This window comes from Felis catus, chromosome B4 (assembly GCF_018350175.1).
Source record: "Felis catus isolate Fca126 chromosome B4, F.catus_Fca126_mat1.0, whole genome shotgun sequence".
In the NCBI taxonomy this organism is placed as follows: domain Eukaryota; kingdom Metazoa; phylum Chordata; class Mammalia; order Carnivora; family Felidae; genus Felis; species Felis catus.
In genome coordinates, this window is record NC_058374.1 from 82,947,095 (window position 1) to 83,089,655 (window position 142,561).

Here is a 142,561-nt window from a genome sequence, read left to right on the forward strand (position 1 = left end):
GAGAGGAGCACATATTATAAGTGCTGCTATCCAGCATGTGAGTTAAATAATTCTTCAGAGTTGTCTTTTTCCCTGTTTTCCAATAAATTGAGTCAAGGAGTTAAGAAGCCAGCTTTCCCCAATTTCTGGTTTTAAGCCAATTTTGTCATTCCATCCTACATCAGAAGCAGGTGGGGCTAAAATTTCTTGGTTGTTTGATGCCAATCCTTAAGTTTTCCTGCTTAAGGAAGCTGATATGTTAAATAAACTCTTTTTCACTTCTTCCTAAGGCATTATCTCATCTTTTTACCACGAAATAACTTTTTGGTATATTTCCATTACCTATTCTTTGGGCACAAAAATTAATAAAAGGGAGGAAAGATAATCCACAAGAGAATATTAATAGCTGGGTGGAGGTGGGGGTGGGGAGCATCCTCAGCCCTAATATACTTTGTTTAGTTTTCCAAACCTAATTTAGAATTTCACTAGCAAACTGCCCTGTCTCCCTGCTTTCATATGCATGTGCTACTTCAGCCTGGCTCCCTTTGAATATCTATCTAGGGCTAGCACATCTGCAGGTAATACATTCTTTTGAGTTCTCCACCCTGACGTGGAAGGGCTGATAGTTGCATGCAGACATCTTTCAACATAAAAATCAGAGTTGATCTAGCCCCAGCCCCTTTACTTGAGACACTTACTTAAAAGTGTTGGTTTTTTGGAGAAATAAAAAAAAACAACAGTCTATCTTGAGTCAGAGGTGCAAATGTCTCTTTCCAAGAGGTTTCCAGTAACTCCTCTATTTTACTTTTTCCCCTCAAAACAACTCTTGAGGGCTGGGCCCATAAGAACCAAGAATTTGAGAGGCATTGACTAGATCTGGAAAAATGTTGCCAATATAATAGGCAAAGCAGTTGGGGGTGGGCATCAAAATAGACACAATGGAAAAAATTGGATTCTTCCTCCTCTCATATGCCTCCTGAATCTCACCATTGAACTCTGTTATATTCTCTGTCACTTCTACAAAACTCCATAACCTCCTTAAAAATATACTTACCAGAGGGGCGCTTGGGTGGCTCAGTCAGTTAAGCATCTGACTTTGGCTCAGGTCATGATCTCAAGGTCCATGAGTCAAGCCCTGAATCGGGCTCTATGCTGACAGCTTGGAGCCTGGAGCCTGCTTCAGATTCTGTGTCTCCCTCTCTCTCTGCCCCTCCCCTGCTCGCCCTCTGTCTCTCTCTCAAAAATAAATAAAAGCAAACAAAATAAAATTTTTTAAATGTACTTAGAATAAAGGATGTAATTTGCAGTCTTATTGGTGCTCTTTGACATAATTAGCCTTTAGCATCAGTTCACAAACCTAGGACATTTTACTTCTATGGCCTTGAACTTCTCAGACTACAAAAATCTAAAGTCTATTTTTTTAATGTTTTTAAAAAAAGTTTATTTATTTTGAGAGAGAGTGTGTGCACATGCAAGTGGGGGACAGACAAGGAGAGAGAGAGAATCTCAAGCATTCTCTGTGCTACCAGTGCAGAGCTGGACACAGGGCTCAAACCCACGAACCATGAGATCATGACCTGAGCTGAAACTAGGATTTGGTTGGTTAACCAACTGAGCCACCCAGGCGCCCTTTAATTGTGGAGTTTGTTCTGCCAGTCTTCAAGTCAATTTCTGGGGTATTTAGGATGATAATGATAGTTATCTAGTTGTATTCACGACATAAGCCTAGGGTCCTCCTACTCTGCCTCTATCTTCCAACCTCCTCCTGATACTGCTCCTTTTAGAGGAGAGAAATGGTATTAAATCTTAGGGTGCATGAAAATTCTATTTTTCCTTTTTTTTTTTCTAGATCTGTTTCTATTTCTTGGAGTAGTAGGACTCTAGAGAAGTGGAGGCTGGGGTGTCTTAAATCTAATGAGCTTTGTTTCTGTATTATTTCCTTTTTTCTAGAGATAAGAAATGTTTCACTAATTTCCAGGGGATCAGAGTTAAGAAAATAATTTTTTTAATGTTTATTTATTTTGAGAGAGAGCATGAGCGGGGGAAGGACAGAGAGAGGGAGAGAGAGAATCCCAAGCAAGCTGCACAATGCCAGCACAGAGCCTGATGCAGGACTCGATGCCATGAACTGTGAGATCATGACCTGAGCCAAAATTAAGAGTTGGACACTTAACCAACAGAGCCACCCAGGTGCTCAAGAAAAGAATTTCTGAATGATCAGATTATCCGCTTATAGAAGGTAGGGAAATAAATGAAATTGGATGGGTGATTCCTGAAATTTCATATCTAGTATTTCTAGTTATAGTTTAGCCTGCCTAGTCCTAGTATAATCTTTTTAATGTAATCAAGATACTGGTTTTTGGAAATACTCACTTCAGATCGTTAAATCTGGGTTATACAATATCCAGAGGGGTACATGCTGGAGATAATAGAGCAATTAATTATAACAGAGCTAATATTTGAGTGTTTACCAAGTGCCAGGGAACCTTTCTAAAAGGCTTATTATGTATTGCCTTATTTCATTTCCTGACAACATTAGGAAGTAGATACTATTTACCCTATTTTACAAATGAGAAAAATCCAGACGTGGGTTATTTTCAGTGTCATTCATTTTGTAAGTGACAGGACTGAGCTAAAATTTAGATTTGATTCCAGAGGCTAATGAAGTAGGTATTATTTCCATTTTGCAATGAGTGAATTAGAGATGTTAAGCACCCTGGCATAAAGTCACATAAGTAGTAAGTACAAAAGTGTCAGCATTTGAACTCATGTCTGCCTCTCTCTAAAACTTATAGTTTTAACTATTTTAAATTCTAAAATACCATTGAGTGTTAAAGGATGCAGTAGGAAAACAAAACACATTGAGCATGTTAGAATTTTTTTTAATGTTTATTTATTTTGAGAGAAAGCTCACGTGCATGTGTGTGAGCTGGGGAGGGGCAGAGAGAGAGGGAGAGAGAATCCCAAGCAGGCAGGAGGCTCTCAACATGGAGCCAGATGTAGGGCTTGTTGCAGGGCTCAAACCCACAAACTCAGACATCATGACCTAAGCTGAAATCAAGCCAGGCACTTAACTGACCACCCCAGACCCCCGAGAATGTTAGAATTAAAAAATAATAATAAATTAGGTTGACTGGCATTATAAATCAGGCCTTAGAGATTAAGGTTTTTGTGCCACATTGTTAGGGTAAGGGAGAAGAAATCAACTAAGGGCCTAAATGGCATGGATAACTTGGCATATAATGAATGAATATCTATGAGGGCAGAAAAGGGACTTAAAAAAATATGGTAGCGCTGAGAGATACCTTTTAGTAATTTATTTATTGCATTTGACTGCTGTTCTTCCAATCTCAGTTGCAGTTCCCACATTGAGGCTGCTCCCACCCTTCCTGTGTCCCTTGAGCTGAGCAGGCACTTCCTGTCCTATTGGAAATGAAAGTTAGAGTTTGGGGGTGGTATGTGATATGTGTGTATTTTTTCTGCAGAATGTTAATACTGTGGGTCCCATTATCACAGCAAAAAGGTGACAGGAAAACTGGAATAGAGACTACTGGGACTTCATTTAAGAAAGGGTTTGGGCTTAATGTTTGTCGTGGCAAAGCCGACAAGGTTAATTTAAGAGAACATGTATGATGGCACAAGGTGACCTGAAGAAGAGATTTGAAGGCTTTGATTCTATATCCCTGTTCCATTTGGATTGGTAAGAATTACTGGGTGTCATTCTGGAATTTTTGGTTTCCTACAAGTTTCTTATTAAGGCTACTTCCACAGGACATTACTTTGAAACTGTTTGAGGTGAGTGTTGTCTCAACTGTGTTAGGTTCTTCTTCCCTGAGAACTTTGTATTTTTTTCTCTGTGAAGCTTATGTTTTTTTACGGTTATTTTTTTCCTACAGCTCTACAGCTCAGAGACAACTTGAAGCAAACATCCCAACTCTGTGAACTTCAGTTTGGGCATAAATTCCAGATTTGGTGAGTAACTCTTAACTGTTTCAGCTTCATGGACCTTGAAGACTAGAAAATGGTGGGATAAAGAATCAAACAAGATAGCTTACAGTTGTTGAAGAAAGTGCTAGGTAGGCAATTTTATCTTAATAAAGCTGGGGGGAAAGCAAAGAAATCACTAGGCACCAAGTTTCATGGCATAGTTAAGTTTGATAATTCCTTCTTAAGTGTGAAATCATGCCTGGGGGATTCTGACGCCTGGGGGAATCTGAAAAGGGGTGAGAAGCATCAGCCCATCAGCATGAGTCAAGAGGAATAGAACTATCCACAGATCTGAAACTAGTTATTTCCCCGCAGTCTGTCTCTGCTGTTTGGTGAGCTCTTCTGTTTGTTCTTTCTTCGTGTCTTAAGATCACTGTAAGTATAAAGTGTGGGAAAAGTCCTGAGCTCATCTCACATATTCTTTCTCAGTAGAGTTGTCTTCATGAGTTCTCTAAGGCAGTGTATCCCAGTGGCCCCTTTAAAATCAAACTTGAAAGCTTTTTCTAAATCTTGTAACTCTAAGGGAAAAAAAAAAAATCCTCAGTGTCTTTTCAGGAGAAACAGAACTTGTTCATATTGGAGAAGGGATGGAGTTGAAAGGGGTAGACCTAAGAACTTTTCTTTTGCTTTAACTACTAAGACTGTGGGAAAAAATAAATAAATAACATCTTGGGCATTAGGACCCAGTGGAAGTGCCTTATTCAGACTCTTGGTTAACTTCTCTCAGTGACGTAAACAAGCAGCCCCAGCTCTTTCTTTCCCGCCCCCCCATCTCTCTCCCTCTTGCTCCTTTTCTCCCCCTTTTTCCTCCCCCTCCCTTTTCCCTCTCATTTTCTCTCCCCCCCCTCTCTTCCCCCTCCTTTTCCCTCCCTCCTCTCTCTCTCAGCTCCCTTACATTAAAGAGAAAATGCTGCTATCAGTGACTTCCAGGCCTGGGATTTCGACTTTTGGCTATAACAAGAACAACAAGAAGGTAGGGAAAAGTGCTTTTTTGGAATCCAGCTACTTCCTTTCCTGGGGATCCGGGAGTGCCCTTGGCTTTAACATTCTTCTTAAGAGGGGAACGGAATTCCTCTCTCTGCTCAGCGCCTCTCCCTTTTCCACCACTTCTTTCGGCATCTTTTCTCACCTGGTTTTGAAGTTCCAGCAATTTACAGTCCCTGTGTGTGAGGCCTGAGAAGGCAGGGGAATTAAAAACAAATCAAAGTTGCAAGTTTGTATCTTTGTGAAATGAAGTTAGTTTGACTTCCTGCTGATATACCCAGTCTCCACTGGGATAATAATGTCATCTCAAATCCTGGTCCTGTGCTCACTCTCTCCGAAGTTATTTTCATCTTTTTGAATAACTGTTTTTCCCCCTCTCCGGCAACCTTCCTTTCTACTCACTCAACCAGGATTATCAGGTGGGGGAATTATAGTCAGGGAAATCACAACAGCTTCATCAAGAACAGGGTATACTCTAGACTGCCCCACCTAGCCATAGGGAAGGAGTGGTAAGAGAAGACATACTTTGGGATTAAGGCAGAAAGTTCTGTGATTCTTTGGTTTCTGCTGCTGAGCTGCTGCTTAGACCTCTGCTGATGGCCAGGCTCAGCAGGGATCCTTAGAGTTTTTGTGATTAACCCAGGGTTGCCAGAGAATTGTGTCGTGCTTGGGGACATGGGCAGTCTAATGAGAGGTGGACAGTTATGCCCACATTCACCAGGGAGTATCCTTGGCAGTTTCTTGGCATTTCAGGGCACACAGTGCTGATCAGGAGGAACTTCTTGCTGTAGGAGAAAGACCCTTTAGCCTCTTTCTTGGCAGTGTAACTGTTCTTTGAAGAAACAAGATGACCTAGATGTGTAGGGATCTTTTGCCCATCTGATGGAGTGTTAGAGGGTGTGGGAAAGATTCCTGCTGCTTTCTCCTATACCTAAAGATGCTACTATAGGTAACTTAAAGTGTCTGATCAAGGCAGTTGGTAAATGTTTAGACCCAAAACACTTAGAATCAGTTTATAATGGCATTCATTCTGGTTTATATCCTTAAGAAATATGGGTACTTATATGTTTGTTGGTTATCAGTAATAGACATATACTTATGAATATGCGATTTTAAAAAAAGTTTTGGGGCGCTTGGGTGGCTCAATCAGTTAAGCGTCTGACTCTTGGTTTCCTCTCAGGTCATGATCTCATGGTTCATGAGTTCAAGCCCTGTGTGGGGCTCAGCACTGACAGCAAGGAGCCTGCTTGGGATTCTCTCTCTCCCTCTCTTTCTGCCCGTCCCCTGCTCATGCTCTCTCTCTCTCTCTCTCTCAAAATAAATAAATAAACTTAAAAAAAAAAAAAGGAAAAAGTTTTGTTTATTTAAGTAACTCTATACCCAACATGGGGCTTGAACCCATGACCCCAAGATCAAGAGTTGCACACTTTTACAACTGAGCCAGCCGGGTGCCCCATGAGTATATGATTTTGATAGAAGGATATTACATCTGTTTTTGTTCCTTTTAAAATTTATATAGTACTATATGAAACTTTCCTTCTTAATTTTTTTTCTCCAAGTCTCTCAGGTTACCCACACCCATTAAAATAAAGTAAAATGAATTCTGGAAGTTAGTTTTTTTCTCTCTTAGGGGTTTCATGTATTTGATGCTGTCTAAATTAGCTCTCTTCACTCCCTTTCTGCCTTGTAGTATAGGAAATATTTAACCAGCTTCTAAATCTAGGGTAGCATAAGGGACAAAGAAGCATAATTATGGACTTGGATTCAAATCTCATGTCTCTTCTGATAATTTGTAAGGTTTGAGAAGCCATTGAGAAAACATGGTTAGGTACATACTTACTAATGTATTTGTCAAGAATTCTTTTGGCTCATGGGGCACCTGGGTGACTCAGTTGAGCATCCAACTCTTGATTTTGGCTCAGGTCATTATTCCAGGGTTGTGGGATTGAGCCCCATGTCGGGCTCCATGCTGAACTTATTGCCTGCTTAGGATTCTGTCTCTCCCTCTGCCCCTGTATCCTGCTTATACATATGTGCGCGCTCTCTCTCATTTTCTCAAATTAAAAAAAAAAAAGAATTCTTTGGGTTTTTATAGGTCTGTGTTATGATGACATCACTTTGTAGCAATGTATATGACTCCTTGTGTAAATATGTAGGTTGGTGAATATTGGGTATATTTAAAACATTACTATGTTGTTCTTTGTCTTTGTGTTGACATGTGTTCATTTCTCTTTTAGGAAGAATGTTTGGATGGATTTGTTCATGTAATTTGTAAATTTTTATAACCAAGGTCACATTTTTAAAATAACTTTTGTTTTTAGTAATAAATTTAAGACCTGCCCATTAAAAAAAAAAAATTAAGCATAAAGAGGCATATAAAATAAAAAGTTAAGTCTTCCCTTCATGTCTGGAAGTTCCTTACCCAAATCCCACCCCTCAAGGAAAATAACTGGTAGCAATTTGGTGTGTGTATCCTACCAGGCTTTTCTATGACAAGATAAAGTTTTAATTTTGACTTTGGCTTATTTGCCATTTCTATTAAGAGCTGTTTCTCAAGTAGATCAAGCCTGTATAATAAAGTTCTTGGACTTGTCCAAAATGTTTAAAAAACTGAAATAACAATAAAAATTTAAACTTTTGAAAAATACAAATTATAAATATCTGCTTTTATTGTCCACCATTATGTTATACAAAAATCTAGTATAATAGATTTGTAGAGATCTGCTTTCTTTAAGGGAATTTTTACATCATAATTTACTGTAGTCATCACTTCTAGTTTGTAGAGTAAGAATAATTGCCAGTGAGCTCAGAAAAGCCATTTTTACCTAGTGTTGTGACTTGCTTGAAAGTGTATTAATTTTATTTACTTGACCTTAACAAGTAGGTTTGTTTTATTTTGAAACATATTCATGTACTTCATTTGTCAGGGACTTTGTTACCTGAGGAGTCTATGACAGTAGTTTTCTTACTCTTTTTTGGTTATGGTAAAAAAGGAAGACAGTCAAGGAATGTATAACTCCTAATAAAGGCAGATTCTTTCTCAAGATGTAGTGTTGAATATTCATTCTTTTCTCTAGAATTAAAATAGTCACAGAAGGGGGGAATGTGGATTTCAAAGACTGATTCTACAAAACAATGTAGTACATGTTTTAAAAACAGCTGTTTTAATGGCCTTCACTTACTCTTTGGTTCATTAAAACTTTTTTTTTTTTATTGTTTTAAGGTAAAAAGATCAGAGTTCTAGGATCTCAACTCTTCAGTGTTAGAAAGAGTAGCTCAGTAGAGAGATTTTGAGTATAGGTGAGATTGAAAGAGGCAATGTTTGGAACTGAAGGAATCTCAGACTTGTAAAGGGCCTAACCACGCCTTCCCTGACATCATCTTCCTGGCATGTGTTATTATAATTTAACTCCTCAGAGCATCAACAACTATTTCCTGTGGAAAAAAAAAAGAAAGGAGATTGTGTTTAACTTGGGATAACTTGCCTTCCCCAGCCTATTTTGCATAAATTTCTATTTCCTCTTGATCTTAACTTATTGAAGATCAGTACGGGGGGCTGGAAGTAATGGTGAGAGTAGAACTGACTGCTGGGCATTGTCAGATCTTCACTCTGAGAAGCATGAGTTACTTGAAATTTTTGTTTACTCAGGAGAGAAGCAATACTATAATTGTTTATGTATTTGCAACAGGGAAAGATAATTTTGTGTTTACTACATATTCAGCTAGTTTCTATCAAATCAAACTTAGTAGAACTGAGGACTAAGAATGTTTAGGTCTAACATCTCTTGTCTGGGGGCGGCTATTCTGTTACTGGTAATAAAGTGGACTCGGTTAGAGTTTAGTGGTAATGTCTCTCTGTTGATTCCTCCTTTACGTTTTGAGCACTACTACACTGATTATCTTTTCTGCTGTAATACGTATCCCACATGATCTCCTTGCCTCCTGTTTCTCCACCCTCTAAATAACTTTATACTTGCTGCTGATATAGTCTTCCAACATCCCAAGGGTCTAGTGCTGAGCATTTCTTGTATAAAAACCTTTAATGGCTACGTATTACCTGCCAAACAAAGTCCAAATCCGTAGCCCAATACTCACTATTTATCCAGCCTTTTCTTATCTTCCCCACCTACCCGCCTTGATTCCACTACCTTCACTCTGCCCCACCCAGTTGTTGTACTTGCAATTCTCTGGATATACCCTTTAGTTTACATTTTAATTCCATAAGAAAATATGCAGTAAGAAAATACAAGAAACAGGATGATAAAATATAGATGAGAATAAGAGGTCAGATGGAATTAAAATACATATGTGCAAACCATAGAGTTTTATCCTGGAAGATGAGGACTGAAGATGAGCCGTTGATTTTGTCACTACAGAGGTGGTTGATAATTTTGACGAGCAGTTTCAGAGTGGGGAGCAAAAGCAAGGTTGGAGTGGGTTGATGATTGTAAAAGGTAATGTAGTATAGATGGTGTGTATAGAGTAATCGTTGAAGAACTTTAAGATGGAGTCAGGGCGCTTGGGTGGCTCAGTCGGTTGAGCGTCCGACTTTGGCTCAGGTCAGGATCTCGCAGTCTGTGAGTTCAAACTCCACGTCGGGCTCTGTGCTGACAGCTCAGAGCCTGGAGCCTGCTTTGGATTCTGTGTCTCCTTCTCTCTCTGCCCCTCCCCCACGCATACTCTGTCTCTCTCTCTCTCTCTCTCTCTGTCAAAAATAAACATTAAAAAAAAAATTTAAGAACTTTAAGATGGAGAGCAGAACCCAATTAAGAAATGGGCAAGATATGAATAGGCATTTCTTCAAAGAAGGTCTACAAATAACCATGAACAAGGTGTTCAGCATTATTAGCTATCAAGAAATGTAAATCAAGGGGCCCCTGGGTGGCGCAGTCCGTTAAGCGTCCGACTTCAGCTCAGGTCACGATCTCGCGGTCCGTGAGTTCGAGCCCTACGTCGGGCTCTGGGCTGATGGCTCAGAGCCTGGAGCCTGTTTCTGATTCTGTGTCTCCCTCTCTCTCTGCCCCTCCCCCGTTCATGCTGTGTCTCTCTCTGTCTCAAAAATAAATAAACGTTAAAAAAAAAATTTGAAGAAATGTAAATCAAAACCACAATGAGATACCACTTTGCACCCACTAGGATGGTTGTAATCAAAATGACAGGTGATAACATGGAGTATTGGACTCTTCATACGCTGCATGTGGGAATGTTAAATGGTGCAACTTCTTTGGAAAAGAGTTTGGTGGTTCCTTAAAAGGTTAAGCACACTCCTAGGTATATACTCAAGAGAAATAAAACATGTCCACATAAAAACTGTACACCAGTGTTCATAGCAACATTGAAGGTAGAAGCAAGCCAGATATCTACCAACTGATGAACAGATAAATAAATAAAATGTTGTATATATCCATACAGTGCAATTTTTGGAATTTTATTCATCAGTAACAAGGAATAGGGTACTGATACATTCTACAAAATGGATGAACCTTGAAAAATATTTTGCTAGGTCAAAGATGCCACTCACGAAAGCCCACATATTTTATGCTTCCATTTATATGAAATGTCCTGAACAGGCAAATCTATGAAGACAGAAGGTGGATTAATGGTTGCCTAGGTCCAGGGGGGAGGGTGATGGTTGGGGGTAAATGGGGAGTGACGGGTATTGGGTTTCCTGTTGGGGTAATGAAAATGTTCTAAAATTGATTGTGGTAGTGGTTGTGAAAGTGTGATGTAAATACCGTTGAATTTATACTTTAAGTGGGCTAATTACATGGTGTATAAATTATATGTCAATAAAATCATTACTTTAAAAAGATAAGGAGTAGAGAAATGAGATAAAGGCAGAAACAGGATGGGGGTGATATTGAGAGAATTTTCTTAAAGATGGGAGATATGGGAGCCAAAATGTAAAAAGAATCATGGCGAGGTACTTGATTCTTATTTTCTAAATATGTATGTGCCTATTTGTGTTCCTTCTTTGTGATCCTTTTATTTTTGTTGTGCCTCATGTATTCAGCCTCTGATCCTTTGTTGTTGTCCCTTCCTTTTGGAATGGCCTTTCTGTTCATTTGTTCACTCCACCCACATTCATTAAACTGCTCCAGTGTGCTAGGCCCTGGGGCTACAGCATGACTGAGGCTGTTCAGTAGCTCAAATAAAACTGTCCTTTAAAACCCTATCTATCTCTTTAAGTTCAGCTGAAAAGTTACCTCTTCTATAAAGCATCTCCTAATCCCTCTACCTCCCACCCCCAAAGAGGACTTTTTTTTTCTGAGCCTCTATAAAATTTTGTATTTCATATATGGCAATTTATGTAATTTTGTGTTGTTTTGGAATCCTTTAGGTGATTGTCTTATTTTCATTGCTGGAGTGTAAACTCTGTAAAGGTAGATATGGTGTCATTCAGTTTATTATGCCCCATCATTCAGTTTATTATCCCCCAAATCACGTGATTTTAATTTTTTAAATGCTTATTTTTTTTTGAGAGAGATAGAGTGTAAGCAGGGGAGAGACAGAGAAAGAGAGAGGGAGACACAGAATCTGAAACAGGCTCCAGGCTCTGAGCTGTCAGCACAGAGCCCGATGTGGGGCTTGAACCCCAAACCGTGAGATCATGATCTGAGCCAAAGTTGGACGCTTAACCGACTAAGGCATCCAGGCGCCTCCTGATAATAGCTTCTAAAGCCTACTCGTGGATCCTGAAAAAAATCTACCCTAATAAATGTAATTAAGCTAATGTTAGGCATTAAACTAAGGTTAAACAAAGGAAGGCAGCATTGTATTCTATACAAATTGTGTAATATGGAGTTAGAGCTGAATTTAATTGTGGCTTTGTCAGTTTGCTAGCTGGGTGCTAGTTCCAAGTTTCTTAGGCTCTCTAAGACCTTGAGTTTTTCATCTAAAGTACTGATATACTTCATTGGATTCTTTTGAGAATGCGTAATATTTATAATCACATGTTAGGATGTAAATGGCCTATTCTTTTCTTTCTTTTTTTTTTTTAAGTAAACTCTATGCCCAACATGGAACTTGAACTCATGACCCTAAGATTAAGAGTCACATGTTCTACCACTCACTGAGCCGGCCAGACACCCCAACTATTACTTCTTTTATCAAAAAAGCCCTTTTTAATGCTTTATTTATTTATTTACTTATTTATTTATTATTTTATGTATGTATTTTGAGAGAGAGAGAGTGTGCTTGCAACCATAGAGGCGGGGGGCGGTGGGTCAGAGAGGAACAGGGAGAGAGTATCCTAAGCGGGGGCTCGATGTCACAGTTTGTAAGATCTGAAATCAAGACCTGAGCTGAAATCAGGAGTTGGGTGCTTAACTGACTGAGCTACCCAGGCACTCCTATTAATTTATTTTTTATTTTTTTTAATTAAAAAAAATTTTTTTTGAGAGAGAGAAAGAATGTGAACAAGGGAAGGGCAGAGAGAGAGAGAGAGGATCCCAAGCAGGCTCTGTGCTGTCAGTGCAGAGCCTGATACGGGGCTCCATCTCAAAAACTGTGAGATCATGACCCAAGTTGAAATGAAGAGTCAGTGACTTATCGGACTGAGTCACTCAGGTGCTCCTTTTTTTTTTTTTTTAAGTTATTTTGAGAGATAGAAAATGAGGTGGGGGGATGGGCAGAGAGAGAGAGAGAGGGAGAGAGAGAGAATCCCAAGTGGGCTTCTCACTGATAGATGCTGGGCTCAAACTTGCAAACTGTGAGATTATGACCTGAGCCGAAACCCAAGAGCGTCGGTCGCTTAACTGACTGAGCCATCCCAGTGCCCCTCCTATTTTTTTTTTAAATTAAAGTTTTCATTTATTTATTTATATTTTTTTTACTGGGTGTAAACGCAGTGTGGGGCTTGAACTCACCACCCCAAGATCAAGAGTCGCATGCTCTTTCGACTGAGCCAGTCAGACACTCCTGTGTCTTTCTAAAACTTTTATGATTTTAGTGGGATTTGGGAAGCTATAGAGGTAATTACATATATTCAGTTCAAAATCTTCTATTCATTCTTCATCCCCCTCCAGTCTGGCTTCTGCCCCTACTAGCCCACTAAGAGAAATCATCATAGTCATCAGGTATTTCCCCCCCATCACAGCTTCCCCACCCCAGCTTTATTGAGATATAATTGGCATATAACATTCTGTAAGTTTAATGTGTAAAATGTGATGATTTAATATACATCTGTATTGCAAAAGGTTTACCACTTTAAGGTCAGATAACATATCCTTCACCTCAAATAGTTACCTCTTTGTTGTTGGTGAGCACATTAAACCTCTACTGTCGTAGCAGCTTTAAAGTATACGTTACTGTGGTATTAACCATAATTAATCACCATGCTGTACATTAGATCCCTGGAACTTACTCCTCTTATAATTGGAAGTTTGTACCCTTTGACCAACATCTCCCTATTTTCCTTACCCCTTAACCCTTGGCAACCACCATTCTATTCTCTGTTTCTATGAGTTTGATGTTTTTTGATCCCACATGTAAATGAGATCATACAGTATTTGTCTTTCTCTGACTTCTTTCACTTAGTGTAATGCCCTCCACGTCCATCCGTGTTGTCACCAATAGGAAAATTTCCTTCTTTTTATGACTGAATAATATTTGTATGTATGTACAACATTTTCTTTATTCATCTGTCAGTAGACACTTAGATTGGTTCCATGTCTTGGCGCTTGTGAATAATGTGGCAGTGAACATGGGACTCAAGATACTCTTTGAGAAAGTGATTTTATCTCCCATGTATCTATACCCAGAAGTGGGATTGCTGGATCTAATGGAGTTCTATTTTTAGTTTTTGAGGAACCTCCATACTCCATACTCTTTTCCATAGTGGCTGCACCAATTTACATTCCTACTAATGGTACACTAGGATTCTCTTTTCTCCACACCCTTTCCAGCATTTGTTATCTCTTGTTTTTATGACAATAAAACAGGTGTGAGGTGATATCTCATTATGGTTTTGATTTGTGTTTCCCTAAGGATTAGTGACATTGAGCACTTTTTCACTTAGCTATTGGCTATTTGTATGTATTCTTTGGGAAAATGTCTATTCAGGTTTTCTGCCCATTTTAAAAAAATGTTTATTTATTTTTGAGAGAGAGAGAGAGAGAACATGAGCGGGAGAGGGGCAGAGAGAAGGGGACAGAGGATCCGAAGCAGGCTCTGTGTTGACAGCAGCGAGCCTGATGTGGGGCTCAAACTCACAAACTGCAACGGAAAATCATGACCTGAGCTGAAGTTGGATGCTCAACCTACTGAGCCACCCAGGCATCTGCTCATTATTTATTTATTTATTTATTTATTTATTTATTTATTTATTTATTTATTTATTTTGCTATCCATTTATATTATTAGTTCCTTATATATTGTGGTTTGACCCCTCATTAGCTATATGGTTTGCAAAATTTTCTTTAATTCTGTAGGTTTCCTTTTCATTTTGTTGATTGTTTCTTTTGCTGTGCAGAACTTTTTCGTTTGGTATAGCCCCAATATTGATTTTTTGCTTTTGTTGCTTGCACTTTTGGTGTCATATCCAAAAAAACAACATCAACTAGATCAATGTGAAGGGGCTTTTTCACTCTTTTCTTCTAGGAGTTTTATGGTTTCGGATCTTACATTTAAGTCTTTAATCCATTTCAAATTAATTTTTGTGAGTGGTTGTTAATATAGGGGTGCAATTTCATTCTTTTGTGTATAGATATACAGTTTTACCGTTACCATTTATTGATGGGACTGTTCTTTCCTCATTGAATGTTCTTGGTTCCGTTATCAAATTTGAGTTGCCAGTGTATATGTGGATTTATTTCTAGGTTCTTGATTCTGTTTCCATTGGTCTGTGTCTGCTTTTTAAATTTTTTAGTTAAAATTTTATTATTATTTTTTAAGTAAGCTCTGTGCCCATCATGGGGCTTGAACTTACAACCCTGAGATCAAGGGTTGCATACTTTACTGACTGAGCCAACCAGGTACTCTTTTAAAATTTAATTAAAAAAATTTTTTTTTTTTAATTTACATCAAAGTTAGCATATAGTGCAATAATGATTTCAGGAGTAGAATCAGGGGTGCCTGGGTGGCTCAGTTGGTTAAGCGTCTGACTTTGGCTCAGGTCATGATCTCATGGTCTGTGAATTGGAGCCCCAAGTTGGGTCCTGTGCTGACAGCTCAGAGCCTGGAGCCTGCTTTGGATTCTGTGTCTCTGTTTCTCTTTCTGTCCCTCCCTTGCTTGCTCTCTGTCTGTCTCTCTTAAAAATACATAAACATTTAAAAAAAAAAAAAAAGGAGTAGAATTCAGTGATTCATCCCCTGCAAATAACACCCGGTGCTCATCTTCCTTCCTAAGTGACTTCCTTAATGCCCCTTGCCTATTTAGACCATCCCCCCACCCACAACCCCTCCAGCAGCCATCAGTTTGTTCTCTATATTTAAGAGTCTCTTATGTTTTGTCCCCCTCCTTGTTTTTATATTATTTTTGCTTCCCTTCCTTATGTTCATCTGTCTTGTATCTCAAATTCCACATATGAGTGAAGTCATATATTTGTCTTTCTCTGACTAATTTCACTTAGCATAATACACTCTAGTTCTATTCACATTGTTGCAAATGGCAAGATTCATTCTTTTTTATTGCTGAGTACTATTCCTGGTAGGTATATATATGTGTGTGTGTGTGTGTGTGTGTGTGTGTATGTATGTATATACATACATATATATATATACGTATACATATATATACACACACACACACATACATACACACACACACCACATCTTCTTTATCCATTCATCTGTCGATGGACATTTGGGCTCTTTCCATACCTTGGCTATTGTTGATAGTGCTGCTATCAACATTGGGGTGCATGTGCCCCTTCGAGACAGCACACCAGTATCGTTTGGATAAATACCTACAAGTGCAATTGCTGGGTTGTAGGGTAGTTCTACTTTCAGTTTTTTGAGGAACGTCCATACGGTTTTCCAGAGCGACTGCACCAGTCTGCATTCCCACCAGCAGGGCAAAAGGGTTCCCCTTTCTCCACATCTTCACCAACGTCTATCATTGCCTGACTTGTTCATTTTAGCCATTCTGACAGGTGGGAGGTGGTGTCTCATTGTGGTTTTTATTTGTATTTCCCTGATGATGAGTGATGTTGAGCATTTTTTCGTGTGTTTGTTAGCCATTTGGATGTCTTCTTTGAAGAAGTGTCTATTCATGTCTTTTGCCCATTTCTTCACTGGATTATTTGGTTTTTGGGTGTTGAGTTTGATAAGTTGTTTATAGATTTTGGATACTAACCCTTTATCTGATATGTCATTTGCAAATATCTTCTCCCATTCTGTTGGTTGCCTTTTTTTTTTTTTAATTTTTTTTTTAACGTTTATCTATTTTTGAGACAGAGAGAGACAGAACATGAACGGGGGAGGGTCAGAGAGAGAGGGAGACACAGAATCTGAAACAGGCTCCAGGCTCTGAGCGGTCAGCACAGAGTCCAACATGGGGCTCAAACTCACGACTGCGAGATCATGACCTGAGCTGAAGTCGGATGCTTAACCAACTGAGCCACCCAGACGCCCCTGTTGGTTGCCTTTTAGTTTTGCTGATTGTTTCCTTTGCTGTGCAGAAGCTTTTTATTATTTATGTATTTTTATTTTTTTAATATTTATTTTTGAGAGAGACAGAGTGTGAGTGGGGGAGGGGCAGAGAGAGAGGGATACACAGAATCTGAAGCAGGCTCTAGGCTCTGAGCTGTCAGCACAGAGCTCGATGTGGAGCTCAAACCCACGAACCGCAAGATCATGACCTGAGCCAAAGTTGGACACTTAACTGACTGAGCCACTCAGGCACCCCTGGAAACTTTTTATTTATTTTTATTTTATTTTATTTTAATTTTTATTTTATTGTGTTTTTTTATTTATTTTATGTGTTTTGGGGGGTAGCTTTTTATTTCGATGAGGTTCCAATAGTTCATTTTTGCTTTTGTTTCCCTTGCCTCCGGAGATGTGTTGACTAAGAAGTTGCTGCAGCCAAGGTCAGAGAGGTTGTTGCCTGTTTTCTCCTCTCGGATTTTGATGGCTTCCTGTCTTACATTTAGGTCTTTCATCCATTTTGAGCTTATTTTTGTGTATGGTGTAAGAAAGTGGTCCAGGCTCATTTTTCTGCACGTCGCTGTCAAGTCTTCCCAGCACCATTTGCCGAAGAGACCGTCTTTATTCCATTGGATATTCTTTCCTGCTTTGTCTAAGATTAGTTGGCCATATGTTTGTGGGTCCATTTCTGGGTCCTCTCTTCTGTTCCATTGATCTGAGTGTCTGTTTTTGTGTCAGTACCATACTGTCTCAATGATTACAACTTTGTAATACAGATTGAAGTCCGGGATTGTGATGCCTTCAGCTTCGGTTTTCTTTTTCAAGATTGCTTTGGCTATTCAGGGTCTTTTCTGGTTCCATACAAATTTTAGGATTGTTTGTTCTAGCTCTGTGAAGAATGCTGGTGTTATTTTGATAGGGATTGCATTGAAAATGTAGATTGCTTTGGGTAGTATCAACATTTCAACAATATTTGTTCTTCCAATCCAGGAGCATGGATTTCTTTGTGTCTTCTTCAATTTCTTTCTTAAGCTTTCTATAGTTTTCAGTGTACAGATTTTTCACCTCTTTGGTTAGATTTATTCCTAGGTATTTTATGGGTTTTGGTGCAATAGTAAATGGAATCGATTCCTTGATTTCTCTTTCTGTTGCTTCATTATTGGTGTATAGGAATGCAACAGATTTCTGTACATTGATTTTATATCTTGCGACTTTGCTGAATTCATAGATCAGTTCTAGCAGTTTTTTGTGGACTCTTTTGGGTTTTCTGTATAGAGTATTATGTCCTCTGCGAAGAGTGAAAGTTTTACTTCTTCCTTGCCAATTTGGATGTGTTTTATTCTTTTGTGTTCTCTGATTGCTGAGGCTAGGACTTCCAATACTATGTTGAATAACAGTGGTGAGAATGGACATCCCTGTCGTGTTTTTGACCTAAGGGAGAAAGCTCTCAGTTTTTCCCCATTGAGGAGGACATTAGTGGCGGGTCTTGCGTATATGGCTTTTATGATCATGAGGTATGATCCTTCTATCCCAGTTTCTTGAGGGTTTATTTATTTTTAAGAGAGACAGAGAGAGGGTTGTGGGCATATGCAAGTGGGGGTGGGGCAGTGAGAGAGAGGGAGAGAGAGAATCTCAAGCTGATGGCCCAGAGACTGAACGTCGGACTCTAATTCAGGCACTGTGAGATCATGACCTGAGCCGAAATCAAGAGCGAGACCCTTAACCCACTGAGCCACCCAGGCACTCCACTTTCAATTTCTTCCACCAGTGTTTTGTAGTTTCCAGTATACAGATCTTTCACTTCCTTATTTTTAAGTATTTTATTGTTTTTGATGCTTTTGTTAATGGAATTGTTTTCTTTCTGATACTATATGGAGATGTAACTGATTTCATTGATAGTATATAGAAAAACAACTGATTTATTAATGTTGATTTTGTATCCTGAAGCTTTACTGAATTCATTTATTAGGCCTCACACTTTCTTGGTAGAGGTTTATAATTTTTTGTATATAGGATATGTTATCAGCAATTATACTTCTTCCTTTCAGATTTGGATACCTTTATTTTCTTTTTTTGGGTGGCAAGTTGCTATTTATTTATGACAAATATTCCACATCTGTGATCCTCTTTTTTTTAAATTTTTTTTATTAAAGTAATTTCTTTACCCCACATGGGGCTTGAATCACGACCCTGAGATAAAGAGTCACATGCTCCTCTCACTGAGCCACTGAGGTGCGCCAGGCAGAAGTTCTTTGAAATGAGGCCATGGGCCTTGGCCAGTCAGAGGATGCTGTTATCTGGCTTGCCTGTCTTGCACATGGCCCCACAGATAGCGTAGGTTTTAAACTGACTGTTGAACCTTGTCAACCTTGGCCGCGTTCATCTCGTCCTTGAATGCGTGGTTCTTGGTGGATGATATGGTTGTTGGTGGAGCATTTCTGTGGTAATACAAGTCCAGAAACTCCCTGGTGTCATTCTGCATGTTAAGGGTGCACCTGCTACCACCCTGGATGCCTTTATTTCTTCTAGCCTACTTGCTACAGCTAGAACTTCTAGTACTGTGTTGAATAGGAGTGGTCAGAATGGGCATCCTTGTCTTGTTCCTGATTTTAGAGGAAAAGCTTTCAGCCTTTCACTGTTGAGTATGATATTAGCTGTGGGCTTGTTGTGTATGGCCTTTGTATGTTGAATTATGTTCCTTCTATACCAAATTTGTTGAGCAATTTTATAGTGAAAAGACGTTGAATCTTGTCAGTTGCTTTTTCTGCATCTGTTGAGATGTATGATTTTTATCTTTCATGCTGTTGTGGTGTATCACATTTATTGATTTCTGTATGTCAAAACATCCTTTCATCCCAGTGGTAAATCTGACTTCATTATGATATGTGATCCTTTTAATGTGCTGTTGAATTTATTTTGCTAGTATTTTTTTTTTAATTTTTTTAAATGTTTATTTGTTTTTGAGAGAGAGAAACATTGTGAACAGAGGAGGGGCAGAGAGAGAGGGAGACACAGAATCTGAAGCAGGCTCCAGGCTCTGAGCTGTCAGCACAGAGCCTGACATAGGGCTCAAACTCACGAACCACTAGATCATGACCTGAGCCGAAGTCGGACGCTTAACCGACTGAGCCACCCAGGCGCCCTATTTTGCTAGTATTTTGTTGAGAATTTTTGTATCTATATTCATCAGAAATTTTGGTCTGTTGTTTTCTCTTAGTGTGCTCATCTGGCTTTGGTATCAAGATAATGGTGGCCTTACAAAATGAATTTGGGAATGTTTCCTCCTCTTTAGTTTTTAGAAGAGTTTGAGAAGAACTGGTGTTAATTCTTTAAATGTTTGGTAGAATTCTCCCATGAAGCTGTCTGGTCCTGGGCTTTTCTTTCTTGGGAGGTGTTTGATTACTGATTCAAGCTCCTCACTTGTTACTCGTCTGTTCAGATTTTCTGTGTAGTTTGTTTAATGTTTTATTTATTTTTGAGAGAATGAGCGTGAGCAGGGGAAGGGCTGAAAGAGAGGGGGAGAGAGTATCCCAAGCAGGGTCCTCACTGTCAGTACATGCATGGCTCAACCTCATGAACCTAAGTCAAAATCAAGAGTTGGACGCTTAACTGACTGAGCCACCCAGACGCCCCTGTTTGTTTTTATGATTAATACTTGGTAGGCATAAGTTTCTATGAATTTATCTATTTCTTCTAGGTTATCGAATTTGGTGGTGTATAATTATTCATGGCAATCTCTTATCCTTTATGTTTCTGTGGTATCAGTTGTAATGTCTCTTCTGTACAATTTTGAGTTCTCTTTTTCTTTGTAAGTCTAGCTAAAGTGTTGTCAATTGTTTATCTTTTTAAAAAACCAACGATTAGTTTCACTGAGCTTTTCTATTTTTCTATTCTCTGTTTGATTTATTTCTTCTTTGACCCTTGTTCTCTCATTTTTTCTATTAACTTTGGGCTTAATATGGTCTTCTTTTTCAAGGTCCTTGAGGTTGTTTGAAAAAATTTTTAAATATTTAATTTTGAGAGAGAGAGTACAAGCAGGAGGAGGGGTAGAGAGAGAAAGAGAGGAGAGATAAAATCCCAAGCAGGCTCCATCCTGTCCGTGTGGATCCTGACACAGGACTCAGTCTCATGAACTGTGAGATAATGAGCTGAAATTAAGATTCCGACACCCAACTGTCTGAGCCACCCAGCTGCCCCAAGATTTTTTTTCTTTAAAAAAATTTTTTTTAATGTTTATTTTTGAGAGAGAGACAGACAGACAGAGTGTGAGCAGGGGAGGGGCAGAGAGAGAGGGAGACACAGAATCTGAAGCAGGCTCCAGGCTCTGAGCTTCCAGCACAGAACCAGATGCAGGGCTCGAACTCACAAACTGTGAGATCATGACCGGAGCCAGTCGGACGCTTAACTGACTGAGCCACCCAGGTGCCCCGATTTTTTTCCTAATGTGAGTATTTATTGCTATAAACTTCCCTCTTTGCAATATTTTTGCTACATATCATGAGTTTTGGTATGTTGTATTACCATTTTTTTTGTTTCAGGATTTTAAAAATTTCTTCTTTGACCCATTGGTTGTTCAGGAGTGTATTGTTTGATTTCCACATTTTGTGAATTTTCTAATTTTCCTTCTGTTATTGATTCTAGTTTTTTACCATTTTGGCCAGAAAAGATACTTGATGGGCTTAGTAATTTTTCATTTACTAAGACTTGTTTTGTGATTTAATACATGCTCTAATCTGCAGAATGTTCATGTACACTTGCAAAAAGAATGTGTATTCTCCTGTTGGTTGGAATGTCCTGTATGTGTCTCTTAGGGCCATTTGGTTTAAAGTATACTTTGAGTCCTGTATTTCTATATTAATTTTCTGCTGGGTGATCTATCCATTGTTGAAAGTGGGGTGTTGAAGTCCCCCACTATTAGGGGACTGTTGTCTGTTTTTTCCTTCAGATCTGTTATTATTTGCTTAATATATTTAAGTACTTTCATGTTGGGTGCATATGTATTTACAATTTTTATATTCTCTGGATGAATTGACTGCTTTATAATTATATAATGATCTATGTCTCTTGTTTTTTACTTAAAGTCTATTTCTTCTGATGTAAGTATAGTTATCTTGCACTCTTGGTTTCCATTTGCATGCAATATCTTTTTCCAACCGTTCACTTTGTTCTTATGAGTGTTTTGTAAGTAACATGTTAAGTTGGGTCTTGTATTTTTATCCATTCAGCCACTCTGCATTTTGGCTGGAGAATTTAATCCATTCACGTTTAAAGTGATCATTTCTAGGTAAGGACTTATTGGCATCTTGTTAATTGTTTCTGGCTTTTTTTTTTTTTCTTAAGTAAACTGTACCCTCCAATGGGACTTGAACTCGCAACCCTGGGATCAAGATCAAGGACCAGGCACCCCTATTTCTGGCTGTCTTGTAGTTCTTTTCTTCCTCTTTTGCTGACTTTTTTTTGTGAATTGATGATTTTCTGATAATTACTGATTATTGGTAACTTGTCTTTGTATACAAAATCTACGCTTTTAACCTCCCCCTGACATTTTATGTTTTCATATCACAGTTTACATATTTTTATGTTGTATATCCATTGACAAATTATTTTAAGTATAGCTATTGTAGGACTTTTTTTTTTTTTTTTTTTTAAAGTAGGCTCTACACCCAATGTGTGGCTTGAAGTCATGACCCCGAGATCAAGAGTTGCATGCTCTACCAACTGAGCCAGCCAGGTGCCTCAGTACTTCTGTTCTTTAACTTTTATATTAGAGTTAAGTGGTTAATACCATTATGTTACAGTATTAGAATATTCTGAATCTGATTATATGTTTACCTTTACCAGTGTGTTGTGTATTTTCATATGTTTTCATGTTGCCAGTTAGTATTCTTTCATTTCAGCTTCACCAACTTCTTTCATCATTTCTTGTAAGTCAGGTCAAATGGTGATGAATTTTCTTAGTTTTTGTTTGTTAAGGAAAGTCTTCCTGATCTTCATTTCTGAACAACAATTTTTCTGGGTAAACTATTCTTGGTTGGCGTTTTTCTTTTTTCTTTCGTCATTTTGACTATATTACCCATTCTCTTCTAGCCTGCAAGGTTTCTGCTAAAACATCCACTGATAGCCTTATGGAGGTTTCCTTGTATGAGGGAATTTGTTTTCTTGTGGATTTTATTTATTTATTTATTTATTTATTTATTTATTTATTTATTTATTTTTAAGGTTTTATTTACTTAAGTAATCTCTACCCCCAATGTGGGGCTTGAACTCAAGACCTTGAGATCAAGAGTTGCACACTCTTCCAACTGAGCCAGCCAGACATCCCTTCTTGTTGATTTTAAAATTCTGTCTTTGGGGCACCTCTCTTTTGGTTGGTTAAGCATCTGACTCTTGATTTCGGCTCAGGTCATGATCTCACGGTTCGTGAGTTCAAACTCCACATTGGGCTCTGCACTGACAGCTCTCCTATCTCTGCCCTTCCCCTGCTCGCTCTCTGTCTGTCTGTCTGTCTCTCTCTCTCTCTCTCTCTCTCTGTCTATCTCTAAATAAGTAAATAAATACTTACAAGCATAAATAAAATTCTGTCTTTGTCAGGCAACTGACTGGTTCAGTTTGAGCACGCAGTTATTGATTTCAGGGTCATGAGTTCAAACCCCACATTGGGGTAGAGATTACTTTGAATAAGTCAAATTCTTTGTCTTTGGTTTTAGACAGTTTATTATAATCTATCATGGAGAAGATTGTTTAGGATTGAAATTTTGGGGTAAGTTATTACTTTCATGAATTGGATGTCCAAATATCTCTCCAGGTTTGGGAAGTTCTTAGTCATTGTTTCTTTGAATAAGCTTTCTACCCCTTCTCTTCTCCTTCTGGGATTCTAGGGATGTATAAATTGTTTCTGTTAACATGTCCCTAAGTCCCATTAACTTTCTTCATTCCTTTTCCTTTTTTCCTTCTGACGGGATAATTTCAAAAGACCACTCTTCAGGCTCACTGATTCTTTTGTTTGGTCTAGCCTATAAGGTACTTGTAAGTTGCCAGATCCAACTAGCTTTTTTTTTTAGTTTACATCTTACATAACTTCTTGGCAGCATTTGCTAGAGTTGACTATTCTCCATTTCTTGAAACGCTCTCTTTCCTTGCCTCTGGTTACACAACCTTTTTGGGTCATGCCCTTTTGGCCCTTCTCTTTTGGTCTATTTGTCAGTTATTCTGTTCAATTCCTGATTATTTAGAATTCTTTAGGCCTTCCTACCTTACCTTCTCTTTAAATATACTTTTTTCCCTAGATTTTAGTTGTTAGTATGCTAACAGATTTACAGATTATAATTGCTAGACAGATCTCTCCACTGTGTATCCAGCTGCCTAATAGATATTTTTTCCTGGAAATTTTATAAGTTATTCAAGTTCTTTTTTATGTTAGAGAGTACGTGAGTTGGGGAGAGGGGCAGGAGGAGGGAGAGAGAGAATGAGATATTTATTTATTTATTGACTGATTAATTTATTAAAGGTAGCAAGACTTCTTTTTTTTCCCTTTAATCTTTGTTTATTTTTAAGAGAGACAGAGCACGAGCAGGGGAGGGACAGAGAGAGGGGGAGACACAAAATCCAAAGCAGGCTCCAGGCTCTGAGCTGTCAGCACAGACCCCGACATGGGGCTCGAACTCACATTGTGAGATCATGACCTGAGCCAAAGTGGGACGCTCAACTGACTGAGCCACCCAGGCGCCCCGCCCCTCTACTTTTTTAAAGTAAGCTGTAGATCCAATGTGGGGCTCGAACCCATGACCCCGAGATCAAGAGTCAAATGTTCTACTGACTGAGCCAGCCAAGCACCCCTCAAATTTAACATATTTAAAATGTAACGCTTGCTTTGTAGTCCTCAAATTGCACTCCCCTGATCTCTATATGGTGTTATAAATGATACCACCATCTGTTTGGTTACTCAAGCTAGATACTGTCCTTTCTTACATCCAATCTATAAAGAAGTCCTGTTGATTCTGCCTTATAAATTAAATCTCAAATCTTTCCACTTTTTTTTTCTTTTTTTTTTTTTTTTTTCAAAATTTTTTTTAACGTTTATTTTTTTTTGGGATAGAGAGAGACAGAGCATGAACGGGGGAGGGGCAGAGAGAGAGGGAGACACAGAATCGGAAACAGGCTCCAGGCTCTGAGCCATCAGCCCGGAGCCTGACACGGGGCTCGAACTCACGGACCGTGAGATCGTGACCTGGCTGAAGTCGGACGCTTAACCGACTGCGCCACCCAGGCGCCCCTCCACTTTTTTTTTTTTCATCTTTACTGCTGTTTCTCCAGTTATAGGTTGCATTGTTTCTTGTTTGGATATTTCAACTCCTGCCTCACTTTAGTTTGTTCTTCCCAGACTAGCCACAGTAATATTTTCAAAACCTACATCAGATCTTGTAACTTCTTTCTTACTTAAAATTATTCACTGACTGTCTAATGTGTTGAGAGTGAAAGCCAAATACTTCAGCACAGGCCTCCCTCTCCATCCTTTATTACACTCTAGCTTTACTGACCTTCTGTTCCTTTTAGGTTCATTTGAATGTCCCACTTTATATCTTTTGCCCAAGTTTCCTCTCTTTGAAATGATCCTCTCTTTCATTCTCTGTATGGCTAGTTTTTTCTCATCCTTGAAATTTCACTTAAATGCCACCTTTTTGACCACACTAACTAAATTAGGTCACAGCTTTCTGTTCTTTTTTTTTCCTAGCCCATTTATCACAGTGGGTAATTACGCAATTACATTATGATTATTTGATTAATGTCTCTATCCCTGCTAAACGCTGAATTTCATTAGTACCAAGACTATCTCTGATTTAGCTCAGCATTTCATCCTTAGTACTTGACATAGCCCGGTACTCTAAAGCAGGCATTCAGTGTATGTTGAATAAATGGATGTGAACTCTTTTAATTTTTCAGGCACTGGTATAAGAGCTTTACATGTATTTATTTTCATCTCCATAACAATTCTGTTGCATAGGTGCTGTTACTGTTCCCATTTTACAGGTAAGGCTAAGCAACACATCCAAAGTCACACAGCTAATACATGGCAACACTAGAAGAATTAAACCTAAGTCTTTGTGATTTTTGAGCCTGTGTTTTAACCACTTCCTGCTAGTTAATGGGACATATAGTTAAAGATACTTTTGAAAAGACATTTAGTAAACAGTGATTCATTGCCTACTTAATTCTTAAATGAATAGTGAATAATTGAGTGCCTGTATAAAAACTGAATTTTTACATGTGTATAAAAATTTTTCCTTATGTATAAAATAAAAACTTTACATTAGGGAAGAAAATGGGGAGCCTGTGTGGCTCAGTCGGTTGAGCATCCAACTTCAGCTCAGGTCATGATCTCACAGTTTGTGGGTTCGAGCCCCACATCAGGCTCTGTGCTGACAGCTCAGAGCCTGGAGCCTGCTTTGGATTCTGTCTCCCCCTCCTCTCTGCACCTCTCCTGCTCACATTCTTTGTCTCTCTGTCTCTCAATAATAAATAAATGTTAAAAGAAAAAAAAAGGAAAGAAATGATTTTTTTTTTTTGTTAACCCAAGTTGAATTATTATTAAATCATTATTTTACATTTGTAGGGTTTACAAACTGGGAGAGCCAGGCATGCTAACACTTTACCCATCCCCTCTCTCATTTCAACTACCAAAGATGGTACTTGCCTTGCTCTCAGAGATTGTTGCAGTTTGAGGGATTTCACTTTGAAGCATTCCTCTTCCTCCATTCCATGTGAGAAATAAGAAAAAGTTTGAGAGATAATAATAAAGGTATTGCTTTTATTTCTAATAAAACTAATATTCAAGGAGGTAGCTTATATCTATGGGCCAGTGGATTTCTACTACTACCCCAGAATTAGACAGATTTATCTACCTGGATACAGCAGTGATTAAACAAAACAAAACAAGACAAAACAAAACAAAACAAAACAAAAATAGAAAGCTATAGACTTCCCCATCTGGTGACTTACCCCTTTAAAACTTAACCAGTGTGGAATAGCAAAGCTAAATGTGTATAGCCATACTTCATTTATGGTGCTTCACTTTATTGTGCTCTGCAGGTATTGTGTTTTTTTACATATTGAAGATTTGTGGCAATGCTGTGTTGAACAAGTTGATTGGCACCATTTTTCCAACAGCATTTGCACACTTCATGTCACATTTTGGTAATCCTTGTGCTATTTCAAACTTAAAAAAATTTTTTTTAATGCTTATTTAAAAAATTTTTAAAAATATTTATTTATTTTAAATGTTTATTTTTGAGAGAGAGAGAGAGACAGAGTGTGAGTGGGGGAGGGGAAGAGAGCGAGGGACACACAGAATCTGAAGCAGGCTCCAGGCTCTGAGCTGTCAGCACAGAGCCCACTGTGAGGCTCAAACTCCTGAGCCTCGAGATCGTGACCTGAGCTGAAGTTTGACACTCAACCGACTGAGCCACCCAAACGCCCCAGAATGTTTATTTTGTATTTTTTCTTGAAAAAATTTTTTTTAATGTCTTTATTTTTGAAGAAGAGAGAGAGAACATGAGCGGGGGAGGAACAGAGAGAGAGGGAGACACAGAATTCAAAGCAGGCTCCAGGCTCTAAGCTGTCAGCATAGAGCCCCATGCGGGGCTCGAACCCACAAACTGTGAGATCATGACCTGAGCCAAAGCCGGACCCTCAACCGACTGAGCCACCCAGGCACCCCAACCAGAATGTTTATTTTTGAGAGAGAGAGAGACAGAGTGTGAGCAGGGGAGGGGCAGAGAGAGAGGGAGACACAGAATCTGAAACAGTCTCCAGGCTCCAAGCTGTCAACACAGAGCCCAACACGGGGCTGGAACCCACGAACCATGAGATCATGACCTCAGCTGATGTCGGACGCTTAACCAACTGAGCCACCTAGGCGCCCCTCAGACTTTTTAATTGTTAATATATTTATGGTAATGTGTGATCAGTGATTTTTGATGTTACTATTGTAATTGTTTTGGGGTGCTGTGAACTTATATAAGATGGTGAACTTAAGTGGTAAGTGTGTGTGATTTTACCACTTCATTGGCTGTTTCCTCCATCTCTCTGCCTCCTCTCAGGCCTTCATATACCTTGAGACACAATGTTGAATTAGGCCAGTTAGTAACCCTACAGTGGCCTCTAAGTGTTCTAGTGAAAGGAAGGGTTCAGTGTCTTTCGCTTTACATCAAAACCTAGAAATAATTAAGCTTAGTGTGGAAGACCTATTAAAAGTTGAAATAAGCTAAAAGCTAGGCCTCTTGTACCAAGCAGCCAAGTTTTGAATGCAAAGGAAAAGTTTTTGAAGGAAAGTAAAAACACTATTCCAATGAACCCACAAATGATAAGAAAGTGAAACAGCCTTATTGCTGATATGGAGAAAGTTTGAATGGTCTGGACAGAAGATCAAACCAGCCACAACATTCCCTTAATCTAAAGCTTAATCCAGAGCAAGGGCCTAAATCTCTTCAATTCAGTGAAGGCTGAGAGAGGTGAGGAAGCTGAAGAAGAAAAGTCTGAAGCTAGCAGAGGTTGGCTCATAGGGTTTAAGGAAAGAAGCCACCCTCCTAACATAAAAGTACAAGGTGAACCAGGAAGTGATGATATAGAAGCTGCAACCAGTTATCCAGATGTCACTAAGAGAGTTAAATGAAGGTGGCTACACTAAAGAACAGATTTTCTTTTTTTTTTTTTTTAATTTTTTAACGTTTATTTATTTTTGAGACAGAGAGAGACAGAACATCAATGGGGGAGGGCCAGAGAGAGAGGGAGACACAGAATCTGAAACAGGCTCCAGGCTCTGAGCTGTCAGCACAGAGCCCGACGCGGGGCTCGAACTCACGGACCGTGAGATCATGACCTGAGCCGAAGTCGGCCGCTTAACTGACTGAGCCACCCAGGCGCCCCTAAACAACAGATTTTCAATGTAGATGAAACAGCCTTCTATGAGAAGAAGATGCTCTTTAGCACTTCTGTAGCTAGAGAGGAAAAGTCAGTGCCGAAGCTTCAAAAGACAGACTATCTTGTTAGGGCTAATGCAATTAGTGACTTGAAGTTGAAGCCAATGCTCATTGACCATTCTGAAAATCTTAGGGCCCTTAAGAATTGTGCTGAGTCTACTCTGCCTGTGGTCTGTGAATGAAACAGCAGTACCTGGATGATAGCACATCTGTTTTACAATGTGGTTTACCATATATTTTAAGCCCACTGTTGAGCCTATTGCTCAGAAAAAAGATTGCTTTCAAAGTATTGCTGCTCATTGACAATGTACTTGATCATCCAAGAGCTCTGATGGAGCTATCCAATGTGAATAATGTTTTTTTTCATGCCTACTAACACAACATCCATTCTGCAACCCATGGATCAAGGATGAATTTTGACTTCTAAGTCTTATTATTTAAGAACTACATTTTGGGGGCACCTGCGTGGCTCAGTTTGTTAAGCCTCTGACTCTTGATCTCAGCTGAGGTCATGATCTCACAGTTTGTGAGTTCAAGCCCCACGTTGGGCTCTGTACTGACAGTGCAGAGCCTACTTGGAGTTCTCTCTCCCTCTGTCTCTGCCCCTACCCCACTTGTGCTCTGTCTCTCTCTCTCTCTCAAAATAAGTAAACTTAAAAAAAATTAAGAGGGGCGCCTGGGTGGCGCAGTTGGTTAAGCGTCCGACTTCAACCAGGTCACGATCTCGCGGTCCGTGAGTTCGAGCCCTGCGTCAGGCTCTGGGCTGATAGCTCAGAGCCTGGAGCCTGTTTCCGATTCTGTGTCTCCCTCTCTCTCTGCCCCTCCCTCGTTCATGCTCTGTCTCTCTCTGTCCCAAAAATAAATAAACGTTGAAAAAAAAAATTAAAAAAAAATTAAGAAAAAAAAAAGGGAACTACGTTTTGAAAGGTTATAGCTGCCATAGATAGTGATTCCTCTGATGGATCTGGACCAAGTAAATTGCAAGCCTTACTGGAATTCGCCATTCTAGATGTTATTAGGCACATTCATGATACGTGGGAAGAGGTCAAAATACCAACATGAATAGGAGTTTGGAAGAAGTTGATTCCAACCCTCAAGGATGACATTGAAGGGCTCAAGACCTCAGTGGAGAAAGTCACTGTAGATGTGGTGGAAATAGAAAGAGAACTGGAATCAGAAGTGGAGTCTGAATATGTGACTGAATTGCTGCAATCTCATAATAAAACTTGAGTGCATGAGGAGTTGCTTCTTATTGGTGAGCTGAGAGGTTTTTTTTTATAGTTTTTTTAATGTTTGTTTATTTTTGAGAGAGAGAGAGAGAGACAGAGCATGAGCAGGTGAGCAGCAGAGAGAGAGGGAGACAGAATCCAAAGCAGACTCCAGGCTCCAAGCTGTCCGCACAGAGCCTAATGTGGGGCTCAAACCCATGAACTGGGAGATCATAACCGGAGCCGAAGTTGGACGCTCAACCTACTGAGCCACCCAGGCATCCCGAATTTTGTGTTATGTATCTATGTATGTATGTATCTATGTATGTATTTATTTATTTATGAATAACAGAGAGAGAGACAGAACAGGGGAGAGGGAGAGAGAATCTTAAGCAGACTCCATGCCTAGAGTGGAGCCCGAAGAGGGACTTGATGTCACAACCTTGAGATCATGACCTGAGCTGAAATCAAGAGTTGGAACTTAACTGACTGAGCCACAAGTGCCCCATTCTAAATAAATAATTAAGTTTTGAGAGAGAGAGAGAGAGAGCGAGAGAGCGCAAGGGGGAGAGAGAGAGTGTGGAGCCCAGAGCATTGGCTCAAGCTTACCTGAAGCAGGGCTTGAGCTCACCGTATGCAGTGCTCAAACTCGTGAATCGTGAGATCATTACCTGAGCCAAAGTTGGGTGCTTAACTGACTGAGCCACCCAGGTGCGCCCCTCCCCCCCCCCCCCACGCCTTTTCCTATATTCTTTATAGATGTAGTATATTGTAGCTGTTATGTAAATAGTACATATTTATGAGACTGTGGGTACTGGACCTTGTAGAAATTCTTACATCATCTTCCACATTACTATCCAAGAACTGGATAGAATTTTCTCTTCCTTTTTTGGAGAATTTATCCTTTTGCTTATACAGTTAACCCTTGAACAATGCAAGGGTTAGGGGCACTGAACCCCTGTGTAGTCGATAGATCCAGGTAAAGCTTTTGACTCCCCTGAAACTTAAGTACTAATAGCCTACTGTTGACCAGAAGCCTTACCAATAACGGTTGATTAAGACATATTTCATATGTTTTACATATTACTGTATTCTCACAATAACCTAGGGAAGAGAAAAATCTTATTAAAATCACAAGGAAGAAAAAATACATTTACAGTAATATACTGTATTGAAAAAAATTCACGTATAAGTGGACCTGTACAGTTCAAATCCATGTTGTTAAGGATGAACTGTAATCCATTTTTGGTATTCAGTGCTCAGTTTGGCAGTCAGTCCTCACTTCCACCTCTTACCTGTAACCTCTGCCCCATTCCAATTGTAGATTTAGATCATGAGTTTGATAAAGTAGGTTAACACTTTTCCAAGGACTAATTTCGTTTAGTTTTGTTTTTGTTAGAAGGAGAGAGAATCTGAAGCAGGCTCCACGCTCAGTGCTGAGCCTGTCACAGGGCTTGATCCCACGACTCTGGGATCATGACCTGAGCCAAAATCAAGAGTTAGATGCTCAACCAACTGAGCCACCCAAGAGGCCCTCTATTCTAGTTAAAAAAAAAAATAGTATGTCAGATTTTAAAAGACATTTATTTTATATTTTTAGAGAACACGCAAGCTGGGGAGAGAGGCAGAGGGAGAGAGAGAATCCTAAGTAGGCTCCACACTCAGTCAGTGTGGAGCCCGACATGGGGCTGGATCCCATCACCCTGGGATTGTGACGTGAGCCAAAATTAAGAGTCAGGTCACTCAACTGACTGAGCCACCCAGGTGCCCCTTATTTACTTATTTTAAAGTAATCTCTACACCCAGTGTGGGGCTCGAACTCAACCGGAGATCAAGAGTCAGATGCTCTACTGACTGAGCCAGCCACATCCTCTGATTTTTGTTTTTTAATAGATAATAGATGTATGGCCTTGGGATAAAACAAAATGTTCAAATGGGTATTAATGAAACACACATAGAAAAAGCCTGTGTTTTCACCCCATCCTACGTATACCTAGTCCCTTCTACCTAGTAGCCAGGATTATAAACTGTTTCTTTTGTACCTTTTTAGAGATAGTTGTATGCACATTATATCAAACTTTGTGAGTTCTTTGTGACTTGTAAAAGCAGACTAGAACAAGGATAGGACTTTATATACCTGATGTATTGCTGGGTGGTTGCACATACACATTTTATTTTGATCTGGAAATAGACTAGGCATACATACCTTTCATATCCTTGGATTAGGCCAGTTCCTTTAGGTGTGTAGTATTGCCAGTATTTATTGTCTTTTCTATAAGGAAAAAAAAAATTCTATAATGACCAAAGGAGCAGAATCTTTCTGACTTTGAGTCTTAATAAGACCAGATCTTCAGTCTACCAATCTGTGTATTCTTTGAACAGGTAGAGTGAGGGTGGAAAAGAGGAGTGCTGGTGTTTCCTGACTTCTTGTGGGTTTTTTATCTATTTCTCGCCAAAATGAAATTGTGTCAAATGATGAACATATGGTAAATGATGGGGTAGGGTACAACAAACTATAGGCAGGCATTATCTTTCCTGGTTTTTTTCTCTCCCTTTTCTCTCTTGTGGAAGAGGCAGATAACATTTCTCTGTAAGCCATGAAGTTGTTTTTGAGAGAGAGAGAGAGAGAGAGAGAGAGAGAGAGAGAGAGAGCGCAAGTGGGCAAGGGACAGAGTGGGGGAGAGAGAGAGAGAGAGAAGCGGGGCTCCTGTTCACCTGAAGCAGGGCTCGAAGTCACGAACTGTGAGATCATGACCTGAGCCGAAGTCAGATGCTTAACCAACTGAACCACCTGGGTGCCCTGAAAGCCATGAAGTTCTAATGATGCTGCTATTTTTATTCACTTTGCAGTTCCTTCCTGGGCCATATATTCTCCTGAACACAGGTAATCCATCAGCCAAGTTGAATAGTGGAGGGATTTGGTAATGCAGAATAACACTCAGTGGGGGCTCAGTTGTGTTCCACACATATTCTCCCCAAGCAGTCAGCTGTCCTGTTCCTACTTCAGCTGCTTAATCTTTAAAGGTCCTTCTTCTGTCCTAAGAAGTTATGAAACTTTTTGCTGTATGTTTCCTGGTACATATGAGTTATTGCCACACTGACATGTACCCACAAACTGGTGACATGGTTGGTTATTACAAGGATTGCAGGCATGGGCGTGTGCTCCCTAGAAAGGCTGTGCTTAAAAGGGCTCTGCCCACCATAAAATTGCCCATATACTTCAGTTGAGGGCTCTTGCTCTGGTTGGTTTATGTAAGCACCAGTATTACATAAGAGATATTCCTCTAGCTTGTTTAAGTCATAGTTCAGATACCTTTGTTCCTTACATGTTCTACTCTGACTGGACATTACCCATTGTCTAAGAACTTAGAACTGTTCTCTTTCCAGAAGAGAAAGAAACAAAAGATACAGGGTCCTGTAAAGGGCTGCTTTATGTGTTTACTCAGCTGTTAGCACTGGTTTGGATACTTTCAGTGTTCAGGTTTTTTGTTATTTGGTTCTGCTTAACAAAAAGCAAGGTGATAACAACAGAGGAAATGTTGAAATAAGACTGAGCCTCAGTTTCTAAGTTTTAAAAGAGAATAACACATTCCCTGTTACAGCTCACAGAGTTGTGAGGAAAATCAAATGAAATCATAAATGTGATAGGATTTAAGACACTGTTAAAGGTTAAACAAATGGATATAGAACAGAATTCTGTGTTAAACTTGGCCTTGAGGATTTTTGCACAGTGAGGTTTTTTTTAATCCAATTTTGAAGAAGACTTTTTCTTAAGACCTTCTCCATCAAATCTTCCACCTGAGTCTTCACAGTAGACTGGTTGGTTCATTATTCAGGGTCCTAAAAGGAAACAGATGGCATATCCAAATTGAGTAATCTGAGAAAGATTTAATAAAGAGACTGTTTACAAATGGGTTGAAGGAAACCAGTGAGAGAGCAGAGTACCCTATAGCCAGCAATTCCAGAGCCTACATTACTTCATCACCTCTAGGTCTAATAGGGCAAAGTATTGAGAGAGAATACCAGAATCTAAGAGTAGCTATATGGAGGGAACTGTGGGCTGCAGTAGTATGCAGCCAAATCATGGTGTTTTGGCAGGAGCTAGGGAAATAAATACTCTGACCTCCTTCTCCTCCTGCCCTTTGATTTTCTGCTGGTATACATCTGGTTACCCAAACCCAGCTGGAAGCCAGAGGGCAAGGGAGCCTGTGCATGCACTCTACATGGTCAGCTTCCTGGTACACAAAGCAAGGTGAGCAAGAATGGTGAGTGGATCTGGAAAGGCAAATAGATTCCTGGGTAGCATTCTGTGGTTACATGCTTAACTGAGGATTCTATAGTCATTTTGGCTTAGGGCTTTTAAATGTCTATTGTATACTTGAGACCCAGTTTGAATACCACCTGGTATAAATGTAAGAAACTGGCTGTAGGCCATATGGTTGGTGTACCTTACTGTTCCAATCTTGGTATTCAAGAGATGCGGGGAAACAGATTGCTGTTCTAGTGGTAAGAGCCATGAAAGAGGAGGAGGAGATGAGGAGCTAGAGATGGTGTCAGGTTTACTTGAGTTCAGAGGAAGTAGTAGAAAGTGCCGAGTCAGCTTTTAAAATCAGCTATGGTGGGGCGCCTGGGTGGCTCAGCTGTTAAGTGTCTGACTTCGGCCGAGGTCGTGATCTCAAGGTTCATGAGTTCAAGCCCCGCGTCGGGCTCTGTGCTGACAGCTTAGAGCTTGGAGCCTGCCTCGAATCCTGTATCTCCTCCTCTCTCTGCCTCTCCCCCACTTGCACTCTGTCTCTCTCAAAAATAAATAAAAATTAAAAAAAAATCCTTATGATTTTATCAATCAACCAACTATGGTAGACAGATATGAGGTATGTATTCTCTGGCGCAGGCTCTGCATTTTCCAGAGATGCCTTTTTTGTTTTAGTTTTAATATTGTTAGTGTTTGTTTTTAGGAAAGGGGGACTGTAAGATAATATCCCCTTTTTTTCCCCATAAAGCTTAATTAATTAATTTAGAGCACAAGTGTAGGAGGGTCCGAGGAAGAAGAAGAGAATCTTAAGCAGGCTCCATGCTCAGCACAGAGCTCAACTTGGGGCTCAGTTCCACGACCTTAGGATCGTGACCTGAGCCAAAATCAAGAGTTGGATGCTTAGCCAGTTGAGCCACCCAAGTGCCCCAAAGCTTTTTTTTTGTTTTTTTTTTAATCTCTACACCAAACATGGGGCTCAAACTCATGACCCCAAGGTCAGGAATCACATGCTCTTCTGCCAGCCAGGCGCCCTGGAAATATCCCTTTCTTGTTCTGATATGTTTTAATGGTTAATCTATATTTCCACTTGAATTTCAATAAATACATTAATATCATGACTTTTTTATCTGGAAATGAAGTGTGGTGATGCCAGCCTAGGCTGAATTCTGTGCTAGTCCACGCTACCTGTGGTTGCCTGACATCTCAAGATGTTTGTAGTGGTTGGAATGTGCTCCTCTTTCCACCCATCCCCATCAAATTTTTACAACAGCTTTGTTGATATATAATTCACATACCATACAAATCACCCATTTAAAGTGTACAGTTCAGTGGCTTTTAGTGTTTTCACAGAGTTTGCATCCATTACCATAATCAATTTTAGGACATTTTCCACGTTTTTTTTTGTTTGTTTTGTTTTTTTATTTTTGGGACAGAGACAGACAGAGCATGAACTGGGGAAGGGCAGAGAGAGAGGGAGACACAGAATCGGAAACAGGCTCCAGGCTCTGAGCCATCAGCCCAGAGCCCGACGCGGGGCTCGAACTCATGGACCACGAGATCGTGACCTGGCTGAAGTCGGACGCTTAACCGACTGCGCCACCCAGGCGCCCCTGGGACATTTTCATTACCCCCCCAAAAGGAACCCCACTAACTTAACCACCAGCCCTTCCTACCCCCACCCCCTGCTGCCATTCTCTCATTACTCACCTCTCACAGTCATAGGTAATCTCTAATCTGCTAATCTAGAATAGATTTGCCAGTTCTAGACATTTCATATGAATGGAATCATACAATATGGGGTTCTTTGTGACTGACTCTTCAGTTTGCATGTTTTCAAGGTTCATCCATATATCTGTACTTCATTCTTTCTTATAGCTGAATAATAGTTTCATGTATGGGTATACTACATTTTATTTATCCATTCATCAGTTGATAGACATTTTTGTTGTTACCACTTTGGGCTACTATAAAAAATGCTATGAAATTTGTGTACAGGTTTTGTGTGGACATAATGTTTTTAATTCTCTTGGGTACATACCTAGGAGTGAAATTGCTGGGTCATATGATAACTCTGTGCTTAACTGTTTTAGGAATTGTCAAACTGTTTTTCAAAGCAGCTGTATCATTTTATGTTCCCATCAGCAGTGTAGAAGGGTTCCAAATTCTTTACATTCTCACCAACACTTGTTATTTTTTATTGTAACATCAAACTTAGAACTTTTAAGTCATAATCCTTATATTCTAGCCATCCTAGTAGATATAAAGTGGTATCTCATTATGATAATGATTTGCATTGCCATAAAGCTCCTTATTAAGAATTTAATATCCTACACATCCTTCAAGATACAGCTGTCTTTTTGGGGGGTGCCCAGGTGGCTCAGTTTGTTGAGCATCTGGGTCTTGGTTTTGGCTGAGGTCATGATCTCATGGTTCGTGGGTTGAAGCCCTGCAACAGGCTCTGTGCTGACCGCTTGGAGCCTGCTTGGGATTCTCTGTCTCCCTCTCTCTCTGTCCCTCCCCAGTTCATGCATGTAATGTCTTTCTCAAAGCTAAATAAACATTAAAAAGTAAAGATACAACCATCTTTTTTGAGAAACTTTTTCCTCAGGATTTAACTGTTTTTTCTTTCATACTCTTGTACAATTTTGCTTGGATCCCCGTTAGCACACGTATGTCATTCTGCTAGTTATCTAGATTGTAAGCTCTGGTTTGTGAATTCCTTAATGGCTCCTTGTGGGTGTGTCTTTAAATTTATTATGAAATATTTCACTCCTACTCTTACGCATTTGTGAGTCCCCACTGCATCACGTAGGGCTTGCACATAGTTGGTATTCAGATATTTATTGACTGACTCAAATAGTGCAAAGGGTCTCATGAATGATTATCAGGAGGTCTGTTATTTCTCAGGGAAAGTCAACTTTCTTTTATTAGGAGATACTGTGATGGAATCAAGGAAATAATGTATTTTAGACAAAAATGTTCAGATATAAGGGCACTCAGTCAGTTAAACATCTGACTTGATTTTGGCTTATGTCACAATCTCACGGTTCGTGGGTTCGAGCCCTGCATCAGACGCCACCCTGGCAGTGCAGAGCCTGCTTGGGATTCTCTCTCTCTGCCTCTCCCCCACTCACACTTGCTCTGTCTCAAAATAGATAAATAAACTTAAAAAAATGTTTAGATATATCATATGTCCTAGAGATCATTGGCTCCAGGGACATGTCTTATCCATATTCAAGTTGCAATAGGAATTTTGATGTCAGGCTAGTGGATCGTATATCTTTGAGATTCTTTAGGGGTTTATTAAAATGATACACAATTAGAGGCACCTGGGTGGCTCAGTCGGTTAAGCAACTGACTTTGGCTTAGGTCATGATCTCTCATGGTTCGTGAGTTTGAGCCCCACATCGGGCTCTGTGCTGACAGCTCAGAGCCTGGAGCCTGCTTTGTGTTCTGTGTCTCCCTCTCTCTCCCTGCCCCTCCCCTGCTTGTGCTCGCTCTCTGTCTCAAAAATAAATAAGTAAACATTAAAAAACAAAAAAAGGTAACACAATTAGCAAATCCCCTAAGTTTGTTTTACTCCTTTTAGTTAATGTCCATGCCTGTATACTGTGTGCTAGGAACTTAGCTAGCTGGGATGAGGTTTTCTCCTGCTTTGATGATAGTAATGTTAAGGGCCCAGGATGGGGATAACCTTGATGGCAAATGAATGGATATAGGATTTTCAAATTTTTTGAAATGCAAAATGAACGCTTGATCAGAATCTAATTTTCAGAATAAAGACAGTGTTTTACTTACATTATAATTTAGTTAACAAGTATCTTATCTGACTGGATCATTCTCTTAAAGATCTGATGAAAACTTAGTGATTGGGGGATAGCTGGCTGGCTCAGTTGGTACAGCAGGCTGCTCTTGATCTCAGGTCATGAGTTCAAGCCCCATGTTGGGCATGGAGCCTACTTAAAAAAAAACAACAAAACTTCATGATTGGTAAGTAGGCATCGTATCATCTCTATCATTATGATCTCTTGAAAGAGAGCCAAAGGAAGAACACTGTCTTGTCTCCCAGTTTCCTATAACTCAGCAAGACCGGAAACATAAAATTCATGCTACAGGAAAAGGGGAGTTTGATTTTTTGTTTTTTTTCCCCTGGTTGAAGTTGAAGGAGTTATACATTTCTGTTTCCCCATCCTAACAGCCCTTCCCCAGGTATTTATCTCTAGATATTCTTTTTTATTTTTTTATTTTTTTTAACGTTTATTTATTTTTGAGACAGAAAGAGAGCATGAACAGGGGAGGGTCAGAGAGAGGGAGACACAGAATCTGAAACAGGGTCCAGGCTCTGAGCTGTCAGCACAGAGCCCGACGCGGGGCTCAAACTCACGGACCGCAAAATCATGACCTGAGCTGAAGTCGGCCGCTTAACTGACTGAGCCACCCAGGCGCCCCTATCCTTAGATATTCTTAATGGTATATATCACAGCGTTCTCTGCACATCCTTTTAAATACCACCTTACCAATCATTTAATTAGGCTTTTTCCTCACCTTCCTTCATGTCTAATATTGTCTAAATACTCTCATCATCTCTGGTCTCCCACCTCTCCAAACCAGCTTTGATAATGCAATTGAGATATGTGATACCGTTTCTCTGCGGTAAACCCATAATCTTTCCTATTCACTTCCAGAATTAAATCTCCTTCTTAAGAAGACTGATACTGGTACTCTTTTACTGGGTAACTATATGTATTTCTTTGATACATAATATGCCAGCATCCTTTATTTCTGAAGGCTTTTTTTTGTTCTGTTTTGTTTTTTAGAGAGAATGAGTGGGGGAAAAGGAGAGAAATAATTTTTTTTAATTTATTTTTTGAGAGAGCGTGTGAGCGTTCATGGGCATACCAGCGGGGGAGTGGCAGAGGGAGAGAATCTCAAGCAGGCTGCACACTCAGTGCAGAGCCCACCAAGGGGGCTTGATCCTGCAACCCTGGGATCATGACCTGAGCCGAGATCAAGAATTGGTCGCTCAACCAATGGAGCCACCCAGGCAATCCCTCTGAAGGCATATTTAATAATCTCATGTATCTAAGATTCTAGGCCAAATGTGAGGGACCTTGTTTAAAGAATTCACATTAACATTGGAATTATAGGGCATAGTACAGTTCTGAATCACGTTCTACATGGCCACTAATCCAAATGACTTCGGGAGTTTCGCCTACATGAATACAAACCAAGGTTATAAGTAAAAACTTACCTATCTTTCTTTTTCTTCTGGGAGCAAAACAAAATTACATGTCATTCAAAAGGATGAAGTTAATTGATAGATACTATAGTAGATTTATATCCCTCCCTGAAGAGAACCTGGTATACTAACAAGTCAGCCATTTTAGCTTCTCTAATAACCCTGAATTTTATCCTCACATGAAAATGACATGTTTTAGGACATAACTATAAAAAGCAAATTAGCTTTAAGATTTATGGTCTGCTTTGAGTTATGAAATCTTCCATAGTTCAGCAGGATTAAGGAAAGAAATATCTTGCGCTTCACTTTGTAGGTTAGGCCTGACAGATGACCAGTGACCTCAGAGAACTATTTCAGTAGGAGTCAAGAGAGATAAAACTGCCCTGTCCTTCCCTTACTGATAAGAATATCTCAGTTCTCTGGACCTTTCTAAATACTTCCTTTTTCTCTCTTACATAGGTAAACATGGATTTTTAGTTTACATTAGTTATTATGTCTCTCCAAATCATTTTGTTTTGGGAAGCCAGATAAGCTATTCTTAGGGGCTTTCTCAGCTGTTTGTTTGTTTTTTTTTTTTTCCTTCTCTTGGATTGTCTTACCTTTCAAAATGAATAAGTAAATATATATACCATTTCTCTTTGGAGCCAAACCTATGTGGCAATTTCAGAAGCTGCATAAAAATATCAAGAGACAAAAGTCGTGGTTTGTTTTTTTTTTTTCATTTTTCGTTTTCTGGTTTTTGGTTTTTGTTTTTGTTTTTGTTTTCTTAGCCATATCTTTTTTCCTAGGAATTTTTCTGGCCTACAGCAAGTTTATTATTGACTAAGCCATATTTTTAAATTATAGCTAAGACCTTAGTATTAAAACCAAGGTTTATAGCTATGTAGCAAATCAATAATTTAAGTTTATTTCTTTACTTAGTAACCCTTGTGTTCTTTTCTGGACAGTACTGGCATCCTTGATACTTTCTGTTAGACATATTCTCTCATATTGGGACAGGGTATAGATATACTCAGGCAAATGGTCTCCTGTGCCAGTGCTTGGCACATGGTCTTATGACACTAGAGTTGCTTTTTCTGTTTTGTTGGTGTCATCATTATCATCATCATCATCACCCCAGGCATAGAATATCCTTTGGCTTTCGCAGCCTAAGGATAAACAATAGTAATTCCTTAGAGATGAGGAAAGACCTATATTATTGAATGATCTCCAGTAGTGATCTTGCTCTGAACTCTGGAACAGCCATGATTAGAATATAGGTCACAGTTTTCTTAACTGTACTTAATTTTTTTTAATGTTTATTTTTGAGAGAGACAGAGTATGAACAGGGGAGGGGCAGAGAGAGAGGAAGACAATCTGAAGCAGGCTTCAGGCTCCAAGCTGTCAGCACAGAGCCTGACACAGGGCTCAAACTCGCAAACTGTGAGATCATGACCTGAGCCGAAGTCGGAGGCTTAACCTACTGTGCCACCCAGGTGTCCCTTGACTGTACTTTAAATCGGGTGGTGCGATTATGATAGTAATGATAATAGAGGGGGCCTAGACCCACTAGTATTTGATTATTATTGCAGATCTAGTAATTCAGTGGAGATTTCAATGTCATTCAGGTTTTTTTTTAATGTTTATTTTTTTTTTAATTTTTTTTTCAACATTTATTTATTTTTGGGACAGAGAGAGACAGAGCATGAACGGGGGAGGGGCAGAGAGAGAGAGGGAGACACAGAATCGGAAACAGGCTCCAGGCTCTGAGCCATCAGCCCAGAGCCTGACGCGGGGCTCGAACTCACGGACCGCGAGATCGTGACCTGGCTGAAGTCGGACACTTAACCGACTGCGCCACCCAGGCGCCCCTAATGTTTGTTTATTTTTGAGAGAGAGAGAGCAAATGGGGGAGGGGCAGAGAGAGAGGGAGACACAGAATCTGAAGCAGGCTCCAGACTCTGAGCTGTCAGCACAGAGCCTGACGCAGGGCTCGAACTCACAAACTGCGAGATCATGACCTGGGCTGAAGTCAGATGTTCATCCGACTGAGCCACCCAGGCGCTGGCAAAAAAGTACTGCAGTTTTTAGAGCTGAATGTATGACCTTTAGGGGTTTTTTTTGCCCTATTTTTGTCTTGTCTGAAAGTTGCTAAAAAATACACCATGCCTCATGCACCCTCCTGCACTTATTGACAGTATAATGTGACTGTCACCATCATCATATGGATGATCATCATTACCACTGTCACATGGATTGTTCTGTATGGGAGATCTTAGTGTAAGCGCTGGCAAAGAGAGGGGGACAGGGATAGGAAATATAAATGTTGTGTTGGTAGTAGGTCATGAGTTTCATCCATCCCAGAATGTGATATTGGGTCTCTTCTTCTTTGCTGCAGGGATAAACTGTGTGTGTGCAAGCAGGTACACATTTTTATTGTGTACAGTGATAAAGATAGGAAAATACCTGCTTCAACATATTTTAGCTCAAGCAAAGATTTTAATTTTGAGGTTTGCTAAAGGTCAGGGGCATAAATATAAGAGGCACATTTCATATTAAAGATTCTTTGGGGTGAAGATTTTCACTCTTTGATATTCATGTTTCTCTTTTTCTTCTGTTATTGCTCTACTTCCTCAACACCACCACCAAAAAGAGAACAGGGTGAAAAACCTGGAGATGAAACTAGCATTTGAGAGGGAAGTAATTCCAAATAGATTTATACTGTGAAGTGCTTTGAGCCTAGGGAGAACTGGAATATGAGTGTGAGGTAGTAAAATGCATGATATTATAGGTAACTATGCAAATTTAGAGTATTATGAACCAAATATAAATGTAAACACTAAAAGAACATAAGGAGTTAAAATATTCATGAAGGAATGGATCCATGCTCCAGCCAACCTGGTATTTTCCTCTAATAGAAGTACCAAAAAAAAATACTGTAGCCGTCTGGTTGCTTGTCCTGGTATCAGTAGTGAAAGATTTGGGATGCTTCATCCCAAATCTTGGGTTTCCTTGACCATAATGTAGCTGTTGTTCATTCACTTAAACTTTAAAACATTTATAAGTAACTTAGGACTAAATTCTTATTACTAAGGTAACAAATTTCAGTTTTTACTGGTAATTAGTATTTTTATGTGGGCATTAGTATTTCATTTTATTTGTCTAAGTTTATAGTAATGTTCAAGTTCCAGGTATTTTTCAGTTCACATATTCTACAGTTTTTTGAATAATCTATGTTAAACTTACTTATACTTCCATGATTTGATAAATTTTTATTTCCTCTTCATCATTTTTTAAAATATTTATTATTTTTGAGAGAGAAACAGCAAGCAGGGAAGAGAGAGAGGAAGACACAGTGTCGGAAGCAGGCTACAGGCTCTGAGCTGTTAGCACAGAGCCTGACGCGGGGCTCGAATTCACAGACTGTGAGATCATGACGTGAGCTGAAGCCGTCTGCTTAACCGACTGAGCCACCCAGGCACCCCTTCTCTTTATCATTTTTAAGTGGAATCTAGATTTCATTAGCCCTGTCTCATTACATAAGTTACTTAAGAGGCATACGTTGTGTTCTTCAGTATCGGTATGATAAAAACATTCCACTATAACAAAGTACCTTTTTTTTTTTTTTTACATTTATTTATTTTTGAGAGACAGAGACAGAGCACAAGTCGGGGAGGGGCAAAGAGAGAATGAGACACAGAATCCGAAGCAGGATCCAGGCTCTGAGCTGTCAGCACAGAGCCCGATGTGGGGCTTGAACTCACAAACCACGAGATCATGACCTGGGCTGAAGTCAGATGCTTAACTGACTGAGCCACCCAGGCGCTCCCAAAGTACCTTTTTTTAAAACCTTTAACAAGCTTATTTTGGCCTCTCATTATTCCTGAAACATAGGTAAGACAGTTATGTATTTTCTTATTCTATGGGAGAATGGCAGAGAGGAATTTCTTTAGTTTCTGTTTTGTTTTTGTTTTTTAATTCTCTATTGAGTTAATTGCTATTAAAGTTTGGAATCATTCTTTGCAAGGAGCCAGGATCTTCCTCACTCTCTAGTATTTAAATGTATAATCTTCTGATCTTCTGTTGCTCATGTCTCTCTGCAGCCATATGTGTCACTGTCTCAGCAAATGGCACCACCTAGTCCAAGCAGCAGTACCCCTAACAGCAACAGTGGGAGCAATGGAAATGACCAGCTGAGCAAAACCAACCTCTATATCCGGGGATTGCAACCAGGCACTACTGACCAAGACCTTGTCAAATTGTGCCAGTCGTAAGTTGGCAGACATGTGGGTAGGCTTCGAGGGACAGTACAGGTTTGGCGATACTGACTTCTTGCCAAATACTCTTGTCCTGAAGTGCAGTATTATTTGTCACAAGATTTCTTAGCAGCCCCTCTTAAATTCTACCTATTATTAATACATGAAACCTTCTTGCGTTTCTCTGAGGAAAGCCAGCATAGGGCTGGCCTTTGAAGCCTAATAGGTGACTGTGTACTCAGAACTGATGGTCTTTGTGGAAAGATTCCCATCCTTACACCTCAAATTGAAATGCTCAGTATCTCTAAAGATACTGATTAGAAGACAGTGAGAGTTGGCAGTGTAGTAGGGATAGAAGAAAGTGGAAGTAACCAATTGAATTGTACATTTAGGAGAGTTTCTGGTGATAGAAGTAATCCCAGTGAACCAGAGGAGCTCTCAAATTAGTGGATAAAGGAGATGGTGGAGAAAGAGGCTGACACTCTGCATATACCCCCCTAAAGACCTTTGGGGTTCTTCAGAGTGGATTTGAGTCATGAGGTAGAGATAACTACCATGGAATTAGCCCAGTTAAGAATGCTAGAAAAATTCGCAAGAGTCCAAAGATGCGAACTCTGTTCCATTTGGCAGAAAAATACGTGTTTCAAATGATACATTTGGGGGAATGGTTATAGGACGAAGTCTGGGGGTAGGGAAGAGGAAAATTGATTTTGGGTAGGGAATGGTAGAAAGAAATAGAAACAGGAACCTTAGACTGTGTAATTACCATTACAAAAAAAAACTTTTATCGACATATAATACACATAAAGTACACAAATCATAAGTGTATATACAGCAGTGACTTTTCATAAGGTAAACGTATCCTCGCAACAGTCCCTTGTAACCAGATCAAGAAGAAGAGCATTACTGGGGTGCCTGGGTGACTCAGTCAGTAAAGAATCTGACTCATGATCTTGGGGTCATGAGTTCAAGCCCCACATGGGGTATGGAGTGTACTTAGAAAAAAAAATGAAAAGGAAAAGAACATTACCCACTCTTTGGAAGCCCACTTGTCAGTTTCTATCCCCCCACCTCCAAACAAAGATCTACTTTTTTTTTTTTAACTTATTTATTTTGAGAGAGCGAGAGAACGGGGAAGTGGGGGAGGGGTAGAGAGAGGGAGAGAGAGAATCCCAGGCAGTCTCCATGCTGTCAACACAGAGCCCAATGTGGAGCTCAATCCCACGAACCCGTGAGATCATGACCTGAGCCGAGTCAGACACTTAACCGACTGAGTCACCCAAGCGCCCCTCTACTGTCTGTATTCTAAATGATTGATTGGTGTGGTTTGTTTGAACTTCATATAAACAGTGATACAGCATACATGCCCTTTTATGTCTGGCTTCTTTTGTTTAGTGTTATTTGTGAAATTCATTCATATGAATTATAACAAAACTTTGTTTATTCTTATTGCTTTGTAGAATTCCATCATAGGAATACACCATAGTTTATTTGCCCATTCTACTGTTGTTGGACATTTGAGTTGTTTCCAGTTTGTGACTATTATCTATATGAATAGTGCTGCCATGAACTTGTACATGTGTTTTGATGTACGTATGTGTTGGGTTTATAACTAGGAGTAAAATTGCTGAGTCATAGGATATACATTTGTTCAGCTTTTGTAGATACTACTAAATAATTTTCTGAAGTGGTTAAACTAATTCAAAATCCCACAACAGTATGTGTAAAGTTCCAGCTGTTCCAAATCCTGGGAAGGCAGAACATTCTGCCCCCCAAATATAGGTGTGAGAGGCATCAGAGATGCTTTATAAATCCTTTACTCTTCTGAGGTTTGGTCCATGCAAATCATAGGGATTTTTGCTGGTACCAGGTTGCATAGATTCAGTCTCTAAAGGCTAGATGTATGTATGAAACTGTTTTTTTGTTTTGTTTTGTTTACCTCAGATTACCTTGGTTAAAAGGTATTCTATTTAAAAAAAAATTTTTTTTAACGTTTATTTTTTTTTTGAGAGAGAGAGAGAGAGAGAGAGAGAGAGAGAGAGAGAGAGAGAGAAAGAGTGTGAGGTGAGAAGGGGCAGAAAGAGAGAGAGGGAGACAGAATCTGAAGCAGGCTCCAGGCTCTGAGCTGTCAGCACAGAGTCTGATGCGGGGTCGAACCCACGATCCGTGAGATCATGACCTGAGCCAAAGTCCAGCGCTTAACCGACTGAGCCACTCAGGAGCCCCGAAAGGTATTTTGAATGAGAGTGAGGGAACTTAGTCTAGGACTAGTAATTTTTGAGGGGAATGGGAATTGGCAGAAATGTTGGTTTGTGAAGGAAAAGGCTATCATACCAGTCTAGTTCCTTGATTTCTGCATGCTGGGTTTCTTGCACGAAACATAATATGCTACAAAAATCTTATCACTTCACAAGACAGACAAAACTCACTTCTACTTCACAATACTTTTAGACTTTCACTTTGCCCTTCACAACAGTTGCCTTATCTTTGGCCGTGTCTGAAGAAGGGATGAGAATAGTCAGGGTCATCATATAGGATGGAACCGAGGAGCTCAATAGGAGACTATAGAGACGTAGAAATGAGGCAGGGAAAGAATAGGTGCTAGATGAGTTATGACAAAAAGGAGGCTGAGAAGAACAGGTGGCTGGAGCCCTGCTGGATGCTGCAAGCTGGGAGTTAAACCTTTCTAGGAAGGGTGTTTCCCATGCATAGAAGGACTTCCTGTTTTCTTCCTAGTTATCTCTCTCTGGGTTGTAGGGGAAGTGAATATTCCTGGATCCTAAACCCTGGTGGGCAGGAAGAAAAGGCATGGAGTGTAGGACTGGAATCCTTGTTCTCTTGGAGGGGCTTCTTCTTCCAAGGAGGAAGCAAACCCAAACCGTCTGTTGCCAACTGCAGTGCAGACTCTGAGCTCTAGGTCTCAACCTGCTCAGACCCACAGCCAGCTCCACCTTGGGGCCTTGGTAGGGATAGCAACCTGTATGCCCTCTGGCCAGTCTCCTGCATCTCTTCCCTTGCCTAAGTTTGGGAAAGAGTCCAAATATGTAGTCCTGAAGGGCTAGGATCATCATATTCATCCCCACCCCCATTTTGATGTGTTCTTTTCCCAGCCTCCAAGGCATTACTTGGCTTTTTCTGTCTAATCCATTGGATGACAGAAGCCCCACCAAAAAAGTCAGTGAGAGCCTGCCCAGGAACAAAACAAATATATCAGTCATCATATGTTCTTTAGGGATGAGAGGGGAAGTGAAAAACAACACACTTGTTTGGGGTATTGGTCTCAAATTCAGTCCCTGCCAGCTGTTTTCAGGTAAATCCTATACTTCTGATTCTATTAGTGATTTCTGTTCTGTATCTTTAATATTTTCACCCTCCTAGGGTGGGATGTAGAGATGTCTTTCTAGTGGAACACTTCTAATATGATCCTGACCTGGGATACTCCACTGCTGAGTTTGGGGGACTCCACATGATTGCTGCCAAAGTATAATTTTCAAAAAGTTGAAAAACATGATTCTCATACAAATATAGGTAAACACATGCCCAAGATTTATTTCATTCATTAATAAAGGAACCAGCGGATGGTAAAATGGATTCAAAGACATTTGAGGGACTGAGTATTTATAGATACTGAAGAAATAATGTTGGAATAAGATTCCTAGGTTATAGGGGTGCCTGGGTGGCTCAGTTGGTTAAGCATTCAACTCTTTATCTCAGTTCAGGTCTTGATCTCAGGGTTGTGAGTTCAAGCCCTGCATTGGGCTCATGCTTGGTATGAAGCCTACTTAAAAAAACAAACAAAAAAAAAAAGATTGGGGGCACCTGCATGGCTCAGTCAGTTAAGTGCCGAACTTTGGCTCAGGTCATGATCTCATGGTTCGTGGGTTTGAGCCCCTTGTCGGGCTCTGTGCTGACAGCTCAGAGCCTGGAGCCTGCTTCGGATTCTGTGTCTCTGTCTCTGCCCCTTCTCGGTTTACACACACACACACACACACACACACACACTCTCTCTCTCTCTCTCTCTCTCTCAAAAATAAATAAATGTTTAAAAAAAAAAAGATGGCTGGGTTATATACAAAACTGGTTCATATCCTATAGGACAATATAAAACAGGAATTTTTGGGATCTCTTTTCTACTGGACAGAAATTATTTGCATTTACTGGACAAAATCTATAAGTTAATATGTATCTTCACAAGGCCTGGACCCTAAGCAGTAGTAAACAGTAAGTCAAAAAAAGAAACATTCCCTTAGATAATTAAATATATTTCAAGTAGGCCTTTTAGACAGTGTTTCAGAATGACATTGAAAGGATACACGATCTTCACTTTACCTTACCGTCAAGTTTTGGGTAATTTCTTAACACTGCTGTTGCACCTGGTTTTGTACCCACTCACCTAACATGCTCAAATCTTGACAGTGAGAAATAGAAGGCTTAGAATAAAGTAAAGCAGGACAGAGAACCATTTGCACTAAAGTTGAAGTTTCTTGACTGTAGTAACGATGATAATAGTAGTTAAGAACTTCCAAGCGTTTACCATATGGTAGACATTAGTGCTTTATATCCATGAACTCATTTCGTATTCCCAACAATCCTATCTCTGCTTTACAGATGATGGGACTGAGGCCCATAGGGGTTAAATGACTCGTCCGAAATGACATACAGCTATAGAGTGTCAGAACTAGGGTTTGAAACGAGCAGTTTATACTAGCCAACTGGATCCGACAATACATTAAAAGAATTATTTACCACAATCCAGTGGGATTTGTCCCTGGGATGCAGGGCTGGTTCAATATCTGCAAATCAATCAGTGTGACACATCACATTAATAAAAGAATAAGAACCACATGATCCTCTCAGTAGATGCAGAGAAAGCTTTTGACAAAATACAGCATCTTTTCTTGATAAAAACCCTCAAGAAAGTAAGGATAAAAGGATCATACCTCAAGATCATAAAAGCCATATATACAAAAGATCCACCACCAATATCATCCTCAATGGGGAAAAACTGAGAGCTTCCCCCTAAGGTCAGGAACACGACAGGGATGTTCCCTCTCACCACTGTTGTTCAACATAGCGTTAGAAGTCCTAGCTTTAGCAGTCAGACAACACAGAGAAAAAGAAGGCATCCAAATTGGCAAGGCGGAAGCAAACTTTCATTCTTCACAGATGACATGATAGTCTATGTGGAAAACCCAAAAGATTCCACAAAAAACTGCCAGAACTGATCCATGAATTCAGCAAAGTTGCAGGTATAAAATCAATGTACAGAAATCTGTTACATTTTTTTTTAGTTTTTTTTAACATTTATTTATTTTTGAGACAGAGACAGGGCATGAATGGGGGAGGGTCAGAGAGAGAGGGAGACACAGAATCCGAAACAGGCTCCAGGCTCTGAGCTGTCAGCACAGAGCCTGGCGCAGGGCTCGAACTCACAGACCGTGAGATCATGACCTGAGCCGAAGTCGGACGCTTAACCGACTGAGCCACCCAGGCACCCCTACATTTCTATATACCAATAATGAAGCAGCAGAAAGAGAAATCAAGGAAGTGATCCCATTTACTATTGCACCAAAACCCGTAAAATACCTAGGAATAAATCTAACCAAAGAGGTGAAAAATCTATACACTGAAAACTATAGAAAATTTATGAAAGAAATTGAAGAAGATACAAAGAAATGGAAAAACATTCCGTGCTCATGGATTGGAAGAACAAATATTGTTAAAATGTTGATACTACCCAAAGCAATCTACATATTCATTGCAACCTCTGTCAAAATAACACCAGCATTCTTCACAGAGCTAGAGCAAACAATCCTAAAATTTGTATGGAACCAGAAAAGACCCTGAATAGCCAAAGCAATCCTGAAAAAGAAAACCAAAGCTGGAGGCATCACAATTCTAGACATCAAGATGTATTACAAAGCTGTAATCATCCAGATAGTATGGTACTGGCACAAAAACACTTAGATCAATGGAACAGCATAGAGAACCCAGAAATGGACCCACAAATGTATACCCAGCTAATCTTTGACAAAGCAGGAAAGAATATCCAATGGAATAAAGACAGTCTCTTCAGCAAATGGTGTTGGGAAAACCGGACAACAACATGCAGAAGACTGCACCTGGACCACTTTCTTACGCTATATACAAAAATAAACTCAAAATGGATGAAAGACCTAAATGTAAAACGGGAAGCCATCAGAATCCTAGAGGATGAAACAGGCAACAACCTCTTTGATCTTGGCCATAGCAACTTCTTACTTTACATGTCTCCAGAAGCAAGGGAAACAAAAGCAAAAATGAGCTACTGGGACCTCATCATAATAAAAAGCTTCTGCACAGTGAAGGAAACAGTCAACCAAACTAAAAGGCAACCGACGGACTAGGAGAGGATATTTGCAAATGACATATCAGATAAAGGGTTAGTATCCAAAATCTATAAAGAACTTCTCAAACTCAACACCCAAAAACCAAATAATCCAGTGAAGAAATGGGCAAAAGACATGAATAGACACTATTCCAAAGAAGGCTACTGGAATTATTCCCCTATTCCAGATGGCTAACAGACACATAAAAAAATGCTCAACATCACTCTTTATCAGGGAAATACAAATCAAAACCATAATGAGATACCATCTCACACCTGTCAGAATGGCTAAAATGAACAACTCAGACAACCACCAATGTTGGCAAGGATGTGGAGAAAAAGGAACCGTTTTGCACTGCTGGTAGGAATGCAAACTGATGCAGCCACTCTGGAAAGTAGTATGGAGGTTCCTCAAAAAATTAAAAATAGAATTACCCTACAACCCAAAGGATATTTATCCAAAGGATACTGGTGTGCTGTTTCGAAGGGGCACATGCACCCCAATGTTTATAGCAGTGCTGTCAACGATAGCCGAATTATGGAAAGAGCCTAAATGTCCATCAACTGATGCATGGATAAAGATGTAGTGTGTGTGTGTGTGTGTGTGTATATATACACACACACACATGGTGTGTGTGTGTGTGTGTATATATACACACACACACACACACACACATATATATATATATGTGTGTGTATATATATATATGTGTGTGTGTATATATATATGTGTCTGTGTGTATACATATACGTATATATATACGTACATGTGTGTGTAAATATATACATATATATGTATATATACATATATATATGTGATGGAGTAATACTCGGCAATCAAAAAGAATGAAATCTTGCCATTTGCAACAATGTGGATGGAACTAGAGTGTATTATGCTAATGGAAATTAGAGAAAGACAGATATCATATGACTTCACTCCTGTGTGGAATTTGAGGTACAGGACAGATGAACATAAGGGAAGGGAAGCAAAAATAATAAAACAGGGGGGGGGGGACAACACATAAGAGACTCTTAAATATAGAGAACAAACTGTTGCTGGAGGGGTTTTGGGTGGGGGATGGTCTAAGTGGGCAAGGGGCATTAAGGAATGAGCATTGGGTGTTATATGTAGGTGATGAATCACTGGATTCTCCTCCTGAAATCATTATTGCACTATATGCTAACTAACTTGGATGTAAATTAAAAAATAAATTATATAGAAGAAAATTATATATAGAAATTATATAGAAGAAAAAAATATAAAGTTATATAGAAAAAATTATATAGAAGAAAAAAATTATATAAAAAGAGAAAGTTTGGCTCAGGTTAACCTTCAATCAGAGGTGGGTAATGGGATGCAGAGAAGAGAAATGTCTATAGGTTTTTCATAGGAATGGTGTTTGTCCAGAAGAAGGTAATTGATTATTAAGGATTATATTTAGTCCCCAAGGAATTCCAGCCAGAGCTCTGCCCCTACACACACTATGTGGATATCACCAGGCTTCTTTTCCCAAGAAGATAATAGTCTCTTCCCACCTAGTATCTAAGTCTTAATTGGGGAAGAAGAGAGAAACATGTTGGTATTGTAGGGACTGCAGTTATGTTATTTCTTGTAGGCATCTTTGGAGAATAGGTTTATATGATGAGCTTGACATTTTAAATTTATTTCTTCTTGTTTTTATTAAGGTTTGAGTAGGAACAGTTTTGAAGAAAGGGCATGGATTCATCCAGATGTCTTGATCTCTGTCCTGTTCTAAATCCCTGCCCCCACATTATCACTTTGCATTTTCTTTTCCCTTAGATATGGCAAGATTGTCTCCACTAAGGCCATACTGGACAAGAGTACAAACAAATGCAAAGGTGAGAGAACAGCTATCTTTGGTGATGGAGAGCACCTATGAGTGAAGCCATCCCTTGTCTCTTATCTTTACTGCTCAAAGCTCCTAGTACTCAGTGCTGGGGAGGCATCTCTAAAGTTTTCAGGCTTAAAAGACTAATAGATATTTAGATTGTTTGGTGACCAGATAGCTAGCTGAAAATGCTATTTTGGGGACCCAAGGCTAGAAGCGTGCAGAGTCCCTCAGCCTGTTTTGGACTTCTTGTTTCCCCAGATTGGATGGTGGATATGGGAGGTAAGATTGTTTCTATTTAGTAAAGCATTGTAAATGCCTTGCAGTAGTGGTAGTGGTGCAATGACTTGGTGGGTATTATTTTGTAAGGATGAATTTGTTGAGGTTTCGAGCAGCGCTGGGTGTGGATGGAGGAATAGAAGGAGGTGAAGGACTATCTATTGGGTGGGGTGGGGCTTCTCACAGGTGGCTGGCTGTCTGCAACGGAGAGGCTATATTCCCTACATGCCTGGCATTCCTGGGATGTGGCTAGAAAACAGGGAAGAGTTCGTTAGGGGTGGGGGCTGTGGATTATTAGAAGAGCCTAGTTTCTGAAACCTCCTATTTCTTAAGAGGGAGGGAAAAAGGCAAGAACATCACCAGGACCCCATCGCCCTTGCCATGCATAGCTGTAAAATAGACTAAATCTCATGGGGTTTGAAGAGCACGTGGATAACCGCTTGAAACCTCTTAATTTCTTTCTCCCTCCTACTCTGTTGCATGGATCATAACTCTTCCTCTGTCTTCTGACAAGCCTGGGCCTCCTGCATCCCTTACACCCCCACCTCCCAGTGATGCTATTTCCCTGTTCCAGGCTATGGCTTTGTGGACTTTGACAGTCCTTCGGCAGCACAGAAAGCTGTCACAGCACTGAAAGCCAGTGGTGTGCAGGCACAGATGGCAAAGGTAAGGGTTCTACCCCATGTCTACTCCTCCTAGCACCAGAGGTCCAGTTCTAAGGCTTGCAGAGGGTGTAAGACCATGAATTTGATGGGCAAGGGCCATGTGCAGTAGTTTTTGACTATATCTGACCAAAGAAAGGCTGGGCCAGCGTCCCATTGAGCATCCCTTGGCTGCCAGAGGAAGGTGTTCTTCAAAATCTGTGGTAGGTAGCTCTGTCGACTCTTCCTCTCATCAAGTATTATAAGCAGGTAAGAGGGTCAAGAAGCTTCCCTTCCTTCTGCTGTTTCTCCATTTACACCCTGGCCCCACTTCCCTACCAGACAGCTTGTGGTAGTTTAGCAACATTCTATGAAGAAGCCAGTTGTGCAACTCAGAAGTTAAGAAGTGCTCTTCACTTCCCAACACTGTTCCCTTTGCTTGTGCTGGGGGTGGGGTATCTGTAGGGGAATTGTTAGGGGTTGGGGAGAGGAAAGCCACAGCAAGGAAGGAAGCTGACCCTCTTTGTCATGTCTCTGGGGGAGCTTTTGTTTTAATCCAGACTACTAGAAAACCTGAGGCTTTTCTCTCCCTTCTGTTTTGAGGCAGGATTGCCCCCTTGCCTTTCTGAAGTCATTGTGAATACTCTGTAGAGCTGATGAGGTGGGCCTGACCGTCACTCTTTTCTGTATGGTTAAAGAAAAACAAAGCCCTGAGGGGAAAGGCAGAAGAGGGATTGAAGTTGCTGGTGACCAGACCCTACTCTCTAGGGCAGTGACTGCTTAAGTTCTTAAAAATACAGCTGTGGGAAGTTATTGCCATTTTGCACATTCTGCCCCCTGGTGGGGGCTCTTCTACCTCTTTCCTCTTTTCTGAGAAAAGCCCTCTGACAATGGCGTTTAGGAGACTTCAGAGTTCCTACGAGATTAGAGCTCTGAGGGCTGCATGGTGACCCCGAGAGCTAAACATCTGCCCCTTAGCACAGCCCCCAGCACATTGCCTTTCCTTTCCCCTTCTCCCTCTTCCTGCTCTCCCTCAGTCGAGAGTGAACAGGCATTCCTACTCAGAGGATTGAACAGGCATTCCTACTCAGAGGATTCTGCTGTGGCCGGAAGAGGAGGGAGGAGGATTGCTTAAAACAGGCCAGCCGGGAAGCAGTGCTGGCCAAGGGAATCCAGTGCTGGGGAGGGAGGAGTAGCTGCTCTGCCTAGTTCTTAAAGAGACAGCCAAAACATCACCGATGACTTCTATTATGGGTGTGTAAAGTACTGGAAATATTGAATCTGCTTTTTTTTTTTCCCCTCGACTCAACATACAATCCATGGTAGTGAGACTAGGTGTTACGAATAGTTAAGATACTCTTTGTTTATGTGGGCCCCTTCCTACTGTCTCTTTTCTGAGATGTCGTATTGTGATGAGGGCTTAGGGTGGGAGAGGGGTAAGAGATGTGAGCTTCATTTTCTCACTTTTTTCCCCATAGCAACAGGAGCAGGACCCCACAAATTTATACATATCAAACCTTCCATTATCAATGGATGAACAAGAACTGGAGGGGATGCTGAAGCCCTTTGGCCAGGTTATCTCTACTCGAATCCTTCGAGATACCAGTGGGACCAGCAGAGGGGTTGGCTTTGCAAGGTGAGGGATATCAAGAATGGGAAATGATGAAGTTAATAAAGAATGTCACTTAGAAGATCACCAAAAAATCTGTACTCCCTCCCCCAAGGGACAAATTATTGGCCTAAAGTACTTGACAGTGAATCAGAAATTCATTTAATTAGAGGTCACAATACTCAAAAAACCATTTGCTCCCAAATCTTTATCCTTTCTCTACTATTTCTTGCTACTGTAGCATTTGTTCCTTTGATCCAGACCCAAGAAGAATACAATAATTCTATTTTTTTTTTAATTTTTTTTTCAACGTTTATTTATTTTTGGGACAGAGAGACAGAGCATGAACGGGGGAGGAGCAGAGAGAGAGGGAGACACAGAATCGGAAACAGGCTCCAGGCTCTGAGCCATCAGCCCAGAGCCCGACGCGGGGCTCTAACTCACGGACCACAAGATCGTGACCTGGCTGAAGTCAGACGCTTAACCGACTGCGCCACCCAGGCACCCCTGAATACAATAATTCTATATCTTCTTACAGTTTACTGAATAGTTTCTCATTCTATTATCTCATTTAATCTTTACAACAACCCCACGAAATATAGTAAAACCTTGGTTTGTGAGCATAATTCATTCCGGAAACATGCTTGTAATCCAAAGCTCTTGAATATCAATGTGAATTTCTGCATAAGAAATAATGGAAACTCAGATGATTCGTTCTACAACTCAAAAATATTCATATGAAAATTATTACTAAAAATGATTACTATGATAAAAAATATAAAGAAAAATAAATTAACCTGCACTTATCTTTGAAAACCTTCATGGCTGGTGTGAGGGAGACAAGAGAGAGTTGGGTTATTGTGTAGGGCGACTTTCACTAACAGAATCACTGCTATCTGTTGGCTCAGTGGAATCTTTTTCTACATGGCGGCCATAGTATATGGTCACACGGATATTGACTCCAGTGCAATATTAATAAAGTCTTATCATATACTGTATTTAATGTAACTGGCAATAAGGCAGCAGAGGGAAAGGTCTGTATACCTGCAGGCAGCCTGACCTAGAATGAAGCAAAGCATTCCTAAGTTTACTCTTGTGTGGACTGTCCATACAAAAGCAAAGGACTGTCCATAGGTGCTTTGAAGTGACAAAAAATGCACTAGTGCCTGTTGTGGGCATCTTCCAAGGTTCTGAAAAATCACTGATTTCTGCCAAACACCGCGGCCTAAGACTGAGCATTCAAGCATAGAGATGATCACCCACAGTCCCGCAGAAAGAGAGAGAGAGAAGAACCATTGGCTCAGTTGTGATCATGTGACATTTGGCATCACATACAACTTGTAAGACATTGCTCATTTATCAAGTTAAAATTTATTAGAAATGTTTGTTCATCTTGCAGAACATTCACAGAACAAGTTACTTGCAATCCAAGGTTTTACTGTAAATATTCTCTGTTTTAAGGAAACCAGGACACCTGGGTGGCTCAGTCAGTTGAGCTTCTAACTCTTGTTGACTCAGGTTATGATCCCAGGATCATGGGATTGAACTCCGTGTTGCACTCTGCACTGGGTGTGGAGCCTGCTTGGGATTCTGTCTTTCCCTCTGTCCTTCATGTGCTTCTGTCCACTCATGTGCTTACTCTCTCTCTCAAAAAAATAAAAATAAAAGGATACTCTAAAAAAAAAGCCATTTTATAGATAAGGAAACCGGAGTCCCCAATATAAAGTGATTTGTGCAAGGTCCCACAGTGAGTGGTAATCCTTCTGGCTTTAAAATCAGTGGGATGAAGATTTGGTCTACCTTTTCAGTTCTGTTGAGAGACTTAGATCCTAGACCAACTCTGCCACTAATTGCCCCTGTGATATCAGACCTTTATGTGACTTGGTTTACTCTGTGAAATGGAGATTGATATAGATGAGTGGTTTTCTTAAGGTATACCGTACAGCTGCGGAGTTCTCCAGGTTGCCTACCTCTTCTGGGCTTAAGTGTCATTTGTAGGGCTTCATAATTTCCTAGCCCACTTAAGAAATGGTGCTGCCTTTATTTTAAGATTTTGTTTAAACGGAGATTCTGTCACTTTTTCTAAAAGTTTGAAAACTATTGGAATAAGTGATCTGAAGTTCCCATTTTGTGTTAAAATATCTTGTCTGGTCCAGGAACACTCCCTTACTCTGGAGTATTTCAGATCTTGGAAACTCAATCTTGGTAGCACCACCTGCTGGCAATCCCAAGTATAACTAAAAGAGAGTTCCTAGGCTTGAAGTCATCAGACTTTTTTTTTTTTTTTTTTTTTGCTCCCATACTCTTAAAGCAGAGGTTCTCAACCTTTTTCAGTTCATGGGACCTTATGTTGTCTCAGTACTTTGTTTTTTGCTCTAGACCAAAAGAAATACTTGAAGGGGCACCCAGCTGGTTCAGTCAGTAGAGCATGCGACTCTTGATTCTGGGGTTGTATGTTCGAGCCCCACATTGGGGTAGAGTTTATTTAAAAACAAAACAAAAAACAAAAAAACTGAGCAAAAGAAATGCGTAACAGTTCAGTTTATTGAGTAATTTAATGGTCTAAACAACTCAAAAAGTTTTTATGTTAAAAATTTTGTAGCTATTTTGGAGTGCCTGGGCGGCTCAGTCGGTTTTTGCTTTATTTTGGCTCAGGTCATGATCCTGGGATTGTGGGATTCTCTCCCCCACTTGTGCACTCTCTCTAAAATAAAAAAAAAAATTTTAATTAAAAAAATTGTAGCTATTTCAAAAATGCATTAAAAGGGAAAATATTTTTATTTCAGTCTTTATACTTACTATACTTACAAATGGGATGTGCATCTGTTGAACACTGCACAACTTCTCAAGCTTTGGAATCAGATTAGACACTTACACCCTTATTTCCTGTTACACACTGGTTTTCTTATGGTATTTGCTTTTGTCGTAGCCACCATTGAAAAACTAGCTTTGTAATAATACAGTATCAAAGGATTGTAGGGTGATCTAATGTTGAAATAGTGACCTGTTTAGAGTTAGTAGTCTATCCAGTATCCAACAGATGTTGCTGTATTTTCTTCAGAAAGTTCAAAAATTCCCTATGTGTGCCTCTGTGAGCTCACTGCAGAGGCACAGGGTACCTCCGAGCCCAGTTTGGAAACTGTGGCTTTGAAGACTTGAAAAACTGAAATCTTTTGAATCTTTCTATGTTACTGTCTACATATTTTCTTCATACATTTAGATCTTGCAAAGTATAATTTCCAGCAAATTACAAGTATTGACATTTTAAATAAAACTGTCATGTCATTTATAAATGTATGCAAATATATCTAAATGTCATAGCAATGTGATATACAAAATCATCCTTTTAAAAATGTATAGGACATTTCTTTTTTAATAGTTATAACTTTTTTTTTAAGTTTATTAATTTTTTTTTAGAGAGAGGCGTGCAAATGGGGTAGGGGCAGAGAGATTGAGAGAGAATCCCAAGTAGGCCCCACACTGCCAGGGCAGAGCCCGATGTGGGTCTTGAACTTACGAGATCATGATCTAAGCTCAAGTCAAGAGCCAAACGCTTAACTGACTGAGCCACCCAGGTGCCCCAATAGTCATAACTCTTAGATCATTCTTATTATGATGTTCTTTCTCTCTTAAAAAAAATTTTTTTTTAGTGTTTTTTAATTTATTTTTGAGAGAGAGAGAGCACAAGCAGGGGAGGGGCAAAGAGAGAAGGAGACACAGAATCTGAAGCAGGCTCTAGGCTCTGAGCTGTCAGCACAGAGCCCAAAACAGGGCTCGAATTCATGAACTGGGAGATCATGACCTGAGCCTAAGTCAGATGCTTAACTGACTGAGCCACCCAGGCGCCCCTTCTTCTTTTTTTTTTTTTTTTAATAGACTGATGTGTTTAGGGACTATTTAAATTTTATTTATTTATTTTGACGGGGGACGGGGCAGAGAGAGGGGGAGAATCCCAAGCAGGCTCCATGCCGTCAGCATAGAGCCAGATGTGGGGCTCGACTCCACAAACTATGAGGTCATGACCTAAGCCGAGATCAACACACACTTAACCAACTGAGCCACCTAGGTGCCGCCCCCCCCCCCCACTTTTCTTGATCTTGTATTTCCATTCCATTTCCTTAAAAAATTGTATTCCAGTATAAAATATTTTTATAGTTGAAAGTCTTTTTATGGATCATTCTGTCGTACTTCTCTGTAACTGTTTTTTTGTTTTCATGCTGAGAAACCTGTTCACATAAATAAGTAAATGGGAATAGAAAGAGTTTTGTTAAAATAGGAATTCTTTGAATTCTTATTTATATGCCAATAACCAATGTGATTGATTTGTCAAAATTGATTTTTTAATGTGTCCGTTAACAACCTACTGAGTTATCCAGCTTGTTGGAAAGAAGAATTAGAAACATCTGACTTACAAAATGATTTAAAAGTCAGGCATCATTGCCTCTTGTGGAGTTTGGGGATGGGTGCAAAATCTGTGGAAAGGGGTGGCTGTGAGAGGGCACTTGACCTTTGGTGGCCACAGGCTCTCCCCAGGCAGACCAGTTTTAGGAAAGAGCTTATGAGGAAGTGGAGGGTCTGAAAACAGTTCTCTTAAAATACCCCATGCCTGCGTAACCTTCTGGAAGATTAAGGAGTAGAAGTAACCCAACTAAAGACCGCTGCTGTGGAATACCTAGGTTGTGGTTTTTCCCTAAAAGGTTCCATTTGAGACCGTTTTAAAATGACCACCTTCATAGGAATGGTTCATATTTTTAGTGGTTATTGGCATAGAAAATGCAATGAGATTTACTTTAAATATGGAAGGAGGGGAAGATACTGTACCTTGTGTCATATAGACCCTTAGAATTTTTAGAACACACTTAAACGACATGATCTCATTTGATCTGCAATAGGGTAGGGTGAATATTATCCCTAAAGCAGAAATGAGGAATAGGTCCAGTGGGTTTTTGTGCAGGTCCTAACTCACAGAACTTTGGGTAGTAAACTGGTGCTGGAATCTAGATTTTCTAGTTTCTTACTTGTCGTCTTTCCCCAATAAGACACTTTAACTCAGTAGTTCCGAACATTGTTTCTGTCACTATAGACTATGAACTCTGTCTTCCCTTTCCTCTTACAGTTTTATAAAATCTTAATATTATTAGGAGCTAATTAGACTACAAAAGCAAAAAATAAACATTAGCAAGTTCTTAGCTTGTACAGTTTTATTGGAGTGAAGTTAGGAATTTTGTAATAAAAACTAATGGTGACATGGGGTACCTGGCTGGCTCAGTGGGTAGAGCATGTGATTCTTGATCTCAGGGTCATGAGTTCAAGCCCCACACTAGGCATAGAGCTTATTTAAAAAAAAAAAAAAAAGGCAGGGGAGCCTGGGTGGTTCAGTTGGTTAAGTGTTCTACTCTTGATTTTGGATAAGGTCATGATCTCACAGTTTGTGAGATTCAGCCCCACGTTGGGCTCTGTCTGACAACGTGGAGCCTGCTTGGAATGCCCTCTCTCCCTCTCTCTTTGTCCCTCCTTCAGTTGTATTGTGTATACTCTCTCTCTCTCAGATAAATATTAAAAAAAAATTTTAAATAAAAAAATCTGGGTGTCTGGGTGGGTCATTTGGTTAGGTGTCCAGACATCGGCTCAGGTCATGATCTCATGGTTTATGAGTTTGAGCCTCACATTGGGCCCGCTGCCGTCAGCACAGAGACCGCTTGGGATCCTCTGTCCGCCCTCCTCTCTATGCTCCTCCCCTGCTCACACTTGTTCTCTGTTTCTCAAAAATATACATAAAAAAAAAAGGTTATTCCTAAGAAATAAGTAATAAAATAAAATAAATAATGGTGACAGCCACTATTTATTCTATTCTTGTTTGTGAACCAGACCTAATAGTGGGCCTATCCATCAGTAACTTCTTTGGAATATTCATAGCACGAGGATCTTCATTTTTCCTTTTAGGAGCCCTATACGAGCCAGTTGAGGGAGCTTTTAGACGCTGGGGTTGCCACAGGGTGCCTGGGTGGCTCAGTTGGTTAAGCACCTGACTTCGGCTCAGGTCACAATCTCACAGCTCTTGAGTTTGAGCCCTGCGTCAGGCTCTGTGCAGAGCCTAGAGCCTGCTTTGAATTCTGTGTCTCCCTGTCTGTCTGCCTCTTCCCTGCTTGTGCTCTCTCTTTCTTTCTCTCAAAAAATAAACATTTAAAAAAAAAGATGCGGTTGCCTCTTCAAGATACCTTGAATTTGTGTGGAGAAAACTGTGTTTCTAGAGTCATAATTTCTGGAGCATTTGTGGGGCTGGGAACTTAGAGCTTTCTCTTTGAATGTAGGGGGAGCACAGATCCTGGAGAAGCTAGAGCCTAACCCCTCTTGTGCTCCTTAGGATGGAGTCCACAGAGAAGTGTGAAGCCATCATCACCCACTTTAATGGAAAATATATTAAGACACCTGCTGGAGTACCAGGTGAGGCATCTGGGAATCAGGCTGAGAGAGCCACAGATTGTTACTTCCAGGGAAGATTCTGGAGGCATTTTGCATGAGTGTGAATGGACTAAGTGAGGTAGGACTCAGCTGCCTGTTTGCTTGCTTTCTTGGCAGCCCCTTCTGATCCCTTGCTTTGCAAATTTGCTGATGGTGGTCCAAAGAAACGACAGAACCAAGGAAAATATGTGCAAAATGGACGGGCCTGGCCAAGGAATGGAGATGTGGTAAGAGGACCTCTGAGGAGGCAGGAGTACTAAGGTTATTAAAGTGGAATGGAAATTACCATGGCCTGATTTCTGTGAGTTTAGTGGCAAGCTTGAGAGCTATAGCATGTAACTGAGAGATGGCTGGCTGCTTAACATGATCTTCAGTGTGGGTCTTGAGCGGGATTTTGCAGCCTGCACAACCAGAAAAACTCCAGAACAGCAGTAATGGGACCAGTCCAGACTTTGCTCTAATCTGTTGCATCAAACACATCCTAGTCTTGACATTCTGGGCTTCCTCCTGTTACCACCCAAGGGCTCACAATATGATTGATCACCGTGTTCTTCCTTTATAGGGTGGTATGGCTTTGACCTATGATCCCACCACAGCTCTTCAGAATGGGTAAGGGTGTTTGCTATCATTGGACTACCTGAAAATGACAACAGCCTGTCCTGGTACTGGGATGTTTCATCTTGATTTTTAAACAGCAGTTAGTGGGAAGTGGCTGTGTCTGTTAGTGGGGCCCTTGTGGTTTCCTGTGACTCCTTACTGATGAGGTTCCTTCTTCCAGGTTTTACCCAGCTCCTTATAACATCACCCCCAGCAGGATGCTTGCTCAGTCTGCACTCTCCCCATATCTTCCATCTCCTGTGTCTTCATATCAGGTGTGTTCATGCCCAAAAAAGGGTGTGGTGGTTTTCCGTTATCACTGTGCTTTAGGTAAAGGAATATAAGGCTGGAAACTACTTATTTTTTGGTGTTTCCTTTATATTGCTCACAAATCATTTTAGTTGAAAGCATAACATGTGATCACATTACATATATATAGACTGTTATGGTAGCATCCTCTTACTCTCTGTCTACCACCCCGTGAGTAAACCCATATTAATTTCCTTTCCATATATTTCAAAAAATTCCATATTTTTCTTCATGTGATATACACATATGTATACAGTTTTGGAAGTCATCGTTTAAATTTTTTTTTCAACGTTTTTTTATTTATTTTTGGGACAGAGAGAGACAGAGCATGAACGGGGGAGGGGCAGAGAGAGAGAGGGAGACACAGAATCGGAAACAGGCTCCTGGCTCTGAGCCATCAGCCCAGAGCCTGACGCGGGTCTCGAACTCACAGACCGCGAGATCATGACCTGGCTGAAGTCGGATGCTTAACCGACTGCGCCACCCAGGCGCCCCTGGAAGTCATTGTTTAATGTGTATACAGTTTTTTGGAAGTCATCGTTTATTTTACAGAAATCTGGCCATATTAAATATATTTTTATACTTCTCTCCTCTCACTTAACAGTATCTTAAACCAGTGATTCTCAAAAGTGTGGTCCCTAGACCAGTAGAATCACCTGAGAATTTTAAAAAACATAAATTCCTGGGTTCCACCCCATATCTGCTGAATTAGAAACTCTGGGGATGAGTCCCAGCAATCTGTCACCATACAAAGTTATTATAGTATTATCGACTGTATTCCCTATGCTGTACTTTTCATATCTGTGACTCACTTCATACCTGGTAGTCTGTAGCTCATAATCCCTTCCACCTATTTCGTCCATCTTCACCCCACCCCTCCACCCCCCTGGAAAGCTAAATTTTTAACAAGCTCTACCTACATGTGATTCTAATGTAGCTAATGTTGAGGTTCTTTATTTTAATTATTTCTTTTTTTAAATAGTTGCATTATATTTCATGCTGCAGATATACCAGAATTCTTCAACTCTATCTTGGTGAAGGGTATTCACTTGGATTTCAGAGTTTTTCTGGTACAAATAACACTCCAATCCATGTATTATTCAACCTAGCAGGCACATTCCTTGGACTCTAGCTCCCAGAAGTAAAACCACTCATAAGTAAAGACCCCTATGGCTACATCCTTAAGTTTGAGTACTTTTATTTCTGGGGACTAGAGTCCAAGGAGCATGATTGCTAGGTTGAATAATATATGGACTTTCAGGGTTCTTTTTGTTTTTAATATGTATTTTTAAAGTTTATTTATTTTGAGAGAGAGGAAGAGAGCGCATGTGCATGTGAGCAGAAGAGGGACAGAGAAAGGGAGAGACAGAGAATCCCAAGCAGGCTCTGCACTGTCAGCACAGGAGCCGAACACAGTTGGGGGGGGGTGGGGGGAGATACAGTCTTAGGAAAAGTGGGATCGTGCATGCCTTGAACTGCAACCAAAGGTCTGGTGCTTGACGGACTGAGCCACCTGGGCGCCCTTGGACTTTCAGTTTTATAGATGTTGCCAGATTGCTTTCCATAAAGGCTTTCCAAATTGCTTTCCATAATGTTTCAGTTCACATTATGGGAGTGAACTGAAACAATGTATGGGAGTGCCCATTTCCCTCCAGCCTTAAGTGACATTGCTGTTTTTAAGTTTTTCCTGTTTTGATAGGTGTGAAGTGCATTGTTGCTTTAAAATTTTTTTTTTATGTTTATTTTTGAGACAGAAATGGAGCGTGAGTGGGGGAGGGGCAGAGAGAGAGGGAGACACAGAATCTGAACAGGCTCCAGGCACAGAGCCTGACATGGGGTTCGAACCCACCAACTGTTAGATCATGACCTGAGCTGAAGTCAGAAGGGATGCTTAACCAACTGAGCCACCCAGGCACCCCTGCATTGTTATTTAATTTGCACTTCCCTGACTATAGCTGAGTTTAAGCGTTTTTTGTTCGTTTTTTTTTTTTTTTTTTGCATTTATCATATTTTGATTTGCTCTTCTCTGATTGCTCTTCATATGCTTGGCCCATTTTTTTTGTTTGGTTATTCCTTTCCCATCAACTTATAAAAAACTTATTTGTATATTATTTAAGTATTAATCCTCTGGTTATCTTTCTTACAAATATTTTTTTCCAAATTTATTTTTTGTCCATTGACTTTGTGTTGTGGTCCTCAGTCTTGAACTGTAAATCTGAATCACTTGGAGAGCTTATCAAACTTAAATTACTGGGCACCACACAAAGAATTTCCAATTCAATACATCTAGGGTAGGAGGCAAGAATTTTTTTTTAATTATTATTTTTTTAAATGTTTATATTTGGGAGAAAGAGAGCATGAGTGGGGGAAGGGCAAAGAGAGAGGGAGACACAGAATCCAAAGCAGACTCCAGGTTCCGAGCTGTCAGCACAGAGCTCAACGTGGGGCTCAAACTCATGAACCATTATGACCTAAGCTGAAGTTGGACGCTTAACCAACTGAGCCACCCAGGTGCCCCTTCCAAGATTTATTTTGATTGTTTTACATTTAAATATGTAATCATCAGGAAGTTATTTTTTTAATATATATATTTTAAAGTTTATTTTGTGAGAGAGAGTATGAGCAGGGGAAGGGCAGAGAGAGAGGGAGAGAGAGAATCCCAAGAAGGCTCTGTGCTGACAGTGCAGGGCTTGAATTCATAAACTGTGAGATCATGACCTGAGCCGAAATCAAGAGAGTTGGACGCTTAACCAACTAAGCCACCCAGGCGCCCCCAGGAATTTATTTTTGTATATGGTAGCAGATAGGGATTTTTTTTTAATGTTTATTTTTGAGAGTGCGTGTATGCCCACGTGAGCTGGGGAGGGGCAGAGAGCAAAGGAGAGAGAGAATCCTAAGTAGGCTCTGAGTTGTTAGTGCAGAGCTCAGACTCATGGGGCTTGATCTCATGAACCATGAGATCATGACCTGAGCCAAAATCAGGAGTTGTTGCTTAATTGACTGAGCCACCCAGGTACCCGTAAAGATTTTATAAGTAATCTCTGCATTCAACACAGGGGCTCAACCTCACAACCTTGAGATCAAGAGTCATACAGTCCACTGACTGGGCCAGCCATGTACCCCACCAGATAGGGATTTTATGGCATTCTTTCAGAATGTTAATGAGTTGTCCTAGCACCAGATTATTATATCATCATATTTGAATTAATGTATTATTAACATGGTGAATTAAATTAAAAATTAATGGTGGGGCCCCTGGGTGGCTCAGTCAGTTAAGCATCTGACTGCAGCTCAGGTCATGATCTCACAGTTTGCAAGCCCTGCATCAGACTTGGTGCTGACAGCTCGGAGCCTGGAGCCTGCTTCAGATTCTGTGTCTCCCTCTCTCTCTCCCTCCCCCACTTGCACTCTGTCTCTCTCTAAAAAATAAAACATTAAAAAAAATTTTTTTATTAAAAATGGTGAATTAAATTGTCACCTTTGTCATATAATAAATATTGGGGTTTGTTTCTGTATCCTTTATCCTCTTTCAGTGCTCATGGTGTCTGTTCTTATTCCAGTGATGCGTTGACTTGATCACAGTGGCTTTCATAATATGGTCCAATATAAGACAAACCTGTTCCAAATTTTTCAGTCTTTTTGCTATTTTTGGCATTTACTCTTCTGTATAAAGTTTATGATTGATCATTTTATCTAATTTTTGGAAAACTGATAATTTAAAAAAAAATTTTTTTTAACGTTTATTTATTTTTGAGACAGAGAGAGAGCATGAACAGGGGAGGGGCAGAGAGAGAGAGGGAGACACAGAATCTGAAACAGGGTCCAGGCTCTGAGCTGTTAGCACAGAGCCCGACGCGGGGCTCGAACTCACGGACCGTGAGATCATGACCTGAGCCGAAGTCGGACACTTAACCGACCAAGCCACCCAGGCGCCCCGGAAAACTGATAATTTTAATTAGAATTACATTAAATTGATTAGTTTAAGAGAACTGACTTTTTTTTTTTTGAGAATTGACTTTTTAAAAAGTATTCCCTCCACCCAAGATTTGGTATTTCTTTTCATGTTTTTAAGTCTCTTTTTATGTCCATCAACAAGGTTTTCGTGTTGTTTACATAGGTCTTATACTTTTCTTGTTGAATATATTCCTAAGTGTTCCATAGTTTTTATAAGCATTTCTAGGTACTTCTGGATACACTGAAGAAAAGCTATTGGTTTATGTTCATCTATCTTGTATGCAGCTACCATGCTAAATACTACTACTAGCATTTTTTTTTTACTGAGTCTTTTAAGTTTTTTAGGTATACAGTTATATCATCAGTGCAAAATCATAGCTTTCTCTTTCTTTCCAATTTTATGCCATTGTGTTCTTATCTAATTGTAACCTGTTTGACCCTACTGTAAACTACTATTTTCATAAATGCCGGGGTTTTAATATTTCTTTGTTTAGGTTAATGTTAACAGCTAGGTTTTGGTAATAGCTTTCAATATATGTATGTAGTTTCTAGTCTCTATTTCACTTTTTGGTGTTTTTTTTGTTTGTTTTTAATAAATTGCTGCTGGATTTTATCAAATGCCTTTTCAGCATCTCATACTATGGCTTTCTCCTTCAATTTTGACTTTTGTTTATAGAGTATCTGATGTTGAACAATCCTTATATTTATGGGGTAAACCTACTTGTTTATTGTGATGCATTTCTAGTTTCTCATTGCTAATTTTTTTCCATTTTAAAATTGAGATATACTTCATATGCCATAAAGTTCACCCACTAAAATCAAAACCACACTCAGATATCACCTTACACCAGTCAGAGTGGCTAAAATGAACAAATCAGGAGACTATAGATGCTGGCAAGGATGTGGAGAAACGGGAACCCTCTTGCACTCTTGGTGGGAATGCAAACTGGTGCAGCCATTCTGGAAAACAGTGTGGAGGTTCCTCAAAAAATTAAAAATAGACCTACCCTATGACCCAGCAATAGCACTGCTAGGAATTTACCCAAGGGATACAGGAGTACTGATGCACAGGGGCACTTGTACCCCAATGTTTATAGCAGCACTCTCAACAATAGCCAAATTATGGAAAGAGCCTAAATGTTCATCAACTGACGAATGGATAAAGAAATTGTGGTTTATATACACAATGGAATACTGCGTGGCAGTGAGAAAGAATGAAATGTGGCCTTTTGTAGCAACGTGGATGGAACTGGAGAGTGTTAAGTGAAATAAGTCATACAGAGAAAGACAGATACCATATGTTTTCACTCTTATGTGGATCCTGAGAAACCTAACAGAAGTCTATGGGGGAGGGGAAGAAAAAAAAAAGAGGTTAGAGAGGGAGAGAGCCAAAGCATAAGAGACTCTTAAAAACTGAGAACAAACTGAGGGTTGATGGGGGGGTGGGAGGGAGGGGAGGGTGGGTGATGGGTATTGAGGAGGGCACCTTTTGGGATGAGCACTGGGTGTTGTGTGGAAACCAATTTGACAATAAATTTCATATTTAAGAAATTTTTAAAAAATAAAAATAAATTCACCCACTTAAAGTAGACAAGTCTGTAATTTCTAGCATAATTTGCAAAGTTATGCAAGTATCACCACTGTCTAATTCCAGAATATTTTTATCACCTCAGAAAGAGACTCTGTACCCATTAGTAGTCACTGCCCATTCTCCCTCACCCACACCCCCTGGCAACCACTAATATACTTTCTAGGGGTATAGATTTGTCGACTGTGGATACTTCATATAATTGGAAGCATACAGGGCTCTTGGGTGGCTGGATCGGTTGAGCCTCCGACTTTGGCTTGGATCATGATCTCACAGTTCATGGGTCCGAGCCCCATGCCGGGTTCTGTGTTGACAGCTCAGAGCCTGGAGCCTGCTTCGGATTCTGTGTCTCCCTCTCTGCCCCTCTCCACTCGTGCTCTGTCTCTTTCTCTCAAAAATAAAACATTAAAAAATTTTAAAAAAATAAATGGAAGCATACAGTATATGTCTTTTGTGTCAAGCTTCTTCCACTTAGCATGCTCTCAAGGTTTAGCGTGTTGTAGCATATAGCGGCACTTGGTTCTTTTTTATGACTGAATCAGTCACATTCCTTTGTGGGACTATACCACATTTTGCTATTCACTTATTAGTTGATGTCTCTTTGAGTTGTTTCTGCCTTTTGGGTATTGTGAATAATACTACTTTGAATGTTTGTGTACAATTATTGTGTCAACACATGTTTTAGTTTCTCTTGGGTATATACCTCCAAGTGAACTTGCTGGGTTACATAGGAACTCTGTGTTTAATTTTTTGAGCAGTTGCCAAACTGTTTTCCAAAGCTGCTGTACCATTTTACATTCCTGCCCGCAGTATATGACACTTGTTATCCTCTCCCTTTAATTACAGCCATCCTAGTGCGTATGAAGTTGTATCTCATCGTGGTTTTGATTTGCATTTCCCTAGTGACGAATGATGTTGAACCTCTTTCATGTGCTTATTGGCCATTTGTGAATCTTCTTAGAGAAGTATCTATTCCTATCCTTTGCCCATTTTTAAATTGGGTTATTTGTTGACATGTAAGAGTTGCTAATATATTTTATAAAGAGTTTATTCTTAATGTTTCTATGTTGTGAGGGGGCATTCCAACTTTTTTGGGGTTTTGCTGAAACCAAACTATCAGATCACTGGGAGAAACAGTGGTTTCTAGGCAGTTAATGTGTTTGTCTCTTTATTTTGTTTGCATTAGAGAGTAACTCAGACATCTCCTGTACAAGTACCTAACCCATCTTGGATGCACCACCAGTCATACCTCATGCAGCCTTCAGTGAGTGTTCAGAAGTGGGCAGAAGCCAAAGAGGCAATTTGATGTAAAGAAAAACAATGGGAAAAACAATGTAAAGAAAAACAATGTGGGTGTGAGTTCTGGCTTAGAACAAACTCAGAGTTTGTTATTCCGAGACAAGGACTCCTCCACGCCAATGAGCAGAGCTCCTGTTTCTGTTGTACAGCTGGGTTACTACTCACGTGTTGTTTCCCAGGAATTTTAAATGTCTGCCTTCAGTGGTCCTGATAGATGTGAATCACTAACCCTGTCCTTTGGTGCTGCCTCTAGGGTTCAGTTCTGACACCAGGGATGGATCACCCCATTTCTCTCCAGCCTGCCTCCATGATGGGACCTATTACCCAGCAGTTGGGCCACCTCTCCCTCAGCAGTACAGGCACGGTAAAGCAGGACATTTCTGATTTTCAACTCATACTGAGCAAGGGGTCCCTGTGTCATACTCTTCAGCATAAATACTTGTGAATGAGGGCGGTGGTTACTTCGGCATCAGTGAAGGCTCACTCAGATGAGGAGAGAAACAGAATACGGCCGTTCTGTTCCCCAGTTCACTCCTTTTAACTGATTCCTACTCGGAAAACTAAACAAATAGTGCTTCTGTCTACATAGCAGTTTATCCAGGAGCTCACACACATGTCCTTAGAAATCCTTACGAAAATCATAGAAAGAAGAATGCATGAAGCTCTTGAAGTTTCTCGTAGGTCGGCTGCATTCTGGCTTGCACAGGAGAGCTTCAAGGCTGTGTGATGAGCAAAAGCAGAAGGCAGGAAAGATCAGGAAAGGAAGGCATGGAGGTGGACGTCTCTCTAAACCAGTGCACTTTAGAACCACCTGAAGTGCTCTTGAAAAAGACAATTAGATTAGACTCTCTGGGGATGGAACATAGGCATCAGTGGTTTTTAAAGCTTCCCAGGGACTTTAAATGTAGCCAAAGAGCCCATCTCTGAGCCTGTTGCTGGTTTTCACTCTAGTACATGCCGACGGCTGCTGCTATGCAAGGAGCGTACATCTCCCAGTACACGCCTGTGCCGCCGTCCAGTGTCTCAGCTGAGGTAAGAGCTTTCTCGTCTCTTTGGATTGAGGATAGGACAACAAACAGGCAGACTTTCACCTGATCAAGATCTTCCTCTAACAGTGATGCTGGTTCTGTGTTCCCAGTCAGCTGGTAGGTATGTGAGTGAATGTAGGAAATAAGGACTTCGTCTGTGTCCTTGAATGAGGCCCTTCCTCACATTGGACAGACAGTGGTTAATGCTGCTCATACTGAGTAGTGTCTTGGGAAGAAGACAGAGTGCTCTAATCGTTGAGGAGGTGATGCTGTGTGCGCATGTGTGCGTGTGCTCTCACGGGTGTGCAGAAGGGGGTGGGTCTGGGTGGGTTCTAGTTAGGCTACTTTAGTGGGAAGTCACCAAAGGAATGTGTAAGGTGACCCTCCTACCTTGGCTGTGGTGCAGGAGAGTGGCGGCCAGCAAAATCAGGTGACGGTGGATGCTCCCTCAGATCATGGGGTCTACTCTTTCCAGTTCAACAAGTAACAGCGGTAAGAACCATAGGTTCTCATGTCTGTCATCCTCCTCCCTCCCCTCTCTGGCTTCTGCCTCCTTTAGGATCCCCCTCCCCGTCTGTGGTGAGTACAGGCCTACCTCTTTTTTGTGTGTTTTACTTTATTGAGCTTTGCAGATATTACATCTTTTTTTTTTTTTTTTTTTTTTTTACAAATTGAAGTTTTATGGCAACCTTGCTTTGAGCAAGTCTGTCAGCACCATTTTTCCAACAGCATTTACTCACTTCGTGTCTCTGTGTCACATTTTGGTAATTCTAAAATATTTCAAATTTTTTATACATTTGTTATGGTGATCTGTGATCAGTAATTATGACTTTCTGAAAGTTCAGGTGATGGTTAGCATTTTTAGCGATAAAGTACTTTGAAATTTAGGTATACTTATTTTTTTTTAGGCATAATGCTATTGCACACCTAACAGACTACAGTATAATGTAAACGTAGTTTCTGTATGTGCTGGGAAACCAAAAATTTCATTTGAACTTGCTTTATTGCGATACTTGCTTTATTGCAGTGGTCTGGAACCGAACTGCAATCTCTCTAAGGCATGCCTGTGCAAACGAATTCTTGGCGATGCTGATGCTCCCAGACTCCAGAGGGCCAACCAGGAATACAGACCATCTGTGGGTCCTGCTAACGACTACCACGCGGTCATCGTTTTTCACTGGCGGGGCCCTGGAAAGAGAAATCTACGCACTCCCTGCCCTCTGCTTATTCCTCCATTCCTGATGGAGCCTGGGGGAGCCGTCACTTTTTGTGTGTGCTTCAGCCAAGGAGATCAAAAGAACTGTTTTTCTTTTTTTTTTGCAAAGAAAGTTTTCTATTTTGTTTTCAACTGCAATATACTCTTTCCATATCCCAAAGAGACAGAGTGCCTGGAGCTTCTTCTCATCTTTACGCAAAACAGTGTTTGATGTGTTGGGCTTCTCTGGGGAGGCTTTAAAAATTTTTGTCATTTCTTTTTTTAAAAAAAGGAAAAAAAAGGTGTGAAAGAAAGAAAGATGCAGAAGTCCTACTGTGGACCCTCACACAGATTTTAGTTATGGGCTTATTTTGGTGTGTGTAGAAGAATATACAGACTTCAGAAGTTTCATTTTATAAAGTCTTAGTTCATACATCCCGTCTCTTCTCCACACATTTTATGCCTTCTTTCTCTCATCCAGACTGTTCTTTTTCTCTTTTCATACAGCAGAGCCTGCCCACTTTGCCTTTTTACAGTTTTTAATTTTGTGAATTTCTTTTTTGAATGAAATTTTGTGTGGACTTTTTAGAGGCCTGGGCAAGGGACAAGGTAGAACACTAAGCAGGCAGTGGAAGCAGCTTGTCCTCCCTCTGCCTTGCTGCATCCTCACAACCTTGGAAGAAAGACCAGGCTTTGCCTTCAGGAAAGAGAGATGTGATGCAGGCTTGTTAAACAGACAGTCCCACAGTCTTTGGAAGCCATCCTTGAGCCAAATTTGGATGAAGACTAGGTCTTTCCTGGAAAGTTCCAAAAGGGTGGACTTTCTGACTTCTGACTGATTCTTCAGATCACTGAGATCAACACCGTGTGAGGAAGTGTCTCTTCTCCAGCGACAGGTTTACAGGAATACCAGCTTTCCTGTTTTCCCGAAGGATCTTCTTTTTTGCCCGGGGTCTCTGTCCTGTCTTCCTATCACACATTGCTGTACTCAGATGAGCCTTTGCAACTGTGACCTTGTTGAATCGACTCGGGCTTTTTCCCCACTGTGGAAGATCATCTGCTTTATCTAGACCAGTAGTTCTGGTCTAGATGAAAAAACCAAGAAGGTGGTTTTGTCCCCTAGAGGCCACTTGGAAATCTCTGGAAATCTCATGCCTGGGGCTGGGGGCTGTGTGCTCTTGGCATCCAGTGGCCAGAGACCAAGGGTGCTGCTAAAATATCTTACAGTGCACAGGACAGCCCCAGCTCCCCCAGCAAAGAATTATTTGGCTCCAAATGTTGGTAGTGCCAAGGTTGAGAAACCTCATTGTGGACAGTGTTGTTACTGCCTCCTGTAACAGAGGACTTGGTAAGTTCCCACCCTAACCCTGGCTACACAGTGTCCTTTGACACTCAGTGTAACTAGTTGAGAGGGACGGAACTAGGGTCCTTGAATTTTCCCCAGGCTTTGACCTCGGACACCTCTGCATGCAGTGAGAGCTGCCCTCGAGAGGCACATGCACACACACGTTCAGCGGGATCCAGGTATGGGGACCGCTCTGTGTTGTGCACTGTGCAGGGTGGGAAGGACAAAGCTCTCTGTAACTGTCCGGGGCAACCTGCTCTACCCTTGTGTGTGTTTGGATCCCTTTTCCAGGGAACCGGAATATCAACAATAAATTTCCTTCTTGTGGAAGGACAACGGGGAGCTAGGACAGAAAAGGGCAATAAATCCCATCTCATTACTTACAAGGTTGGAATCCTTTGAAATCTATATTTTGCTCTTTAACTCCATCTCCTTTGCGAGCCCGGACTCTGTGACATGGAGACAGAGAGAAGGCCTTCGCGCATCCCCTCGAAGTAAGATCCTGTGACTGTCCTCTCCCAGCCACTACCTTGCGCACCGTGAGTTGTGCTCCCCTTCACTGCAAGGTCAGGTGCTTTTCACCAGTCCATGAGACAGAAAGCCAAGCCGAATGACAGAGAATGGAGAGATGGATGGGTGTTTGGTAGGCTGGCTGTTGGGAGAGGAAGGGGATGATGCGGAGGGAAAAGAAGCTGTGGTGTCAGTTCTTGTACATAGAGTTTGGACCCAGCTTCCCCATCCCACCCCTCCCCCGTCCCAGAAGTGAGTCTTTGTGCTCTCTGCCCCTCGACTGCCATTTTGTACAGCCCTGCAGGCAGGGGAGGTGGACAGCTTGGGTCATGTATAAAATGTAAAGGACATAATTGCCACTATTAATTTTCTCATAAGTAAGTCCCACCTCAGGAAGGGCTTATCCCTTGTAAAACAGCCCCAAACCCAGTAACTTTCTAGAAGGGTTTGGCCGACTGGGCAAGTAGCTCTTGTTTCTGAGTCTCCAAGTATGCCATAGATTTCTTATAAGTGGACTTGAAGAGGAGAAAAGAAATCCACAATCCTGTTCATTTGATTGATAATTTGGAGGCGCCTTGCTATACCCAGGAGCTTTAGTGCAGCAGGGGCCTTTCAGGTATAGAAACTGTTGTTCATGCAACTGTTGCCTCTCCTCCGCCCTCCCAGACATTTTTTTTTTAACTTAAAAAAAAAATTTTTCCCCAGAACTCTTGATAGTATTTTCTGTGTTGTTGTTGTTTTTTAATGTTTAAAGGGCCAGGGTTGTGCTTGTTTTAAATAATGAAGTTACCTTTTGTGTATTCGATTCATGTGAATCTACATAATGGGTTCTGTTGTGTTTCTGGTTTGGGCAGGTTGGAGCATGGGAAGTGGTGGGAGCCTGAAGTTATTTTTGTAGTAGTTAATGGCACTGTGGAATTTTAGTGTTTGGGTTATGCTCCTGTTTTCCCCCTAGTTGTTAGTTCATTTCTAACAGTCAGTTGCTAACATGGGTGAGTGATCGGAGAAAGGGGAGAATGAGGGATGCTTTTTCTCTCATGAAATAGCCTGTTAGTGGCAGCAGTGGCAGGGGACTTGTAGGAGGGCCTTCAAGCTCACAGCCTCGGGCCGGGCTAAAGTCTTTAAACACTGTGCCTAGTAGTTTCCGAATTGTCTTCACAAGAGCCAAGATCATACTGTCTGCATGTCACATCTCACCCCCACTCATTACAGATGCTTGTAACATTCTGAAAATATTTTGTGCTTTTCTGTTTTTGGTCAAATAGAATACATCAGAGTCCCTTCTTCACATGATATAATCCTTTTACTAGGCTTAGAGGCTGCCTGTCCTATCTCACATCAGTGTTCCTACTGTTCCTTTCACCCTCTGGGGTGATATTCAAACCCTAGGCTGATTAGACTTTTTGGAGGAGGGTGTGGGTAGAGGGTACGGAAGATGTGGGAATGACGATAGGGAGAGATGTTATTTTTTAAGACTGTTTTAAACCAAAGAGTTTGGAGAGCTGCCCAGACTAGGAAGCCTGGTGGCTCTGAAGAAGCAACAGCCATTGTCAGTAATAGATAGGGGTGGAGGACATTACGTTCGTCGAGGCTGAAGACTAGACGTGCTGCTCTACCAACCATTCCTGGGTTGGGCCACCTCAGCCTAGCTCCATTCCTCTTCCTTTCTTAACCTGGTCGGTGAGTTCATTCACCCCCTCGATGCCTGCAGTGCTCATTCCTTGCTGCTTCAGTGTCCTCCTAAGTATGGGTTGCCACTTTGCACCACATAGGTGCTTGAGAGGCCCAGCTGGGATGGGATGTTGCGGGGATCGTGGATGATTTAGTCTTTTTTTTGGAAGGGTGGAGGGTGGAGGGTGGAATTTCCTCCCTGCTCTGTTGTGCACATGCTCCACCTTCTGGGAGAGCAGGAGAACTGCACTCATGAAGGGCAACTGAGTTTCTTAACCAGTAGTAAGAAACTTGGGTCAATGATCAGGTCTCAACTTGTCCCCAGGCCCTGTTAAACTAGCTTCAGAGAAGAAGGTGGGGGTTGTGAAACTCGTATGTAAGGGCTAGGTGTTCAACTTGTGCCTGGCCACACCGATTCCTCTTTAAACCAATTACTCCGTTTTGGTGCTTAGCTACATTTTAGGTCCTTCCAGGCATTAGCAGAGCCCTATTTACTCAGCTTTTGTTAACCACTTTCTTTTGTAAGGAGGGTCTTCCTTCAGCCACTAAGGCCAGCCTGTGAGTTGTGTCACCCTTCTGATCTTTGCTGACCTTGCCAGGGGTGCTTCCCACAGGGCTGCAGTCATGACAGGTGCCCTCGTGCCCATTACCATTGCTCTTTCTCCCTGCCACATCCACTCCATGTACCAGAACTTCCTTGTCCTTGTTACACATCTACCTCACAATTTCACAGTTAAACAAGGGCATAGGCACCTGGTTTACCTCTGTACTCTGTCCTTCCCTTCATGAGCTGGAGGCTAGAAAGGGTTCATGATCAAATGCAGTAATTTCTATTTCTGAAATGTCTCCTTTGGGATTTTTAGCTCATTAATCACCCTGGAATAGTGTGCACTCTTCAGTTAGATCTCATTGTGATAGGCTCGGGGAGCGGGGACAGGCCATGTAATGACTGCCTAGGATGTTAATTAATGCTTGGGAGCCACTCCCAGAACCACCACCATTGGTGCACATCTCAGAACTTGAGGATTGAGGGAGTTGACCAGTGTGGCTGCTGTATAGCCAAGAAGGGTTAACAAGTATCAAAAAGGGAATTTGATTTTTATGGTGCTGGAAGCTGGTGTTCCTGTACCTTGTATCTTTAGAGGGTTCACCAAAATAAAACTTCCAGACTGGAGGGTGGGAAGATTTCCCAGCCCGAGTAAAGGTCCTCACTCCATTATGGTGTCCCTATCCCATTTTTTTGTGAGTGGTGCTTTCTTGCATGCACTCATCATCTTGGACAGAAGTTTAATTTATACTCAAATACATTTTGTACATTTTTTCCTTTATCCGGAAGCTTCTAGTTTTATACTCTTTTCGTGTCTATGCCAGTGCCACCTACCTTTTAGCTTATTCTTCCTTTTTGACCCTTGGTATTTTCATGTTCCTTCCCTACAATTTGGTAGAGCTTCATTTTGTCTTTCAACTTTTGTTTTGAAATAAAACACAAAAGTCTACCTCCTGGTGTTTTATCCATGGGGGGAAGTTGGGAGGTTGGTGATGGGCCCGTATCTGCTACTGTGGGAACACAAGTGGCAGCTTAGGAAGCCAAGGCGGCATCTCGCAAGGTGGGCACTAGGCACTCTGAATCCCACTTTGCTCCAGCACCTTGGCCAGGAGCACTAAGAATCTGTTCCATCCACGTAAACAGAAATCCTGCTCTCGATGCCTCTTGTACAGCAAAGGCCAAGCTTGGAGGTTTGGGGCTACACCTTGGAAGTTTAGGGGCATATTGCTCCCCTGCCTGCTGTCTCCTGTACAAGTCATACTCACCCTAACACCCAGTCTTTCCCTTAGGCAAGTGTGAGAACCTATGCTGGAGGGAAGATAAATACACAAGAGTCTTTTGAATCTCTATCAAATGTGGTTTTTATTTCAACTGACAAGCACTTTTCTACAGCTGCACTTGTGGAACATCACATGGCAAAAACAGGAGTTTTTTCTCTAGACCTTTTTTTTTCTTTTTTAAACCTTATTAAAAATGAGATTGGTCCTAAAAATATAGAAAGAAATAAATTTAAATTCACAAAAAACTGTACATTATCAAAAAGTCACTAAAACACCACATTTGGTTATATAAAAAGTCAAGTCCCTTTTGTTGTAAAAGGAACATGGAAACTTGTTGGTGTCGATGGTGTGGTTTCTTCCTGTTACCAGACTGATAGAGGGGAGGGGAAACAAAGGGGCAGGGGGTGGGTTTTATTATTTTTTTTTTACCTGCCTTCCCTACCGAATACTCTTATTTGACAAGAAGAGAAAAATCCACCTAGCTCAAGGGGCAGTGAAGATGAGGGAAAGAAACATGAGAAATGGCCCCTTTGATCATGCCCTACCCCACCCCCCTTAAAGCCCCCACTTCTTCAAACTGAGGCTAGGACTCCACCCCACCTTAAGAGTGCCTGGTCCCTAGGGAAAGAGATGGAGCTGGGAGAGGAATACAAAACAGGAACATGGAGATTTCACTCCCCCGTCCACCTCGCCTCCAACAATAGAAATTAATCTAGTACATTTTATACCAGGGGAAAACTGCCATGGGGAGAAAGAAGAGCCCCCAACTATAACAGTTCCAAACGTTTGACTAACACAAACTTTGTTACAGCGCAGTTATTTAGATAAAATATAAATATTTATGCATAATATAAAGTCAATTCAAATATTCTTCAATCCACCTCTTAAAAGCAAAAAAAAAAAAAAAAAACCAACAAAAAAACATAAAATTAAAAGTTTTGAGGTTTATCTGACAGAAAAGGCGACTTTAGAAATAGGCCATGGGGGAGGTGGGGGGCATAAAGGAATAAGAAAGGGGCTGCCCCAGGACCTCCCCACACTGCCCCCCACCCCCTTCAGTGGCTGTCCAGTGCTGCCAGAAGGACAAGGAATGCTCCACCTTGCCTGGCACGCCCTCCCCCACCAATGGAACATTTCTTGGTCACCTGGGCTCTCTGCTTGGGCCGCCAGCAGCCGCCTCCCCAGTGCAAGTACCCGTAATCTCTGATGGGAGGGGCTCTGCTGAGCAGGAGAGCAGGGGGTGGGGGCCCATGGCTGTGGCTGGGAGTTAGCAGCTTTCCTCTCACAAGCTGGGGCTTAACCTGGGCATAGTCACATGTAGGGCAGCGGTGGGCCCAGAGCCCTCTTCCCTACTCTCTTGTGCTCTGGGGTCTCTGCTGCTGGGAAAGGGGCCCCGGGTATGAAGTAGGTAAGGGAAGAAAAGCACAACTAAACCCACAGAAGCTCATGGGATTAGGAAAAGATCCAGTTCTACCCCTCTCCCTACAGAAGCTTAAGACTCCAAGCTACTGAAAGGAGAGGGAGTTCCTGCTGAAAGATTGCACAGTTTGAAGAGGCTGGAACAGAAATGCCTGGGAGAGGAGACACAGCCTTATACCCAGAAAAACTGCTCCTGTGGTTTCCCAAGGACAAAAATGTGATGGTTTGAAACACTAGGGAAGGTGGAAATAAAAACAGATACTTAGGGAACCTGGATGCCATCAAACAACACAGGGCACAATCACAGCATCCTCCCACCCTCCCCCCTTCTCCCACTCCCTCACACACACCACACATACCCACAGACAGACACACACACACACACACACCTCTCTCTGAGGCCAGCTGATTGCTACCTGGCCTCCATCTTGGGAGTGCGCCCAAACTCAGCAGTAGTTGTCCCTGAGGAGTTCCCAAGAGGGAGGTTTGGGTAAGAGGTGGGGAAGGAGGCTGGAAGGCCCAGGGTCCAGGGTGCCTCCCTGCCCTCTCCCCAGCTACTGAGTTTCAAAAAAGGCTAGAAACTCAGCACATGAGGAGTATCCAACATTATAAATGGGATAGCTATTGGCAGGAAGATGAGGACAGAGAGAAAGACAGGGACCTCTGAACTTCTTTTTCCTCTGAAGGGAAAAAAGATTTGGGGGAAGAGAGAGGGGGAGAGGAACCCGTACACGATAGTTTTACATTATTGGATGAGAGAAAATCTGAAAGTAGGGAAAAGGAAAAATTGAGAAAGTGAGAAGCAGGGGAGGGACTGAACATGGAAGCAGCATGTTCAGGGCCCGGTGTCCGGCTCGACACACTTGGGAGTTAAGTCCACTTTACTGGCCGTCACTGCGGGTCCACACACAGTACAGAGTGTTTCTCGGTTTCACACATTCACTAGAACTATTGCTATTGTTAAACAGCCCCAGAATGCTGGGGCACGTACAGGGAAGGAGAAGAAGCTGGGAAGAGGAAGCAGGGACTTCTTTCCTCCTCCTCATTTTAAATTAGGAAATAAAACAGAAAGGAAAAATTATTTCTTTCTTTCTTTTTTTGGCTTTCAGTCCAGAAGGACCTCATCTCTGCCCCTCTTATTTGAGGAGCAAGAGGAGGAAAGGGAGAAAGGGGTGTAGGTAGGGATAAGAGGACGTAGGGCGCTGCCAAGGGTGGGGTCAAAAATCAGGATTAGATCTCTGACTTGAGTCTGGACCCAGGGCAGCATCAGCAGGTAAGAATGGCAGGGTATTTTTTGTTTGGAGGGCAGGGGAGATGCCACCAGGTGACTCCCCACCTCCCGTGCCTCACAGATTGGCCTGTTTTCCCTGATAAAACTCCTCCCAGCGGCTCTCGAAGAAGCGGCGCATGATGTGCCCAGCCTTGCCCACTTCAGAGTCATCCTCATTGAAGGTCTGGCAGTTGTCAAAGACCAGGAGTGCGTCTGCCGCGAACTCCTCCGAGCTGGTATACCTGGGCAGGATGGAGGCAGAGCTGTGAGTAGGGGTGGGGGGTGGGGGGGAGGAAGTTACAGTAGCGACACACAGCCAGGGGAGGTGCTGATGTCTACCTACCCTCCCCGGAGCAGTCGCTCCCGCATGGTGGAAAAATCCATAGGGTTTTTGATAATGCGCCGGTACCCGCTCACCAAACGTGGGTTCACGGGCTCCAGGAAAGGCCAAGCTGCGTCATGGGACTCCATCTCCATCAAGATAATCCTGTCATTTCATTAAAGGGACAGAGAAGGCTGCATCACAGGAAGCACATACCCTGACCCCTCTTAGCCCTTTACTGAGGCAAAGGTAGAGCCAGAAGTCCCCAGAATTCATTCAACTCACTCGCAAAATGTGAGATCACTGTGGTGGTTCCGCATGGAGAGTCGTCGCCGCTTGGAGGGGGACAGCCCTTCTTCTGAGTAGCGGGGCGCCGCTGGGCTTTCTCGACCCCTTGACAGTACCCGGCGTCGGCGGCCATCCCCCTCTGGGAAGTTCAGCTCATAACTACTTTTCCGCTTCTGGCCTCGTTTTGGGAAACCAGGCTTCTGAGTGAATCCTCCCTCTACCTGCTGAGGATGGGAAAAGGTGAGATGAGTAACAGCTGGACGGGTACTCTGCTTACCCTCCAGTTCATTACAATCCCTGCTTGTCTAAGTGTGATTGAGGCTTCGAAATACTTCCACACATGTGCATCTATTCACGTAAGCCAATAAAGGAGGTAAAAGGAAAAGTATAATCATGAGGAAAGCAAGTGAGGCTACAGAATTTAAGTGACTTTTCCAAAGAAGGACCAGAAACAACCCAGGTCTCCTAGCACCCAGCCTGGAGCTCTTTCCAAGGAGAGACTGTGGCATGGTAAGAAGTGGTTATCTGTAGGACTAGTAACAAATGGGGTGAGAAAGAAAACCTTTGACTTAGAAGCGAGAATGAGAAAGCAGAAGCCTTACCTGGGCCAAACATACTGCACAGAACCAATCTCCTTCTGGGACAGCCTCCATCTTGGGCCGATGGCAGTAAATGTGGCAGCCGCGGTCACACCCATCACAAAGCAGAAGAAACTCATCATTGTCACCCTTCCGGCAGACGAGACAGGTCTAGACCCAGGATATGAAGAGGCGAGGTGAGCCCTCAAGCCTCTGCCTGCTAGTGACCCCACCCACCGGGCTGGCTGTCCCAGCTTCTTACCACTTTGTTGACGGACTTCTCCCAGGCAATCGACCTCTCCAGCTGGCCCAGGCACAAGCACACCTGGGCCGCACTCCTGCACCGCTCAAGGGTCTGTCGCCATGCTCGAATGCGAGGGGTGATCTCATATGATCTGGGGGAAGAAGGTGGCGATCTTTGGATGAGGAGCAGGGCCCATTAAACTTACCCCTTCTCCCCAAGACTGAGAATGGGCGAGAGGGATCACTCACATCTCTGTAGTGGTGCACTGGGGGGCACTACTGGGCGTGCTGAGCAAGGCCTTCTCTAGCACCACCTCATGAGCTGGCCAGAGGGGCTCCCGCAGATACCGCCGCTCCACATTCTGCTCCAGGGCAGCCAGCCGCATCACAGCCAGGTCCAGAGGGTTGGTAGTTTTACGCTGGGGTGCCAGTCCTTCCCTACCTCGACCTCTCCAGGTGATATCCTCCTGAGAGTCAGGTAGATGCTCACAGTAGGACAAGTCTTCACGAGTAGAGTCTGGGCTGGGACAGGTCCAGCCCTGCAGGTGGGAGAGAGGAACAAAACTCATTGTAATTAAGCATAGAAAAAAAATTAGCATCATAAGAGGTCACTTGTGAAGTGAGCACCCAAGGTTTTTCCTAACAGAGTCCAAGAGATGAACACCTCCCCCTCAACTTCCTAGCCAGTGCCAGCCCCAGTGTACCCGAATCTGCAGATCAGACAGGATAACCCGCTGTTCCAGCTCCTCTACCCACTGAAGCACGGCCAGGTCTGTCTCATAGGTCTTCTCTTTGGGGCACCAGCTCATAATCCCTTCTTGAGAGGCAGGTAGCTGACTGGGCTCAAAGATGGGGTCTGAGAACACAGAAGACAGAGGGAAAGGCCCATCAATCAGGCTCTTGTCCACAGCAGCAGCTCAACATTTACTCTTGGCTCTTCAGCTTTGGGTCAAAGTATCTTACCAGTTGAAGGTCGTAGGCAGACTTCCTGTAAGAAGTCCCTGTGCTTGTTTAGGTGTTTGTGAAGTGCCTTTTCTCGGATGCCTCGGGGGTGCAGGGCCTTGAGCGTGGCATCCAGTGTCTCAGGATCTTGGATGCACCACCAGCCAGAGCACATCTCTGTGAAGAGTTTACGTGTGGGGGTGGGGAGCGGGAACTAGCTATGAATTCCATGGCCTCTATCTGATGCCACCCCAAAGGTACTCACCTGCGGGGACGGGCTGGGCAGTCAGCTGGGTTAGATAACGCTGCTCTATCTGTTTGAAGAACTTACTGGGGGGTCTCCCTCTCCGTTTTGGCTGTCCTAGCCCTGTGAGACTCTGTGGTGTTCCCCCAGGGTCTCCTGCTCGCCTCTTAGCGGCCATCCCAGGTAAAGGGGTAGAAGAGAGCTGCACTGGAGAACAGGGGTTGGCAGCACTGGGTCTACTCATCTGTGAGATGAAACGTAAGGAGATGAGGGTATTTTAGTGTTTAGAGGAACCTAATGGCCCTACCCCTTGCCCCAGCTTCAGCAACAGCCCGCACCCAAGCAGTGGAGCCTGTAGCAAGATGAAGTCAATTGCATACCACGAATTCTGGCTACTTACTGGCTTGGAGGAGGCAGGTTGCTGAGGGGAGAGTGTAGGCTGGTCCTCAGAAACTGCAGGGGGTGGTGTAGGGGCAGCATTGCAAGGCATCTGGGCTGAGAAGTTAAACCAGGGAGCTTGAGAATCGGGGATGGATTCTGCCTCATCAGGCTCTGGCTCCTCCAAGGGCTGTGTTGGGGTTGGGTCCAGTTTTCCAGGGCTGCTGTCAGGTGTGAGGACTGAGCTGCTCAGTAGGGAGCCATGGCTCTGAGTCTGGCTCAGCCAAGACAGGAAGGCTGACTGGCTGAGGTCATGCTGGCTCTGACCCAAGGACAAGGGGGAGCCTTCTGGCTCCAGGAACCCATTTTGGGATTGGGGATGGAGCTGAAGCTGGGGTTGGGGCTGAGCATGAGCCTGAAGCTGAGGATGGGGCTGAATTTCAGGCTGAAGCTGGGCATCAGGCTGTTCTGAACCCTGACCCCTAACAGGGGATTTAAGGTGCCTAGGTTGCATAGACCCAGGCTTAGTTTTCCGAGGTCGGCCTCGGGCCCGGGCAGGAGTACTGGCAGAGGTGCTGGAGCCAGCTAACTCCTTCTTCAGAGAGAAGGGAGCTGGGCTGGGGGCTGGATGGGCTGCCACTTTTAAGGAGTCAGTTTCCTGCTTTATCACATCCTCAGGAACTGTAAAGAGAAAGTGAAGAGCTTAAGACATACACTGATATATAAGGAGAAGAATGAATGAATAATACTGGATATACATTTTATTTTTCTCTTGGACTTAATCCCCCTGCCCTGCCCCCTCCTTGGCTTGAGATTCAATTGGGAACAACTTGTTATGCCAGTAAACAAAGTATCTGGGAAAGAAACACTATTCTCAAGTAATCATCAGAAGCAGCATAATCATAAGCTAACATTAAGAACCAGATAGATGTAAAACGCTATCCTAAGAACTAACTCATTCTAATCCTCTCAATCACCCTATGAAGTACACATACTATTATTATCTCCCCTTTATAAATGAAGAAACTGAAGCATATAGCTAGCTGGTAAATGGCAGAGCAAGTAGGTAGGAAGTCTTACTCCAGAGTCTGTTCTTTTAACCACTATACTACACTGATTCTCATAAAATGAAAAAAGCCCAAAAAGACTAGACAGAAGAAAAGGAACTGGTTAACTTTGGTTAGATAGGACTCAATTCAGGCTCCCATAAAACACCTACCTAAGCTCTCCTCTGTTCCTTCCACAAAGATACCAGCCAAATAGGGCAAGACCCAATAGCGGCGTCTGTAGCGGTCCTGACCCAAGGAGACTGCCCGAAGCATCTGGGATGAATGAAGCAGCTTTTTTCGAAAGAAGAGCTGACGCTGGGTAGGCAGCAGAAAAAGAAGATGAATAAAAAACACATTTCCAAAGAGTAACTCTGTCCGATACATGGGAAAAGGGCAATGGCTCTCAGCTTCCCTATAAAATTGATACCATCTGGGACCCCACTCATAAGGTGATCAAATCTCTCGCAGCCCACATCTCCAGCTCCTGGGAGGTTAGGAGCACAATACCTTGCTGAGTTTTTCTATTTGGCGCTCTAGCTCTGGGATGCTTGATGCTGTGGCATCAACCTGAAAAAGAAACAAATGGACAATGAGAGAAAGGGAATTATTAGAATCAAGAAAGAGAAAAAAAAATCGGTTTTCTAACTCCCACTGTCCTCAATGTGTGGCTAGTACCTCTCCATCTCTTCGACCCCTACGGCCATGGACAGTCGCCACAGTCTCTTCCTCTTCCTCTTCCTCCATGCCACTGGTCTCCTCCATGATTCGAGAACTGCGCCTCCGCCCCAGGCCCTCCTCTGGCCCTTGCATCTCTACCTCCGGTCGCCCAGTTCGCTTGGCCAGAGCAGTTTTCAGTCTTGAAACAGATTAAAGGAAGCTGTGGTAAGGAACTTGAGACTGCCACAAAAGGAACACCTGGAATCTAAGCCATCCTGAGCCCTGGGGTAAGATCCCGGCCCCAGGGGAGAGGCTATGCGTAGCATCGAGTTCCAGGCAAAAGGAAGTCTTGGCTATGCTTCACCCTTTTCCCCTTCTCTCCTCTCTGGGCTCCATCCTCTGTCCTGTGCCTACCTCCGGAGCCGGCCTTCGACAATCCACTTGTTTTTCCTGTAGCTGGACATACTCTCCAGAGTCTTGTCAATCTCACTGGAGGAGAACAGGGAATGAGATTTTGAGGTAGAAGTGGTAACAAACACAGAAAAGAAGGGAGACTCAAGGGTGAAGGGGCTGTAGCTGAACAGGAGTTTCATCCTAGAAGGGCACCTGGGTGGCTCAGTCAGTTAGTTAAGCTTCCACCTTTGGCTCAGGTCATGATCTCACGGTTTTTGAGTTTGGGCCCAACATGGAGCTTGCTGTCAGCGCAGAGCCTGCTTCTGATCCTCTGCCTCCCTCTCTTTCTGCCCCTCCCCTCCTCCCCATTCGGAGGCTCTCTCAAAAATAAAAATAAACGTCGGGGCGCCTGGGTGGCTCAGTCAGTTAAGCGTCCGACTTCGGCTCAGGTCATGATCTCACGGTCTGTGAGTTCGAGCCCCGCGTTGGGCTCTGTGCTGACAGCTCGGAGCCTGGAGCCTGCTTCCGATTCTGTGTCTCCCTCGCTCTCTCTGACCCTCCGCTGTTCATGCTCTGTCTCTCTCTGTCTCAAAAATAAACAAACATTTAAAAAAATAAAAAATTAAAAAAAAAAATAAAAATAAACGTTAAAAAAAAAAAGAAAAGAAAAGAAAAAAGGAGTTTCATCCTACAGCCTAGGCTGGATAAAAGTCTTAGATTCTCCCTGGGAAGGTACAAAGATACAGTCCCAAGTTGCTCCAGCATCTCCAGAGCATGGCAGTGGATACACACCACCCAGGATGACTTCAGGATGGCTAAACTCCTCCCTTTCTCGTTTCCACCAAGGCATACAGTAACCTTCCCCACCCCAGCCCCTCACTTGATGATGAGCGTGGAACCGTTGAGCTCATGTACAAGGAAGGCCAGGACAGCAGCCTTCTGCTGGGGTGGCTGGGCCTGAAAAGGCTGGGTGCGCAGGCTGTCACAGAGGGCTGGCTCCACTCCATACGCCATGAGGAAGCAGCGCAGGATCTCAGACACATTGTCTCTTGTCAGTGGGATCTCAGACACCTTCTCTCCCAAGATCTTTAAGGACTGTTTGGAGGAGAACAGAATAGGAGTTACGAGAAAAAGTGGAACAACACAAGTTGAGAGAATCTGGAATAAGAAAATACACTAGGAGAGAACTATGAGGTGGGAAGAGGTAAAGAATGAAAAGTTGCTAAGATGTGATGAGAAGACAAAGAAAAGGTACAAAAGGAGTAAAACTAAAGGAAAATAAGCCGAGGGAAGTCAGAAAGAAAAACAGAAGAGAAAATATAAGGAAAACAGAAATAAGAAGAAATCAGATCTCCCTTCACTTGCCCTCATTTAGGGAGGGGCTTTCATATGTTTAACTAAAAGAGAAAACAAAACTGAGACAAAGCCCTGGATCCCAGGCTCCCCAACCCATCTGGGAAAGGCCCTCACCTGACAGTAGGAAGGCAAGCCAGGATCATAGAGCGCAGCCTTCAGGAGCCGCACCAGCAGATCTTGCACCTCACCCAGGCTGTCGCCTTGACACAGGAGTCCCTCCTGTAGGACCCCCAGGCTGGGTACATCTTTGGCAGGGTCAAAGCCCAGCACCTTGCCGAAGCTGTGCAGGAATTCCACGATGGTCAAGCAGTCTGAGAAGGCCCCACTGGGCAGGATCAGACCAGGGATGCGTGAGAAGTCAGGTAGAGGCTGTAAGGATAAAAGTGGTAGGGTTGTCAAACATAACTGAAGGCAACAGTCCGGATATCTAGGAAGTTCTTCCTTGAATGGAAATGTCCACACAACTGGCCCTTCTAGAACCCAGAAACCCAGAACCTGTTACTGTCCCCTTACTACCTGATGGTCAGTCAGACACATATCCTCTGTGGGCTTCTTCATCTCCTCCAAGATCATCTGCTGCCTCTGCCGCTCCTCCAAGCGCCTCTGCATGGCCAGCGTTTTATCTGCTTTACAGGCTGACTTGCCTTTGGCCACTTCCTCCTTTTCCTTCAATTTTACCTTCTCTTTCTTCTCTCTCTTCACTTTCTCCTTCAGTTTTTCCTGCTTTGTCTTTACCTTCTCCTTCTCCACCTACTCACCCAAGGGAGAGAGGAACCAAGAGTTCCATAAAGATTCCAGTCACCACCCTTCCCTGGTCCCCATCCTCCCCACCTCAGAGCCCACAAACATGGCTATAAAACAAGACCAACTCACACATGTCTTGCAAAATCAGTTTGGTGACTTCAAAGTTATACTTGTGTGTACATGCACCTACCTTGGGTTTCTTCTTAGCTTCCTTCTGCTTTAAGCTCTTGGTCTCTTGTTTCCGCTTGTTTCTGGCCTGTAAACCATAAGGGAAGTCATTTCTCCTCAAACTCTGAAAGCATCTCTGCTTGGGCTAGGATTCAAAAACAGACAAGGGTGCTGGGGAGGAGAGGTGAGAGATGGGATGAGGGGTTGGCAATGGATCAATTCTCTCACCCTGGAGTAGTTACCCATGTGATTCTTGAACGAGCCCAATTTTCTAAATCAAGCCCCCCAAAATTCCAGGTAATGAAGGTATGCTGCTACATGAGGTGGGGAGGTGGCAAATGAGGGGGAAGGAAGAAGAGACAACAAAGCAGACTAGGAAAAGCTAACCCACTGTGTAATCTCTCTGATGTCCCTCACCTGCCCTTGGACAGTAGACTGACACTCTCCTCGTTGTACCTTCTGCTTCATCTTCTTCTTGATTTTAGTCATCTTTGCTTTATCCTCCTCATTCAGTGTTTCTGTGAGGGCAGAAAAAAAAATGAAGGGTATGGCAGATAGATCTCCAGCATTCAGAGTAGCACATGCCTGTCACAAAGCTGGCTTCCCAAGCAGCTCCCTGAAAAATCTAATAGTTTGGTTTTGGGTACACATAAGAAAATGCTTGGGGGGGGGGGGGAATGTAGAAGAGACACTGGCTGTGGGGTAGCACAAAAAACTCAAATGGTATCTCCTGTCCAGAAGTCCCAGCCCCTAAAACAGGTGGGACTACTTTAGAAGGGGTCCTAGAAGCCCCAACAGAGTAGCTTTGTAGCCGATCTCTCTCCCAGGCTACCCAACAAGGGCAGCTACCCACACACTGATTTTAGAGCAGAGAAAGAAAACTGCCAGGGAAAGAGGGTCGTCTCCAAAGTTGGAGGCACCAATTAACAAAAAATGTGCCAGAAAGAAAGGGCTCAAATAATGGACATCGCAGTAGAACTGGATCAACAGTGACATAACTATTGCTTATGTTCGGCTCTTATGCCTTACTCTACTAAAAAATACAAATTTCTTTGCTTTTGCAAGACTGCATATTGAAGTGGAATGCTGCAAACAATAGAATATTTTAGAATTGATGTTCTTGATAGCATAATACATATTCTATTCTGGCATGGACACACTACCAGCACCACAGCTATACGGCAGCCCTCCAAATTAGATAGATACTATCTGCAGATAAACCAGTATATACTTCTAGTAAAATGTGTCTTGCTCCAGGTCATGTGGTCAGAATGTGGCAGAGCTGGAACTCTGAAGAGAAGTCAGAAGACTTTTTTTCAAATTTTTTCAAATTCTTCACTCTACAGCAGGGTACATGCAATATTTATTGAAAAATTAGGGGCGCCTGGGTGGCGCAGTCGGTTAAGCGTCCGACTTCAGCCAGGTCACAATCTCACGGTCCGTGAGTTCGAGCCCCGCATCAGGCTCTGGGCTGATGGCTCGGAGCCTGGAGCCTGCTTCCAATTCTGTGTCTTCCTCTCTCTCTGCCCCTCCCCCATTCATGCTCTGTCTCAAAAATAAATAAAAAACGTTGAAAAAAAAATTTTTTTAAAAAGAAAAATTACACATTTTACCTGTCCACTAAAACAGCATGAATAATCTTTAGATTCAGATGTGAATTCTGAACCTCCATGATGGTGGCAATGAGTAAGGTAAAAGTGTACAACCCAAACCAATAAGCCAAGGAGCTAAAAGATGGCAAGAAAGGACACGGAAGCCCTCTCCTCTCCTATCAACATCTGGGGACTGCCCAAGGCTCCACTAGGATAAGCAATTCAAGAAGAAACTGGTTGTTAAAAAAGTACCACAAAAGCGCTGGGACCCTGGTGCTGCTTTCCAGGGAGGAGAAGGTGATTCAGAAGGTTCATTCTGTCCAGACAATTAATATCAGTCATGCTCCTGAGAAACCCAGGCATCAGCAAGTCCTTAACATTTCTAATACTTCACATAGCAAGCAGAATCCTAAAGTAAGAAACACCACTGTACCTTGGGCCTCCAGTTTCTTTAGGAGGCGGTTATCTGTCTTATTCAACAGCTCGGTGATTTTGACCTTCGGTGGCCGACCTCGTCCCCGTTTCACCTTGGGGACTTCCTTAGTCTTGGCCTTCTCAGTGTTTCGAGGTCGGCCCCGTTTCCCCGTAATTGCCTGAATCCTGGAAGGGATCTCCTCTGCTGAGAGCTGCACCCACTGCAAGCCCTAAGGTAACGAAGAAACCTGTTATAATGTGAGGATGCAAGCCACCAGATCCTTGAATCATTCAATGCCCAGAACCTCCAAACCCCACAAGAGGAAGCTACACCTTGTCCACCAACTCTTTCTCAGAGACAAAAGTGTATTTAACCCTGCAATGTGCACCTCTGGCGTGTCTCTCTCTTCAAAGAAATCTCCAACAGGCATACGGGGACTGAAACTGAAGTGCTCACGACGGACATTGTGTACCACGTTGCGGCTCAGGTACTAAAAGGAGAAGGAAAAGTGGCATTAATGAAGTGACAGCCCTATCTTGCCTTGGTCCAGCAATAGCACAAGGATAAGCCAAAGAGCAGAAAATGCTAGCCTGTTGCCACTGGGCCCAAGAAAGGGGCCTGTGCTTCCCTTAAAAAGCCCGTGAAAGCTACATTACCTTGATCACTTCTGGGAACTGTTTCATCCTCTTCCCACAGGGGCCATAATACCATGTCTCCCCCTGCCATCGGTGGCTACCCTTCTTGATGCGCACCTCTCTCCGCCACCTGCCAGAGAAGCACACGTGCCCTGCCGCCAGGTCACACCCCTACCCACACACAAGCCACCCCAGGAGCCAAGCCCACTGAGATGACCCTCCCTGCATCTGTCTCGCTAGAACTGCACGTAGACGCAAACAGCATGAGACACAAACTTGGCTGGAAAGCAGATCCACAAATCCCTCAGGGCCTTGGAGAAAAGTAACCCACCCAACTACATGTGCCCAGAAAGACCTCCACTCCTGCCTTTACATAAAGTCAGTATAATGAGCAGCCAGGAACCCCCTCCCTGATGCCATTCATGGCAATGTCTGGGTTTCCAGCAAAGAGGAAGAAGACTTGAGGGAATAAAGGCAGAAAAGATAGGTGGGGAGGCAAGCAGAAGAGTAAACTTGCTGCTGACTCCATGAAATGCCTTCATAGGCCAAGCTTTAGTGAGGAACTCTGTTCTGAGAAACAGATTATTCTAAGACTAAGCCCTATCTTTCTCTCAAAACATTAAGCAGAATTCTGGGACTCCTGGGTGGCTCAGTCAGTTGGGCTTCCAACTTCAGCTCAGGTCATGATCTCACAGTTTGAGTTCGAGCCCTGCATCTGGCTCTGTGCTGACAGCTAAAACCTAGAGTCTGCTTCAGATTCTGTCTCTCCCTCTCTCTCTGTCCCTTCCCTGCTCGCACTGTGTGTGCCTGTCTCTCTCTCTCAAAAATAAAGATTAAAAAACAAAACAAATCAACCCTTTAAGCAGAACTCAGACTTGGTGACCACAAGTAGCCTAGAGGGGTGAGAGTGGAGAAGATCAGGAAGGCAGTTATTCTTATAAGTCCCTTGATGTCAACTGGCTTGCTCATTCTGGTCACATACTATTCCTGCCCTTACCTCTCCAAAGAGCATTAAAAAATAAATAAATAAATAAATAAATAAATAAATAATCCCAATTTATCAGAACTCAGCCATTCCTCATTCACTGCTATCCCTTCTCTAAGCATATAAAACAAGTCAGCTAATTTGGATATCTGAGCTCTAGGGTCACCTGCGGACTTTGGAAAAGATAACAGCTGCAGCCCCTGGAGCAAAAAAAAGTAGCCACTAGATGAGGGAAGAATAGGTGAGGGGAGGCAGATCCTGGGAGAAGAATAGCCTAAGAATGTCAGGCATTATCATTGCAGATAACTGTCCTTTAATCCATTCTTGTCTAGCCCATTCCTCTCCATCTCAGAAGAGATGACCTCTCTTTCCTTCTTCCTAGAGTCAGTCATTAAATTTGTCAAGGTCAACATATGGAACAAACTAGAGCATTTACCCATGCTGGAGGGGAAGACGAACTTCTTCTGGGGTAGCAATACGTCTCCTCAGGACATCACCTTGGGAGGAAGACAAGGAATATCGAGTTAAGAATTCAAGCAAAACAGGGAAGGCCAGCAGGGAAGGGCTAAATGTCACATAGGACAGAAACTTTTCTTGGAACTGGCTAGGAGTAAAACAGAATCTGGACACTCACCACTACCAGAAGTAGTGACTCCTTCTCCAGTGATTTCCTCCAGGTCAGCAGTGGTTTCAGGGAGGCTGCTGACATCTTTATCTGCCGGGGAGGCTGTTGGGAGGACAGCTGCTGGGGAAGCTGCAGGGGACACTTTTGGGGAGGTCACCGGGGAGGCCGTCAAGGAGACTTCTGAGGAGACTGGTGGAAGGGCTGCTGAGGAAGTTGGAGAGACAGCTGGGAATGCTGCTGGGGAGATGACTGGAGAAACTTCTGGGGAGACTGCTGGCGAAACTGCTGGGGAGACTTCTGGAGAGATTTCCAGGGAGGCTGCTGGCGAAACTGCCAGGGAGATTGCCGGGGAGGCTGTTGGTGGGGCTGCTGGTGAAGTTGCTGGATGGAGCTGAATAGTGGATGACTGGTCAGGGGCTGGCTGGGTCAGAGATGGTGGGAAGTCTGAAGACTGAGTCTCCATTTCTTCCTGTTCTGCATCACTACCATTGTTCAGGTCAAAGGTGTTATCTGGAATCGAAAGGGATAAGATGGATAAGGAAAAATAGTGTCCTACAAAGAAAGAGAATCTACTCTGTCAAACCTAGACTAAGCTAAACAGAATTACTTCCAGTGCTTTCCCCTGGGGTTGGAAAATGAGAAGTAGCCTCTGGCTATCCTCCCCAACCATTCATGAAGGTCAAAGAGCAAAGATGCTGCTGTCACTGTGTGAAGAAGTACCTTCTACCTGGAGCCAGTAAGGCCCCTGGCCTTTTTCCTCCTTTCCCACAAGTTTTTCTGGGTGAGGGCAGAAGTCAGAGTGTAACAGCCTATGCCTTTATCCCATAGCCCCCTCAGCTCCCAGCAAGGCACCCACCCCTAAGACTATAACTATGGAACTGGTTCTCTCACCTTTTCCTGGGCCACAGACTCTCTGTCCTACCGCTCTTCACTTACCTTGCAGGACAGACTCCCCAAGGACAGGTGGAGAGGTGGGGCTGGCAAAGATAGAGGCTGAAGTTTGACTATCATCTGCCAGGAGACTGAAGGCAGTGGCGTTATTGAGGGAAGGGCAATCAAGGGCAGAAATCACAGGGCTGTCCTCAAGAGGCAGCTTGTCCTCTGTACCCATCAGCTCCGTGTCATCTATACCATAGAGTCCTCCACTCACTGGCTCTTCAGGATGTGGAAAAATCAGAAAACAAGATTTAAGAAATACTGGTATTATATCCCAATTCTAGTTCCCATCTTTCTAATATTAAATTAAGGACATATCACAGGTCTCTCCCTGAAACAGTAGTCACCAGACTTTAGGGATTGTGAAAGCTTGAAATAGAAATGAAGGGAAAAGCATTGACTCTGTATTAACCCACAGACCAACGGAAAATTCTAGCATCCATCACAAAATAGGCCTTTCTTATATTTTAGTGGGGTAAAAGGTAATTGTTCACTGGCAACAGTTTCCTTTCTAGTTACTGAGAACTCAAATAGCCCAACTGTGTGGTAATAAGTCCTTATCCAGTGAATTATTACAGCTCAGGGCTCTTGGCCAAAAGGAACACTAGGAGAGAACCTGGGAAATGAACCAATTCAGCTCAGAGTGCAGTTGGCCCAGTCATACAGTGGCATGAACCTGTGGTTGGCCACAGGATTATCTGGAGGCCCCAATGCCCCAAATTCCTAAATACTTTCCCTGGTTTACTATCTCTTCTAGGTGACAGAGCTGGCTACCTTCTACATGGACATATTGAATGGAGCCAGCCTCCAAGCCTACCCGGTGCCAGAGGGTTGAAGGGCTCCAGAGAGACTTCACTGAGGATTGGAGTGTCTTCCAGTTGATCAGGAAGATGTGAAGGATCATCTAAGCAGCTCACTGTGGGGTCAGGGACCAAGACTGAGACCTCTTGGTGTAATGATTCCACAGAAGGGACAGAGCCATTGTAGCCACACATCTTCAGTTCTAGGAAATCCCAGAAGAGGGCAAAAGTCAAAATCAGGGCCTTAAACTGGTTCATTCAGCTACAGTAGACAGCCAGTCTTTGCTAGAGGGATGTTCATTCTTTCAGTAATTAGGGGTACCAGCTTTATGTTGGATTCCAATCATACCAAGATACTCTAGTGAGCAGTGCTAGTAAAATCCTATTGCAGGTAAAGAGAAGGGAGAAGAGAGTGGGGTCTGAGACAAGAACCCTGTCATGTTCTCAGCTATTTCCCCCATCTAGTGGGAACAGGTGGTAAACAGAGAAAATACCCTGTGATTTTACAGGGTGGTCACCCTTATATGTGGAATCAATAGCAAACTAAGCATTTATCTATTTTGAGGACAAAGAGGGACTGTCACATGTACCAGTGCTAACAACAACAACAACAAGCAACAGGAAACTGAGTAAACAAGCAATGGTATGCTCTGCCTGTTTCTTCCCTCCTTCAGGTGTCAATCACTACTAGGGCTCAGCCCACTTTAGCAGCCCAGTCTGGCCTTGCCACAGCCAAGTCAAAATTGGCCTCAATGCCCCCTGCTAAAGCCCCAACCCCTTCCTATGTTTTGGAAGAAGCCCTTCTTGATGCAGGGTGTCTGTTGGGGCTGTTTCAGGCTCGCCCACCTGCCCTCTCCAGGCCAGCAGCTCTGCATGAGCTTGAAATAATTTGCACTCCCACTCTCGAGCTGGTGCTGCTGCCACAAAAACACCAGCCACTTGGCTCTGCTAATCACCAACATGCAAATCAGCCTCCACTGCAGAGAGCTGGAAAGACAAGTTTTCCTCACCTCAAAAAGCCACTGCCCCCCATAGACCCCTTTTTCCTCTCCCAACCCAACTCACAGAGCCATAGTTATACCTGGCTGCTCTTCTTCCAGCTCCAGGCTGCCTACCAAGCCAGTGCCATTCTCTGCCACAACTGAAGTCAGCTCCTTTTCTGCCGCCTCATTGGGATGGATACCACTGCCTACCTCCTGGGAGGGTGCAAAGGTCTGGATGCTGGATCCCAACATAGGAGAAGTCTGTGGGGAGGTGAAAAAACTAGGGGGTCCATTGGGCATCACCTCAAAATTCTGGTCAGGAAAGGAATCATACAGTTCCTGTGAGTCGAAGTTAAGCCCCATGGGACTCTGGGTACCGTTGGCCCAGAACTCTTGGCTCCCAGCCCGAAGGTTAGTGTTGTGACTTGGGGATGAAGGTTGCCGGCTGCCCCCAAGGATGCCGTTGAGTGGGTATTGTCCCCCCGAGAACTGGGAGAGAAGGGGTGGGTCCTTGAGGTTGCTGCCAGGATTGGCAGATGGGTACTGTGAGTAGTTCCAGAGACAGTCGTAGGCCACGCTGGGGTGATGGAGGTGTGAGGTGCTGGAGGAGTGGGGAGCAGAGTTCAAAATCCCTGAAGTAGTAGTGTGAGATACAGTAGATAAGCCATTAACATTCACATCCCCATTCAAACCTGGCAGAGAAAGAGGAAAAAGGGTCAGTTACAGATATGTATGCAAGTAACTCTACCACCTCTACCAAAAGAACAGCACTGACTAGAAAAAGGGAAGGTGAAGGGGAGGGGGATTCCCCCTCCACTATATTTATAGCTTTTCAGTCTCCAGGGAACACCAAACCCAGATGCTCCTGGATGTAAGCTTAGCAACTGCTTCTGAGGCTGCTGAGTAGGGGGCTGGGGAGCTCTCCTGGCCTACCACAGGAGCGACCAGCAGAGAGCTGGCTGCTGCTGCTGCTCAGGGTTTTTTATTTTTTTATATGAAGCTGCCTGCAGACTCCCTACAGTGACTTGCATTCTTCTCCACCCTCATTCCCTAGAGGAATTCTTCCCTTGGAAGTAGCATGACTGAATTCTCCAGGCCCACCCCCCCTTACCCCAGAGCCTGTTTGGCCCCACAGTGGCACCAGAAGGGACGGCCTCCACCTCACTGGCACATGCAGATCCAGCACTTTGTGCTGGGCTAAGAATAGAATCTGCAGTCACCACAGCGGCAAGATCCCAACTCAGAAGGCTGGGCTCGGTCCCTCCCCATTGGAACTGGAGGGTAATATTGCAGGGGGAGAAAAAAAAATCACTGCGTGACTAGTACTACAGACTTCAGTTCTCAACACCAATGGCCACCTCTAGACTGGAGGACAATTCAAATAAAAGGAACCAGATACTAAAGAAGCTGAGGGGGAGGAGGGTCCTCAGTGTAATAAAGGAGCTTCTATCTGCAACCCCCTTGTGGAGAACAGAAGGGAGAGGTGGTTAAGTATAAGCCTACAGCAGTATTTTTCTGCTGCAAGGAAGGAGGAAACCATTTGGGCTTCTCTCTGCTTCCAAGCATAAAGTACCTGAGACCCAGGCAAGATTAGAGAAGCACTTGGCACAGCTATGGTACAGAACAATTGATAAGCCAAATCCAGGAAAAGACCTGATCCTGGCAGCAACACTTCTGTCTGGAATTATAGACGTTTCTCTCTAGGGAACTAGGTAAGCATTTAAAACTTCCCTGTCCCTATCTTCAACTCTCAAGGACAGGGGTGGCACACGCACTTCAAGCATCTGCCCTCTTCTTTGCTACACAAACTGAAAGGCAAATACATCCCAATCTTTACCCAATCCCTCCACCCCCAATCCTAGGGCTGGCTTCTCCAAGCTTTAAAAACAGCTTCTCAGAGGGCTGGACCTTTATCTCTCTCATGGGTCCACAAGTAGTTATCAGAAGCAGTAGCCACCTCACCATTCTGGCAGTAGCCAGGGAACAGGGCTGACAGAAGAGCAGGCTAAGATGAAAAAGCCAGGATGTTTTTCTAACCCCTTCCAACCTTAAGTCAAGACTAAGAGTATCACTTCCATAAACCCCTAGAACTTGTTCTTAGAAACTTGCTTTCTCTCCAGCAGCTGAAGTTCTGAAGATTTACTTCCTCCCTCCCCACCTGGCAAGAAAAAGAGCTGTTGTGAGGTAGGGGAGCCAAATCTTATCCCATCAACCTGCTCTAAAGGAATGATGCCCACTCCCTCCCCAGGCCATGTGGCCCTCACACTCACTTTTCCCTTGCTGGGGGAAGTTCATGGGAGACCCGTTAGTGTAGAGGCCCTCCCCTGAGGAGGGAGAGGGTTTCAGTCCTGAGGCAGCAGGTGCAGGGGGAAGGCCAGTAAAGTTAAAATGGTCGTTTGCCTCCATTTCTGTAGGAGGGGAGAGAGAGGGGAAAAAAAATACTGGCGGTTAAACAAGGTTATGTCACCTGGAATCTTCTAGAGGGAATGCCCCCTCCCCTCCATCTACTTACCCTTCTCCTACCTAAGTACTGGGGAGTGTGTAAGGGTACAGGTTGAAAGATGAGGTGGAGGAAATATACCCCTAACTGGACAATGATCGTACAGAAATAGTCTTTTAAAGTCAGACTCATAGAGATACAGAGTTAGTGAGAAAAACCAAGCTATAAGCCTGAAGGAATCTTCCTCTTGTGTGAATCATACTTCTTAAACTTCCAGTTTAGGTTATCCCTCTATGTTAGATATTAACCCTCTATTATAACATTTTAACCTTCTCCATCCTTTTTTTTTTTTTTTTCTTTTCCCCTCAAGGTAAGGCCAGAGTCCCATTCCCAGGGACCACAGAAGGTTCTCAAAGCCATCTTTTTGATAGGAAGCCATGGAGATGGGGGTTGTTGGCAGAAAAAGCATTTGATACATTTGCTGCTTTATTATTATACTTGAGTTAAATAATTTCCATGTAACCCTATTCACAGCCCTAGACATCTGAAGAAGATAGCATAGTACCTTAGCAAAGGAATATGGAAAGAATATATTTTAGGAAAGGGGACCATAATAGCAAAACTCAAATCATCCAGCAACACTTCTACTCCTTTTTCATGGTTTTCTAAGAACATAGCTCAGAAAAATGTCAGAGGTGGAAAACTGATTAAAGAGGGTGTCCAAAGGAATATTGGTCTGTTATACCTATATGGTTACTTCCTAATGTTTTAGTTTTGTGGCTTAAATGTAAAGGGTCACAGAGAGAATAGCTGGACATCTTACATTTATAAAGGGTGGTGGCTCATTTGGGGGGCAGTATGGTTAAAAAGCTCTTCACCTTGTCCTGAATATGAGGTGATATACTACTAGGAATAAGAAGAAGTAAAGCCCTTGGTCAGAATATATTTAACTTTGACAGAGCAAAGATAAGAGGAAAGAAAAGATGCAGAAGCCAGAATTACTGTAAAAGTCTGATACATCAATCAGATACCTATGATGTAGTAGTGCATATTAATTTGATATGTAAGAAACATGATCGGGGCACCTGGGTGGCTCAGTCGGTTAAGCGTCCGACTTCAGCTCAGGTCATGATCTCACGGTTCGTGAGTTCAAGCCCCGTGTCGGGCTCTGTGCTGACAGCTCAGAACCTGGAGCCTGTTTCAGATTCTGTGTCTCCCTCTCTCTCTCTCTGACCCTCCACCGTTCATGCTCTGTCTCTCTCTGTCTCAAAAATAAATAAACGTTAAAAATAATAATAAAAAATAAAAAGAAAAAAAAAGAAACATGATCTGTCTTAATACAGAAAAAGCAACTCCTTGGGTTACTATGTTTTTAAAAAGGGCAGAAGAATTCAGGCAGAAAAATCTATTTATTTATTTATATTTTTAATAATGTTTTTTAAAGTTTATTTATTTCCAGAGGGAGAGAGAACACAGGCGCACACGTGAATGGGGAAGTGGCAGAGAGAGAGGGAGACAGAGAATCCCAAGCAGGCTCCGAGCTGGAACCCATGAACCACCAAGATCATGACCAGAGCCAAAAGTAAGAGTGGGACACTTAACCCACTGAACCACCAGGTGCAAGGTAGAAAGATTTCTTTATCAAGCTCCCAAGATGAGGCAATAAGCAAATCTAGATGACATTTTAAATAACCTCTTTTTAAAAAGAATCAGAAGTAAAACTTTTTAAAGAATTAAAAACATATATGACCATATGACCACTGCCCAAGGTTTGGAAAAATCATGTTTTTAAATACGCTAGATAACGCAAATTAGACACCATTAGGTGTTCTAAGCATGAACTGTATTTATGACATGATAGCTAGAAGATTTTCCAGGCTAAATACCCTAATTGTCCCTACCTTTATCAATTTTAACTGAAATTAAAAAAAATAAAATAAAAGCAATCTGTATTTTGTTGATATAAGAGGAAAAAGTTTTTAGGATTGATCTGCTTCCCATCTTCACTCTAAAATAAGCAGCAGACCTAAACCTGCTGTGCGTCAAAGAAACTGGTCTTACAGAGAAAAGACCTCAGGATCCCCCAGGATTTCCCTACATTTAAAAAGGGCCACTCCTCAGTAATGAGGGATCTGAAAAATAAGCATCATGAGATTAGTGATCCTTCTGAAATGAAAGGAGGAAAGTTCATTCCCTAATCTTCTAGGTTAGGTTAGGTTCCTTCCAAAGCTTACATCACAGAGCAAAGAGGACATGCAGTAATTCATTTCGGAAGTCCTAGAAATGCTATTCCTGGAGAGCCAATCTCATTGGATCCCCACTTCTTTCCTCCCCCAGTTTTATGCATAGCCCCACCCCCCATGATGTGTGTGTGACATATACACACCTTCTCTCCTATGTGCACCAAAGGATATCCTTCCACTCAATGATAGGCCACAGTTCATTTTTCCAATTTCTATTTGAATCTGTGAGGAAACGAGTGACCTTCTCCTCTCGGCTACTCTGGGAGAGCACAGCATTTCCGGTCTCATAAATTACATACTAATAAGAATAAATGGATGGCTCACAGAAATCAGATAAGTAAAAGGAATGGGAAGTTATCTAGTGCCTGAGGTCTGTTTCCCCACTAGCCTCCAATGAAGGGTCATCAGGACCACAATCGCTTCATTTACAGGAAGATTCCTAGAAATATAAAATACTCTTTGTGCTGTGCAGTGAAAATAGCACAACATAGTGGGCTCTACATTCAAATCCCAACTCTACTACTATTAGCTGTGTGACCCTGGGCAAGTTACTTAATGTTGCTGAGCCTTAGTTTCAGGATTACTAAAAATTTTAGTACTCACCTCCATGGCTTGTGAGGATAAAAAGATAACCAGCCCCAAAGATCAAAATATAAATATAATTTGAAACCATTACCAGTACTATAAAACTAGGGGTAATCCTTCCAGTCAGACTTCTTTACCCTTGACTCTTGATTTCAGATGTCACTTACCTATGGGATCATACTATGGGAATGCAAAAATGTGGACAGTAATAAAGCCAGGGTTATTTCATTTCAACCTTCCTACCCAAGATGCTTTTCACAATAATGCCTGAAGGTAAATTATGCCCTCCCATCTATACTCTCCCTCCTACTAAGGAGAACAGGTAAAGCAAAGGAGAGTGTCTCCCTTTGAACTAATAGGATTTTGGCCAAATGAAAAAAGAAATCAGCACCCAACCCCCAGAATAGCAGACAGCTCTCATGACCAGGAACTACAATCAGGCCGGCACCCAGCCCAGTCCCAGGAATATGTAAATGGATCTCTTAAGAGACTCTATGCTTCATTTTTAAGAATTAAGGGACATTGCTCCTTATGCTTGAAGCAGTAAAGCCCTTGCCACACGGCCAAATAAGGCTCCTTTTCAACTGTTTTCCTCAGTCCCAATTGAAAAGCTACTTACCCTGTGGATCTGTGACATGATTTTAACACAAAAAGGCTGACAATGCACAAAGTGTTGAAATACAGATTATAGATTTCAACACTGTTGCAGGTGCCCTGACCAATTCTAACACCCAGACTTCTGAGGCTACCCCCAGAAAGACAACACACATTAACCATCCAGCCTGACACTTTGGCAGTAGCTGCAGCTTTTTGGTTCATTCTTCCTATATAGTATACCAAAGTTCCACAGAGAGGTTCCTAAATTGGGGGGGGGGGGGGGGGGGGCGTCAGGGGAGTAGGGAGGGTAGGAGGGAAGAGATTTCAAATGTTTTCTCTTTATTAAACAGGAAATGCAAATTTTACTGTATAGTAAATAAATCATACCGCTATCTTTTGGCTCCATAATTGTGAATGTTACAAAGGATATTTGTCAACTCTACTCATCTCTGGATTCACCTACCATACCCTAATAAGTGGTTCCTAACCAGGGGTGATTTTGCCTCTGGAGACATTTAGAATTGTTGTTGAAAAGTATGTACTACTGGCATCTAGTAAGCAGAAGCTAGAGATATTTCTAATGATCCTGCAATACACAAGACAGCCCACCACACAACAAAGAATCTTCTGGTTCAAGAGATAATTTGTGCCAAGGGTGAAAAATCTTGCTCTAATACAAAAACTGCCCCATTCCCCAATTCCTGTCCCACACCCTGAGGGATTACTTTTATATCTAAGAATCCCTTCCCTGGCTAAATTGTTTTCCTCCACTAATTCAGAGTGCAAAGTGCCAACCCATGCCTTCTTCTCTAGTAAAGGACAGCCCATTCTGACAGCCCTGGTAACAATCTTCCCTTGGAACTCTGACTCAGACTATAGCATGTGCAGACTGAGGCTCATTCTCTCAAAATGTGGTTTCTTTAACCCCTTTCATAGTCAGGGCAGTGAGGCAGGAGAATGATGAAAGAAGACTATATATACTAAGGGGGGCTACTCAAAGACAATTGCTATGTCTAGGCTGCTCAGGAGAACACAAAGATGACTGTTCTCTGTCCTTATTTCTTCCAAACTATGTAGGTTTTACAGCATCAATCGGGTATTATGTTTTACCATTGTATGTCCAGCACCTAATTTAGAGCTAAGTACATAAAAGAACCAAAAGAAATATTTGTTGAATGCACAGATTACACAAATGAATGAATAAATCTATCTTTTCTGCCACTGCCAGCTTACTCATCTAATAAAGGCTGTAGTTTTTGTTCAGAGAACCCAAAAATTAATTCTTCAGAGGTAACAATTTCTAGAAGAGAGGTCCCAGACTTTGACATATTTTACACAGCTATCCCCTACAGAAAATAAGGTCTGGAAACAGGAAAGTATTGAGAATGTACAGAGGCAATAAATTTGAGCTCTAAATTAGTAAAATGTTTTGCTTGATTTAACTGAACACTCAAGTTACATAGTAGGTTTTAAAATATTTGTTGACTCAGGACACCTGGGTGGCTCAGTCAGTTAAGTGTCCGACTTTGGCTCAGGTCATGATCTCATGGTTCATGGGTTCGAGCCCCGTGTTGGGCTCTGTGCTAACGGCACAGAGCCTTGAGCCTGCTTCATATTCTGTGTCTCCCTCTCTCTGCCCCTCCCCTGCTCACATTCTCTCTCAAAAATAAATAAACATTAAAATATTTGTTGACTGAATAAAGGAACAATATAATGATCTGGATAGGTTTTCTGCCACAGTTCTCTCTGGTCACTTCACTGTCAGAGGAATGGAAGTGTGTCTGAAATTGCAGGACAGTAAAAGTCACATTCCAGAGGTTGTAACAAGGTTATTTCCCTCTTTCAGCCCTAAGCGTTTCTCAGAATTTCAGCTCTAACAGTTAAGGACTTGGCCTTTTCCTTCAAGAAGACATCCCCTTCCCAAAAAAACCTGAGCTGAGCAGGCAGGTTCAGGATCCTGTTTAGTGGGATAGGTCATGAAGAATCTAATCTCAGGAGACCAAAAGTAGTGAGACCACCTTTCTCTTAAGTACCTTCATGTTTTAGTTTTTTGATGAATTTTTTGGTAAAGTTGGATTATCCTTTTAGTCCATAAAATGCCCTCTTAATTATTCTCGATAACTAGGAAATGGACAAAGCACTGAGTAACACAGTAACACAATGCTACTTTTACTGCCAGGACCCAATCTAAGAACCATCTGCGGAGTTCTTCAAAGACAGGTTTTCTGTTTTGCAGAATTTCATAATTTCAAAATTATTCAGACTGACAAGCTGGTAAAGAAAAAAAAATAAAGTCCTTCTGGGGGCACCTGGCTAGCTCAGTCAGTAGAGCATGCAACTCTTGATCTCCAAGTCCTGAATTTGAGCCCCATGTTGAGCACAGAGATTAAAGAGCGCCTTCTGAGCGCCTGGGTGGTTCAGTCAGTTAAGTGTCCGACTTCGGCTCAGGTCATGATCTCCAGATTCGTGGCTTCGAGCCCCATGTTGGGCTCTGTGCTGACAACCCAGGCCTGGAGGCTGCTTCAGATTCTGTGTCTCCCTCTCTCTCTGCCCCCTCCCATGCTCGTGTATGCGCGTTCTCTCTCTCGCTCTCAAAAATAAATAAATACATACATACAGAAGTAGTCCCTCTGACCCATGTGCAACAATGCTGATTAAGTATTAATCTTGGCCTATGGGGTATATGAAGACATCCATATCCCAAGAAAAAATTAGGAAGATTATTTGCCCCAGGAAATACCTCCTAAGTTTTATACTTCATTCTAAGACATAAAAACTTCAGCATTATTGCCTTACTGTACATATCAGATACAAGGTCAAACATCATACTAGTCATTGGACTAACTCCTATGCTATTTTAACAGTGAGAGAATATTATAATATAGCAGGGGTGCCTGGGTGGCTTAGTCTGTTAAGCGTCCAACTTCAGCTCAGGTCATGATCTCATGGTCTGTGGGTTCCAGCACCCCATCGAACTCTCTTCTGTGAGCACAGAGCCTGCTTCAGATGCTCTGTTCCCCCCCCCACCCCTCCCCCACTTGTTTTCTAAATAAATAAAGCTTAAAAAAAAAAAAAAGAATATAACATAGCAAACCTCTTCAAAGGTAATAAGAAAGGTCAACAGCAGCAAGACACAGTAACCGTAACAAGCTTTGCTTCTCTCTTGGCAACACCTGATTCCAGAACCACCAAGAGGGCAAGATGAGCCTTTCCACACATTCTAGATTTCTGACTGGCTTTGATGTCAGCGCACACAGTTCTCTCTATTCCTCAAATTTCCTTTAGGAAGGAAATACAGACAAGAAGCAGTCAATATTAAGAAATCCACCGCTCTGATAGAAAAATGCATCCATTTTACAAGAAGGACATGGAGGGGCACCTGGGTGGCTCAGTCAGTTAAGCATCCGACTTCAGCTCAGGTCATGATCTCGCGGTCCGTGAGTTTAAGCCCCGTGTGGGGCTCTGTGCTGACAGCTCGGAGCCTGGAGCCTGTTTCGGATTCTGTGTCTCCCTCTCTCTCTGACCCTCCCCTGTTCATGCTCTGTCTCTATCAAAAATAAATAAATGTTTAAAAAAAATTTTTTAAGAAGGACATGGAAAGGTCTGCTTCAGTCAGCTGATTAATCATGTATCAAATGAATTAAAATCTACTGTTTCCTTTAAAGAGTCCATTGAAAAAAAGGTGGTCTTTTCCCTTCCTTCACTTTTTTAACCCCCAACAGGGAAAATCAATTTACTACTATTCTGTCAGGTCCCAACTTAGGTAAAAAAAAGGTTGAAGAAAGGGGAACTTAAAATCAGCATCAAATCCACCCTATCAAAAGCAACTCAAAAGAACCAACGAGTCAAAGAGAGGGGCAAGAAAAAGGACAATGACACTGGACTTGTTATTATTTCCATAATATCAACCCCAAAATCTCCACTGAACACAGCAATGATACTATCGTAACAGTGATGCTGCTGCTGTCACATAACCATATATCCATTCCTATCCTGGACCTCTAACAGTTCAGGTGGGATGTTTGTGACTGAGAAATACTGAGAAGATTCTTTAAAAAAAATTTTTTTTTAATGCTTATTTATTTTTGAGAGAGAGAGACTGAATGTGAGTGGGGGAGGGGCAGAGAGAGAGAGGGAGACAGAATTGAAACAGGCAGGTTCTGAGCTGTGAGCACAGAGCCCAACGTGGGGCTTGAACTCAGGAACAGAAAGATCATGACCCAGGCCGAAGACTGACGCTCAACCAACTGAGCCACCCAGGCACCCCTGAAAAAATTATTTAAATGCCAGTCTTAAACAGTTTTTAGGATAGTCCAAATGATCTTAAAATCTCACCTCTCAAAATGTAAAATCCTGTCACCAACTCCTCTCAAACCAAACCCAGCGTCTAACAAAGTGCCTCAGGACATAGTACACACAGTCCATCACTATATGCTATAGTTGAAATCTTCTGCAGTTATCTGGGGGGAGAAAGAGAAAACCTGGACACATGATTTTGTGCAGAACAAAGGAGAAGCTTACCACTCTCTAAGAAGTGAGAAGATAGAAGGTGTCTTTTATGTACTAAAGAGTAAGTCATATGACAGCTAACTCTCCTTATTAGTTGGTTCTGCTTATTAAAAGGTAAACCCTCCAGTACCCTACATCAACTAACAGGCTTCCCATAGGGACTTAGGCTAGAATCACCAGTGAGGAACAAGTCCACCACCTGCACTCTGCAAATCAGTCCCTATCCCAACACATAATAAATTCCATGCTCAGAGTCTACCCTTTGTCACCTCACAAGCTCACTTGACAAGGTGCTCTGCAATACAGAAAGTTATACTTAAAAATATATTAAGCAGGACCCTAAAAAGCCACTCTCATGCCACAAAAGATTCCAAATCTTCCTGGCAGCTTTCCATGCTGAGAGAATTTGCATCACTTGTATTGAAAGTGCAGCAGGGCTGGTGGATGACTAAGTTTGCTTCTCGATGACCTCTAGCTCAAGGAAAAAAAGAATCCAGACAGGGAGGCAGAGATGCTCTGGAGGGGGGTGTGGGGGTACGGATGGGGATTCTGTGAGTCAACTGCAGTGACTACACTTCCAGTTGACAAATTAAGTTTACCAAAAAAAAAAAAAAAAAAAAGAAAGAAAGAAAGAAAAAGTCGAACGAAAGGACTCTAAGACCACATTGTTGGCAGGATCCAAGCTTGCCCAGAAGGCCTCAGAAAATGAAACCAAATCTGATTAAAATGGACATTTCAAAACAACGAGACGCAGCAGCAAACGCACAGCTGCCATTTCCCGGCCACTTCCTGCGGGAGGCCTGGGGGAGGGGCTGTTTGTGTACAGATGGAGGTGGAAACCACCCCCCCTCATCGCCCCCCCCAAGGACGCACATCTCGCACTCCAATAAATCCTACAAAGGATGCCTGCTATAGGCATTGCCTTTCCTCTGAAAATTGGGAACATTAGGAAAGAAAGGGATGATACAGGGTCATCTTTTCTGTCACGGAAATGGGGATCCCCTTAGTGAGGGATCCCCTTCCAAGGGGGATCCCTCTTTTTTCTTCCCTTCAGCCCCTAAAAGCCGAGCTCAAATGCAGACGTCTCAGCATCAGCCCTGTGAACCCCCATCCCCGGAGGGGGAGACTCCCGGGACTCGAGGGCCCCAAGCCAAGCACAGCACCACTCCAGCAAGGCCCTCTCCTGCTCGCCACGCTCAAGAGAACCTGCGCCGCTCAGTGAGGGAGACACCCTGAGACCACTCGAACCCCTTTCCACCCTCCACTTGCCGCTGCCAAAACGCCCCAATCCCCACAGAGTGTTTAACCCGCCCAGGGAACCCCCTCACCCACCCTTCGCACTCGTGCAGTCCCCACCCCCACCCAAGGAGGTGGAGCCCCTCCCGGGGATTCCATCCGAGTCCCCCACAGGAGTCATCTCCACCAGCCAGGCGGCTTCTCCGCCTCCTCGTCGTCGCCGCGGCCGTCGCCGGGAGCCTCCATAGCTCCTCCCGCCCCCGCCCGGGTCTTCAGCAGCCCCAGCAGCCCCCTTCTCCTCCAAGCCCCTTGGGCAGAGAGACTCCCGCCCGGGGCTGGGTCCTAAATGGAAATAAGCTCAAGTCAGCTTCTCGCCCAAGGCGAGGCTCCAGGCAGCACTAGAGCCTCTCTTCCCTGAGGGAAGCCTAGGATAAAAGCGGGGCTCCCTCCCCTCAGGCCCCCAGACGTAGCCCAACAGACCTGAGGCGGCGGCGTCCAGCCTGGCTCGGGGCTTGTCTCTCCCCGGGGTACGGGCAGTTCACATGGCCGCGCTCCGGGCGCCAGGAGGGGAGGGGACCGCGGGGGAGGGGGTCTGGGGTCCGGGAGGGGGGAGGGGGACGCGGCTCAACCGCGGGGCCCAAGCGGAGCCAACATGGCCGGCGGGGGAGGAGTGAGCCGAAGCCGGAGGGGGGCGGGGAAGCTACGGCCGGGAGAGAGCCGCCCTCCTCGGCCTCCACCACCGGGTCCTAGCGCCGGGCATCCTAGCTCCCAGACCTGGATCTGGGTCCTAGCGCCGCGGTGTCTCCCTAGCCTGCGAGCAGCTCCCTCTGCACCAAGTCTCCTTGTGGTCCTGTTTCACAATGAGCAAACAGAAAGGCGTGCCAAGGTCCCAAAGATTAACCTAAAAGACTAGATCAAAATTTTAGGACCAAGGCATATCCAGTCCCTTAACAGGGGTGGGGATGGAAGTGGAGGGGATCATTTCAGTGGCAGTTATTTCCCAGGCTGTGTAGCGGAAAAGACGAAGTGTAGAAGCTGAAGTCAGGGAAGTTCAGTCCTGATAAAGGGGTGGAGAAAGGAAAAAGCCGGCAGCATCTGCTGACCACTCACCTCTGTCCCGTGGGGGCAGCCTGGTCCTGCCTGGATCACCACTTTCCCAGCGACATCTGCAGGGCTCTGGGGGTCAGGAAGATGCCTGTGCGTAGGAAAATGAAGCATTGGCTCTGGAACCAGACAAGGAAGACCTGAGTCTAGCCAAGACCTGAGTCTAGCCTAAACCTGGTCAGAGGGGCAGGGGGATTACCCGGAAAATTGACACAGCAATTAAGATGCCCCAAATGTCCACCTATTCTATAATCCCAGTACTTTTTTTTTTTTTTTTTTTTTTGACAGGATTAGAGGACTGTATGAAACTCAAGAACAGGGAAGAAAAAAATAGAGGACTAGGGTTTGGTTCTCATCTACAATGTCTAATGCAGGGCCCCAGGATGGAGAACAGTGTCACATAAGGTTAGAATTTACAGATTTTCTAGCTCAATCTGCTCCTGTTTGGCAGATGAATTAAGGCCTGGAGAGGTTAACTGACTTGTTCAAGGTCAAAGAGTGGATAAATTGTGACCAGAAACCAGGTTTCCTTTCCTTGTAACTCAACAGACTTTGCAGGCTTCAAGATAATTCCTATTCAGTGCAATGCAATGCAGTTATACAAACAATTGCAAAACTCAGGCTGAATATTCTGGAAGAGGAATGGAGTGTGAATAATGAAACTCTGGCAGTTTTGAGAGGTCAACAAATACCTTTTCTTCTGTGGGTCTGCGAGGAAGAAAATCTGAAAACTGGGTGGGGGCAAGGCAGGGCCAAATACATCAGTCTAGACTGGATTTCCTTACTTCACAGAGGAGTGGACTCTTCCTCAGTTTGGGGAACAGACACTACTCCGCACTACAAACAGCTCAGAGGCTAATAAAAAAGCGAACTTCAGCAGAGTCTTAAAGTGTGTGGGCCAGAGTGAGGAGGTTTAAGAGGGTTAAAAGGGTTTCTCTCCCTCTCCAGAGAAAAGCAGATTACCAGGGGGAAGGAGCAGACAGGTAGAAATCAAAACCCTTCTCTCCTCCCTGACTAAATAATAGATTTATAGGTCACCGTTAAGAAAAAAATAAGGACCCCAATAGCCTGCTGACCTTAAGTATCTGAATTAAATAGGAGCCACACTCAGGGGACAGAGGTCCTTCCTTCTGGAGAAAGCAGGGATCCAGCAGACTTCTGCTAAGGAATGCCCCACCTTCCCCAAAACAAAAAAGTAAAAAAATAAAGGCAGATGAAAAAGAGAGCTAGGGCTTGTAAATGGTTTCCTAAAGGGCAGCTAGATATCTTTTTCTCTTCCCTTTTCCAGGACAGATGAGGGAGAATCTTCCTACCTCCCGCCCCCAATCATAGAGCTGGCCAGTCAGAGTCGGGAGGCAGGGGAGGAGACTGCTCCAGTCAGACGGGTGTAGCCACGCCTCTTCCCCCACCACCACACACCCACACACACCCACCCGCTGGCTCCACTATGCTCCGGAAGAGCCGGTTACTCCTGTGCCCCACTGACTGCCCCCACCCCTTCCGAGCCCCAGGCCTAGTCTCCAGGGCAACCCCTAGGACTATCCCAGCCAGGAGCGGTAGGAAAGAGGGGTGTTTGGATAGAAAGGCCACCTGGGATTAGAAAAGAAAGTGAGGCAGGATCCACTCTTCCCATCTGGTGCAGAAGGACTTCAATTACCTTCCTCCCTGAATGAGACCCCTCCTCATCCCATCTAAGCAGAGATCTTCCTTACTCTTTGAGGAAGGGTGAGGGTGGGGTGTCAATATGCCCAACAGCTGGGTATTTACTTCTAGTCAGAAGCCACCCCAGGCAGCAGCTGTGCTTCTCCCCACCATTCAGACAACAGAGGGCAGACTGACCCCATATGTCCCCAAACATTCCTCAGTTCCATCAGATGTGGCCAATCACCCACCCCATCTCCCTTTAGGAAGCTACTAGAAAGGGGAAGGGGCAAATGGTCATCTTTTCAGCAACCTGTGAGAAGGATATCTAGGGAATACTCTGAACCTCTCTCAAGCCACACCAGTGGACGGGTAATGAAGAAAATGAGAAGGGAAAAATTAGCACCTGCTCCCCCTTTCTCACCCTCCCTGTGATCCTGCTGCACCACCCTGACTCTGGGGTCAGAGTCTCTGACTCTGGAGCCAGATGGCTGGGGCTGGGAGGAGGAAGAAAAAGAAAGGAAGAAGGGAATTTGTTTGCATCCCTCTACCCACCTCTCTTTCTCTCCCCCTCCAGATATCCCTGGAATTCAAGCCCAACACCACTGCTGACCATCCTTTCCTCCCCCCAGCTACCTCCCAGCCAATGGAACAGGACTCAAAGTCTGAAGCAAATCCAGACACCCTGTCCCCTCATCCTGGAGTGGGGAACAGTGGGGGAAGGGTGAAAGCACAAGAAGGGGCAGAGCTAGGGGCACTGCTGGACTTGGAGCGGGGGAATTCCCCAATAGAGGTGACGTAATTATTAAAGATTTCCCTTGCCCTCCCTGGCTGAATAGTTTATAGTGTTAATATGGTCTAGTAGAGAGAAAGCCCCCAACCCAATAACCATTCCAACTTGCTCCCCTCCCTCTTCAGGTTAGTGCAAAACAGTCTCCTCCCCCTCTATATTTTGGGGAGGATAGATTCTCTTATAACCCATCAAAAGGACCATAAGCCCTCCTCCTCTTCTCTGCAAGTTGGTATGTACGCCCTCAGATTCACCCACATACCTGTTTGGAACTCCCCAATGAGCTTCTCCATGGTGGTCTTAGAAGAGGATGGAGAAAGTCTGAACTTCCTTAGGGTGGGGGACTTTTGCATCTGAGCAGAGAAGGCTAACCTTCCCACGCCTCTCCCAACACCTTTAGAGGCTCAGTTCCAGCCCCTCACCCACTATCTTCCAACAGCCCCTTAAGCCCATAATCAGAAGATTCTGGGTGTGCCCTCTCTGCCACCCCCCCTTCCCCCATTCCCTGACTCTGGAGGAGCGTTCCTAAGCTGGATCAGCCCACCCCAGGTTCAAGAAGACCTTTCCCACCTAGACTGGTTGGCGGGTGCTGAGGTCGGACCCCCAAACTCCAGGAGAGGTGGGGTGGGGTGAGAGCTACAGAGAAGCTTTAGATGAGGCTTAGTTGAACTTGAAGGTCTAAGTGGAGCAGGGCCCGAAAGTGCCTATAGCCTAGGCTAACCCTCCAACCTTCACTTACTACGAGGAAGAGGAATTGGGGTGGCGGTTATTCCCCCTCCCATTGGAGGTTAGGATGGCGTGGGAAAGCTCTGGATCCAGAGGGGAGGAGGCGAAACCCAGACCGCGGGAGATTTTTCTGGCGAGGAAGCCGCGGGGGAGGGGGGAGATCCTGGGTGTAGAACAGGACGGGTACCCGGGAGAGGTTGGCCGCGAAGCGTGAGGCGGCTTCGGATTCCGGTCGCAGAGGACAGGGGAGAAATAGGCGAGTAGATAGTGCGGGGGAGAGAGGAAGGGCAGCTCCCGCAGGGGGAGGGTCAGATCCTGAGTCCCGGGCAGCGGGGATCCCCGGGGCAGGGGACCGCAGGAGCGGCCTGCCCGGGGACTCTGGTATCGGATGGGGTTGCCGGGCCTCACCTGGAGCAGGGCCGGGCCGCGGGCGGCGGCGGCGGCGCAGGTGGCCCGAGCCGGGTGGCGGCGGCGGCGCCTCCTCCCCCAGCCCTGGGCCGCCGGCGGTGTGTGGGGGTTGGGGGGGGTAGCACTTAAAGGGGCAGGAACTACTGGGGTAAGGACAAGCGCTTGGGTAAGGCAGTCGCGAAGAATCCGCTGGGGGAGGGGGAAGCGGGTGGCGTCTCCTAGGGGCCAGAACCAGGAAGGATCCCAGATGGAGGAAGAGAAGAGATCCCAGGAAGAACAAACTTCTATGGTGAAGTGGGGGATGGTGGTGGGTCCAAACTGGAGGACTTGGGAGAGCTCCGCCCGCGCTCTCGGGACTCCGGCAAAGATCTCTTCACAAAGGAGGGCCGGGAAGGCAGTAAGAGTCCCAAGGACGCCAAGGAGGAGTGGGGGTGCGGGAGAAGGAAGGCCGAGGCTGCTGGGGGTAACACATAGAGGCCCTGCTAGGTGAACAGGTTCTCTGTGTTTCAGCTCCACAGGGCCCGATTTCCTACAGCTGTGGAAAGGCATAGTCTCCTTCCCCCAGCACTGCCCACGTTTAAAAGCTTCTGGAATCAGGAAGCCACGAGGGCAAGGACCTCCTAGGCCTTTCAACCTCAATCCTGCCTTTCAACTCTCTCACTCAGTGTTAGTGACTGGAGCTTAGGGGGCCGCCACTAGCAGCCCTAGTGGGACTGCCGTGGGACCGTGAGAATCGGCTTTATTTCAGTTTTCCCCCAACCACCACCACCCTTGCAGCAACCTCTGGGGCAACAGGAAGCAGCTGCTCAGTGCAGCCCCCACCTGGTGGTGGGTCGCCGTGGGGGAGGAGAGAAGTCAGGGACTTAAAAGGCCTGGGAGAAAATAAGGGGAAGAGAGGCACCTTAAAAATTCTCCAACGCAACCAAAAGTGAGCTTTACTTTGCGGTGGGGGGGAGGCCAGCAGTGAATACTGTAAAATATTACTTGAATCTTCAGCAGCTTAAATGGGGAGGAGCAAGGGGCTGTGTGGGGGCGTGGGGGAGACAGTGAGGTGGGGAGAGCCCCGACCTGAGGTGCACAGTCTCAGGCTCTTCCTGGGAACCGAGCTTGCCAATGTTCATGATCCCTTGGTCGGCAGCCTCACTATCTGAGCCCTGTGCCCCTATAGTCCCGTTTCCCCTCCTTCACCCCCCAAAAGAGCAAAGGTTAGGCCCCACCCCTGCTGAGTCAGCCAGGGAGGGAGGTAGGCATCCTTCAGGCCTTCCCCCAGGCTGGTCCTCATACTTACCCATGTCCAGCTGGCAGGGCTCCAAGGCTGGGACCACCCAGCTCCTCACTGTCCTTGGTTCCCCCTTCACGTGAAGGCTGGTGTTAGATCCTCCTAAACTGTGAGCTGGGAACTAGCACGAATCAAAAAGCCAATGTATGCTTCCTGCGAACCACAGCCTGAACTGCTGTAGGGTGATGTCCCTGTGTGACAGACTGGGGTGGGGAGGGAGGAGGGAAGGGCGGGGCTTTCTCTGGGTGGAGAGGGAGGAGGAGGCGAGGACAGGGCAGAACCAGGAGAAATATGGAGGAAGGTTAGATCTGTGTTGACACTCCAGAGGCGTGGTAGAAGAGAGTGGTAAAGGGGGAAGGAAATAAATAGTTGCAGCTAGTGAGAGGGAGAAGGTTCTCGATGAATGCTGAGGCACGTAAACGTGTGGGGGAGGGGATGGAGGGATACAAACGACCTTAAGGATCACAGTTACCAGGTCTGCATCTGGGTAACATGGAAAAACAAAGCAGAAAGAGCTGACCCATATCCTGGGGCCTTTCTGCACCAGTTTCTTACCCACTGGAGTCAGAACCTGGAGAAAATGCCCCCACCCCTATAACTCAGCATTTCCCCAAATCCAGGCTTTTCTGGGAGCAAACGACCAGGCACAGTCGGCTCAGGGGCTCCACCTTCTGTCCAGATCATGACACAAGAGAGACTAGTGCCAAGGACGTCATAGGCAGATGGGAGGAAACTTACAGGCCTCTACTCCACCCCTGGCACCTTTCCCAAGGCCCCTCCTCAACCTTCAGCCCCCAGGGGCCTCTGAATTGGGATCTCAGTTTGTCCCCGCCCTGCTTCGACCCAACTTGAATGCCTCAGGGGTGGAGCCTATAGACGCAGGCTCCTCCTCAGGACAAAAGCCCCAGCTGGTTTGTAAACAGTCATTAGCAAAGAACCACATCCCAGCAAATGGCCTTTATGGATTTCAAAATGGTGAGATCAGAGTTCTTGCAGCCTCCAGTCCTACCACCAGAGGGCAGTAGGAGATGGGCCCTGGCTCAGAAAAGAACACTTAAGGGGCACCAAATCTGACCTTGCACTTGTTTCACTGTGAAAGGATACTTTTGAGTACTCCTAACCCTGCACTTTTAGTGGCTAAAATGAAGGGTAGTTTATCTAATTCCATTATGTATTTCAGAAGCCCAACCCCACCCCCACAAACTCTGGAAATTGGCATTCCTTTTAAGATTCAATCTCCCTAACTTTCCTAAAGGATCTCAGCAGAGCTCAGGATTAGGCCTCATAGTTATTTTACACCATGCACTGCCTGAAACAATCATACAACTGTATGTTTGCCCAAAATATAAATCAGCAGGCAGTAGTCAGGAACTTTCTGAAAAAAGGAGGATGGGGGAGGGGAAGGAGCAAAGCCAAAAAAAAAAAAAAAAAAAGGCCTAGGTAAAAGAGGGGGGCCCTTTTGACTCAATCTTTGCATATTTGTTATTAATCCTTCAGAACACTCATCTCCTAAAAACTGGATTCATTCATTAACCCCTGCTTTGTCTTAGAATAGTCCCCTCCAGACCCATTTTTCCACAATATACTCTTCTAAAAATAAAAAATACGTGCTTTTTAACCAGCAGGAATAAACTACATAGAATATTCAAGAAGCAAATAATTTGCTTTGACAAATAACAAAAAGGCCAAAGCTGAGGCCCTACTATTGAGATCACATCATCTACAGGGAACCCCTCACAAGACCCACAGCTGTCCATCAAGACAATGGCTTTTCATTTTTGATGACCCCATTTCAAACATATGTGGTCTACTTTGTGCTGTTTCTTACAGCCACTCTAATGTTCAGTGTTGGTTATGTTGTCAGGACCAAGAAAAACAGACCAATTCTGACAGGTGTACATTTTATTGGAAACCTTAAATACTCTTCAGACAGAACACAATGTCTTCAATCAAGGCTCTGATTGTGGCCTAAGGAGCAAACAGATTTTTGGATTAGGGGCAAGGAAAAGTACAGCACAGAGGACAAGCGCTTAGTTTGCCAAAAGGATTTCCTCACGAATGCTCTTCAGCCAGCTTATCAGCTTTTGCCACAGCTTCCTCAATGGGTCCCACCATATAGAAGGCCTGTTCTGGGAGATGGTCATATTCACCTGTATGGGAAAAAAATTCAATGGTGAGAAGTGGAAAGATAAACTTTTTGTGGTATATAAATACTTCACCACTTGGGGCGACCAGTCAGAATACGGTAAATTTGTGTCATCCAAGAAATCTTTTAACAAACTTCTGTCTTAAATCCAATTTACAAGACGATATAGCAGGGATTAAGAATAAATGGTCCTGGCCACATAATCTGGGTTCAAATTCTTGCTCTCTACCTTGGCTGGATGGTATCAAAACCTGTTATTTTAAACTTTTCTGTGCTTCAATTTTCCTAATTTGTAAAAACAAGGATCTGTAATTCACTCAGAAGAGTAGCTAGGACTGAAAGCACTCAGTAAGTATTGAGTATTGGATGACAACAATCAAGTGATACAAGTTTCACTCTCAGAAGTAGACTATTTCCAAAGAACACTGACAGACGATAGTTTTTAACTAAAAAAATTCTTTAGGCACAACATGCTTATACATTGCTTGATGATGGCTGGCATGGGAACATAGCACAGTGAACATTAAAGAGATTTCAGCTTCTCTGCTATTTTATATTCAGCTTTATACTGGCAGTCTCACCTGCCAAAATCTGCTGGAAACCTTTGATGGTCTCCTTCAGAGGTACCAGCTTCCCCATATGACCTGTGAAAACCTCAGCAACCTGGAATGGCTGAGACAAGAAACGCTGTATTTTCCGTGCACGGGACACAGTCAACTTGTCTTCCTCAGAAAGTTCATCCATACCCAGGATTGCAATGATGTCCTGGAGAGATTTGTAGTCCTGTGAGAAAACAGGAGGCCTGAATAAATATTCAGATTCTTTTAAATTTGGACAAAAACCTCAGGGTTAATACCACCTTGTATTCACACTGAGCTTAGTACAAAGCATTTTAGCACATTACCTCACTTTGCAAGTGAAATAGTGGTGAAATTACACGCTTGGAAGCATGAGGGCCCTCAGCTAAGATCAGTGTCTTATTCTCCCCACTTCTAGTCTACTGCCATTAGGAAAAAATGGGTTCTAAATCTAAGTACCTGGAAACCCAAGAGACCCTCATTAATACTCTTTAATAGAAATTGCAGGTCTCCTCTTTGCTCCAAAGCAAATCACACAAGTCACCAGGAAGGCTTTGGTCTTAATATAGTACCCATATACCCACTATATGATTTTCTAGTCACTGATCTCACCTGCAGTACTCACCTGTAGGATCTTTTGTACCCCACGGGCAACATCATAATGCTCATTTCCAACAATGTTGGGATCCATAATTCGAGAGGTGGAATCCAGAGGATCCACAGCTGGATAGATGCCCAACTCAGCAATAGCACGGGACAGCACAGTGGTAGCATCCAAATGGGCAAAGGTAGTGGCAGGGGCAGGGTCCGTCAAGTCATCAGCAGGCACATAGATAGCCTAGAGTGAGTCAAGAACCCATGAAGAACAGCAGGAAGCCAAATAATTCTGTTCAAAAGCCACGCCGCCTTTCTGACCTCTCCTCATTATCTCATTACAACTTCTTAGCATTTAAGAGTCCACCCCCAAAAAGACTTCTTACCATCCCTAATACCTGCTGAGTGAGCTTATAGATGATCTGGTCCCTCCAAGCTGTGATGGAAAATTTTCATTGTCATTCCTTTTGTTCTTCATCCTACATTTTAACCCTATTATAGTGATACTCACACTTTTAGTTAAAAACAAAAAACCTTGCACGATTGCAATGCCTCACTGAAAGTTACTACAATTTAGACCCTTTAGATAATTTTACTGTTTATACTATCTACATATATATGTCTGAAAATGCATAGCATAGCACATAAGTACAGTGCATAAATACACTGCATAATTAATGTCCAGTTTCCATGCATCTCCAGACTCCTCAGGCTAGAAACCACTACACTCTGTAATCTACATTCACATACATGCCTTTAACTACCTTAAAGGAGCATTTCTTAACTTTTTAGTCTCTAACATGAATCCATAGAATATTACACATTATTTCAGGGAGCTCATTAACCTTGTTAAAAACCTTGAGGGACACCTGGGTGGCTCAGTTGGCTAAGCGTCTGACTTGGGCTTAGGTCATGATCTCACGATCTGTGAGTTCGAGCCCTGCATCTGTGCTGACAGCTCAGAGCCTGGAGCCTGCTTCAGATTCTGTGTTTCCCTTTCTCTCTGCCCCTCCCCCACTCGTGCTGTCTCTCTCTCAAAAATAAATAAACATTAAAAAAAATAAAAACAAACCTCGAGAGAGAAGTAACTAGGTTTTATATTTCTCTGTATCTAACTTTACATAAATTAGACCTTCATCCATTTCATTTTTCTTACCTGCACAGAGGTAATAGATCCCTTCTTGGTGGTGGTGATTCTTTCCTGCATGGTACCCATGTCAGTGGCCAGGGTAGGCTGATAGCCCACCGCAGAAGGGATTCTACCCAATAGAGCAGACACCTATAGGAAAAAAAAAAGAAAAGAAGGGGGAATGAGAACACAGGTTTTAGGTGTCTACATCTTTAGCCTCATCTGCATCATTCCATAAAAAGGTCAAATGAAACAGATCCTCCCAAACCTTCTTCTCTTACCTCAGAGCCAGCCTGGGTGAAACGAAAGATGTTATCGATAAAGAGCAGTACATCTTGACCCTCTTGGTCTCTGAAGTATTCAGCAACCGTCAGTCCAGTCAGAGCTACCCGGGCGCGAGCACCAGGTGGTTCATTCATTTGACCATACACTAGCGCTACCTGAAGTAATCATACACAATCAGAAAACCTGGGAGAGGAATATGGAAGCCATATGCCCAAGGTCCCCAAACCAGAGAAACTACCAAAAAACCCTCCTTCTCAGCAAGTGTCATTATGATTTGCAAATTTCTTTTCCCTTTTAGAGACGTGGTTCAAACACCACAAAGATTTCTTATGTTATTGAAGCAAAATTCCTGAAATAGGAAATAAGACTAAGTGAAGGGCACAAAATAGGGCTATTTGAGATATCTGAATTACCTCCAGCTTCCCAAAATTAACTTTCAAATGATGGGACTACTAAAAACAAAGTCTGAAAATGTAATCTGATATCAAAGAGAAAAGAAAATGTGTGTTAATGTATTAGACTGTTGGGGGAAAACACTGTCAAGAATTTCCTTTGTGGGTCGCCTGGGTTGGCTCAGTCGGGTTAAGTTTCTGACCTCAGCTCAGGTTATGATCTCACGGTCTGTGAGTTCGAGCCCTGCGTCGGGCTCTGCTGACAGCTCAGAGCCTGGATGGAGCCTGCTTCAGATTCTGTGTCTCCCTTTCTCTCTGCCCCTCCCCTGCTCACACTGTCTCTCTCTCAAAAATAAACATTACAAAAAAGTTTAAAAAAAAAAAAAGTGTCCTAGGACACTAAAATGAAACTCTAACACAGGGTTTCAGCTAGCATTGCAGTCAACTAAAATGGTTTCCTGGCACAACTACTATGTGAACATAAATCAGCTTACTCCTTACCTTGGAGGTAGCATCTTTTAAGTTGATAACACCAGACTCAATCATTTCATGGTATAAGTCATTGCCTTCACGGGTCCTCTCACCAACACCAGCAAACACAGAGTAACCACCATGGGCTTTGGCCACATTGTTGATTAACTCCATGATCAGTACAGTCTTGCCAACTCCAGCACCACCAAACAGCCCTGGAAGAGGTTGAAAAGAAGCAATATTTGAGTGCTGTGTTCCCAATTAAGCAAACTTCAAAAAACAAAAAAAAACCCCTTTTTGCTCTTTTCCCTTCTCAGGAATGGCATCTGGCTTCAGCAAACTCAGAAGAACGAAAGTCAGAAGCTACTCATCAGTGAGGGATAGATCTCAGTACCCACTCATTACATGATAGGATTTTTTCTTCCCACGTTAGGTTTGGAAAATAGGTACCACCAGTAACATACCAATTTTGCCACCCTTGGCATAGGGAGCCAGCAGATCCACAACCTTGATACCAGTAACCAGAATTTCCTGCTCAACACTCATCTCCATGAACTCAGGAGCCTCAGCATGAATAGCTGCAAATCTGTAAAGGTTGGAAAAGAGGAGCAGGGTCTATTCATCCTGTTGAAAGTTTCCTCCCAATTCTAACCCTTTACCTCTCACCTCTCATAGTCTCATAGTCTCACCTCTTATTTTTTTTTTAAATTTTTTTTTAACGTTTATTTATTTTTGAGACAGAGACAGACAAAGCATGAATAGGGGAGGGTCAGAGAGAAGGAGACACAGAATCTGAAACAGGCTCCAGACTCCGAGCTGTCAGCACAGAGCCTGATGTGGGGCTCAAACTCACGGACTGCGAGATCATGACCCGAGCAGAAGTCAGCCGCTCAACCGACTGAGCCACCCAGGTGCCCCTCTCACTTCTTATATAACACTCCAGACAAGTTGTCATGTGGCACCTAGCCTAATGTTCTGCAATAAAGGGAATTCCATTATCTCACGAAGCAATAATCCCATTTCCTAACATTTAAAAAAATTTTACGTTTATTTATTTTTGAGAGCGAGCGAGCGAGAGAGAGCCAGCAGGGAAGGGGCAGAGAAAGAGGGAGAGAATCCCAAGCAGGCTCGACACTGTCCTTGCAGAGCCCGACACAGAGCTCATTCCCATGAACCGTGAGATCATGATTTGAGGCTAGATCAGACCCTTAACTGACTGAGCCACCCAGGTCCCTGTCCCCATTTCCTAACCGTCATAAAGATTTTCTTTTTAATAAGCCCTAACCTAACAGCACTTCTTCATATATCATTAGGAAATACAAAGACTTGCTACTTCTGGAAACTCCACAACCTAAGCCATTGGTATTAAAAGTCACTTAATCAATTTGAGTCCTAAGAATCAAGTTTTCTAAAATTAGAACTTCTACATTCTCAATTTTCCTCAGAAAAAACTACATTTGTGGTTTTAATAACAGTATCAGCATTTTAAGTATTCTCTGCAGGAAAATTTTGCTACACTAGGTGTTGCCTTAATGTACAAAACTGCAAGAGGGGTGTCTGACTGGCTCAGTCTACTTGAGCATGTGCCTCTGGAGTTCAAGCCCCAGGTATGATGTAGAGCTTACTTAAAACAAAACAAAAACCCCAAAACAACCTACAGAAAAAGCAGTTCCTTTGCATGTAGATACAGGAGGAGGCATACTTACTGTTTGGTTTTGATGGGACCTCTCTCATCAATAGGTTCTCCAATGACATTCATGATTCTGCCCAAGGTCTCAGGACCAACAGGAATTTTGATTGGTGCACCAGAATCCAGGACTTTCTGGCCCCTAACCAAGCCTTCTGTACCATCCATGGCAATAGTCCTTACCGTGCTCTCACCTGTTAAAGGCATTGCAGGTTATACAGAAGGACAAGTTGGCTTCATATGATGAAGTTCAGCTGGCTGAAAGGCCTAAATCAACCAAGACTCCTTCTCAGTACCTAAATGTGGCTTCAGCATACTCAGAAGAACGAAAGTCATTTTGATAAAATCATCATAGAAGGAAGACTGATGTGGGGGATATTTGGACTAAACAAGCTCTTTACTATTTCTAACAAATTCTACTTACCCAAATGCTGAGCCACCTCCAAAACCAGTCTGGTGTCCCTGCCTTGCACTTCTAGGGCATTTAGGATGGGTGGTAGTCCCTCATCAAACTGGACATCCACCACAGCACCGATGACTGCCACGATGCGCCCGGTGGCAGCGCCTGCCTTCGGCGAAGGAGATGTTTGGGCGGCATAGTCTCTAGCTAACAAACAAAAAAGATTGGAAGAAATCGGGGTCAGGGCTGTTAGTGGTAATCGGAAGCCCCGTCTTAACCCCCAAGAACTGGTAAATTCGGCCCATGACCGGCCTCGTCTCGCTTGCTAGTAAGACGAGTCCGGAGGGAAGGCCGCGCAACAACCGAGAATGCGTCTGCACAATTTTCCCATGCACAAAACCCCATGATTCGAGAGCTCAGTGCCCCCATTCACAGGAAGGTCAGTGCACCTGCCCGCACTTTTCCGTCACAGAGAACTCCTTTTCCAAAATGAGACGAATTAGGTCTAAGAAAGCTCCCGTGGGCGTCCTATTCTGGTTCTCCCGCCATTAGAGGGCAGGTCGCTGGCCCTGACGTCCTTCTAACACCAGAGACAGCTTTTAGGCCCAAGTGAAAATCTGCCCCCGGCTCAAGGTCATGGGGCGGCAGAAAAAACCCTAGCTCCTAGAGGAAGGCACTTACCAGGCTGGAGCACCGCCGGGGTGGCCCGCAGTAAGACCTGGGCTTGGGGTAGCGGCGCTGAAGAGCTGAGTCCCCGCAAGGCCCCGGAGGCCGAGGTAGCGGCCACACGGCCCACGAAACCCAACATGGCGGAGCTCGGGTGGGGACTGAGCGCTGCTGCGGTCCGGGCCGCCAACTCCCCCGCCGTTGGGGAGAGGCCTACTCTTCAGTAAGCAAGTCCATTGGATGAGTTTGCTGAATATCACTCTCAGTGCTGCTCCTATAGGTTAATAATCTCTGATCTTTTCAACCATTGGCCAAAATTGGTGCCAATCTGAATTCCTTCTTTTTCATTGGATATTGTCTGGTAAGGGACAACCCTCAGAAACTCGAAATGTAATTGGACAACAGCGATGTCAATTGGAGAGAGTACTTGGCGGAACTACGTTTAAGAAAGGGGCAGAGTTCCTGTTGTGAAGCACGTGGGCTGTTTTTGACTGTCCTTGGGCTCTCACCTTAGATAGGACTTTGAAGTAGGTTGACAGTCTCAGGGGCGGGGGTTGGGGAAGTAGTAGCCTGGGGAGACACCACTGACGGTGACCTTGGAAAAGTCCGGAGACTTCTCCAGACTCAGAACTCGGTTTTTCTTTTGCAGTAGTACTCTTGGAAGCTTCCAGGCCGTTCAGCATGTCATGAATCCGGACAATCTAAATCACTTTAAACCGTACAATGAAAGAAATTGATGGAACCCAGTCACTTAACAGATGTGTGCTAGGCACTGAGGAAACAAAAGATAAGACCTCCCTTTTAAAAACAGAAAACAATGCAGTAAAATGTGATGGGTCTTGATTAGTACAGGGTTAAGTGGGTGCACGAAAGAGGGGATAAATATGGGTCACCTAGAGATGTAGGGGAATTGCCTCTAACAGTAGGAGATGGATATACCTGTTGTGAAACCGAGTAGAAATTCCTAGGATAAAGTAGGAAGACTATTCCAAGCACACGTTTGCATGAAACCGTATGCTCCTTTTGTTTTAACTGCAGGTGAGGAAGGTTAGATAGAGGTGAAGGAAAAAAGAGAAGGGATAGTAAGGAGATTAACAGGAGCCAGCTCTCAGTACTTTGGATGGAATGGAGACTGGCAGAGGTAGGTGTGAGGAAGTGTTCCTGGAGTATGGAAAAGCAGAAACAGGGCATCCTTTTCTGTGTTTGGGGGTGGGATTGGAGACCTTAATCTATTAGAACCTGGCTATATAGAGTTCATAATGGTGCTACCTCCCCAGACTTTTCCCCACCAACTCCCATTAGTTCTCATCTTTCTGAATGATAATGAAAAATTTTCCTGTTTGGCAGGTAGAGCTATTAAAGAATTTGAAGGAGAAAACAGGAAGAGAATGTAAAATTTGGGTAATCTTGCCTAGTAAAAGGGAAAGAACCCAAGAAAACAGCAACATGTATGGAGCAGGTAGAGAAAAATAGCGAAGGAAGCAGCAGAGGACCAAAACCATGTTAAGAATTAGGAAAGACAATGTTAAGGAGAAAGTGGTCAATAGCACCAATCACATAAACATCCTGTAAAATAAGGGCTGAAAAGAACCAATTAGGTTTGAAAACTGGGGATTTATATCCTGGGTAAGTGGGGTCAAAGATTTCAATGGGCTGCATCATAAGACATAATCCACATTTTTGATTTGTGACCCATGTGTGCTTTCCATTAGGCTGGGCACAGTATCCCAGTTAATAAGATCCTATATATTTTACTAGCCTCCTCAACTATTAGAGCTTAAGTTTGTATAGATAGGCTAGGATATTCCTTAGAGTATTGTCACTGAAGCCAGACTGTCAAGGTTAAAATCTTGTTTTTGCTACTTAATAGATGTCATTGGGCAAGTTAAATTCTCTGAGCATTAGTTTTCTAATCTATAAAAGCAATAATAAAACGGAAATAATCTCATAGGGTTTGTTCTGAGATTTATTATTAATGAAAGCAGCATTTAAAACAATACCTGGCACATAATTAACACTGTATTTATGTCAGCTAGTATTACAACTTACTATTGACTTAGTGTTAAGATCCTTTGGTTTTGTATCACCAACTTTGGCCTTGGCCAAAATTTTATTAATCATCAAACACATTTATCCTGACACTTCACTAAACCCAGGTATTAGATTTTCATAAATTTCCAGATAACTGAAGCTCATTGCTTTTTCAAATGTGTCACATATTTCTTTGTTCCCTTAGCAGATAATCAAGTAATTTAACTTTTTCTTGGATATTTGAGTTATCAGTAAACATCTTTGAATCACATTGCAATGCTAACCTTCAATGTTACTAAGGTAGATGTCTAAGAGATGTTTCTCCATTATGCTTAAGTTTGTGAACTTAAAAAAAAATTTTTTTAATGTTTATATATTTTTGAGAGAGAGAGAGAGACAGAGAGAGAATGCAAGCGAGGGAGGGGCAGAGAGAGAGGGAGACACAAGATCTGAATGAAGCAGGCTCCAGGCTCTGAGCTGTCAGCACAGAGCCCATTGTGGGGCTGGAAGTCGTGAACCGTGAGATCCTGATCTGAGTGGAAGTCAGACGCTTAACTGACTGAACCACCCAGCCCCAAGCTTGTGAACTTTTTAATGTTTACTTATTTTGAGAAAGAGCACTTACACACAAGCAGGGGAGGGGCAGAAAGAGAGGGTGGGAGAGAGAATCCCAAGCAGGCTCTGTGATGTCAGCACATAGCCTGACTCGGGGCTCAATCTCACGAACCATGGGATCATGACCTGAGCCGAAACCCAAAAGTTGGACGCTTAACGGACTGAGCTACCCAGGGACCCCTGAAGTTTGTGAACTTATTTTTGCTGTCAGTGTTTGCCCTCAGCAACTTTAGGTCCTGTTCTGAAATCAGAAAAGCTGCTAAATTTGTAAATACTGTCTAAAATAAATGTAAACGTGGTTAGCCTGAATTGAGATGGAACTTTCTGAACAAATTGTGTCATTTAGTTTAGAGTTCTGGTATGTTTTGGTCCTTTATCATGTTTCTTGATTCCCGGATAGCCCAAGGTAATATTTTACTTGAAACAGAAGCTATTTATAATGAGACAATAGGAACCACGTAGACCTAATCTGGCTTTTTACCTGAAGTCAATTCCAAATGACTGCATAATGTATGACTGAAAAACTTACCAATTTTATTTGGTCATGCCACACATTCTTCTAGTACCCTGTAATGGCTAGGATGTTTTTGTCTCTACATTTTTTATTATCATTTTGGATGATTTCAAATTCATGAAAACAATCCATGCAATATTCTAGCTTCTGGAGTTCTTTAACCTCTGAATTCCAATTAATTTCACACTCACATTTCACTTAAGCATCTTAACTCCTCAGTCATTCCCAAATGTAATCCTTAAAAGTTCTACCTCAGAGGGTTGCCTGGGGGGCTCATTGGTTAAGCGACCAACTCTTGATTTCGGCTTAGTTCATGATCTCATGGTTTATTATTTCAAGCCCCGCATGGAGCTCTGCACAGACAGTGTGGAGCCTGCTCCCAAGCAGGCTCTTTCCCCCTCTCTCTGCCCCTCCCCTACTCACCCTGTCTCTGTCTCAAAATTTAAAAAAAAAAAAAAAAAAAGTTCTACCTCAGAAATTGAATGCTGTCTTCTAACACCAGTTTTGGTTTTTTTCTTTACACAAGTAATACATGAACATATTCTTTTTTTTTTCTTTTTTTCAACGTTTATTTATTTTTGGGACAGAGAGAGACAGAGCATGAACGGGGGAGGGGCAGAGAGAGAGGGAGACACAGAATCGGAAACAGGCTCCAGGCTCTGAGCCATCAGCCCAGAGCCCGACGCGGGGCTCGAACTCACGGACCGCGAGATCGTGACCTGGCTGAAGTCGGACGCTTAACCGACTGCGCCACCCAGGCGCCCCATGAACATATTCTTGATACACAGGAAATAAATCCTTCCAACAGTACAATTACCCCCAAAATCACACTTCCCCTTTCTTACTAAAAGTTTTGCATATACCCCATTCACTTTCGATCCAATTCCTTACACATAGAACTTTATATACCACCCCCCACCCTTGCATCTTTTTAAACCTTAGTGGAAGCACACTGCAGAAAACTTTTATTTTCATTTAGTAATTTTTTTTTAAAGATTTCATTTTTAAGTAATCTCCATACACAATGTGGGGCTTGAACTAACAACCCCAAGATCAATAGTCACAAGCTCTTCTGACTGAGACAGCCAGGAGCCGCTTTTTCAGTAACCTCTACACCCAACGTGGGGCTCAAACTTACAACCCTGAGAGCAAGAGTCACATGCTCTACTGACTTAGCCCAGGTGCCCCCAGAAAAATTAAGTTTTATGACCTTTGTTTTGCAGAACCTTGTGTCAGTACATTTACTCTTTTCTTTAACTTGGGGCTCAAACTCACAACCCCAAGATCAAGAATCACTTGCTGTACCAACTGAGCCAGCCAGAAGCCCCAATACATCTATTTTATTGATTATGACTGCACATAATGCCCTAAGAACATGTAATAATTTATTTTACCCCATTAATGGTCACTTGGATTGTTTCAAATGGCTATTACATGCAATAATGAATGAAAAATAAATCTTGTACACAGTGTGCACTAATACTTCTTCCATAAATTCCTAGAAATGTTGGCTTAAATTATGTTAAAAAAATTTTTTTAAACACTTATTCATTTTTGAGAGACCAAGACAGAGCACGAGCAGGGGAGGGGCACAAAGAGAAAGGGAGACACAGGATCCGAATGCGGGGCTAATGCAGCGCTCAAACTCCCGCAAGATCATGACCTGGGCAGAAGTTGGATGCTCAATCGACTGAGCCACCCAGGCACCCCTTAAATTTATGTTTTGTTAATGTTTATTTTTGAAGGAGAGAGAGAGACACAGAATCCGAAGCAGGCTCCAGGCTCTGAGCTGTCAGCAGAGCCTGACGCGGGGCTCGAACTCACAAACCGCGAGATCATGACCTGAGCCGAAGTCGCACGCTCTTCAAATATTTGTTAAAGGTCGTTAAGGGGCACCTGGGTAGCTCAGTCGGTTAAGCGTCCTACTTCGGCTCAGGTCATGATCTTGCGGTCCGTGGGTTTGAGCCCCGCATTGGGCTCTGTGCTGACAGCTCAGAGCCCGGAGCCTGTTTTGGATTCTGTGTCTCCCTCTCTCTCTGACCCTCCCCCATTCATGCTCTTTGTCTCAAAAATAAATAAATGTTAAAAAAAAAAAAAAAAAGTTAAATATTTTCTAGTACAGCACTTATCCTTTAACCTAATAGCTTTTGACCTGTTTTGTTTTTTTAAATATTTTATTTTTAAGTAATCTCTACACCCAATGTGGGGATCGAACTTACAAATCTGAGATCAAGAGTCACATGCTCTACCGACCGAGCCAGCCAGGTGCCCCAACCTGTTATTTTTTAAAATTTTTTTTTAACGTTTCATTTATTTTTGAGATAGAGACACAGCATGAGCAGGGGAGGGTCAGCGAGAGGGAGACACAGAATCTGAAACAGGCTCCGGGCTCTGAGCTGTCAGCACAGAGCCGCACGCGGGGCTCGAACTCACAGACGGCGAGATCATGACCTGAGCAGAAGTCGGACGCTTAACCGACTGAGCCACCCAGGCACCCTCCCTATGTTAATTTTAATGTCAGATTTGTTAACTTTTCTTTTATAGCTTTTACATTTTACATCATGCTTGGAAGGAAGGATTTCCCCATAGCATTTGGTTAGAATTTGATTAATGAATTGTTTTAACAAGTGGGCCAGCTATCACCAGCATCAGAATCACCAAAACTACACTATCCACTATAACCATATGGGGTGAGGTTAAATTCACTAAAATTAAAAATCAGTTTGTCAGCCACACTAGCCACGTTTCAGATTATAACTATGTGGCTAGTAGCTACTCTATCAGACAATAAACGTATAGAATATTTCCTTCATCAGTAAGTCTCACTGAACAGAGCTGATATACCTGCAGCATAAACTGATTCAGAACCTGTATTTTATTTTTTAAATGTTTATTTCTGTGAGAGCACAAGCAGGGGAGGTGCAGAGAAAGGGGGACAGAGGATTCAAAGTGGGCTCTGTGCTGACAGCAGTAAGCCCAATGTGGGGCTCAAACTCATGAACCGCAAAATCATGACTTGAGCTGAACCACCGTCTCCCCAACAACCAGTTTTAGATCTAAAATGCAGATTCTGGGGGCACCTGGATCGCTCAGTTGGTTAAGCGCCAGATTTTGGCTCAGGTCATGATCTCACAGTTCTTAAGTTTGAGCCCCATGTTAGGCTCTGTGCTGACAGCTTGGAGCCTGGAGCCTGCTTCAGATTTCTGTATCTTTCTCTCTGTCCTCCCCTGCTCACACTCTTTAAAATATTTTAAAACTGAACAAACAAAAAACAGTGGTTGTCAAATTTTGGCACATATCACCTAGATGACTTAAAAAAGATCACTGGGGGCGCTTGGGTGGCTCAGTCGGTTAAGTGCCCGACTTCAGCTCAAGTCAGGATCTCACGGTTTGTGAGTTTGAGCCCTGCATTGGGCCCTGTGCTGACAGCTCAGAGCCTGGAGCCTGATTCAGATTCTGTGTCCCCCTCTGCCCCTCCCCCACTCACACTCTGTCCCTGAAAAATGAATAAATGTTAAAAAAATTTTTTTAAAAATAAAAAAGATCACTGGCCTCTATCCTGTTTGACTCAGTAGACCTGTTTAGGGGCTCAGAATTTGTTTATATTTCTAACAAGTTCTTAGGGAGACTCCTGCTAAGTCCAGGGATCACACCTCAAGAATCACTGACCTCAAGTATCAGTTAAAGTGCAAATTCCTGGCCCCCACATGGACCTACATGCCTACATGCCTATCTAGCATTGGGACCTAGGAATCCACATTATCACAAAGCCCCATGATTTTGGTATGTTGAGAACCACTGGGTTTGAGATGACCACAGAGAAATAGAAGGATCCAACTCTATAGAGTTGTGAGGCTTATTACTTGTGAGAACAAAGAACGGCGGTTAAGGGACAAAGCTGTTACACTTGTAGCAGAGGCAGCTTTATAGTACTCTCACTCCTGAACTTTGGTCATTACTACATATAGCCATGGAAATAGGTTGCTGGACGGACAACGGAAGTGAAGGTCACTGGACTCAAGCTGAAATATTTGGGCTACACTTATGGATAGGTTCTTCACATTAACAAATTATTCAGACAGGACAATAAAACTTATAAGTGACATGATTTTCCACTTTAGAAGACTGCTAGGAGAGCTTGGGTGGTGGCTCAGTTGGTAGAGTAGTCAGCTTTCGCTCAGATTATGATCTCATACACCGTTCACGGGTGCAACCCCCCTGTCGGGCTCTGTGCGATAGCTCGAAGCGGAGAGCCTGGAAGCTGGTTCAGATTGTCTCCCTTTCTCTGCCTCTCCCATTATCTGTACGATCAAGCCCTGCATTGCGCTTCAAGCTGAGTGTGGAGCCTGCTTAAGATTCTCTCTCTCCCTCTACCCCTCTCCCCAACTTGTGCTCTCTAAAAATATTTAAAAGGCGGGGGGGGGGGGGGGGGGGGTCACCTGGATGGCTCAGGTCATGATCTCACGGTCCTTGGGTTCGAGGCCCGCATCAGACTCTGTTGACAGCTTGGAGCCTGGAGCCTGCTTTCAGATTCTTTGTCTCCCTCTCTCTGTTCCTCCCCCACTCACACACTCTCAAAAATAAAAATTTTTAATGAAAAAAAAAATCCCCATCAAACAGAAGAAACTAAAACTAGCCCAAACTAAATTGGTAGATAAAACCTTCATGCAATTATAACAACTAATTGCCTTCCTTCCCTTCCTTGGAGGGAACTTCACAGTATAAAGTTGAGGTGGCTCAGTCAGTTAAGCATCTGGCTTTGGCTCAGGTCATGATCTCATGGTTCACAAATTGGAGCCCCACATCAGGCTCTGTGCTGACAGCGGAGAGCCTGGAGCCTGCTTCAGATTCTGGATTCTCAGTCTCTCTCTCTCTCTCTCCCCCCTCCCCTGCTTGTGCTCTCTCAAAAATCAATGGATTATTTTTTTTTTTTTTGTAGAAAGTTGAATATAAGCACCTTTATCACATGTCAAAATGGACAAAAACTATGGGAACAGATGCCAAACTTAAAAACTCACTCAAGTGATCCTCTCCCCAATAATTTTCTCTAAAGCAATACTAACTACAATTCAGATGCGATAATATTTCTCACGTTTTGACCTATTGATTCACCTTTCAGCCAGAAATACTGGAGTTAGAGGGATCAGATGCCATCCGTAAGGCTTGGTACCTGACTGAGCAAAAGGGATTAATGAAACACTTGAATAGGTTCAAGTGTTTGAACACAAAATAAATTTAATTAAATTTAGAAAATCTTAGGAGACAGGACACAGTCAGAAACCCATCAAGCTATACTTTATTTCTATAGCTCAATGGCTGGCAATAAAACCACCAGAACCCTTAATGAATCTTTAACTTCTAGAACTGATACACAAAATGTTTTGCAAGAGAACTATACTAAAAATAGAAAGGTTTAACTTCAAAAAAATTTCCCCCTGAAGCTAAAAACTACACTCTACTTATCAATCACACTAATACCTTTGGCATACTCCAGACAAATGCGACCAAGTTTAAAACAATAATTTAAAAGGACTAGAGGTACCTACCTGGCTTAGTCCATTAAGCATCTGACTCAACTTCAGGGTTCCAAGTTCAAGCCCCATGTTGGGCTCCACACTGGGCATAGAGCCTACTTAAAGATAATAAAAACTGCATTCCCTTAACAGGACCAGAACCCATGTTATACTTCTATAATATAATAAAATAGAGTTGAATTTCAAGTGTTATGCCCAGACCTCCTGGAAAGTAGATGATTTTTCTAGCTGTACCATTTCAAGAAAATGGTTGTGAATATCACTCTGAAGTCATATACTCAACAGGGGAAGGAAAAAATGTTTTCCCTTCTAAATCACCATAATGTCCCATGCAAACCTATTATGGCACACTTCCCATTTATCAAGATTTTGTTGTTTGTGCTCTTGTCTAGCCTGTGACTCCCTGAGCACAGCAAGTACCTGAAGGATTGTCTTTGTATCCCCAGCACTTAAAACTGTCTGTAACACAGGTCCTTAATGTAAGACATAAAGTACTGATATAGGAAGCATTTCTATGCTATGACAAATACACAGAAGTTAGAGGGAATAAAAACTGCCAAATGCAGAAGCTCAAAGATTTACAGGAGGACAACACATTTAGTTTTATTTCAATCAAATCACAACACTTTCTTTTCCAACTGCTGCAAAGTGCATCTACAATTTGCTATTACAGATCCACTTTTAAAAGGTTTCCTGCGACATTACAGCAAGCCTCTTTTTTTCCAAACAGAGGAATATTCCCAATTCTTCCTCAAATAAAAATAAAAACTCCATTCCAGTAAATGGTAATACATGAAATTACAGTAAACCAGACACTTAAAAGGACAGCCAAAAAGTCTTCCAACAGTTTATTAGAAAGAATGTAGGTAGACATTAAAAAAAAAATCCCCACTGTCATGAACATAAATTGAGGTTTTCAGCCTGGGACAAGCTGAATCAAAAAAAGAAATAAAAAATCCAATAGTGTATTAACATTTTTTTCACTCATTTGCCATACTGACAGTGCAAATACAATTTGGTCTAAATGTACAGACTCTCAAGCAACAATGTACAGCCTTTCTTCGTCCTCCATGCTAAGAGATGTAAAAGTTTAAGGGTCAAACAATACCAAATGTACAGGCTTCAAAACCATCTAAGTTAGGGCATTCACTAGTTTTAGCTAAGATACATCTGGAACACTGACAAGTGATCACTTACAATAATGTGAAGTAAATTTTTTGAAAAATAAAACTTCAGTGGAATAATCCTGGAGGATATACCAGAAGAACAACAAGTTACCAGTTTAAGGTATCAACCAATTTGTTTCATCAGCCACTTTTGAGTCCATGTTCTAAAATCTAAAATTTAGTTCTTTCTTCTAAGCCAAGAGTTTCCTATCATGTCAGTATCTATGTTATGAAGTAAAGGAGACTGAGGTGAAATGTTTTTATTTATCACAACTGCTGTATCAATTGTCTAGGACCTCAACAGCATCATGGAAGTCTGGGAAAAGTTCATGCATAAGGTTATTGCCTTAGCTGACTTAAAACTGCCCCATACAATGGTACATATCAACCCTTAGTGAAGCCTTAAAAAAACAAACAGGTTGAAAAATGGGTTAAAGGAGGCAAATACAGCATCTGCCTTTAGAGCTATCAACTCAGGAATTCTCTCAATTATGAAATCTTGCAGAGAAGTTATTTTTCTTTCTCAAAATCCGGTGATGACAACATTCCTTACTCCAGATCTGGCATTTCTGAAAGATTTTAAAAAGATTAGTATGAAGTACAAGGGAACAATCAACTTCAAAGTCTTATCAAAAAAAAAAAAAAAAAAAAAAAAAGCAGTCAACAGAGTTAATACTTTCCTAGGGAATTGTCTTTTTATTATTTTTTGCCTTTTCTAAATGTAAATCTCAAAGCATTCAAATTTCTGCTTTGGCTATTATAGGCCATGAAAAAATAATTTTTCTCTCAAGAATTATAAAGAAGTTAATGTCTCTATTTTCAGAGTTTTGTCTTTGATGTGAAATATCACTGTAAAACATACTTTTTACAAAGATACTTACTTTCATCATCACTGTCTTGTGAATCCTGCAGAAGAAGAATTTTGAAAGTTACCAAGTTGATCAAACATTCCTTTGCTAACTGAACAGTTTGCCTTAAAAAGCTGAAGCACTGTACTTTTACTAAAGTAGCAAAGATATGTGGTTATATCAAGCTTATGAATTTAATCACTGGACTTAAGAATAGGTTCACTGAAGATGAACAGATGTACAGCTGAGGATCTATCTTCCTGTAAGATGTGTGCCTTTTGGTGGGAATTGGTGCTCACCCTTTAAATCCCTTCCTGTCGGGTAGACTGAATTTTAGTATAAAATGAATTTCACTTCTCTCTTGGCATTCAGTGTAACAGGGAAATAGCTCACTGCGAAGACCACTGGACTGATAGAAGACAAAGAACTCCAAACCTAGCTGCTGAATTGTCTAAACATTTTTCAAACTATACTCAACAACTTTCTTGAAGATGTTAGCAGGATGCCAGAGCGGAATGTTGAGAAGAGTGATCCAGTTTATCCTTCTTATAGATTCACAATGTCCATCTATTTACTCTAGTTTCTGACCAATTCTGCTGCAAAACCTGTTTAACTCTGTCAAAATAATCCCTAAATTAATTCTTAATTGAATAAGGTATACGATGCAGTCATTCTCTTGAAATCTGGTCCCTTAAGAATGGCCCATGGGACACCAGTTTCCTGGTAGGTACCTATCCTTCAAAAACTAGCACATTTTAAAATCTGCTTTTCCCTGTATTTCTGAGAGATACAACCCAACAAGAAGTGGCAAAAAAGCAATCCTAAATCTACATAAAACAACCTATAAATACATTGTTTCTTACTATTTAAGTAAACAGAGAAAAGAATTTATAGACTTACATCATCTGCTCCATCTACTTCTGGTAAATCTACATCCTCATCACCACCCATGTTGTTCATCATCTATTTGAAGTGTAAAAATTAGTTTTAAAAATGATGTTAAATTAAGCCCTAATTATTAGGTTGCAAGCTCCAGAATAAACCTTAAGTCTGTCATAGATTTTCACCAATAAAAAAAGCAAAACAAATGTTAAGTACCTTCCTTTCTGGAAAAAGTAAATTATAAAATCCTGACAACTTGTAGGGAAGTTAAGACTAAGTTCTCACTGAAGAAAAGTGAAATTATTAAAACTTATCCAGCAAGTTATTTATGTATGATATAGAAATTAAACACTGAAATCCTAAATAGTGCTTACCTCTGGTGCCTAAGGAAAAGAATGGGATTCATTTGTAGTTCTAAAGCTTTGTATCTTAAGCTAAGTGGCATGTGTATTTATGGTATTCTCACTACAGTTTTAAATATTGTGAAGAACCAATAAATGATTTAAAATAAAGTCCTTCAGGATGATTAGGTTGTATAAAAGACCTGAACACTGAACCAAAGACTAAACAGCAATAAAAGTTAAAAACAGAAAAGAAACATGATTCTTGAAATAAAAGATACATACTATGGAGAAAATACACTTGCATATGTAAGTACTCTTGTAGACATACAAAACATTGGGACTAATAACAACATACTTACATGAAGTACTAATTTCCTATTTAGTTGTTTCTGATCATAAAGTAAGCAGTGTATTATTTAAAAAAGTACATATAACCCAAAACTAAACTATTAACAGATGGGGAGGGACCTATCTTCCCAAGCTACAACTTTTCTATAAATCTCCTAAAATTAAAAAATTCAATAACCAAATACAACTTTATACACAAAATTTAAAACTTCTAAAATCTACGCTTACCTGCACTTTACAGTTAAAAGGTGCCTTTAAAAGATCCCTAATCACCAAATTGCTCAGTGTAAAAGTTCTGGGCAATCTAGTCTTAAATAATATGAGTAACTATTAAAGAGTCTCCCTACGTCTGATAGCACTGTTGAACACTTTGGTTAAGTTTCTTTGAGCAAGAAAAATGCTCAAAACGTGCCAAATACAATATTAAGTGTTGAAGATACAATGGCAATAGAAATAGGATGAACTTAATAAATACATTCAAGAGCTATTCAAGAGGTTAAAAAAAAAAAAAAAGATGGCCGCTAATGTTATACTGGAAACAGGCAGTAAAAGAATAGTAATAGTGTTAAGCTGTGACATGCACAGCTGGGCGAAATGGCGGCCCCAATTACTACAGGTAAGAAATGGGGATAGCACAGCTGGAAAGAATTGCCCCATCTTCTTTTTCCTCTTTAATTTGAAATCAAGGTGCCAGAACCATGTAAGATGTTAAGTAGTTGCAAACATGACACTAGATATTTACTCCTATTTTAGCTCTTAGTTTTCAAAGAAACATAACAAAATCTAGTCAATTAAAACCTGACTTCACAAGGTTTATTCTATCCAAAGGGAAATCAATGATTTTGCCCCTTTAGCCTTTGGCAATATGTATTTAAATTCTTTCCTTGGTTGTGCTAACTAAAACATCTTTACACACCACTTATCATGCACATCTCACTACCATTTTTGTGTTTAAAGGTTTATATTCATATTACATGGCTCCAAAATGCAAACCAATCCACGCTCCTAAAAAAATCAGTTTAGAATAGAAACTAGCTATATTGTGCATGGATTGTACAGTTTATTTTTTGTCTTTATACATCAACTTTAGAACTTACCACTAATTTTTAAAAAAATTATACGATGTTAAACTTCAGGATTAAATGACCATTTTTAAGATCTTACTTGGTTTTGCTGCAGAATGACCTTGAAAGTAAAATAATGCAGGTCTTAAAATACCACTAGGGGCTTTAAAACCAAATTAAATTCACACAGAAATGTACAGAGAGGGAGGTGGAAAATGCCATTTACAAGAACTTACCTCAGAGAAACGATCAAAATTAGACATGTCTTCATCTGAATCATCCTCCCAGTCTTTCCAATTATTGAAGTCCACACTAAGCCAGTTAAGCTACAGATCAATACAAACATCACCCTATGATTAGCTTAACTTACACTTATTGGTATGTACCTTAAGACTTCATTGCTTGAACTGTGGGTTCGTATTAGTGAGGCATGGAACTAACACACACACACAAAAGAACAGACTAGCAAAATCAAAAGTCAAATGCAGTACTAGCAAAAATAGTTTCACGAAGCTTCTTTCACAATTGTTAAACAATCCTAACCGTTAGAAACAAAAACAAAACTCATTGGTAGGAACTACTCTCAGGCACAATGGACTTTTTTTTGTAGCACCAAGTATGCTCCTCTGTGATATGTAACTTTTAGATTCTAGGCAAAATCTGCCTCTTGAATTCAGCAAAAGTTCTGCATCTAGGGACTGACCACCTTCTGACCATACTTGGTTTTAAGTTAAAACTAAAAAACACCAAGGAAAAAAACCTGTAAGAATACAAGACTTTAATAACACTTAACTAGGAAATAAAAACATAATATTCCTCATGGGAAACAAATGTGTCTTTTATTACTTAAAAATGTTAAACTCCCCCAAGAAAAGAAACATACCTTTGCCCTTTCTTTTGTTAACCTTGGCCATGACTGGCCAGATTCGCCTTTTCGTAAACAACATAAAATTGATCTGTCCGTTCTTTTATGCTTGGAATCCTAAAAACAAAAACAAAAGCACTATCACACCACTTATCTCTCCAGTATCACTACAGAATAGAAAAGTAGCTTGTCATTCCTCAACTCTAATTTTTTTCTCTACATTTTCTCTAAAGGCAAAGAAACATCCCCTAGCTTACTAAACATTTCATTAGCTATCCAAATTGCAAAAAAATTTTCCCTCCCTGCACACGGTGAATAAAATAAAGCCTTAAAAAAAATCAAGTAAAAAAATTTTTTTGACTAAATATGGTACATACAGAATAGTTTAAAAATTCTAAAAGACTAGACTAAGACAAGCCTAAAGAACAGTGACAGCAAGAACAAAAGGGGGCTGCAGAAAAGTAGTTCAAAGGGGAAATATTGCGAAAATATAAATCTCTAGATAGCCTCTGAACTGTTAAGAAAAACAATTACTGGTTACTGCTAAAAAGAGTACTTGATGTATGTCCATTTCTTCATGATTTAAACTGGAATTAAAGCCTTAAGACTACTTACATTTGGATCAATACAGTGAAAAAGATCAATTTCATTTAAATGTTTAAAATTATCGCTTCCTCCAAGACAACTGTGTAAAAAAAAAAAAAAAAAAAATGAACCTCTTCAAAGAGATAAAGATTAGTAATAACTTCAGTGAAAACAAAACAAGCAAGCCAAAGTTACTTGGTTGTCTGAAATAAGCTTCTTACCCAATGATGTAAAATGGTAATTTACCTGAATGTAAGTTTGGATTTTTCAAAATTTACATTAACATCTTTACTGTCTTCAACACAAAATTCAATGAAGACGTAGTCCCTTCGATCGTACCATTTTGCAGAAGCAGGCTGCCTACAAAGAGATAAAATTAGACAAAGTTAAGCTGGAATTCATTAACTGAGTATTTACATAACCTCCAAAATTTTGGTACATAAGTAACATTTCTCTTTCCCATTAGAAGACGGATTATTTGGAAACAGATTATAATTTCAAACAGAAACTACATCCTTAGGGGCAAGTGAGTGGCTCAGTAGGTTAAACATCTGACTTCAGTTCAGGTCATGATCTCACCGTACCTAAGTCGGAGTCCCACATCAGGCTCTGCACTGACAGTGTGGAGCTGCCTGGGGATTCTTTCTCCCTCTCTGCCCCTCTCCCACTTTCACAGGGGATCATGCTCTTTCTCAAACTAAATAAATAAACTTAAACACCTACATCTTTACTCTTAACAACTGCATTCCAAGTTAAAACACAACTATAACTGATTTCACAATATGAAGGAATTAAAAAATGAATCAATGCTCAATAGGGCTAACCATTAGGTAGCCCTGTCAAAATTTATGTGCTACTCCTTTAGAGCCTGGCTACTAAATGTCAATGTCACAGAATTAAAAAATCAGACAGAACTGATGCACCGTCAATTGAAATATTGAAATACATATTCCCGTCAATTGAAATATTGAAATACATATTCAACATTTTTACTTACAATGTTACAATGCCAGCAACTTGCATGGCAGTGGCTGGGTGGGTAAAACTGATAGTGTTTGTCTCCAGAAAGTTCTCACCTGTAGCTTATTTCTGACTATACCAAACCACCATTTTTTTGAGGAACAAATTTTCTTAACCAACTTTTATGATTCTAAATAATGATACTTAAGAATTAAGCTTCTTTACAGCCTCATCTTCTAATCTACAAATGTATTGGATATATACTATACTAGAAGAAGCCTGGAGTATTTGCTTCCTCATTATTCTTCTGCTGTCTCCTGCAATGTACCTGTCCTTTTCATGGTGTCAGCTGCTTAGAACTCTATCCATCCATTAAAATTATGTTTTAGAATAGGCTTAAAAAACTGCTAGAAGCAAATGCAGTCAAATATAGTTGATTAATAGGAGATAAAGACTGTATGTGGTAAATACTTTTCTTTCAAATTGTTCTTTGTATGGGGCACTTGGGTGGCTCAGTCGGCTAGGCGTCCCAACTCTTAGTTTTGGTTCAGGTCATGATCTCACAGTTCATGAATTTCAGCCCCATGTCAGCGTACTGCGCTGACAGTATGGAGCCCACTTGGAATTCTCTCTCTCTCTCCCCCTGCCCCCCCTTCCCCACTTGTGTTCGCTGTCTCAAAATAAATAAAACTTAAAAAAAAAATAAAGTTGTTCTTTGTAATATTTAGACAAACATCTTTATATGTGTAAAAATTCCTAGAATTCACACACAGACCCCAACTACATTTGCCTCTACAGAATGAACCAGAAAGACAATGAGGGCAAGGAAGCAGAACCACATAATTCTCAATGGTTTCACTTATTTTCTTTTTTTTTTTTTTTAAATTTTTTTTTTTCAACGTTTATTTATTTTTGGGACAGAGAGAGACAGAGCATGAACGGGGGAGGGGCAGAGAGAGAGGGAGACACAGAATCGGAAACAGGCTCCAGGCTCTGAGCCGTCAGCCCAGAGCCCAACGCGGGGCTCGAACTCACGGACCGCGAGATCGTGACCTGGCTGAAGTCGGGACGCTTAACCGACTGCGCCACCCAGGCGCCCCTTCACTTATTTTCTTAAAGCAAGCATGTTCTGCTTTGATAATCTAAAAACTGAAGTATTTGGCTATACCAGAATTCTTTGTATTTTTTTGAACTGTTCTATAAACCTAAGATACAAGTTAAAAACTATTAATCATGGTTATGTTCAGACACTACTCATAAATCAACTCAAATGAAAGGAACTGTTTTGTTTCCAAATGCTGAAATTCCCAACCCTAAGGAGTAGCAGTTTAAAGTCCCTCCAATAAATAAAAAGTTGCAACCAACTGCTCATCAACATTTTTACACAACTGTTAAATCTGACTAGTCACATTCCACTTTGGGATATTGATATCAGATCTGAAGTAGGTTATAGTCATTACGGATGGAAGTTTTCAAAGTCCAAAAATACCAGCAAATCAGCAAGAGTAAAGCTATTTCTTTAGGCATCTATCAACAGATTAAAAACAAAAACCAGATTTTTACATGCCTTAGAAGAAAAGTCTAACCAAACTTCTGTTGGACTAAGGAATCACAACTTCTAGTATTATGTTAATATGGCTAACAAATTGAGAGTTTTATGAATAGGTGACAATAGACCACACATTATTATTAGCTCATTTTCTTTCCAAAACAGTGTTCTGTGATTAACATTTAAAAAAAATATGTATTTGAGTGTGAGCAGGAAAGGGGCAGAGAGAGAGAGGGACAGAGTTCTGAAACAGGCTCTGCAAGGACAGCAGAGAGCCCGATGTGGGGCTCGAACTCATGAACCATGAGATCATGACATGAGCTGAAGTCAGACACTCAACCAACTGAGCCACCCAGGCGCCCCAACATGCTGTCTTTAACTGAAAATATTTGCTAACTTAATAAATTTTTAAATGACTAGGTTCACAGATTTTATTAAATAATCTCTACATCCAACATGGGACTCAAACTTACAACCCGAGATCAAGAGTTGCACGCACACTCTACCAACTGAGCCAGCCAAGCATATCCCTAAGTTCAGATTTTCAAACTGAAGTGACCATACAGTATGTTTAAAAAGCGCTAATGAAAATCATCCAGAGCAATGAACACCACAGTGCCAAAATACTATTTCCAACTAAAGGAAACAGATTTCCTATACAGAAATGACTGACCTCAGGCATAAGATGGGATGAGGTTGGGACATCTTGGGCAAACGAAGCTATTAAAAACTATGAGGTCAGTTATGGGGCACCTGGGTGGTTCAGTTAGCGGAGCATCCAACTCTTGATTTTGGGTCAGGTCATGACCTCATAGTTCATGGGATTGAGCTCTGAATTGGGCTCCACGCTGACAGCACGGAGCGTGTTTAGGTTTCTCTCTCTGCCCCTCCCCAACTCGCTTGCAGGCTCTTGGGGGGTGGGGGAGAGCAAAACAAAACTATGAGGTCAAAACCAGAGGCAATAATAAGGGTCTCCCTGCATTGGCCAATGAGAATTCTAGGTTACCAGAAGATGCTACAGATCCAACTCTCTACAAATTGGCTGTTAACAGAAAAAGAATTAGGCATTTTTCCTTCTTTCTCTTTATGAAACTTTATTCATGGTAACTGGATAGATATATCTGTTCATAGAAGCAAACTTCTTTATAAAATTTCAGCTTTGGAATGGAATACAGTTGCGGGGGGGGGGGGGGGGGCATGTGTCACCATTTTGCAACCTTTAAACTGATTTGGCAATGATCAACGGATGAAACCATTAAAATGATTAGATTAGGGGCACTTGAGTGGCTCAGATGGTTGAGCGTCTGACTTCAGTTCAGGTCATGATCTCACGTTGAGTTCAAGCCCCACGTCAGTCTCTGTCCTGACAGCTCAGAGCCTGGAGCCTGCTTTAGATTCTGTGTCTCCCTCTCTCTGCCCCTCCCCCACACATGCTCTGTCTCAAAAAGTAAAAACATTAAAAAAATTTTTTAAAGATTAGATTAATAGTTAATAAAGAATTTACAATTAATAGTTAATAAAGAATTCAGCATCACTAAAAGTGGGACAACCAGACCTACAACCTCCTAATCTGATGCAACATGATATACTCCATAGAAAACTTAATTCCAGTCTATAAGAAGAGAAAAAAAATTTTTTTTAATGATACAATGAGGAAGGGAGAAATCCAAAATACTGTTAAATCAATGCTATAAAGAAGAGAAGGGACTGCTCTAGATTAAAAGAAACCGAAGAGTTATCAAACACGTAGAGGGACACCTGAGTAGTTGTTCAGTCAGTTAAGCATGACTCTTGATTTCAGCTCAGGTCAGGCATGATCTCACAGTTCATGAGATGGAGCCCCAAATCGGGCTCTGCGCGGACAGCGAGGGGCTTACTTGGGATTCTCTCTCTGCCCCTCCCCAAGTTGCACTCACTCTCTCAAAAATAAACAAACATTAAACAAAACATATCCAATTTATGCACCTGGTCTGCAACCCCCCCACCCCCGGCCCGACCTAAACGTAAAAAGAGATTACTGAAACTGTGACCACCTAAATACAGACAGGGTATTAGATATTAGAGAATATGAAAATCATTGTTAGTTTTTTTAGGCATGAAAGGCATTGTTTTTACGGGGGGGCGGGGGGGAGAGTCCATTCAAGATGAAAACTTAAGTATATGGGGTTTGCTTTAAAAGACTTCAGGAGGGACGCCTGCATGGCTCAGTCGATTAAGTGTCATGATCTCAGGTAATGATCTCACGCTGTCATGGAATCTGTGTCTGGCTCCATACTGGCAGTGTGGAGGCTGCCTGGGATTCTCAGTCTCCTCCTCTTTTTGCCCCTCCCCTGCTCACACGGTCTCTCGTGCTGTCTCAAAAATAAACTTGAAAAGAAGAAGAAAAAAAAAAAAAGACTCCAGGAAAAGGAAAAGAGGATAAATAAAGCAATGTGGCAAAGGCCTACTAAGCACTTAATGGATGACAGGTAGATGGGGATTATATTCATTATGCTTTTTTTTTTTTTTAAAGGTTTATTCATTTTTTGAGACAGACAAAACATGATTGGGGGAGAGGCAGACAGAAGGACCCACAGAATCTGAAGCAGGCTCCAGGCTATGAGCTGTCAGCACAGAGTCCAATGTGGGGCTCGAACTCACGAAACATGAGATCATGACCTGAGCCAAAGACAGACACTTAACCAACTGAGCCACCCAGGCACCCCTCTTCATTATACTTAAAAAAAAAAAAAAAAAAAAAAAAAAAAAAGTTAGACCTTCCCTATGACCCAGCAGTAGCACTGCTAGGAATTTACCCAAGGAATACAGGAGTACTGATGCATAGGGGCACTTGTACCCCAATGTTTATAGCAGCACTCTCAACAATAGCCAAATTATGGAAAGAGCCTGAATATCCATCAACTGATGAATGGATAAAGAAATTGTGGTTTACATACACAATGGAATACTATGTGGCAATGAGAAAGAATGAAATATGGCCTTTTGTAGCAACATGGATGGAAATGGAAGTGAAATAAGTCATACAGAGAAAGACAGATACCATATGTTTTCACTCATATGTGGATCCTGAGAAACTTAACAGAAGTCCATGGGGGAGTGGAAGAAAAAAAAAAAGAGGTTAGAGAGGGAGAGAGCCAAAGCCCAAGAGACTCTTAAAAAACTGAGAACTGAGGGTTGATGGAGGGTGGGAGGGAGGGGAGGGTGGGTGATGGGTATTGAGGAGGGCACCTTTTGGGATGAGCACTGGGTGTTGTATGGAAACCAATGACAATAAATTTCATAGAAAAAAAGTTATTAAATGATTCTAGCAGGGACTAGTTTCAAGTGTAACCCAGTCTAACTTTGAAATTGTGTTATACTTAGTTAATGGGATGATTCTTTTCCCAAAACATTTTACAAATAGTATTTTAATAAACTCTAGACAAGCACACTAATGGTGACATGGTTATTACAATGGCTGTATAAAAAATCAAGTAGTACACTACTCTTTAATATGTTCATACTGAAGACACTGGAACCAGAGATCTTTTTCTTTTCCTCAAATTCACATTAAGAATTCAGAATGTGACTAATATGTTTGGAAAGAGAATCTTTAAAATGAAATCTTAAGGTGGGCCATAAATTTAACATGACTGGTGTCCTTACAAAAGATTAGGACACAGAAGAAAGAGCTTGTGAAGACGCAGGAGAAGAGGCCCAGTCATCCCATTTCTGGTACTTTGTTATGGCAGCTCTAGCAAGCTAATACAATCATTTTCCAAATAACAAAATTAAATGATCATTTAAACCAGGGGTTGGCACAGAAGCCAAAAATGGTTTTTATATTTTTAAAGAGTTATAAAAACAAGCATGTAGGACAGAGATATTTGTGGTCTGCAAAGCTTAGCATTTACTAGGTAATCCTGATTTCAACTATCAAAAATACAAGAGGGGACCCTACACGTAACCTAAAACCAGTAAAAAACACATATATTCACTCAACTGGAAGAGAGCTTGATTTTGAAATCCTGCTCATCTTCTGTGAAACTCACATCCCTTTTTTTCTAGTAACCAAAAGAGGAGCAGGTTTAGCTTGAACACTAGCTCATAAACTAATTATATTGATCTCTAGCCTTATACTAACATTGACAAAACTTGTAACCACTGTCCAAGTCTGTCAGTTCACCTTAATAGTAAATACCTATGGATGTAAAAACTTTTTTCACTTCTGCATATGCTATGTAAATAATCCCCTACTTAAAACAAAATAAAACCATTCCTCAAGGTTCCAGTTTCAGCCCCACATCTGGCTCTCTGCTGTCAGTGCGGAACCCACTTGGAATCCTCTTCCTCTCTCTGCCCCTACCCCACTTGCACTCTCTCAAAAATAAACATTAAAAAAAAATTGGTTAAAACATATAGACAAATGTACTGGAGAAAATAGCAATAACGACAATTTTTTAAAAAAAGTTCTACTTCTGTAAAAGTATCTAAGGAACTGAAAAATGTGATACAAAGATGCTAATTAACAATAACCTTTATGATAAAATAGGCAAATATATATTATTTTTTGGGAGAAAACGCGCACGGGCGTGTGCACAGGGGAGAGACACAAAGAGAAGGGGACAGAGGATCTGAAGTTGGCTCTGTGCTAAAAGCAGAGAGTCCAATGTGGGACTCAAACTTACGAACTATGAGATCATGACTGGAGCCCAAGTTGTACCCTTTAACCAACTGAGCCACCCAGGAGCCCCAATAGGCAAAAATATTTTTAATCTGTTTTATCTTTAATTAATGGTCTCATTAAGAAATCAATCAAACAGTGGGTGCCTGTCAGCCCAGAGCCTGCTTCGGATTCTCTCCCTGCCCCTCAAAATAAATAAACTTATTTTAAAAAACTGTTGGAGAGGAGGTAGGACAGAATCAGTTAAAGGGGAACCTAATGGCAATTACCCACAATTAAGAAAGACAGTGTATCCAAAACATAACCGATAAACGATTCCCAAAATAAATATTCCCAAAATAAAGGACTCACAAGTCAAATGTACTTGGAGAATATATACTGATTTAGTAGTACTTCTCTTCCAGGTTTCCCAAAATACAGCAAAGCCTCAATTAACAGAATATAAAATCAGATAGTTGATTTATAAGTAGCTCTCATCAGCTTTATCTTTCAACTACTGACCACTGATCTACTTTCTAATCTATAGCAGATACAGCTGAATTTGGTTCAAATGTGACAGAGCAGAACACAGGACTACTAGTAAAAGACCCCTTTTATGCTCAACTCTCACCATCAAGCACCTCATGTAGGGGTGCTACATGAAGAGTTTGATGGTGAAGGCTGGGTCTGAGAGAAAGAGGCTGCCTGGGATTCTCTCTCCTCTGCCCCTCCTCCACTTGTGCAGGAGATGAGCTGCTTCCTTGAAACTTAAAAAAATGGCCTCATGTAGACAAGTCTAACAGCTAAAATACATTTAGAGTTTGAATGTTATTCAATAAATAAATATGTATTAAGCATGGGGCTAGGAATTGTTCTGGAGACAGAGCAATGAGCAAAATAGACAAAGCTTACATTCGAGTTAGATGAAATTTAGTCCAAAAATCTCCTAAGAAATATGGGGGTAAAGGGATCGGATCCGTTACTAGTGGCCTTTATTAATGTGTAAACAGGCAATATATCATAAGACAAGGTTCTCAAAAACCAAGCAAACAAACAAAAAAAGATAACATTTTCTGGTTATCAGCACAGCTGAGCTTTAAAAAACAACACAGGAGTAGGGACCCTCTACACAGTTGAAAATCCAAGAACTTATGACCCCTAAAACTTAGCTACTGTTGATCAGACCCTCACAAGTAACACATACTTTGCATGTTATATATATTATACACTGTATTCTTACAAAGAAGCTAGAGAAAAAACAATGTTAAGAAAAATCACAAGATCTCTATCTGCTCCTCCCCTGCTTGTTCTGTCTCTCAAAAATAATAAACATTAGGGGCACCTGGGTGGCTCAGTTAAGTGTCCAACTTCGACTCAGGTCATGATCTCACAGTCGTGGGTTTGAGCCCTGTCAGTCTCTGTGCTGACAGCTCAGAGCCTGAAGCTTGCTTCAGATTCTCTGTCTCCCTCTCTTTCTGCCCCTCCCCCACTCATGCTCTTGTCTCTCTCTCTCTCTCAAAATAAACATTAAAAAAAAAATAAACATTAAAAAAACTTTTTTAAAAAAACGGGGCGCCTGGGTGGCTCAGTTGGTTAAGTGGCCAACTTCAGCTCAGGTCATGATCTCATGGACTGTGAGTTCGAGCCCCACGCCGGGCTCTGTGCTGACAGCTCAGAGCCTGGAGCCTGCTTCAGATTCTGTGTCTCCCT

General features: G+C 42.4%; 4 protein-coding genes and 2 non-coding genes across 15 annotated transcripts in view; 1 reads left to right on the top strand and 5 right to left on the bottom strand.

The window, feature by feature from the left end:
• Positions 1-2,077: 2,077 nt before the first annotated feature.
• On the top strand, positions 2,078-75,645 carry RBMS2 (RNA binding motif single stranded interacting protein 2). Of its 3 annotated transcripts, none has more exons than XM_045061948.1 (15): positions 2,078-2,218; positions 3,876-3,951; positions 43,293-43,459; positions 51,614-51,672; positions 52,516-52,607; positions 54,061-54,218; positions 60,556-60,635; positions 60,771-60,880; positions 61,216-61,262; positions 61,432-61,525; positions 68,288-68,365; positions 68,654-68,764; positions 69,352-69,432; positions 69,835-69,920; positions 70,456-75,645. In XM_045061948.1, the coding sequence occupies exons 3-14, from the start codon at positions 43,317-43,319 to the stop codon at positions 69,913-69,915; spliced, it is 1,134 nt and encodes a 377-aa protein (XP_044917883.1). In that variant the 5' UTR covers positions 2,078-2,218; positions 3,876-3,951; positions 43,293-43,316; the 3' UTR covers positions 69,916-69,920; positions 70,456-75,645. The 3 variants fall into 3 exon arrangements, with proteins under 3 accessions (XP_044917883.1, XP_011282404.1, XP_011282403.1); XM_011284102.4 differs by lacking the exon at positions 2,078-2,218 and adding an exon at positions 3,073-3,774; XM_011284101.4 differs by lacking the exons at positions 2,078-2,218; positions 3,876-3,951 and adding an exon at positions 4,748-4,939.
• Positions 75,646-76,039: 394 nt separating this feature from the next.
• On the bottom strand, positions 76,040-110,761 carry BAZ2A (bromodomain adjacent to zinc finger domain 2A). Of its 7 annotated transcripts, none has more exons than XM_006933827.5 (30): positions 110,566-110,761; positions 105,719-105,803; positions 95,269-95,406; positions 93,097-93,690; positions 92,033-92,218; positions 91,216-91,434; positions 90,289-90,789; positions 90,091-90,151; positions 88,691-88,799; positions 88,423-88,524; positions 88,053-88,263; positions 86,445-86,545; positions 86,050-86,115; positions 85,632-85,865; positions 85,230-85,484; positions 84,640-84,854; positions 83,781-83,855; positions 83,385-83,565; positions 83,217-83,276; positions 82,880-83,024; positions 81,683-82,341; positions 81,304-81,526; positions 81,060-81,215; positions 80,801-80,952; positions 80,346-80,635; positions 80,116-80,248; positions 79,878-80,024; positions 79,273-79,499; positions 79,009-79,152; positions 76,040-78,907 (listed from the first exon to the last, which is right to left on the bottom strand). In XM_006933827.5, the coding sequence occupies exons 3-30, from the start codon at positions 95,402-95,404 to the stop codon at positions 78,742-78,744; spliced, it is 5,748 nt and encodes a 1,915-aa protein (XP_006933889.1). In that variant the 5' UTR covers positions 95,405-95,406; positions 105,719-105,803; positions 110,566-110,761; the 3' UTR covers positions 76,040-78,741. The 7 variants fall into 7 exon arrangements, with proteins under 7 accessions (XP_006933889.1, XP_023112913.1, XP_019690648.1 ...); XM_023257145.2 differs by lacking the exon at positions 110,566-110,761 and adding an exon at positions 109,278-109,311; XM_019835089.3 differs by lacking the exon at positions 110,566-110,761 and adding an exon at positions 108,406-108,424.
• A 1,679-nt stretch (positions 110,762-112,440) lies between these two features.
• On the bottom strand, positions 112,441-119,098 carry ATP5F1B (ATP synthase F1 subunit beta). Its single transcript, XM_003988915.5, has 10 exons — positions 118,920-119,098; positions 118,263-118,445; positions 117,858-118,032; positions 116,616-116,737; positions 116,182-116,366; positions 115,285-115,443; positions 115,031-115,153; positions 113,906-114,118; positions 113,284-113,485; positions 112,441-112,706 (listed from the first exon to the last, which is right to left on the bottom strand). Exons 1-10 carry the CDS (start codon positions 119,044-119,046, stop codon positions 112,609-112,611), a joined length of 1,587 nt encoding a protein of 528 aa, XP_003988964.1. The 5' UTR covers positions 119,047-119,098; the 3' UTR covers positions 112,441-112,608.
• LOC111561567 lies at positions 116,460-116,530 on the bottom strand. Its single transcript, XR_002744209.1, has one exon. It is a non-coding gene; the product is annotated as a small nucleolar RNA SNORD59 (small nucleolar RNA).
• On the bottom strand, positions 118,123-118,197 carry LOC111561568. Its single transcript, XR_002744210.1, has one exon. It is a non-coding gene; the product is annotated as a small nucleolar RNA SNORD59 (small nucleolar RNA).
• Positions 119,099-128,175: 9,077 nt separating the features above from the next.
• The window catches only part of PTGES3 (prostaglandin E synthase 3), a 21,203-nt gene continuing 6,817 nt past the window's right edge, over positions 128,176-142,561 (bottom strand). Inside the window, exons 2-8 of one of the 2 annotated variants that reach the window (XM_003988916.6) lie at positions 133,947-134,060; positions 133,731-133,800; positions 133,134-133,232; positions 132,487-132,576; positions 130,513-130,575; positions 129,646-129,670; positions 128,176-129,333 (exon numbers count right to left, since the gene is read on the bottom strand). In XM_003988916.6, coding sequence (XP_003988965.1) covers positions 129,314-129,333; positions 129,646-129,670; positions 130,513-130,575; positions 132,487-132,576; positions 133,134-133,232; positions 133,731-133,800; positions 133,947-134,060 — 481 coding nt within the window. In that variant the 3' untranslated portion in view covers positions 128,176-129,313. The remainder of the gene's footprint in view (positions 129,334-129,645; positions 129,671-130,512; positions 130,576-132,486; positions 132,577-133,133; positions 133,233-133,730; positions 133,801-133,946; positions 134,061-142,561) is intronic. The other variant, XM_045061950.1, reaches the window with a different exon arrangement.

Excerpts from the sequence above, each read along its gene's own strand:
- RBMS2 (XM_011284101.4), top strand. The coding sequence starts at position 4,874 with ATGCTGCTATCAGTGACTTCCAGGCCTGGGATTTCGACTTTTGGCTAT. Across the intron at positions 60,881-61,215 it reads GGCCAAGGAATGGAGATGTG|GGTGGTATGGCTTTGACCTA; the intron begins GTAAGAGGACCT and ends CTTCCTTTATAG. Across the intron at positions 61,263-61,431 it reads ACCACAGCTCTTCAGAATGG|GTTTTACCCAGCTCCTTATA; the intron begins GTAAGGGTGTTT and ends TCCTTCTTCCAG.
- BAZ2A (XM_006933827.5), bottom strand. The coding sequence starts at position 95,404 with ATGGAGGCAAACGACCATTTTAACTTTACTGGCCTTCCCCCTGCACCT. Across the intron at positions 90,152-90,288 it reads AGTCACTACTTCTGGTAGTG|GTGATGTCCTGAGGAGACGT; the intron begins GTGAGTGTCCAG and ends CTTCCTCCCAAG. Across the intron at positions 80,953-81,059 it reads CTGCCTACGACCTTCAACTG|ACCCCATCTTTGAGCCCAGT; the intron begins GTAAGATACTTT and ends CTGTGTTCTCAG.
- ATP5F1B (XM_003988915.5), bottom strand. The coding sequence starts at position 119,046 with ATGTTGGGTTTCGTGGGCCGTGTGGCCGCTACCTCGGCCTCCGGGGCC. Across the intron at positions 118,033-118,262 it reads GGAGGTGGCTCAGCATTTGG|GTGAGAGCACGGTAAGGACT; the intron begins GTAAGTAGAATT and ends TGCCTTTAACAG. Across the intron at positions 115,154-115,284 it reads TCACCCAGGCTGGCTCTGAG|GTGTCTGCTCTATTGGGTAG; the intron begins GTAAGAGAAGAA and ends TTTTTCCTATAG.